The 132,044-nt window shown below is 43.1% G+C and overlaps 1 protein-coding gene across 1 annotated transcript; it reads right to left on the bottom strand.

Moving 5' to 3' along the window:
- Positions 1-20,517: 20,517 nt before the first annotated feature.
- On the bottom strand, positions 20,518-126,698 carry qsox2 (quiescin Q6 sulfhydryl oxidase 2). Its single transcript, XM_078226269.1, has 12 exons — positions 126,368-126,698; positions 97,422-97,522; positions 93,649-93,697; positions 91,347-91,452; positions 88,528-88,618; positions 87,217-87,362; positions 72,795-72,938; positions 70,573-70,702; positions 56,079-56,201; positions 52,495-52,645; positions 35,144-35,332; positions 20,518-23,785 (listed from the first exon to the last, which is right to left on the bottom strand). The coding sequence occupies exons 1-12, from the start codon at positions 126,636-126,638 to the stop codon at positions 23,220-23,222; spliced, it is 2,067 nt and encodes a 688-aa protein (XP_078082395.1). The 5' UTR covers positions 126,639-126,698; the 3' UTR covers positions 20,518-23,219.
- Between the last annotated feature and the right edge of the window lie 5,346 nt (positions 126,699-132,044).

Here is a 132,044-nt window from a genome sequence, read left to right as displayed (position 1 = left end):
CAATAAAATGCTAAGTAAAGAAAGACCCTGATAAATGTTGTTGACACAAACAAACACATGCATGCACACACAGAAACACACAAACATACATATGCACACAGAAACATACAATCCCAAACATGAGTACACAGAAACACACAAACACATACATATGCACACACAAAAACTCTTACACATGTGTACACAGAAACACACAAACACATGCATGTGTACACACAAACACACAAACACATATATGTGCACACAGAAACATACAATCACATACATGTGTACACAGAAACACACAAACACATACATATGCACACACAAAAACACTTACACACATGTGCACACAGAAACACACAAATACAGTGACAGACATCAACACGCACATCACTAGTAACTCCAGCGACTGAAGTGTACAAGTGTGTGATTCCCCATCTCCACTGGAGTCTGCCTGAGTAGAAAGCTCCGGAGAGATGCAGGGACGGGAACAAGGTGCAGCACCTGTGGCTCAGCAAGAAGTAAAGCCCCGATCTTTCCTTTCAATTCTTCCAGCTTCTGTGCCTCATATAAAATCCAAATGTTGAAAACCTCTGTATTCAACCTTTCCCGTAAAGCGATTTAATTTCAGTTGGGATGATTTTTAAAAAAATACTTGGCGTGTTCTACAGTTTAACTTACGTTCGCATTGAAGTGAATTTTGAATGAAACGTGACATTTAAACATTCAAAACGGAGTAAACATCCTTTAAAAAGGATTCTGTAAGGTGTCGGTCAGTAAGTTGCACAGAAAATGAAGCTTGTAAAAGCGGCTGGCGGGGGAGATATCTAGTGCAGTTTGGCAATTTAGCCGGAGAGTAGGTGATAAAACCTCTGCCAAATAATTAGACACCCCTTCCAATTTTACCAGTTCTGGTAATTACTAATCGAACTGTTCATGAAGATTATGTTCAAAATCACTATTTGTACGTGTGATTATGTGCATACAAAACATCCATAAACTGTAATTATGCAGGCTATAAATATATCTGATTAAAAGGAGGTATGTGCTTGTATTTTTTCAATGCCAGTGTGTGAGAATTCGGATCCAAATCGCGTTGCTCCTTTATTCATTTATCCAGCCGGAAAAAGAACGCAAAATCTCGCTAATATCGTTCTTGACATTTTTTCCACTGATTAGTTCGTTTTATTTTGGTGAATTAATTCCAATTTAACATATATATATATTTTAGTGAAATGACCTCGGGGTTTTTTTTCCTTTATGCCGGCGCCTTTCTTTGGCTCCAAGGACGGGAGATTCTGCCTAAGGTTTTCTCGTTATTTTTTTGGTTAACAATTCGAACCGAACGGACGGAACGAAGAGCAAATGCCCATTTGAAATGCCCATGCGGAGACATCGAAAGAGAGACAGTGAGAGAGAGACAGATAGAGAGAGACAGAGAGACAGATAGAGAGAGGGAGAGACAGAGAGAGAGACAGAGAGAGACAGAGAGACAGATAGAGATAGAGAGAGGGAGAGAGACAGAGAGACACAGAGAGAGAGAGAGAGAGTGACAGAGACAGAGAGAAACAAGAGAGATAGAAAGAGAGTGAGACAGAGAGAAACAGAGATAGAGAGTGAGACAGAGAGAAACAGAGAGACAGAGCGACAGAGAGTGAGAGATAGAGACAGAGAGACAGAGTTTGAGGAAAAGAGAGTGAATGAGGGAGTGAAACAGAGGAAGAGAGACAGAGAAAGAGAGAGAGAGAGAAACAGAGAGAGGCGGAGAGAGACAGAGAGGGGAAGAGAGTGACTCAGAGAGAGAAACAGAGAGAGAGACAGAGAGCAGGAACCCGAGTGATGAAACTATAAATTATAAGTATCTGGAGTGGCGCACGATTGAGGGGAGGTTGTGGCCAGCAATTGAAACCTGCCCAGCAGCCGACACTGGGTTACAGTATGAACACATTTCCAGCTTCTCTAACTTACACGGTCACGGAGGTCTCGGCACAAGGACAAGCGTATATGAGTCAGCCTGATATGGTTTGGGATAAAGTGAATACAAATTCTATTTGCTGTAGTCCCACATCGTAAAGCGGTTTAATTTGAGTTACACATGAAATATATTCAGGTAAATGTGTGGGGACATTGTCCTTCTTCAAGATATCGATCAGATATCAAATTAATAGACAAACCTAAGGAAATGCGGATGACAGTTAACATGTGAGGATTGTGTAACTAACTCACGTGGGGAAACACAGATAAGAAATCACCCAAAGGATATCGATATGTTCTGTCCCCTTGCTAATGGGGCAGATTCACTCGGCCCGTTCTCTCTCGTGCCGCGTTATCCCCTTAGAACCATTCCAGACTTATTCCGACCAAGACGCAGAAACTGGGGAACACCGAGGCCCATTCACCGCGATTACCGACCCGGGAGGGGGGGGGGTGAAAATGCGGCCGCTTTCGGGGGCCCGGTTGGAGCAGTCAATTGTAACTGGGACTACAAATTCGCTCCAGGTTTTACCACCACACCCCCCCCCCTCCACCCCCACCCCACTTCCCCAAACTCCCCCCGGAATGCACTAAAAGTCACAAGGGACTCACTCTTAATAAACAGAACTCACTCAATTCCCAAACCCGGCTGGCGTCGACTTTAAGAGAGAAAGAAATATTGTATTTTCCCTGGAATTTAAAAAGGGGAGTTTAACCGCACCTCTCCCCCCCCCCCCCCCTCACCCCCCGTTTGTTTTGAAAGATTCGGCGTTCAATAAAATGTTAAGCAAAGTAACACCCTGATAAATTTTACTGACACTGATCTTTAAAGGCGAGCGGTGCCTTGGGAAATCAAATGTAGTGCTCTTGATATATCCCCTGATAAATTCAAAATCAATGTCCCATTTGTTTGCGTTCCCAGAGTTTATCAAACACGTTTGGGTGAACGGTTCCCCAATGTTTGGGAGATTTCCTCCCCTCCCCCCACCAACTTTTTAAAACTTCGATAATGTTTTTTTTTACCTTCCATTGATTATTGGCGTTGAGGTGGACAAGAGGGAATGGGAAGCGGACCAGGCCGCTGGGAACAGCCTTAGCATGGGGAGTGAGTATTCGGAGAGGGGGGGGGGGGTGGAGGAGAGGGGGCAGCATCTCTCCCCAGAGAGAGAGAGAGAAAAGGAGGAAGATGATGGAGAGAAGGGCACCGACGTGTGAGTTTGTTACATCTAAGTTTCACAGTGTTTGGGTTTAACTGCAATTTTAAAATGAAGCCCCCCCCCTCCCCCCACCCCCGCCACCCCCATCACAAGTGGCGCACACAAGAGTTACAATAGTGAATAGAATTGGAAATTTCATCCGAGTTTAATAAGCTCAGTATCAGTTTGTGGACCTTAGTGACACCTCGGGTAGTGTAAGCACTGATCGCAAACTCTAATCACCTTCTTCCGTCGGGAAAAAGATACAAAAGTCTGAGGTCACGTACCAACCGACTCAAGAACAGCTTCTTCCCTGCTGCTGTCAGACTTTTGAATGGACTTACCTTGCATTAAGTTGATCTTTCTCTACACCCTAGCTATGACTGTAACGCTACATTCTGCACTCCTTTCCTTCTCTCTGAACGGTATGTTTTATCTGTATAGCGCGCAAGAAACAATACTTTTCACTGTATGTTAATACATGTGACAATAATAAATCAAATCAAATCAAATCGAGCAACGATACCCCGGCCGAAAGCAGCCCTTGTTTTAACTGTCTAATCGGTGTTAGGATCCTGATTTGTGATATTTAACCTCACAGAGCAGGCTTCATGTTCAAATCCACTTCTTGTTTCGTTCATGCGCGCAAGGAATGGAAGTGGCCGTGAGACAGACACGAACATTTGACGAGAGGAACAGGATTTTAGTGATAAATGGAATATATCACACACACCCCCCCCCCCCCCAACCACTCCACCTCAGCGCAATTTGGGGTCTATTAAACGCTGGTTTTATCAGCCCGTTCTCCACTTGAGAAATCAGCCCCCGCCGTTACTAAACCGACAGGTCACGGTGTCTTAATTTCACTGAATGCAACAGTCGGTATGATCTTGACCACAATTGGACACATTCTACTGGTCGGAGGGAAATCTCAGCTAACGGCAAGGAGACCTCCCTACATGTCCACACGATGTGGTCCACACCAAAGAATGGGACAACATGGTCAGTAAATCCATTCCTGAAGGAGGAGGTGATTCTTGGAGGAAGTTGTGCGTCACATCGTGAATACAACCCTGAAAAAAGGATGCAACCTTTAGGGCTATTCTATCAACAGGCGCTGCTGTAACAACCCTGGGAGTCGCTTTATTAAACTCAGTGGTTAACTGGAGATATTAGGTTGTGGAATCGCCGCTTCCCCTTCGGAGAAAAAATATTAAACTATTAAATTGCCTGAGTAACAGCACCTTATATATTTAATCTGAAGCGCATTGGGCACTAATAAACTGGGGTAAACTTACCCCAGTCCAACGCCGGCATCTCCACATCATGACTAATAAACTGACCATTAAATGGACCCAACTCCCAAGAAAGCTTGGGACTTGTTGCACTGATGCCAGAAGTTGCGGATAGAATTTGACAAACATTATCGGCCGCTCCTCTGAAATGTTCCCGTTCCCCCACCCATCCACCCACACACACACACACACAGACCACCCACCCCACCCCCCCCCCCACACACACAGACCCCTAAACACACACAGACCCCTAAACACACACAGACCCCTAAACACACACAGACCCCTACACACACACAGCGGGTGTACAAGGATGGCTTCAAGTGTGTGTGCGTGTGTGTGTTGGTAGGATATGTGTCTGTGAATTCCCCACTGCACCCCTAACACACTGTCAATGTGCGGGACGGAGTTTAAGACACGGTTTAGTGCCTTGGCTGGGGTGGGGGGAAAGGGGGGGGGGGTCACCTGGGCTGAAATAGCCCCCCCTCCCCACCCCCGTTACAAGATTTGTCCTGCTGCTGGTGGTGGGGGTTGGGAGGAGGCTGGAGGGCGAGCAGACAGCCTGTTGGATCTTGGTGCTATTCGGGGTTACAGAAGACTAGTTCTGCTGCTCTAGATATCCCAGTATGAATGATGCCCCTGTATTGACAGCCGAGACCAGACACGCGCTTTACATCTGTTGGTAGAATTTCCTAACAATGAACCTCATTACATATTCATAACGTGCGGTGGTTACCAGCGAACAGAAGGGCGGGGGTTAAAGTTACAATTCATCTTTAAACAAAAATATATAAAATAAAGTCAGCAAGCGTCACTGTCCCTTTATACTGCTAGACAACTTATATTACAGAAAAGGGCAGCCAAAAAACTAAACGCTCTGCTCGGCAATTCTTTTGCATATTAAAGGTTCTAAAAAAAATACATATAAGCAACAATGCTCGTTACATATTCATAATGAGAGAGGGACAGCAGAAGGCTTTTAATATTGCTGTCAGATGACAATGGGGTTGGTACAGTGTCTACCAAGATTGACAGACTATTGGAAATGCATTTAAAACGCCTCTTTTATTCCAGTCCCCTATATCTCTGTATCTGCTGACTTCAATGTTGGCGACTCTTTTTGCCTTTTTTTTAGTCCGGGACAGTTAGAATCGCCGGATCAATTGTCGGCCAAAGACTGATAAATTAGGGGGAGGGGGGAACGGATGCCTACGGGTAAGGGGGCAACGAGGGAGGTGATGGTTTAAGAGGCGTGAAATTGTGGTCATTAAGAAAGCCGTTTTTGTTTAAATAGACAGAGAGCCATGCAGTATAATTCAGCCAGCGCGGATAAGCACACTCCCAATGTCATGGAACTAACTCCCACCAATAATGAAACGCATCTTACCTGCACTGCTGTTAAACCGTGAGCGCTCTGTCGATTTTGTACAGCTGGTGGATCCAGGGTGTTCCAGCAGCATCTTATTTCGGATTTCAGCAGAAATGTTCTTCATAAATGACAGTTTTTTTCAAAAAAAAAGACAAACGAAAACAAGAACTAAAGAAAATAAAACACAGGGTTTCGGGGGTGAGGTGTGTAATCTCTCCTTGGCAGACAGTGGGGGTGATAACCGCGGCAGGATATCGAAGCTACTGGTGTTTTGTGAGAGAGAGAGAGAGAGAGAGCGAGTGGGAATTCCTGGAATGAGTGTTGTCAGCTGACTCACTGGGCCACCTTCAGCGAATGCATTCTGTTGCCTCGGGACTCGGATGGAGGAGGGCTGGACGCGTTTGCCGGGCGTGTTCATCTGTGTCCCCAAGTTACATCTCCATCCACGTGTCAGTGGGTTTTTTTTATATCTACAACAATGGAGCAGTTCCGAGACACAACCCTCGCTCACTTTGAGAGCGAGGGTTGAATTATTCAAAAGACAATTCGCTTTCATTAAAGCCATCAGCGCACGCTGTCGACTTTTCTTTTTGGGGAAAAGAAAAACTTGCATTTTCCCTTGCAATTGCTGTAAGTTAATTATTAGATACATGTACATATTTGTAGATTTACAGGCATACATGTGTGTATATCATAAACATACATACATATGCTTTGTAGAAACTCAAATCGAATCAAATCAATCCCCCCTTTTGTTTCCCTCTCCATTGCTGTAAACGCCTCAGAAGCGCCGATGTAACTGAGACAAGTTGACTTCATTTTAATATCAGGGGGGATTTAATTGAAAAAAATAAAATTCTGACAGGGCTGGACAGACTGGGCGCAGGAATGTTGTTTCCTCTGGCTGGGAGGGTCTAGAACAAAGGGCCACAGTCTCAGGATAACCGGGTAGGTCATTTAGGACTGAGATGAGGAGACATTTCTTCACCTAGAGGGTGGCCAACCTGTGGAATTCTCTGCCACCGAAAACCATGGGGACCAAATCACTGAATATATTTAAGAAAGAAAGAGATAGATTTCTCGACACTAAAGGAGTCATGGGGAAAGAGCGGTATCATAGAATCATTCAGTGCAGAAGGAGGCTATTTGGCCCATCGAGTCTGCACCGACCACAATCCCACCCAGGCCCTATCCCCATAGCCTCATGCTAGTCCCTAACTAGTCCCCCTGACATTAAGTGGCAATTTAGCATGGCCAATCCACCTAACCCGCACATCTTGGACTGTGGGAGGAAACCGGAGCACCCAGGAGAAACCCATGCAGACACAGGGAGAACGTGCAGACTCTGCACAGAGAGTGACCCAAGCCGGGAATCGAACCCGCATCCCTGGAGCTGTGAGGCAGCAGTGCTAACCACTGTGCCACCGTGCAACCTCACAGGGTTTTGGGGGTGGGGTATATAATCCCACCTCGGCAGACAGTGGGATGTTAACTGCGGCAGGGTGTCGGAGCTATTGGCGTTTTGTGTGAGAGGTATTGTGACATTGTGATGGGGAGTCAGCCATGGTCACATTGAATGGCGGAGAAGGCTCAATGGGCCGAATGGCCTACTCTTGCTCCTATTATCTATGTTTCTTCCAAAACACTAAAAACACTATTTCAAACATTTACCAAACTCCAATAAATGTCACATCTTTAATTTACTGAATGAAGTGATTCGAACTCCCTGAGAATGAAGTTAGACTGAAACCGGTTAGATTGAGATTAATGCAAACTTTCAATTCAAATACAAAACATCCAAATCATTATTTTTATATATAAATGAATTAGCGCCGGTTGGCAAATATTTCTTCCATGTGAGGAAACTTAGCTGCCACATGAAATTCACAATGTAGATGTGGATATTCCCTTCAGACCTATTTAGCTCGTCCATCCATAATGTCTTTACCGTTCTACAGGGGTAGAGTGGGGAATGGGACTGACTGGATTGCTCCAGTGAGCTAGCATAGACTCAGTGGGCCGAATGTCCTGTTTCTGTGGTATTATGACTCTAAACGTAGACAAAGAAAATAGGAGTAGGAGAAGGCCATGCGGCCCTTTGACCCTGTTTCCCATTCATTATGATCATGGCTGATAATCCAACTCAATAGCCTGACACTGCCTTCCCTCCATATCCTTTGATTCCCTTAGCCCCAAGAGCTATCTCTAACTCCTTCTTGGAAACATACAATGTTTTGGCCTCAACTGCTTTCTGTGGTAGCGAATTCCACAGGTTCACCACTCTCTGGGCGAAGAAATTTCTTCTCATCTCAGTTCGAAAAGATTTATCCCTTATTCTTAGACTGTGACCCCTGATTCTGGACACCCCCACCATCGGGAATATCCTTCTGGCATCTGCCCTGTCTAGTCCTGTTAGAACTTTACAGGTTTCTGTGAGGTCACCAGCTCTGAACACCAGCGAATACAATCCTAACCGGCTCAATCTCTCCTCATTCGTTGCAGGAATCAGCCTGGTAAACCTTGTCTGCACTCCCTCTAGAGCAAGAACATCCTTCCTCAGATAAGGAGACCAAAATTGCACACAATATTCCAGTTGTGGCCTCGCCAAGGCCCTGTATTATTGCAGCAAGACATCCCCGCTCCTGTACACAAACGAACACACATATACCGTCTTTAAATAGTGTATTTTCAAACAATTGCATGTATATATATAAAATCAGCGCCTTATTGTATTTAAAGCATGTATTTTTGACGAATTGTGTGTAGATTTAACCCGCGCGGTTTCAAGTCATGAACGCTACATTGCAGAGGATTGGATTCCGACAAGGTGTCTTTATTACATCAACAGCAATAACTTCAGGTTTTAAAAAAGTTGCTTTAACGGAAGCGAGCGTCTCCAAGCGCTCCACGGAAGCAGAGTCTTGGCTAATGTTTCTTGTCAGAGTTAGATGGTATTTTCAGAAGTGTGTCGGACAGACCACAGGATACACGGCTCATATTAACAGGCGGCAGGTTTTTTAACGCAAACTTCAAATAAGGTCCAAGGAGCTGCGGGATTAGATTACTTCGAAGATGGGCCGAATGGCCCCATGCTATCATTCTTCATGCATACATATCGAACAAACACTGGGAACCCCTGACATGCAGCGCCAGGCGGCGAACATCTTGTGGACCCTTTCTCTGAACAGCCTTCCCAGCGAATCTCCACCTGCAAGGACATCTCAAAACTTCAGCTTGTTCCTTTTCTCTCCAGCGGTTGGTGCGTCTGCTCCTTCTGCCCAACAAGAGAATGTTTTTCAAACATATAATTCTGAAACTCACTCCCTCAAAATCTATAGATATTGAGGAACTCCTGGAGCTTTCAGAACAAGAGTTTAGTGGATTTTCTGTTAAGGGCATCATGGAGTATCGAACAAAGTTGAGGAAATGGTGTTGAGGCGCAGATCAGCCACCTAATTGGATAGAGGAGTTGATTTCAGGGCTTGGTGATCTATTCCCATTCTCAATGTTCACAGTTCCCCACCTGGGACACTGATACCGAAGGATCTGTTTCACATTACCACTGCATTCTCAAATCCTTCCCCACTTTCGATAAAGTGTGCATCACTGTGGAACACACAACTACATTGCACCCACCGCAACCCACCAACCCCCATACACATGTACCCCTCCCCCCATACACATATATATCTTCCCCCGACATACGGATACGCCCCCACACACACATAACCCTGCCACACACACATAACCCTCCCACACATATCTTCCCCTCACACACAGATATATCTTCCCCCTACACACGGATACTCCCCCCCTCCCCCACACACACACATACCCATACCACATACACACACGCATAACCTCACACATAGATACACCTTCCCTCCCACACACAGATACTCCCCCCACACACACAATCAAACTCCACCTACCCAGACACGTATTCTCCCACACACTTATACCCCCCAACACAATCAAACTCTCCCCCCACACACGTAATCCCCCCACACACACTCCCCCTTCCACCTACACACAGATACTCTGTCCAACACAAAAGCAAACACTCATACAATCAAACATACTCCCCCCCCACCCCGAAACACACACAGATACTCCCCTCACACACAATCAAATTCCCCCTGACACACACATACCCCCTTCCCCACCATACCACATCCTACGCCCTACCCCATCCCCCCACCCCACATATATATATATATATATATACACACACACACATACATATATTTTGGGGGCCGCTCACTAGCTTCTGTTTTACAAACTCTGTACTGCCCCTGTCTTAGGACACAATTAGTTCACCGTGGTTACTGTCAGTCGGCGCAGTGACAGCTTTGTCATGTGGTCACTCTGTGTCACAAAGTTCACAACATTTATGCAAACATTAATAAAAACGTTCACATGGTCACTTCCGATGAGATTTCTTGAAGGGACATCTTAAAGAGTATTAGAATGGATGGAAAACACGGTTAAAATAGTGCCAGTGTCTTTTTACTGGGTGCAATACATCACGGATACACAGTGATCGTCTCCTGAGTGTGTACTGAGGCAGTCAGACCATCACCCGGACCACCAACCTTAGATGACATGAGCTGAAATAAACGAAAATCGATATGACTTATTATCAATTTTCCGTACAGATTCGTACGTGACTGCGACCCTGCTCCTTACTATCCCCTGAGCGGAAAGCCAAGTCTTTAACCTGTGATTATTCTAATTGTTGATTTGGTTGGAGATGGACCATTTCATTTCCTTAATTACACCAGATAAGTCACGGCTGAGCTGGACTTAATTAAGGACGGCTTGTGGCATCCGCTGCCGAACATTGGAGTTAAATAACTTGTCAAAGCAAGTATCGGCCAAGACCGAAGAGGAAAGGGTTCATTAAGTGCAGAGCATGCCATTCACTTTATGCTGAATAAGTGTTAGCAGTTGGGCAGAATCGTTGGATGAAAACAGGTTTCAACGGTTTAGTCCGACTATCAATTGTAGCACTCTTCAAAATTAGAAAGCGAACGCTTAAAAGCACTTGATGCATAATGGTCAGATTATCGATGAAAGACCTGCTCCCCTCCAGCCATTCCCCCGTTAGACGGTCCAGAATGAATATGTTTACCTGCAAGGATGTGGAGATGCCAGCGTTGGACTGGGGTGGGCACAGTAAGAAGTCTCACAGCGCCAGGTTAAAGTCCAACAGGTTTATTTGGAATTGAGACAATTCACACCTCTTTAACCTGTGATTATCCCTCTCTCCGCTCGCACTGTCTGTACCTGTACCTAAGACTTGATTACCTGTAAAGACCCGCATTCCAACCATTATCTTGCAATTGGGTCTCTGTCTATGTATGTGCAGTGTTTGTGAAACATATCTCTCCACTCATCTGATGAAGGAGAAGCGCTCAGAAAGCTCGTGATTCCAAATAAACCTGTTGGACTTTAACCTGGTGTTGTGAGCAGGGGCGGCATGGTGGCACAGTGGCCAGCACTACTGCCTCATAGCGCCAGGGACCTGGGTTCAATTCCTGGCTTGGGTCACTGTCTGTGTGGAGTTTGCACATTCTCCCTGTGTCTGTGTGGGTTTCCTCTGGATGCTCTGCTTTCCTCCCACTAGGGGAATTTCACAGTAACTTCATTGCAGTGTTAATGTAAGCCTTACTTGTGACTAATAAATAAACTTTAACTTTGCGACTTCTTACTGTGCAATGTATGAGGATTAGAGTGTTATTGAAACACTCAATGGAGTGGTAAGGGTCACTGGTGCATTTTAAAGATTTCACCCAATCCTTTCCCCCACCACCCACCCAAATGACCCGATGTAAACCCATGGCCTTTAGCATCTGAACGATCCCTGATGTGTTTTTGACCTGATTTTACTTCCAAGTTTTGAGTTTTCCTGTTAATATCAGAAGAAAATTGGTGAAACCTAAACCTCAAAAAAGAAACACGTAAGTCAGACTGAGTGATGTTTGGAGGTATAGGGAGCCAGACATTCTTCCAAGAACAAAGAACATTACAGCACAGGAATAGGCCCTTCGGCCCTCCAAGCCTGCGCTGATCACATTGTCCTATCTAGACCAATCGCTTATATCCCTCTATTCCCCATCTGTGTGTCTATCCAGATAAGTCTTAAATGTGGCTAATGTATCTGCCTCAACCACCTCGCTTGACATTCCAGGCCCCCACCATCCTCTATGTAAATAAGAACTTCCCTGCACATCTCCACTGAACCTTTCCCCCCTTATCTTGAACTTGTGCCCCCTTGTAATTGTCATTTCTGCCCTGGGAAAAAGCTTCCAACTGTTCACTCTATCTATAACCCTCATAATTTTATAAAGTTCTATCAGGCTGCCTCTCAGCCCCTGTCTTTCCAGGGAGAACAACCCCAGTTTATTCAATCTCTCCTCATAGCTAGTATCTTCCATACCAGGCAACATCCTGGTAAACCTTTTCTGTGCTCTCTCCAAAGCCTGCACATCCTTCTGGTAGTGTAGTGACTAGAATTGGACACAGTATTCCAAATGTGGCCCAATCAATGTTTTATATAACTGTAACATAATTTGCTAACTTTTATACTCGATGCCCCGGCCGATGAAGGCAAGCATGCCATATGCTTTCTTCACCACCTTTTCCACTTGTGCTGCCACTTTTAAGGATCATGCCGAGGTCTCTCTCTGTTTATGCTCCAGGTTCCGCCATTTTTTTTATAGCTCCCACCTGAATTGGATCTACCAAAACGCATCACCTCGGATTTGTCCGGATTAAATTCTATTTGCCATTTCTCTGCCCAATTTTCCAGCCTGTCTATATCTTGCTATATTCTCTGACAATCTTCATCACTTTCCGCAACTCCGCCAATCTTAGTGTCATCTTCCTTGGAGGGAGAGACTTAATTGTGACACTTACCTGTAAATTCATCTGTGCTCATCAATAGACTCAATAAAGTTTAGTGCAGACAACTGGGATTGGAGGAAAATGTGAAAGAAATTAGATATTTTTAGGTTATTAATATAGCTTTGCAAATTTACTCCAGACCAATGATAAAATGGTTAATCAAAATCATCCAGGGACAGTTTAAAGAATTTTGGTAAATGGAGTGTGTGTGTGTGTGGGAGGGGGGGGGGGGGTGGATGGGGTGCACGTCTGTGTGTTTGGTGTGTGTCTGTGTGTTTGGGGTGGATGGGGTGCGCGTGTGTTTGGTGTGTGTGTCTGTGTGTTTGGTGTGTGTCTGTGTGTTTGGGGTGGATGGGGTGTGTGTGTGTATTTGGGGTGGATGGGGTACGCGTGTGTTTGGTGTGTGTCTGTGTGTTTGGGGTGGATGGGGTACGCGTGTGTTTGGTGTGTGTCTGTGTGTTTGGTGTGTGTGTGTCTGTGTGTTTGGGGTGGATGGGGTGTGTGTGTTTGGGGTGGATGGGGTGCATGTGTGTTTGGTGTGTGTCTGTGTGTTTGATGTGTGTCTGTGTGTTTGGGGTGGATGGGGTTGTGTGTGTGTATGTTTGGTGTGTGTCTGTGTGTTTGGTGTGTGTCTGTGTGTTTGATGTGTGTCTCTGTGTGTTTGGGGTGGTTGGGCTGTGTGTCTGTGTGTTTGGTGTGTGTTGGGGTGGATGGGGTATGTGTGTCAGTCTGTTTGGTGTTTCTGTGTGTTTGGTGTGTGTCTGTGTGTTTGGTGTGTGTCTGTGTGTTTGGGGTGGATGGTGTGTGTGTGTATGTGTTTGGTGTGTGTCTGTGTGTGTTGGAGTGGATGGTGTGTCTGTGTGTGTTGGGGTGGATGGTGTGTCTGTGTGTTTGGGGTGCGTGTGTGTGTGTTTGGGGTGGATGGGGTGCGCGTCTGTGTGTTTGATGTGTGTCTGTGTGTTTGGGGTGGATGGGGTGTGCGTGTGTTTGGTGTGTGTGTCTGTGTGTTTGGTGTGTGTCTGTGTGTTTGGGGTGAATGGGGTGTGTGTGTGTATTTGGGGTGGATGGGGTACGCGTGTGTTTGGTGTGTGTCTGTGTGTTTGGTGTGTGTGTGTCTGTGTGTTTGGGGTGGATGGGGTGCGTGTGTGTTTGGTGTGTGTCTGTGTGTTTGATGTGTGTCTGTGTGTTTGGGGTGGATGGGTGTGTGTGTGTATGTTTGGTGTGTGTCTGTGTGTTTGGTGTGTGTCTGTGTGTTTGATGTGTGTCTCTGTGTGTTTGGGGTGGTTGGGGTGTGTGTCTGTGTGTTTGGTGTGTGTTGGGGTGGATGGGGTATGTGTGTCAGTCTGTTTGGTGTGTGTCTGTGTGTTTGGTGTGTGTCTGTGTGTTTGGTGTGTGTGTTTGGGGTGGATGGTCTGTGTGTGTGTGTTGGGGTGGATGGCGTGTCTGTGTGTTTGGGGTGGATGGGGTGTGTGTTTGGGGTGGATGGTGTGTGTGTGTATGTGTTTGGTGTGTATGTGTGTTGGGGTGGATGGGGTGTCTGTGTGTTTGGGGTGGATGGGGGTGTGTGTGTGTGTTTGGGTGTTTTTTCTGGGTTATTTGTCTGGCAGCTAGTTAAGGAAACCCCGACCCCGATTGACTCTATTTTGTAAAAATCGCGAGTCAAATAATATCAGCTGGTTTCAATAGAACAGCATCGCAGAAAGTGTGATTAAAGTATGGGAAGAGATGTTGGAAAGTACAGGCAGATTCCTGCATTCTTAAACATTCATCGTGTAGAATAGAGAAACATTGGTGCAATGGAAGGTGTGTGAGATACAGGATTGTAGGCTTACTGCGGGAGCAGCACAATTTCTCTGTGTTTTAAACCAACATTCTATGTTATATTTGTTTAACAGAGTGTCCAATATCTGCTCTAATCTTCCTTTGTTACGGATAGCCTCCCACTACCTCCACCAGTTGGGTCTGGCGGTCTGTAGAGCCTCTGTTTAATGATTGCTGCCTAAACCACAGTTACTCACACCCTGGGAGTTAGGAATTGGTGAACTAAATAGATTCGAAGTCGAACGCCCAATTTTCAAAAAAACACAGCTTCTGAGATTAGAAAGGCGGCGCGTGTCCTCACAGTAACGAAAGGAGGGTTCCCTTTGATACTCGCACTTGTTAGGGGCGAGTATGTTGATCCTGTTTAATCCGTTTACCAGACACTGAGAGAAGATTAATAGTCAGACAGCGCATCAAACCCAGTTACAAGATTGCAAGAGGGACACGAATGTCCAGATTCTCACTCAATGCTACAATCTCTCCCGGTTCTAAGAGGGGCACTGAGTGAGAAACTCCTGTGGTGTCCAGGTACTTCTTGTTAAACAGAAAGATTGCCCGCCTCTTCCTATCAAAACTAGGAAACCGGCAGAGGCAGTAAAAATGCATAATTTTAATGCTAACATGAGGTTTGAATCAACTCAAATGTATATTAGAACTCATTAAGAAGGGCCGTTTGAACTCGAAACGTCAACTCTGTTTCTCTTTCCACAGATGTTTTAAAGTTTATTTATTAGTCTCACAAGTAGGCGTACGTTAACACTGCAATGAAGTCACTGTGAAAATCCCCCCTGTTCGGGTAGACCATAAGACATAAGAGCAGAATTAGGCCACTCGGGCCATCGAGTCTGCTCTGCCATTCAATCATGGCTGATATTTTTCTCATCCCCATACTCCTGCCTTTACCCCATAACCCTTGATCCCCTTATCAATCAAGAACCTATCTCTCTCTGTCTTAAAGACTCAATGACTTGGCCTCCACAGCCTTCTGCAGGTACACTGAGGGAGAATTTAACAAGGCTAATGCACGTAACCAGTACTTATTTCCAACTGTGGGAGGAAACCGGAGCACCCGGAGGAAACCCACGCAGACACAGGGAAAATGTGCAGACTCTGCACAGAGAGTGACCCAAGCTGGGAATCAAACCCAGGTCCCTGGTGCTGTGAGGCAACTAACCACTGTGCCACCGTGCCGCCCTGACCTGCTGAGTTTACCCAGCATTTTCTGTCTTTATTTCACATTCTATTGAATTTGGTTACACCTGATCTCTCTCAATGTCATTGCACCTCTAATCATGGCTGATCCATGCCAGTCTCAACTCCTTGGCTGCGTCATTTTCCCATAGTCCTCTATTCTTCGATCTATCAAATATATATTTATCCACCTTCACTTTAAATACTTCTAATGACCCAGCCTCCACTACCCTTTGGGATGAATGAGAATTATATATCCACTACGTTACAACTGAAACTAAAACATTCCCAAACCACTGAAATTCGAAATTCTGTACTATTAAATCATGTTTTGCCACTTGCAATTATGTCCATTTTTATGTTAATATTTTACATCCACATATGCTTCAAGTCTGCGCAACCTGATTTCATCATGTTATGCTTTCGTTAAGCTTTACATGCTAACTTTTTTCCCATTACAAATTCCTTGCAGCCACATTTATAATTGTATTTGCGTATATAAATTCATCATTATTCGCAGTCTGGCCACTGGGTTTCTGGAACTCAAAATGCTTTCTGCAAATGTTTTTATTGCTCTTTTCTCAGAAACAAATTTCTAATGTCCAAAATAACTTTACAACGCATAATTTCACAACAACACGATTAAATAAACCTATTACATTGTGCTTTTGTGGTCCTTAATAAGAACTTCATGTGATGGACTGGGCCTCATCCAAAAGTCTTGATACTTTTGCCCAGTTGAGAGTGCATTTGGATTGGAACTCTGTGCAAGTGCAATGTACCCGATTTCCAGCAATGTATTAGAAGCAGACACATATTGATGGAAAAAAAAACCTTTAGATTTTAGTCTTTTCTGCTTAATAATTTCAGAGTTTTGAAACAAGAACACTTTCTAAAAGCTTATGTCAAATTTCTTGTACTTATTTTAAAATGAGAAGTGATTGTGTACTTGATATTTTTTTCCCAAAACTAAATCTTGAAAGTACATCAAGTAGAAAGATACACAAATATAGTGACAAAAGGCCTTTTGTCATTTAGATATAATTTTTGAATGTTGACGAAAACTAAATGTCTCAACTATGTTTCGTGACACCATATACAAACTAAATGGAAGTGCACAAGACCATGGATTCTATCTTAGCTAGTAATTATCTTTTGCACATTCACCTCCAGGCCTACACAGTTCCAGTAAAGGCAAGTGGTAAGGTAGTTTAGCAAGATAAATGCCACAAGTTCCTCTGTAACCTGAATGCTATCATGCAAGCTCCAAGAGACCATCATGACTGAGTGATAACTCTTTTCGATTGGCCATTTCCAGGAACTCAACTGGCATACCATTGAATGCTTCTAAAAGACACACATTCACTGCGAAAGTCAGCAATTAGTGACAGAGGTAAATTACTCTGCAAAATGTACCTCCGAACATCACTTGGGTCCATGACTGGTTTGAAATGTGAATTAAAACTAAACTAAAATAGCCTTCACTGGGACAGTGTCTAATTCTTTCATAATTTTAAACACATGATAGAATTCTTCTTTAGTATGGAAGGTGAACAAGTCCAATGTGAAATTAGGGTCCTAAATCTAAACAAAAGAAATTGCAAAGGCATGAGGTCTGAATTGGTCAAGATAGATTGGGGAAATTCATTAAAAAGCACGATGGTGGATAGGCAATGGCTAATATTTAAGGAATGAATGTATGCATTACAACACTTACACATTCCTTTCAGGCACAAAAACACAATAAGTGGCTCAATCATGGTTAATAAAATAAATTAAAGATTACTAGATCCAATGAGGAGTCATATAAAGTTGCTAGAAAAAGTAGCAAGTTTGAGGATTGGGAGCAGTTCAGAATTCAGCAAAGCAGGACCACGAGATTGCGGGGGGAAAAAGTAGAGTATGAGAGCAAACTTGCAAATAACATAAAAGTGGATTGTATGAACTTCTATAAGTAAAAAGAAAAAGATTAGTGAAGACAAATGTAGGTCCCTTACAGTCTGAACCAGGAGAATTAATAACAGAGAACAAGGAAATAGCAGAGCAATTAAATAACTACTTCAGTTCTATCTTTACAGGAAAGGCACATAATTTCTCATAAATGCGAGGGAACCAAGGGTCTAGTGAGAAAGAGGAATTGAAGAAATTTACCTTTACTAAAAAAATAGTTCTGGAGAAATTAATGGAACAGAAAGCAGATAAATCCCCAGGCCTGATAATCTACATCCCAGGGTACTAAAGGAGGTGGCTATGGAAATAGTGGGTGCATTCATTAGTTGTCACCTTCAAAAATTCTATACATGCTGGAACAGTCCAGACAGATTGCAGGGGCAAATGTAACTCCACTATTTAAAATAGAGAGTGAGAAAACAGGGAATTATAGACCGACCAGCCTAACATCAGTACTAGGGAAAATGCTAGAGGCTATTATAAAGGATATGATAACAGGAAATTTAGAAAATATCAATGGGATTAGACAAAGTCAAGTTGGATTAATGAAAGGGAAATCATGTTTGATGAACCTACTGGAGTTTATTGAGGACATAACTAGTAGAATAGATAAAGTGAACTAGTGGAAGTAGTATATTTAGATTTTCAGAAAAGTTTGATAAAATCCCATATAAGACGAAAGTGGGCAAAATAAAAGCACAAGGGATTGGGGTAACATATTGGCATGGATTGAGAATTGTTTAGCAGGCTGGAAGTGAGTCGTCGGAATAAATGGATCTTTTTCAAAGTGGCATGCAGTGAATAGTCGGGTCCTTCAGGGATCAGTGTTTGGGCCCCAGCTATTCACAATATACAATGATTTGGGTGAGGGGACGAAGTATAATATTTCCAGGTTTGCTGACGAAACGAAACTTGGTTGGAATGTGAATGGTGAGGGGGATGTTAAGAGGCTTTAAGATGACTTAAGACAAGTTGAGTGGGCAAATACATGGAAAATGCATTATAACGTACATAAATGTGAACTATCCACTTTCAGACGGAGAAACAAAATGGCAGTGTATGATTTTAAATATGAGATTGGGAAATGTTAATATACAAAGGGACCTGGGCACCTTTGTTCACCAGCTGATAAAAGCAAGCACACGGGTACAGCAAGCAGTTAGGATGACTCACTTCCAGCCTGCTAAACAATATGTTACCCCAATCCCATGTTGGCCTTCATTGCAAGAGGACTCGAGTACAGGAGCCAGGATATCATATTGCAGCTGTATAGGGCCTTGGTGACACCACACCTGGAGTATTGTGTGCAGTTTTATTCTCCTTATCTAAGTAAGGATATACTTGCCATACAGGGAGTGCAGCAAATGTTCAGCAGACTGATTCCTGGGATGGTAGGATTGTCATACGAGGAAAGATTGGGTCAACTGGGCCTGTATTCGCAAGAATGAAAGGGGATCTAATTGAAATGCATAAAATTCTGACAGGCCTGGATGCAGAAATGTTGTTTCTTCCGGGTGGGGCGGCGGGGGGGGGGGGGGGGGGGTGGTCTAAGATCAAAGGGGTCACAGTCTCAGGATAGGCCATATTTAGGACTGAGATGAGAAATTTCTTCACTGAGGGGGTGGTGAATCTATGGAATTGTCTACCACAAAAGCTGTTGAGGCTAAGTCACTGAATATCTTTAAGTAGTAAATACATTGCTAGAATCTAATTGTGTTAAGGGGTATGGGGAGAGAGCAGGAGTATAGCATAGAGGATCAGCTATGATCATACAGAATGAAAGAGCAGGGTCCAAGGGCTGAGTGACTTACTCCTATTTTCATTATTGCTAAAGAGATCTACCTCCTTGAAATCTACGCTTTTCTAAATTAAAAACCCCAGCGTTCTTTGCCTATCATGATGAGGGAAAACAATTAAGTTAGATTGGTAGTCGTCTACATCTCCCAACATGATTTTGTTCCATGACATGCTACTTTTAAGTTTAGAGATATCAAAGACTATATTTTATCTTGGCAAGCCATATGAAAAAAAACAGAACAACTAGTATTGAAATAATTATACATTCTTTCCCATTATTCTGAACACCAATAACTCTCTTTTGAATGAACTCTGTAATTAAAGAGGAGTGTGGCATTGAGATAAACAAACAGCCATGATCATATTGAATGACATTGCAGGCGTGAGGGGCTGAATGGCCTACTCCTATTTTTTATGCAAGAATGTCAGCACTGACATTAGATATTTTGTTGATTTAGTGTTATGAAATATTCCTCTCCATAAAGAGTAAAACTTCCTGAGATTATGAAAAGTGCTATATAAATGCAAGTTCTATTAGTATTTACAATTAAAATTAAACAAACTGAGAAGGTAACCTCACATCAACATCTGTTGAACTATTTTTGCAACTAATTGTTTTGTTGGTTCCTTGCCAGTAAGATTTGGCCAGTATTCAGGTGAACAATGTCCCTCGAGTTGTTCTATTTGGTTCACAGCAGGATACGTTTTAGATTGCTTGGAACATTTGAGGGAATACTGTAGCTCAGTGCAGTTACATGCATGTATACGCTCGCATGCAAGTATGCACAGAATCTGGTTCTCAGAGCAAGATGCAGCAAGTATTACTTGGGTCTGAAGCCCCACACTGCTTCCTTTCCCTGCAGAAGTAACGTTGAACCTTAAACTTCTCCAAATGCTCCTTATGTGGGGAAGATGTCCGAAAGCTAATCATTCATTGCATTAGAAATACACAAGATCCACCTGCCGGTCAAGAAGCGGCACAAATAATTTCACAAGTACATTGCTGCTTTTTAAAATAACCAAACCAGGAGATAACTGTATAAATACAAAGACTTAGGAGTTCTTTGCAGAGTATTTTATTTCAAATAGAATTAAGTTTCCTTCAATTTCTGTTCAGTACAAAAGACTGCCTACATTTTTTCCTAATGAAAACATACAGCATTGACTGACACATATGTCAGAGTACAACAGTTTCAATAAACTGGACAAGGCAGCTATGAACAAAATAAATACATGCAATTATGATCTTTAGGAAACATTTCTGAAGTGAAGGCAGCTTCTGAATGGACAAATGGCACACGGTCGGTTTAGAAATGTAACAGGACAAAGACAGCTTGGAAACTTCCTCCAGTGGCGTAACAATTTCTGGAGAAGCTGCAGGTAGTTTTGGGTTGATATTTCACTGGATAATACTGCAAATAGTTCTACTGAACATTCATTTGACTCTTCAAAATGATTTTTTTTACATAAAGGGAAGGGTGAAGGAAACACGAGGTAATTGGTCCCTTCCTCAAAGTTGGGCAGGTATTTAGCACATAAAATTCAAAAAGGACCATTCTCTGCCTGAAGCGCAGTGAACTTGTTGACATTTGGTCTCAGCACATGCTGTGGACATCACAATTTGTCCACTTCATTGCATAAATGAAAATCTAGTAAAAGACAAAAACAAGGTCCCTTTTTAGACACATTTCAGACTATAGTAGGTCAGACTGTGGCACAAATCAGAGTGAAGTGTTAGCCACCACCCACATTGCCCTCAATTATTGTAAAAAAAAACTACCCTGGCCCAATATCATGGCCATGTGTGTCACCTCCCAACAGCAATCACCCTATTAAACGACTGTACTAGTGCAATGTTCAATACATGCTTGCTGTTACGGCCTCTTAAGATCTGGCAATTGTATTTACAACAAATCTAAAGTTTTTTTTTAAAGAGAGGGATGGTTTGAACAGAGTGGGGCAACCTTTGTACCACAGCCAAGGAAACATGGGACTTAACATTATTAAACAAGAGTCATTTTGGCATCCCTGCAAAAGGACATAGTGCCAGAACGGATGACACTTGCTCAGTGAACACAGTCAGTCAGTTGAACATCAACAGGCAAGTATCTGGTGTCACCAAAAATATTTCTGTATGCTTAAAATTAATAGATGTAGCACTAGGCAAATCTTGACTTGACACAAGTACCTTAACTATTTGCAGGCTATAAACAGGCAGACAAATGACTACCCCTTTCAGCACCTTTGTTATACAAAATATGTAAAAAAAAGATTTCCATGGCAGTAATGCCTCAAAACCTTTTTCACAGGCAGATGAGCACGAGGCTTTGGTTAGTACACGCTCCAGTTTAAAGGGATACAGTTACTACTATTTGTTAAAATAATTGAATGCTTTCATTTCAGGCAAGTTTTTTAATTAACATTTTATCATTGAAAAATACACCTTCCAAAAATATAGGCAAAATATTTCACGGACTCAGGCTGATTGAAAACTAGAAATTTGGAGTATAGTCCATGCTGGTGTGGTGTTGTCGCATGTAAAATACCAGACATTGGTCTTAAAAAAAGTGCATAAGTGTACAATGAATGTGCTTGATTCAGCAGAGGGATCTTGGAAAGTAACTAGACAGTAACAGCTCATTCAGTACTGCTAATGTTTGGACAATGAGGTGAAGCTATTAAAAAAAGATGAAACTTATAGCCAGAACTGTAATGGCCATGCCACGGCTGCACAATTGGTCAGACATGAATTATTGCATTCAATTCTTGCCCAATCACAAAGAATACATATGTGAGATGGTGCACAGGGGAAGGAGATTAATCCTTGGTGTAAGGGTAAGAAAGAGTAGAGATGTTGAAACTCACAGGCCAGAAGGTACAAGGTTAGTACGTTAAACAAAAACCTACCTGGATACCCATGCTGAATAGAAACACTTCAATTTGTGTAGAATGAAATTAAAGAATTTTTTAAAAGCTTGTAAGAAAATCAAGATTGGGGAGGGAGCGCGCAAGGAGAAATACAGAAGTCATCATATGTATGAGGAAGATAAACTCAAATATCACTTCAAAGTAGGGGTGGAAATGTAGGACCAGGGAGATATTTAAGATAGCGGGAAATTAACCTGAAGCAATTATTAGGAGAGACTTCCTCTACTAAAGAGTGATGGACGTTTGGAATCAGTTAGGGAGGGTAGTGAAGACAAATACACTAGGGGACAGAGGGGTGAGCTAGATCCCTGCCCAGTTCTCAACAAGCTACACATCTTTTGATTTGGTTGATCTCAAGGTGGAGAAGCAGCATGGCTACTACCCAGAGTCGAGTAGCCCGACATTTGTCAAGACAGTTTGTGCGAAAATTAGCTGCTTGGGTGAGCTACCACTGGGTGTCCAGCCTCCATGGAATTGTAAACCAGTAAGAGTCAGCAGTCAGGAGTGTTGCTGAGAAAAATGGGCGAAATTAGTTCTTGAGGCATGTCTTTAAATGCTCTTAAAAGGCAGCCAAGCAATTCAAGCCTATTGCCCATTTTTCTTATCGCCCAAAGGTAACGGAGTTGCTGCAAAACATATTCATGATCAAGTTAATGTTAGAACTAAACTTGCACTTCATCACCCAGATTGAAAATGCTACAAAAAAATAGTGAAGGTGCGCTCTGGGGAAAACAAAGGTTCACCAATATCCTCATCAGAATGACTACATGGAGCCATTTTCCTTCTGTAACATAGTTGGAAATGGTCTTAAACAAAAGGGCAAACATATCTAGTTTTCCACTTTTTGGATCTCATTTGGAAGTAGAGGTACATGATCATTAAGAAAAAACAGGAAGCTGCATACAACATGACACACAGGCTCATGTCCACATTGGAAAACCCTATTCCAAAAAATGAAACAGATTGTTTAAACTCTTTCAGGCGGGCCGCATCCTGGTCAAAAGAAATTCTTTTCCGGTTACTGTCAGCCAGATGACCATTTTCGGGTTTTGTCAAGGCACTGCGTCTTGAGTTTTGGCCTAGGTTCTGGAGGTTGCCTTTCTGCCTTTTGTGGTCATTTTCCGGTGGTGGTACTTGTTTTTTACCCTCATTTTCATTACTTTCTGGAGCTGCTTTCCTTGCTTTGTTTGCTTGCAAGTCATATTCACTATATTTATACGAAATGTTGTCCACGCTGTAATGAGACTTCAAAAATGCCAGAACCTCTTCCTCCTTCCAGGTATGGAGTCCCTGAATCTCTTCATGGCATCTGGGACACTGGTCCGGAGTTGGCCATGCCACCTTCGGGAACATTGGATCCTCACTTGGTGCACCTAAAGCAAAACCAAAAGAAAATAAAATCAACCTCAAGAGTTAAACAATACTACAAGTGCCAATGCCACAGATCATTTTGAAAATGGAGGCAAATATTTAGAATGAAGCTCAGATATGAAAGTTTTTTGGATTTGCAGTCTTATAGTAACCTTTTCTTCTAAATGATGCATGTTAGCTAATTGATCAAAAAAACTTGAACCTTATTTTGCTTGCAGTATTGACAAGCTACCCAATCATTGTACATTCTTAATGCTAAAGGCACTGAACAGAAGTCGCAGTAGCATTGGAATTTTGATGCATACATAAAAAAATCATCTGCATTTGAACCAGTTGCATCTAAAATTTACAATAACACCACAATCAAAAGCAAGTTGTAATTCACCAACATCCATCTGTTTCCTGTTGCTTTTAGGTTTTTGGGGTCAGACAGAGAGAGGACTTGTCTCCTTTTCTTCATGCTCTGCCACTTTTCTTTTGGCCCACGTCCAATTAGAGGGCAGAATAATGTTAAAAAGATATAATTAAAGGCACTCTATCTGAATGCACGCAGCATCCGCAACAAGGTTGATGATTTGGAGGCACAAGTTGTGGTAAATGGATGTGATTTCATTGCTATTATGAAGACAGGGCTACACGGCGATCAAGATTGGGAACAGAATATCCAAGGATATTTGCTATTTAGGAAGGATAGGCAAAAAGGTAAAGGAGGTAGGGGAGCGCTCTTAATAAGGGACAAGATCACTACATTAGTAAGAGAGGACCTTAGATCAAAGGTTTGAGATGTAGAATAAATTGGATGGAGCTAAGAAATAGTAAGGGGCAGCAAACATTGATGAGAGTTGCTCAGAGGCCACCAAATAGTAATGGTAATGTCGGGGATGGTACAAGTCAGAAAATTAGATATGCATGGGTTACATAGTAATAATGGGTGACTTCAATTTACATATAGGCTGCCTAAACCTAATCAGCACGAATGTGGAGGTGGATGAATTTGTGGAGTTTGTACAAGATAGGATTCTGGAGCTTTATGTTGAAGAATCAACTAAGGATCGGGCTGAAATTCTGCTGAAACCTGCATCTTTTGCCATTGTTTTACATAAGGTTATAATTCATCTCCATTTATTTCAATCTATGTATCACATATGGCCTCTGTGTTTGTTGAACGCTGTAACTGAACACAGACATTCAGTGTCTATGTTTTGTTTGTACTTAAGACGACCCTGTTCATTTTCATCTCTTGTTGCAAACTGGCCTCAGTCACAAAACTATTAATTTATCGGCACTTGTTTGCTGAGGATTCTTCTTGCTTTTTTCTCTCCCTTCACCTGTAATCAGATCCAACGTCCATCTGGCTAGCACTCAGATTAAAATTTGCAAGCAAAGATCAGGGTTAAACAGATGGATTTACCTTACCATTACTATTGTTATTCAGCTTTGGTGCTTAATGAAGGACAAATTTGCCTGAATGTTCATATTATCCAACTGGACAGAAAGACAGAACTAATCCCATGCTCAAACTCAGCCTTGGGGGAAAAAAAAACACTGAAGCAACAGGGGATTGAGCACCTGGACATCAGTAACTGTATCCATAGGGATCAGAAACAAGTGCCCTGCAACTTGCTATGCAGAACTGCAATACTCTTGACAACAAAATCATACATGCAGTAACTATTAGGTATTTGCCTTGCCAAATTACTTGCTTTAGGTGTGGTTAAAATTATATTAATTAACAGACACGCTTTATATGAGCCATTCTAAGAATGACTAAATCAGATAGCTTTAAGCTATGCCCTTATGGAACAAAAACCGAAAATGCTGGCTGAACTCAGAAGATCTGGCAAAATCTGTGGAGAGAAAAACAGAGTTAACGTTTTAAGGGTTCTATAGACTCAAAACATTAACTTTATTCCTCTCTCCACAGAAGCTGCCAGTCCTGATGAGTTCATCCAGCATTTGCTGTTTTTATTTCATATTTCCAGCATCCACAGGGTGCTGCTTTTACGCCCTTATGAATTTTGATGTTCAAACACCCACATTGATTAATAAAGCTACAGTGTGTTGCTTGATACCACTTCAACAGCTTGGAAAGTATCCCTGTAAGGGTTAAAACAAAGGACACTAATCCAAAACAAGAGGTATTTGGTCAAATAGATATCTTGGAGGGGTCTTAAAAGGAGGAGAATACAATCGAGGAGCAGAGAGAATTTCTTTTGGAAGCGGTGGTGTGAAGAAGCTGGAATCAGGGTTCAGGATGGGGTTGCAGGAACTGGGCAAGGGTACAAAGATAGTGAGGGGTAAGAGCATGTAGAAATTTAAACACAGATGAGAATTTTATTTTGATGGAAAGCTAGTAAGTGAAGAGGCAGCTGAACATTGCTCATCCATCCTGCCCTGCACAGAGGTTTAACCAAGTTAGTGAGGGGAAGGCCAGCCCGCAGAGCATGAAATAGTCAAGTCTGAAGATGATACAGATATGGATGAGGGCTTCAGTGGTAGCTGGGCAGAGCCGATATTATAAAAGTAAAGTGGGCTGGGGGGAGGCTGTGATGGAGAATATAAAGGTGGTTGGAGTACAGCTTAGGGTCAAGGAGGACACAGAGGTCACAACCAGTTTGGTTAAGCCAGAGATAGTGGTTATGATGGGAAAATAAAATTAGTGACATGAGTAGAGATTGCGTTTGGAGCTGAAAATGCATCCTATGCCTTGACAGAGCCAGGTATGGGTGTTCTGGGAATTTCAGGCAGATGACATCAGCATTAAGAGAAACAATTTCTGATAGGTATAATTTGCCCTAAACATAGACAAGTTTTGAATCGGGGCACACAGGCTTGAGGTCGAGGGGCTGAATGGATTACCTGTTCCAACATGTGGACAGTACTTCGCAATCCGTCCTTTTTAAATTTCAAAACCAATCTCCCAAATATTTGTAATGCTCCTTATATCTCTTCCATTTTGCTTATGGGATAATTTGTCTAAATTGACTATTAAAAACATTTCAGCAAGACGACAGAATCGTGCTAAACTCAGGAGCCGCCTTCCATCTCGCAGCTATATCCAGAAATAAGAAGTTAAGAGCATATGGATAGAATGCAAGTGAATAGAATTTAACTTCAATTGAAGTTATTGTAAATGATATTAACTCATGGTCTTTGTTTGACCCAGGGCCAAAATACAAGTCATTGCAGATCGGATAATCCTAGGGACCTACCCCTTTTCCAGGGATTACGTCCCCAAGTTCTTGACTCAACAGCCAGGGGAAACATTCTATCTATATCTACTCTGTAGATAGTCACAGTCCTACAGTTTGAAAACCAACCCTCTACAACCATCTTCTGCCTTAACAAAGATTAGATACAGCTGAAGGTTGCAAATCTGTGACTCCCATTTGGCAGACAGATGGTTTCTTAGATGGTTTCAATGCTTTAAATTTGAAGCACGGGTCTTGTAAAGCCAAGGATGTGCAGCAGGCTCTGAGGTTTCTTTCGAATTTCTAGGTTTGTTATCAGGTGAACATGAATTTGGGGAGTTCAATTCTGGCCTCGGGTGACTGTGTGGAGTTTGCATCATTCTCTCCGTGTCTGTGTGGGTTTCCTCCGGGTGCTCTGGTTTCCTCCCACAGTCCAAAGATGTGTGGGTTAGGTTGATTGGCCATGATAAATTGTCCCTTAGGGTCAGGGGGATTAGGAGGGTAAATATGTGGGGTTACAGGGGTGGGATTTAGGTGGGATTGTTGCCAGTGCAGGCTTGACGGGCCAAATTGCCTCCTTCTGCACTGCAGATTCCACGATTCTATGAATCACTCTGAATTTGTAGATTAACTGCCCTCATAAATGGTAACAAATTGTCCAATTATTACAAGGTATAAATACTTTGCACCTTCATCCGCAGGAAATCAAAACCATCCCTTATATATGGAAAACCTTACTTGCAATGAGAGTTACACGCCGAGGTGACTGTCCTGTACTTTCTACCATTTATTCCTGGTCTACAACAGATGACAAACACCCCAAAGGCAGCGAGTAAAGTTATTCACTTAAATTAATTCTATTTCTGCACGGCATTGCGATGGTGAAAGTTGTACAAGAACTTTCTAAATATAAACACAAATACAAAATGTGTTAGAAAAAACACATTCTCCGAAGTTTTTTTTAAAAATGAGAAAGGCTAACAACTGCTGAAAGTTTTATGCGTACATTGTCCCAAAAGGTACAGTCTGACAGATGCATTGTTCAGCTTTAACTGCCTCCTCTACCAGCTGTTTCTTTGAAGCCTGTTGTGTATAGGCCTTGAGCCTGGTTAACAATTCATTACAACACAAGTAAAACAAAACCAACTGGCTCCTACTTTGTGGGCTGTGAATGAGGGATTCTCCCTTTCACTGGTTACTGGTTGACAGATGACAGGTTGTGTGTCATAACTCTCCAGAGAAGAGGTGGTGGTGGCGATGTTTCTTTTGGGCGGGGGCGGGGGGGGGGGGGGGGGGGGGGGGGGGGGTGGGGGGGGGGAAGGCGGGTGAGTGAGAGAGAGAGAGAGAGAAACAGGGCTGTATCTCCCAATGCGACTGTCTCTCAGGTACCACGGTGATCTCTCACTTAACGCCCCTTGGTGTTTTTATAACTAATTGTTTGGAGACATGCAAGTCCTGCACTGCTTATAGCGGCAAACATATAAAATAAATGATACAACACAGCTGTCTGGTGGGATTCAGCCTACATGTCCTCCAACCCTCACAAAACAGACTGCTATTCAGTTGCATGGGCAGAAGCACACAAGTAGCCACTACAAGTCGATAGCTGTAGCTGCAGCTGCAGAATACAATTAATTTGTGCACACCCCTGCTGTGGTGTTATTGTACGTTTGTCAGTATCAATCATTGTTCTCGCCATTTGGTCTTGTGTTAGTAAATGGGACCTATTTTATGGATCATTACACAGGCTTGGGTATTCAGTATATGGTATAGATAGGGAAAAATATATCTGGAATAAACTGCAGCAACAATGCCTAAACGGACAGGCCACGCTGCCCTCTAAGGGTGGCCCTTCACAAAACGAAGACACCCCATCTGTATTGGGCTGCAATAATTCAGAAATCGCCTTTCAGAAGCTGCCCTCTCTTTTCTGTTGCAACATTAACGAAACAGCACTTAACAGTCCACTTGCATTCAAGTGGTAATTGAATACAACTCATAGACAATGACCTCACTCAACAATGGAGATGCGGAACAAAACCCACAATTTACATATTACATGTTTACAACATCACAGAATGTGCACGCAGGCAGGTTAAGTAAATCATCACAATTCTCTAATTGAAATTTCCCCAACTATTAGTAAAAACAGAAAAAATGCTGGTTGTGTGACTAAAGAAAACACTTGTTTTCTAATTAACAATGCAGCCTTGCACGTAATTCAAGACAGCAAAATTCTTTAACTGGATTAAAATCTCAGAACCATATAGCACAAAGATGGCCATTTGGCCCATCAGATTGGTGCCAGAAAGGTTGAAGAAAAAAAGGAGTCTGTTCAGACTTAACTCATGATGTGGAGGTGGAGATCTCCCACTCACCTGACGAAGGAGCAGCGCTCCGAAAGCTAGTGGCGTTTGCTACCAAATAAACCTGTTGGACTTTAACCTGGTGTTGTTAGACTCCTTACCAGACTTAACTCGTCAGGTGAGGTACTATCTCAACATACAATGACCAGATGTATATTGGAGATTGCATGTGTTTCCTGCTCATTTGACCCAGGTGCACTGGCTGGAATAGTTATTTTCTGTTAACCTGGTGAATTCCACTAAGTGTTTGCACAAGATTTTTTGTTGGATCAAATTATTGATAAGTCACCTCACGGCATTTATAGCAAATGCACATTTATTTTAAAAAGTTAATATCTGGAAGAGTGACTTCAAGGAGCTGGTTTTGTTAGTGATTATTGGCTTTTTCACCTCAAATCTGTTCCCCAGTTCTCCTTCATTCTTTTCTTTGACCTTGTAATCTTAAAATGAGAGATCACCATTAAATAGAAAATAAAAAATGCACTGTGCATACTCAAAAGGCTTGTTGCTTGAGGCAGCATGTAGAGAGTGTTAGAAAGGAAAACAATACCATGCTACACAAGGTAATGTCAGGGTGATGTCCAAACGCTTGGTCTAAGTTGTAGGTTTTAAGAAGCACCTTAACAGGAGGAAAGAGTTAGAGAAGCAGAGAAGTTTAAGGACACTAGCTGCCACTGCATGGGATCACCAGTGCGACTCAAAGCTTGCACAGTATTATGGAGTACTGGAAACCTCATTTCCTGTTTTGAACTTGAAACTAATTTTTATATTTTAAAACCGGATACAAAAATCTGAAAAGATGGCCACCCAAGAGTCACCTGACTTCTTTTGTGGATTGAAGCCAGTCCCCCGTCTCAAAAAGGAAACAAAGGAACATTCCAGACTGATGTAAATCAATGCCATTTCCTGAAATCAATCCAAAAGGGCATTATCAAATTGAAGGGGATCATTCAAAAACAAAGACTTCGACTGTCTCAAACACTTGAGGTGTTAAACTACAACACAAGGGATGTTAGAATCAGCATGTACTTGGATAAAGGTTTGGACTTCTGGAAAGTCACATGCTGAGACTGCCATGTTTTCTGTTAGATTTCAAAAAATTAACACAAGCTGTTTGCACAGTTCCACCAGAAGCCATCAAACTCAATGCAAGTAATTCAAATAGCCAAAGTGATGAACAGCAATACCTTGTAAATGGAAGATTCCAACAGAGCAAAGAGCTCTCCCAACTTCAAGTTCACCTAAGAACAAACCTCCTAGAAATTCAATTTCAAGAAACCTCTCAGCCTGCTGCGAATCCTTCGCTTTACAAGACCCACACTTCAAATTTAAAGCGTCGAAACCACCCAAGGAACTACTGGTCTGCCATGTGGGAGTCGGAGATTTGCAACCTTCACCTGTATCTAATACTTGTCTGTGTGAGACATCACATTTAATTCAGGGTAGGTGAGCAAGGATAAATAACCTTCTTTATTTTTAAACTCTCAAAAGTTTGTTGCTGGAATTATTTAATTGGGACCCACAATGAAGTGGGTAAGAAAACAGGCCTGTCATCACAAAACATGTGATCACGGGAGGAAGGGAACACAAACATTCTGTCCCTGACACTAGAAAGAGTGTAGCACCTAAAGCATTCACGTGCTTAGAGGTCCATCTATCTGTCTGAAAGCAGGTTAGATGTTTTGATGTATGCTAACCTGGGGATTTTCTCCTGACATCCATGAACAAAAAAGGTACAATAATCTGAGATCACACACCAACCGACTCAAAAACAGCTTCTTCCCTGCTGCCATCAGACTTTTGAATGGACCTACCTCGTATTAAGTTGATATTTCTCTACACCCTAGCTATGACTGTAACACTACATTCTGCACTCTTTCCTTTCCTTCTCTATTAGTGGTATGCTTTGTCTGTATAGCGCGCAAGAAACAATACTTTTCACTGTATACTAATACATGTGACAATAATAAATCAAATTAAATCGGAAAAGTCCCAACCAATTGACAGTCAGAGAATGCATTATAAACATGGCCTTGCACTCTCCTGCAGTTATACTGTAATAAGGAGGAGAATCAAATTCACATCTCAAGTGCTTCTCGGGTGACTTTACACTCAAATTACACTTCATGGGTTGCATCAATGTAATGTTGAATGTGCAAACCACGCACAATGCCAGCCGATTTAGTGCTGTCTTATTCTCAGAATTTCCACTGAAATAAAATTAAAAACTTCTAGTTTTACTTGCCCTGGTCACTTTAAAAACCATTTGAGATGAAGCATCGTTTAAGATTTGATTTGTCACATGTATTACTATACAGTGAAAAGTACTGTTTCTTGCATGCTATACAGATAAAACATATCATACATAGAGAATGAAAAGGAGAGAGTGCAGAATGTAATGTTACAGTCATAACTAGGGTATAGAGAAAAAGCAACTTAATACGAGAAAGGTCCATTCAAAAATCTGATGGCAGCAGGGAAGAAGCTGTTTGAGTCCGTTAGTTCGTGTCCTCAGACTTTTATATCTTTTTCCCGATGGAAGAAGGTGGAAGAGAGAGTACGTCCAGGATGGGTGGGGTCCTTCATTATGCTGGCTGCTTTTCCGAGGCAGCAGGAAGTGTAGACAGAGTCAATGGATGGGAGGTTGGTTTGCCTGATGGATTGGGCTACATTCATGGCCCTTTGTAGTTTCTTGCGGTCTTGGACAGATCAAGAGCCATACCAAGCTGTGATGCAGCCAGAAATAATGTTTTCTATGGTGCATCTGTAAAAGTTGATGGGAGTTGTAGCGGACCTGCCAAATTTCCTTAGCCGCCTGAGGAAGTTGGTGGGTTTATTTAACTATAGCGTCGGCATGGAGGGACCATGACAGGTTGTTGGTGATCTGGACACCTTGCAATTTGAAGCTCTCAATCATCTCCATTTCATCCTTGTTGATGTAGACAGGGGCACATCCTCCACTATGCTTTCTGAAGTCGATGACTATCTCTTTCATTTTGCTGACATTGGAGGGAGAGATTATTGTCACAATTATTATCTGCCATGAACTCAGCTCCTCAGCCAGATGGCCAAGTCTTTGGAATGACTGAACTGTTTGCACTTGCCACTATTGTGAGCAAATGTAGAGTTAGAATAGTGAATTACCTTCTTGACTGATCTCCAAAAGGTACAACAAAGCACTGGGGCAGACTGATATAATGCCTCACCTGTCACAGGCCAAACAGAAGCCTAAGTTACTGTTGCAAGTCCCACAATTCAGATAAGAATTCTGCCCCGGGAGGAAGAAAATGGGGAGGAAAAAAAGGATAGATTGCAACAGGTAGAACTTAGACTCAAACAAACATGACAATGGCAACGATAAGGAGAAAGCAAGTGGGAAACTGGCAGACAGGCTCAGTGCACCTCCCAGTGGCTGAATCTCAGCTACACAGTTCCTTCCCAAATTCTTAACATTGGATAAGCAATGCATGCAATTAATTCCATTTTAAAATCCAGGGGAAGTAAATGAGCTGCAACTTTTGTTAAATGATTATGTCAACGTTTTGCACTTCAGAGCTGCTCAAAATCCCACAGTTCAGTCCATGATAAGTCACCAGAGACGAGGAAAACCAATCAACAACATGTGCACATAACGATACACCAAGGCACACAATTATTCATTTATTTTCCTGGCCATCAAGGGGATGAAGTAAATGCTTACCCTCACAAAGCTGGCAACTATTGAGTTTTATCACTGGCAGTTTCTTCATAAATCTCCGCAAAGAAATTTTTACCTTAATGTCAATCAATGTATTAGTTAGTAGCACTCCAGTCTCGGAGTCAAAAGTTTCCGGCTGTTAAGTCCTCTCCGAGGCTTGGGCACAAAAACAAGCCAGACACTTTAGTGCAGTGTGGAGTGAGTGCTGCACTGGAGGTGCTGTCCTTTGGATGAGATGTTAAACAGAATCTCCATCTACCATCTTGGGTGGATGCAAAAGAGCCCAATGCGCTATTTCAAGAGCAGGGGAGTTCCCCGCCCCAGTGTATCCTAGCCAATAGTTATCCTTCAATCAAAATCAGATATGGTCATCATCACATTGTTATTGGTAGGAGTTTTCTGTGGGCAAATTGACTGCCGTTGTTGCTGAGAATACAATAGTGACTTTGCATCTAAAGTACTTGTACGGTGGCACAGTGGTTAGCACTGCCACCTCATAGCGCCAGGGACCCGGGTTCGATTCTTGGCTTGGGTCACTGCCTATGTGGAGCGTGCACATTCTCCCAGTGTCTGCGTGGGTTTCCTCCGGTTTCCTTCCACAGTCCGAAAGACATGCTAGTTAGGTGCATTAGCCATGCTAAATTCTCCCTCAGTGAACCCGAACAGGCGCCGGAGTGTGGCGACTAGGGGATTTTCACAGTAACTTCATTGTAGTGTTAATGTAAGCCTACTTGTGACACTAACAAATAAACTCTAACTTCACTGGCTGTGAAGCACTTGAATCTGAACCAGTGATGAATAAATGGCAAGGAACGCCAAAGTCAGGAGAGTGCGCGTTTTGATGGGGTCGGAAGTGAATGTTTACTTTTCGTCATTTGCAGTTACGCGACAGCTGTGAGAGACTATCACCTCCTGCTGGTTTCACTTCTGAAGCAAACTGCAAACAGAAGAGTCATATGGACTGGAAATGTTTACTCTTGACTCTGTCTACACTTTTCCACTGTCTCGGCAAAGTAGCCAGCATAATTAAGGACCCCACGCACCCCGGACATTCTCTCTTCCACCTTCTTCTGTTGGGAAAAAGATACAAAAGTCTGAGGTCACGTACCTCCCGACTTGAGAACAGCTTCTTTCCTGCTGCTGTCAGACTTTTGAATGGACTTACCTTGCATTAAGTTGATCATTCTCTACACCCTAGCTATGACGGTAACACTACATTCTGCACTCTCATTTCCTTCTCTATGAACGGTATGCTTTGTCTGCATAGCGTGCAAGAAACAATACTTTTCACTACATGTTAATACATGTGGCAATAATAAATCAAATCAAATCTTGCTCTCTCCACAGGTGCTACCAGATTGACTCAGTTTTATCCAGCTTTTTCTGTTCTTACTCCAAACAGACATCAGTTTTGTGTTTTTTATACTGTACATATCAGTGACGCTGACACTGTTGCTTAGAGGCACAATGCGTACAACATAACCATCCATAGAAGTGTATGCTTTAAGTGGTTAATTCTGAATTGTCCAATGTTTCTTTGAAGCGTTAGCTGCTGCTTAGTTGGTAGCACTTTGTCTCTGAATCAGAAGGCTGTGCAGTTCAGAGAATTGAACACAAAACCGAGGCTGAAACCCCAGTGTAGTGCTGAAGGAGTGGTGCACTGTCAGATCTGTGTCTTGTTAAACCAAAGCCCCATTGGCCCCTTCAGGTCGCCACAAAAAATCCCACAACAGCACTGTTTTTGAAGAACAGTGACCTGGCTAATAGTTACCCTTCAACCGACACTACCGAAAGCAATGATCTGGTCATTCTCTCACTGCTGCTTGTGGGACCTGGCTGTGTGCAAACTTGCTACTGCATTTCCTATGTTCCAACAGTGACTACGTTTCAAGTCTATTAAATTAGGTATAAACACTTTAGGACATGAATGGGAGATTGTGAGGGGTGCTACATAGATGTTAGACTTCTTGAAAAAATTGGGAGCTGGTTACTTCAGTACTGGAAGCACATTCCATTTATTTGATTTATAAACATCCAGTCACTGGCTACCTTTTGAACATTACGGCAACAAAGTATGGGGGATATACACTTGAACTCCGCTCTTACCTGCCAATCTGTTGTTCACTTCGTTGTGTTTTCTCCACAGCCAGAGAATGGCATCATCCAACGTGGCCACCTTATCCATTGATTCTTTTGCCATCTCTTCAAAGTGCTGTGCACAGTCTCTGCAGCCGAAGAAATGATGAATGTATCTCCTGATAACCTGCAGGACCACTTGAGGGCTGTCATCAAAACCTAAACAAACAGAGAAAAATATGTATATTTTTTAAACCAGCACAATATACCCTCTTTTTAAAGATTAGGACCTACCTTCTCACAACATCCCCAATTCCATTTTCCCTCCCAAAGTACATTGAGCAGCTACATTAACTCATTTATCCTGACAAATACCACATAATAAATACTGGGCATGCCACAGGGTGAAAATTATGCTCAACTTTCCTTTTGTGCTTAAAAGCTGTGATGCAAGTACTTTTCCCCTAAGAAAAAACCTTCATTAAAAGTGAGTGCTTTACCACTGCAACTCACAATAATTAACTGTAAAGGGATATATGTTGCTGAAGCACTTTACTCTTTCACTCACAAATGCAAGAATGTTAAATTTCAAATGATCATAATTTATACTACAGGAGGAGGATGCTAATCGGCTGGTAAGTTGACTCTGATTGGCTGAGGTGCTGCTGTGCAGAAAGCAATGGAGAACAATAAGACTCTCCAAGCTTGTGGGTAATTCAAAAAAAAGGTGCAAGGCTTGAACATGTTTCCTTTGTTTGCAGAGAACGTGTCCTTACATAGGAATATATGCTGCAAGTTTTTAGGTGTCCAGATCACCAAGAACCTGTCCTGGTCCCCCCCATGCCGACACTATAGCTAAGAAAGCAGCCGGCATAATTAAGGATCCCACCCACCCCGGACATTCTTTCTTCCACCTTCTTCCGTCGGGAAAAAGATACAAAAGTCTGAGGCCACGTACCAACCGACTCAAGGACAGCTTTTTCCCCTGTTGCTATCAGACTTTTCAATGGACTTACCTTGCATTAAGTTGATATTTCTCTGTACCCTAGCTATGACTGCAACACTACATTCTGCACCCTCTCCTTTCCTTCTCTATGAATGGTATGTTTTGTCTGTATTGCACGCAAGAAACAAATACTTTTCACTATGTTAATACATGTGACAATAATAAATCAAATCAAGTGCAAAAGGACTACCTTATGAGTTTGACTATCTTAAATTAGTTTTAGCGTGGCTATTAGCACACTCAGGACTGGTCAGCAAATGCTGCACAATCGCAGAATCACATCTGACAGCAGACATTTAGTTTAGGGTCCTGCATGCGCAGGTTTTGTTGGATAAGGTCTGCATTATGCTTATTATAGACAAACAAAGGAACATATTGATTCTATCAGCCAATCATCGAGACATATTGCCCAAGAAAGAAATGCTTCGTCAAGATAATTTTTTCTTGTTTACAGTTAAAAATAATAAAATATTTTGCAGAAATACTTGAAGAGTCAAAAACAGAAGAATTTAAAAATAAGACTATTTCCTTAAGTTAAATTTCAAAAACCTCACTTGCAAAACAAATCATGACATCTCGTCATCGGAGGTTTCCGGTTAATTGCAAAATGTATATCGCAGCTCTGGGCAACAATCTAAAATAGCTGATCCCCAGAGAGCTGGCATTAGAACATAGAACATAGAACATAGAACATTACAGCGCAGAACAGGCCCTTCGGCCCACGATGTTGCACCGACCAGTTAAAAAAAAACTGTGACCCTCCAACCTAAACCAATTTCTTTTCGTCCATGAACCTATCTACGGATCTCTTAAACGCCCCCAAACTAGGCGCATTTACTACTGATGCTGGCAGGGCATTCCAATCCCTCACCACCCTCTGGGTAAAGAACCTACCCCTGACATCGGTTCTATAACTACCCCCCCTCAATTTAAAGCCATGCCCCCTCGTGCTGGATTTCTCCATCAGAGGAAAAAGGCTATCACTATCCACCCTATCTAAACCTCTAATCATCTTATATGTTTCAATAAGATCCCCTCTTAGCCGCCGCCTTTCCAGCGAAAACAATCCCAAATCCCTCAGCCTCTCCTCATAGGATCTCCCCTCCATACCAGGCAACATCCTGGTAAACCTCCTCTGCACCCTCTCCAAAGCCTCCACATCCTTCCTGTAATGTGGGGACCAGAACTGCACACAGTACTCCAAGTGCGGCCGCACCAGAGTTGTGTACAGTTGCAACATAACGCTACGACTCCTAAATTCAATCCCCCTACCAATAAACGCCAAGACACCATATGCCTTCTTAACAACCTTATCTACTTGATTCCCAACTTTCAGGGATCTATGCACACATACACCTAGATCCCTCTGCTCCTCCACACTATCCAAAGTCCTCCCGTTAGCCCTATACTCAACACAACTGTTATTCCTACCAAAGTGAATTACCTCACACTTCTCCGCATTAAACTCCATCCGCCACCTCTCGGCCCAACTTTGCAACCTGTCTAAGTCTTCCTGCAGACTACGACACCCTTCCTCACTGTCTACCACACCACCGACTTTGGTGTCATCAGCAAATTTGCTAATCCACCCAACTATACCCTCATCCAGATCATTAATAAATATTACAAACAGCAGTGGCCCCAAAACAGATCCCTGAGGTACACCACTTGTAACCGCACTCCATGATGAATATTTACTATCAACCACCACCCTCTGTTTCCTATCCGCTAGCCAATTCCTGATCCAATTTCCTAGATCACCCCCAATCCCATACATCTGCATTTTCTGCAGAAGCCTACCATGGTGAACCTTATCAAACGCCTTACTAAAATCCATATATACCACGTCCACTGCCTTGCCCCCATCCACCTCCTTGGTCACTTTCTCAAAAAACTCAATAAGGTTAGTAAGGCACGACCTACCTGCCACAAAACCATGCTGACTATCACCTATCAATTCATTACTCTCCAAATAACTATAAATCCTATCCCTTATAATTTTTTCCAACATCTTGCCGACAACAGAAGTGAGACTCACCGGTCTATAATTCCCGGGGAAGTCTCTGTTCCCCTTCTTAAACAATGGGACAACATTCGCTAACCTCCAATCTTCTGGTACTATACCAGAGGCCAACGACGACCTGAAGATCAGAGCCAGAGGCGCTGCAATCACTTCTCTTGCCTCCCAGAGAATCCTTGGATAAATCCCATCCGGACCAGGGGATTTATCTATTTTCAGACCCTCCAGAATATCCTGCACATCCTCCTTATCAACTGTAACACTGTCTATTCTACTCCCTTGCAACCCAGTGTCCTCCTCAGCTATATTCATGTCCCCTTGCGTGAACACCGAAGAGAAATATTGGTTCAATGCTTCACCAATCTCCTCCGGTTCCACACATAACTTCCCTCTGCCATCTATAACTGGCCCTAAACTTGCCCTAACCAACCTACAATGATGTTCTAGGGCTATGATGAAAACACAACTTGCAATAGCCGAATACCCTCTCCTGTATGGCTACCATGAATCACAATAGAAATTACACTTCTGCCTTTCAAGTTGTGTAGGCTGGCACTTCAAACAAGTGCCTGTCTTCCAGACATGAGCATATACTTGGACCCCAGAAGCACCTTTAGGGCTACTTCCAGCCTTTGCTCCCTGCTTTGTGCTTTTAGATCCTACCTTTCTCCCCATCATTGTTTCCACCACCTTATTTCCTCTAATGCATTTCCCCCTTCCTCCTACATTCAGCCACCAAATCTCTCACCTGGTCTTCCTTGCTCTGATGGGGGAACCTAGAACTAGAGGACAGTGAAAAAACTCCCATTTTTTGACTGAGGTGAGGTGGAGAGTTGTCAATCTTTGAAAATCTCTTCCACTGAGCACAATGCAGGCCAGGTCATTTATTCAATACAGAGTTAGATAGATTTTTGATTGACAAGGGAGTTGAGGATTATGGGAGACATGCTGGAAAGTGAAATTGAGACCATAAATCAGATCAGCCATGATCTTTTTTTCTCATAGAAACCCTACAGTACAGAAAGAGGCCATTCGGCCCATCGAGTCTGCACCAACCACAATCCCACCCAGGCCCTACCCCCACATCTCTACATATTTTACCCACTAATTCCTCTAATCTACACATCCCAGGCCACTAAGGGGCAATTTTTTTTAGCATGGCCAATCAACCTAACCCGCACATCTTTGGACTTCTTTTGACATCTTCTTGAATGGTGGAGCAGGCTTGACTGGCTGAATGGTCTACTTCTGCTCCTATTTTTAAAAATCTTATGCTCTGCACTCCCAGAGACTTTTGGTTCCTTCAACCACTCTCTGGCTGCCACAGATCTCCAATTGCCCTGACATTTTGAAGAATCTCAGTCGTTCTCCAGAGATCCCACAGTCTCACATCTTTGCTTTCCCCGTATACTAAGCATCAATCCCACTTCCCAAATGTTCCCAGGGCTCTCACGCAATTGTCAAACACAGTCTTCCCAACTCTGAGCTCCACTATGTTGAAGTCCTTCAAGGTTTCAGATTTCAATCCCACTCAGTGTTCCTACAACCAGTTCCCCACAGTTATTCCCAACTTCTTCACACTCTCGCATACCATGCGTAACCTCTGCAGTCACCACCCCTTACACCAACAGCAAACCCCTTGTTTCCTCAAAGCTGCTATCATCCTCGAGTCTTTCCTGGTAAGACACTCAATAACCATTTCAACATAGCTCTTCCATAGCCTGCCACATATCAATCACATCTTCAATAAAAGCTTAGGCCTTAACCAAGCTCAGAAATTGATATCAATAACATCAGTAAAGGAATCTAGTGACTGGAGGCATTTAATGGCCATGAGAAAAATTCTGAGCAAAATGCATACAATTGGAAAATTGCAAAGGAGGAACAAAGAACAAAGAACAGGAACAGGCCCTTCGGCCCTCCAAGCCCACGCCGCTCCCTGGTCCAAACTAGACCATTCTTTTGTATCCCTCCATTCCCACTCAGTTCATATGGCTATCTAGATAAGTCTTAAACATTCCCAGTGTGTCCGCCTCCACCACCTTGCCCGGCAGCGCATTCCAGGCCACCACCACCCTCTGTGTAAAATACGTCCTTCTGATACCCGTGTTAAACCTCCCCCCCCCCCACCTTGAACCTATGGCCCCTAGTGAACGTCACCACCGACCTGGGAAAAAGCTTCCCAGCGTTCACCCTATCTATGCCTTTCATAATTTTATACACCTCTATTAGGTCACCCCTCATCCTCCGTCTTTCCAGTGAGGGCAACCCCAGTTTACCCAATCTCTCCTCATAACTAAGCCCTTCCATACCATGCAACATGCTGGTAAACCTCCTCTGTACTCTCTCTAAAGCCTCCACGTCCTTCCGGTAGAGTGGCAACCAGAACTGGGCACAGTATTCCAAATGCGGCCGAACCAACGTTCTATACAACCGCAACATCAGACCCCAACTTTTATACTCTTTGCCCCGTCCTATAAGACGTCCTAAAAGAACACAGAAATTGAATAGTGAAAAGAGACACACCTGGAGGTACTTTTAGTCATAGTCACAGAGGTTTACAGCATGGAAACAGGCCCTTCGGCCCAATTTGTCCATGCCGCCCTTTTCTTTTAAACTCCTAGGCTAGTCCCAATTGCCCGCATTTGGCCCATATCCCTCCATACCCATCTTACCCATATAACTGTCTAAATGCTTTTTAAAAGACAAAATTGTACCTGCCTCTAATACTACCTCTGGCAGCATGTTCTAGACACTCACCACCCTCTGTGAAATAATTGCCCCCCTGGACCCTTTTGTATCTCTCCCCTTAAACCTATGCCCTCTAATTTTAGACTCCCCTACCTTTGGGAAAAGATATTGACTATCTAGCTGATCTGTGTCCCTCATTATTTTATAGACCTCTATAAAATCACCCCTAAGCCTCCTACGCTCCAGGGAAAAAAGTCCCAGTCTATCCAGCCTCTCCTGATAACTCAAACCATAAAGTCCCGGTAGCATCCTAGTAAATCATTTCTACATTCTTTCTAGTTTAATAATATTCTTTCTATAATGGGGTGACCAGAACCATACAGAATATTCCAAGAAGATGGTCGTACTAATGTCTTGTACAACTTCAGCAAGACGTCCCAACTCCTGTATTCAATGTTCTGACCAATGAAACCAAGCATGCCGAATGCCTTTTTCACCACTCTGCCCATCTTTGACTCCACTTTCAAAGAGCTATGAACCTTAACCTCCAGATCTCTTTGTTCTATAACTCTCCCCATTGCCCTAACATTAACTGAATAAGTCCTGCCCTGGTTCGATCTACCAAAATGCATCGCTTCACATTTATCTAAATTAAATTCCATCTGCCATTCATCAGTCAACTGCCCAATTGATCAAGATCCTGTTGAAATCCTAGATAACCTTTTTCACTGTCCACTATGCCATCAATCTTGATGTCATCTAAAAACTTACTAACCAAACCTCCTGAATTCTCATCAAAACTAATATAAAATGACAAATAATGGTGGACCCAGCATCAATTCCTTCAGGCACACCGCTGGTCACAGGCCTCCAGTTTGAAAAACAAACCTCTACAAGCACCCTCTGTCTTCTGTCGTCAATCCAATTTTGTATCCAATTGGCTACCTCATCCTGGATCCTGCGGGATTTAACCTTATGCAACAACCTACCATCTGGTACTCTGTCAAAGGCCTTGCTAAAGTCCATGTAGACAATGTTGACCGCAGTGCCCTCATCTACCTTCGTGGTTGCCCCTTCAAAAAACTCAAATACGTGAGACATGATTTACCAGTCTCACGCCGACAGTCCCTAATCAGTCCTTGCCTCTCTAAATGCCTGTAGGTCCTGTCTCTCAGAATACCTTCTAACAACTTATCCACCACAGACGTTAGGCTCACCGGCTTGTAGTTCCCAGGCTTTTCCCTGCAGCGTTGAGAACATCTGGTTAAAATATAAATATCTATAATGTACAGTATTAATTTTCTCACCAATGGATGTAATTCTCATTGCCATGCGCTACTTGGTGTTACAATTTTGACTCTAATCAAGACTTAGCAATGCCTGGCACTGATATTTTTAATGGGCATTAAAATGACCATTATGCTTAAGAAATTGCTTTTCAGTCTGCCCACCATTAATCACCTACATATTACTGAAGTTTTAATCTTTCCTTTCTAAGTCAGCCAAGTATATTAATACAGATACATTTTCTTGCTCGTTTTGTGCCTGTCATTTTAGTCCCACTTCATTCTTGACACTTGCCCTACAATTAGCCACTCAGTCCTTCAGCTTCTTCACTGGACCCTGCTGCTTCCACAGCCAGCGGGAACCAGTTGAAGACTGAAACAGAGTGATACATACCATAAAAAATTATTAAACTTAACTACACAATTGCAGTGTGTGTTGGAAATGCCTGCCATTTGAAGTGCCACTTTGGTCAGAGACTTCCTGGGGCGACATGGTGGCACAGTGGTTAGCAATGGGGCCTCACAGCGCCAGGGACCCGGTTTCGATTCTCGGCTTGGGTCACTGCCTGTGCGGAGTCTGCAAGTTCTCCCCGTGTCTGCATAGGTTTCCTCCAGGTGCTCCGGTTTCCTCCCACAGTATGAAAGATGTGCTGGTCGGGTGCTTCGGCCATGCTAAATTCTCCCTCAGTGTATCCGAACAGGCGCCAGAGTGTGGCAACTAGGGAAATTTCATAATAACTTCATTGCAGTATTGTGAGCCTACTTGTGACTAAGAAATAAACTTTAACTTTCCTATTGAGAAGCCTGGGCCATAAATTCATGCAGGTTCCCAGGACATACTCCACAGCCCATCCAATGGTAAATTAGGCAGAATAAAATTCTCAAGAATTATTAGAACAGTGAAAAAAAAAGTTTATTCTGTGTAAAGCAAAGATAAAGGAAGACAAACTGCAACACTGTTAAGCAATTTTTCTTTAAAAGTTATAAATACAGTGGAGCCCTGTTTTAACGCGATGGTTGGGGTTCATAAAATGTGATCGCGAATGTTATCGGGGTCGTGCCAAATCAGGGTCGCGCTAATTCACTAAGCTGGAAATAGTAAAAAAAAGGGTCCGTCGCGCGATCACATAATATCCGATTTCGCGCTAAATCGCGCTGTACCAAAGTTGCCAATTCGGTTTGGAAATGTCTGATGCTTGTGAAAAGAAGCACACTTTCTAAAGTAAAGACTCATGATAAACTGTTACTAAACAAGAAAGAAAGGATCCAAAATCCTTCTGTTTTTTTCCCCCCCCCCAAGAGCTACAGTCCCAGTATTTAATCTTTTCCTTGGGTGGGGACCTGGCCGTGAATTCATTAGCTCCCTCGTCTGGTATAAATGTTGAAATGCAAGGAACGTACTCAGTTGTGGGGTTAAGTTAAAGTTTATTTATTAGTGTCACAAGTAGGCTTAGATTAAAACTGCAATGAAGTTACTGTGAAAATCCCCTAGCCGCCACACTCCGACGCCTGTTCGGGTACACCGAGGGAGAATTTAGCATGGCCAATGCACCCAACCTGCACGCCTTTCGGACTGTGGGAGGGAATCGGACCACCCAGAGGAAACCCACGCAGACATGGGGAAAACGTGCAGACTGCACAGACAATGACCCAAGCTGGAATCGAACCCGGATCCCTGGCGCTGAGACAGCAGTGCTAACCATAATTTATTTTGATGTTACAGCAGGGTCATTTGCTAATCAAATTGCTCATCCCCAATGCTTTGGTCGACAATTGAGATGCTCACTCTTTTAACACTTGGCTGAGATGCGAACAGTAGCCTCCTAGTCCTTTGGTTTATCCAACAGGATCAAGACCATAATCTTTCCAACTGATTGGTACTGGCTGGCATTAGTGTAAATACTTGCATTCCTTTAAAAGATCTGCTTCATTTGAGTATAATGGCTATGGGAAGTAAAAACATGATTGTGGTTCTGACAGAGCAGAGCTGGTGAATCCCCCTTAAAAGCAGAAAGAAATGGATTTACTCAGCAGGTAGAGACAAAGGCCAGAAAGGGAAGATTCAGATATGGACCATGTAAAGACAGTCAAAATGTTTGCAACGTTAAAGTATGTGCAAATAAATAGCCTAATGCATATTACAAAATATTAACGTGGCAAGCTATAATATATCAACCTATGTCTTACCAGCATAAATATTTAGTCATTGGCATTTCATTTTATTTGGACTTGGTAGAAGTGAGCTATAATTGATTAAAACACACTTTTTAAACGTGTAATCCTCCTGTCCTTGCTGCTACCACCCCAACTTCTGCAATTTAATTTATCCTAATCTTTAAAGTGGACAAACAACCCACCGACTTGCAATGCAGGATTAAAGGATCTTCACTAGTTACAATAGTCAATATAGGCAAATAATAAGAAGCAAACATTTCTGCACATAATCCAGCTGTCTTGGCTGACCTAGTTCTTAAAATAGTACATCAAGAGTAACGGACAGACTCATCTCTGTGTACAAATGTCAAAGACCAGCTGGTGCAAGTGAGCAAATGGATGAACTGTCATTTCCTGATTTTCTCTCCACAAACAATTCATTCTGAGGTATAGTTGCAAAGGTACATGAAGTCTCCTAAAACTGATCACCTTTTGCTTGCGAGTATTGACTCAGTACCTACCATACGCTCAACTCAATCTGGTCCCACACCCTTTATTTTCCAGCAGGGTTCACTGCATCAGGAAGAAATCAACCTGCTTAGTTTTCTCCTTGCTGGCCGATCGAAACAAAGATGATCTCAGGCACCCTGCTGTGATCGACCAACTCAGCGCAAACCAAAGATTAAACAAAGGACAGAGCTTACTAAAATGTTTTGTTTTATACTGTAACAAAAGGACACTGAAGATAGGGATTTAGTCATTAAGGGGTATGGAAGATAAACGCAAGGCAGATAGGGAATAGATATTGAGTCGGTTTTAACTGAAGAAATGGCACTATTAACATTAGTCATTAGCAATAGCTATAAATCAGGAAAGGGAAAGGAGCAAAGAACTTGGGAAAGTTACATTCACCAGGGAAATGGGCATTGCTGGCTGGACCAGCATTTCATGCCCATCCCTAATTGCCCATGAACTGAGTGGCTTGGACATTTCAAAGGGCATTTAAGAGTCAACCACATTGCTGTGGCTCTGGAGTCACATGTAGGCCAGACCAGGTGAGCACAGCAGATTTCTTTCCGCAAAGGATGCTAATGAACCAAATAGGTTCTTATGACAAACAATGGTCTGAGTGCATGAATCACAAAAGGTTAGTATATAGGTACAGCAAGTAATTAGTAAAACTAATAGAATGTTATTTATGGCGAGGTAAATTTAATACAAAAATACGGTCATGCTCCAGTTACATATGGCATTGGTGAGATCACATCTGGAGTATTGGGTACGGTATTCTTCTCCATATTGTAAAGATGAAGATGTGTGAGCAGATCAGAGAAGGTTTATCACATTAACCTCTTTATGAGGAAAGGTTGGAAAGGCTAGGCTTTTATCTGCTGGAGTTTAGAAGAGTAAGAGATGACTTAATTGAAACACAAGATCCTGAGGCATCATGACAGGGCTAATGTGGAAAGGATGCTTCCACTTGTGGGAGAATTTAGTTCTAGGGGCCACTGTTTAAAAATAAGGGGCTGCCTATTTAGGATAGAAATGAGGAGAACCTTTTTCTCAGAGGGTTGGGAGTCTTTGGAACTGTTCCTCAGAAGCACAATCTTTGAATATTTTTAAGGTAGAGGTAGATAGATTCTTGATAAGCAACAGGGTGAAAGGTTATTGGGAGTAGGCCGAAATGTAGAATTGAGGTTACAATCACATCAGCCATGATCTTATTGAATGGCGGAGCAGGCTTGAAGGATGGAGTGGCCCACTCCCAATTTATATGTTCACTGAAGCAGTTAAATAAGAACGAATATGCTGGACAAACTTGAGGACAAGATCTGCCATCTGTGAGCACTAGAGATTAGGAACTCACCTGAGTCATAATGTTGTACCACTCCAGGGAATTGAACACATAACGTAGACTTAAACTTCAGGGCATGACAGAGAGATAGCTGCTGGGTCAGAGTTACCATCCATCGGATGATAAGTCATTTGTTCTCACAGCCATCCTTAAAAGATCTTGTGGCATTATTTTGAAGAGCAAAGCAGTTCTCCCTGGCAACTTGGTCAATATTTATCCTTCGACAAATATCACAAAATGTCTATTTCGCAATGCCATTTGTGGTACCTTGCTGCACACAGGGCTTTTATTGACAATCAGCAATGGTCCGAATGCATGAATCAGAAAAATTGGTTGCCATGTTTCAGAAAGTACATTTCAGAAAGTAGTTCATTGGCTGTGAAACACGAGGCATGTTTGGAAGCTGCGAATGATCAATGTCATTTGTACAAACAAACATTCAGAGTAGACAAATTACAGGACTGAATTCTCCATTTACAAGACTAATTACAGTGGCAGGAGGCTCCAGCAGCATCTTTCTCGCTGACCAGAATGGCTGGATCCCACAGCAGATTCTGTTTGGAAGTTTATTAATGATGCACAGACGAGTTCCCCTCCAAATCACCTGGCGGACTGGCAGCTGATTTATCCACCGCAGCGGTTTTCATCGCCAAAAGTCTTCAGGGCCCTTATTCAAAGAGTCCAGGTCCACAGACACGTGCTCTACCCCATGGACGGCTCAAAGAAACACACTAACCTCACCTCTCCAGCTTGGGAGGTTAAAGACCAAATACTGCGGATGCTGGAATCTGAAACAAAAACAAAAGATGCTGGAAAATCTCAGCAGGGTCTGACAGCATCTGTGGAGAGAGAATAAAGCCAATGTTTTGAGTCAGGATGACCCTTCATCAGAACTGCAGGCAAAGAAAATAGGATAAGAATTATACGGTGAAGGGTGGTGGGTGTGGCTGTAATTGATATGGATGGCACAGACAAAAAGACAAAGGGAATGTAAACATCAGAGATCCTTGACCTCTAAAGTTTGAAGAAGCTGCAGTAGAGCTTGCCAGCAAGAACAGCAAATCCCCCTGTGACAATGCAGAGCTTGGCCTCACGCAACAACCTCATGGCAACTCCCAGGGAACCAGGCACACACGCACAGCATGTACTTGCGATGGTCACACATCAGCTGCAAGTTGATGGAATGGAAGCTCTTGCAGTTGACAAAAATTAAAGGTTGCTGCCAGGGAGCCCAAAGAGACACATAGGTGAGGGCAATTGCACCCTGCAATTAGAAAGCCTGAGATAACTGCAAAACCTGGGAATCTCTGAGCCTGGATATCTTCGCCCAGAGGAAAGTTTAAATAATGACCGGCCTTCCTGTAGAGAAAGGGTCACCCCCTGAATACACCGATGAGTTGATAACTGTGAAGCTCTGCGGGTCCCCAGTTTATCCCTGGAAAGACTCAGAGGCAAAGAAAGTGAGTGCTGCCGTCACTTCAGAGCCACTGACAGGGAGAAGCCTCCAAACCCATGTGGCGTCGGGTCTTCTTGCAGCATGTGGCATATATGGTGGATTAAATCTCCCGACAACCACAGCCTTTCCCTGTCTCTCACCCATGTGCAAGGTAGAAGACACGTCGATGGCAGTCCCCTCGTGTGGCAAGTCGTCTCCACTGTCTGTGGCTCAGATCCTCAACCTCCTGTTGACGATCTGGCTCCCTCTGGCCATGTCCCCCATACAGCACCTCCTGCTGGAGCTGCGTGCGGCAATGCCTTTCTCTCTTTCACCGCCCGCGTCAAATGAAGATTCCAAGAAAAGCTGCCTGGACCACGAGATCCATTCTCACTTTTGTCTCCTCTTTGAAAAGATATATTGAAGACCAGAATGGTTAAAGGGCGCGGAAAAGGAAGGTGTGAAAGAGAGACCTAATGGAAGTAGTGGGGCAGCTACGCTTTGGCAGCCTAGATTGTAATGTTCCTCATGCTACCTCACCCTGGGACACGGACACATGCGCGTGCATGCACATAAGCAGCAATTCCACAGGTGAGACATCTGGGGTCCCGTGGGGGACGGGTGGGCAAGAACCTGTGAATTTCATGATTGGACCAACGTGGCTCTGCACTCCAATCACTGACTTGGTGTAACTATGAGCTTTCGGTTGCTCATGGTGAATGAATGGAATCCATTTGGCCACTGAAGATTGGCATTAATTGTTAATCTCACTAACTGTCCTGGCTGGAGACAATACACATCTCTTTAGCCTGTGCTTAACCCTCTCTCCACTCACATTGTCTGTACCTTTAAGACTTGATTACCTGTAAAGACTCGCATTCCAACCATTATTTTGTAAATTGAGTTTGTGTCTTTATATGTCCTGTTTGTGAACAGAACTCCCACTTAGCTGATGAAGGAGCAGCGCTCCGAAAGCTAGTGGCTTGTGCTACCAAATAAACCTGTTGGACTTTAACCTGGTGTTGACAGACTTATTATTATTAATTGTTAATCCAGAACACCCCCTCACTGACGGGATAGCAAAATTGATGCAGCTGTGTCCTCTTCACTCTAAGACTTCCAAGCGGCACAGTGGTTAGCACTGCTGCCTCACGGTACCAGGGACCTGGGTTCAATTCTGGCCTTTCGTGACTATCTGTATGGAGTTTTCATGTTCTCCCAGTGTCTGCGTGAGCTTCCTCCAAGTGCTCCGGTTTCCAACCATAGTCCAAATATGTGTAGGTTAGGTGGGTTAGCCATGGTATATGTCAGGGTTATGGTGATAGGACCGGCCTGGGTAAGATGCTCTTTCGGAGAGTCAGTGCTGATTCGATGGGGCGAATGGGCTCCTTCTGCACTGTAGGGATTTGATGATTCTTAACTTCATTTCTGCCTTCTATGCAGCAATGGAAACTTTGACGTGAGGCTATTGAGTTGTGCTTAGCTGGAAGTACAAACTTTGAATTCTGGCTTGTTGTCGCTTCCTGGGCAATGGGGTCTGTGTCCTGTGGAATTGACCTGGATCCTGTCGAATCCTTCACCTGCGAGGCCCCTTTGCCGTGAGTGGACCTGGACACACCCCATCTGGAGACAGTGTGCACTGTAACTTCCAGGAGTTGCCCCCCCATCATGCCGGCTTCAGTGTTCCCTATCCACAGGCTGCAAATGCCCCGTCACCATATCCTCTGCAGCCCAGTACTTAGCCCATCACAGCCCAAGGACGTTGACTTTACACTAAATGTGCACACAGTCCCTGCAGCTGGGCTTCACCATGCTTCCAATGATTTCTCCTGTTGCATGATAGCTGCGCAACTGCACTGTCTCCTATCTCAAGACTTCAGATGGAGGTCCACATAGCCCCTGGATTGTCTATCATCTGTGACTCATTTCCATTACACAGCAGGAATGCCTACACTGTCTGCCAGCCCCAAAACGCAAATGGGAGCCTTGACATCATTCCTGCTACTGAAGAGGATTATGGACAACAGTGACTTTCACAAACCACTGCAGCCCATCCCTAATGTGCCACATGAACACTGTCCCACCTCATATTCTAGATCTGTCTGCGTCCTCTTCCAGCAATACACACGCTATCCTTTCAACCCCCTTCTTTGTCTACTTTTCATGCAGCCTTGCTGGGATCCAGCGCCCCTTCCCTTGGCTTCAGCCTTCCATTGTTTGTCTTCTTCATCCACCTCCATGTCCCTCTGCCTGCCATGAGTCCTTGCCCTCACACCCCCCCACCCATCTGTCCCACTGTACACTTCCCTTCTTCCCCCTCCCCTCACCTTTGTGTTTGCCCTTCCTGCATCCCTTCTCGCACACTCTTCCTTTCACATTGCACCCCTGGTCTTCATCAGCTCACGCACTTTCCCTAACCCCGGCTTCCCTCACACCCCAACTCCGGTCAAACTTTGGACCTTTATCATGAGTCCCGGAGTATGTTGCTGTTCAGGTAGACACTGGTGTATCGCCCAAGGAGGGGAGATGCAATATCTTGCACTCCCCAACCCTTGGTGCAGTACTGATTCCGATCTGGTGATGCAGGACCGTCAACGGGTCCAATAGCACGGTGCTGTCCATGAAGGCCAGCTCAGCATGGAGTTCAGGGGCAGAAATCAATCTGCCCTGGTAGGGTGGTGCACAGCACAATACTGTGGCAGGTAGGCTTTGTATGTCGTACTCACCTCAAAGTCTCTTGAGAACGGAGGACTGCCTTCTGCGCGCCACTCTTTATCAATCTGGTTCTAGACCGACACAAATTCCCACTTGTGTAAGACAAAATTGGAAGACCAAATAGGATGGCCCAGTGGTATTCTCACTGGACTATTAATCCAAAAACTCAGGTTCTGGGGACCCGGGTTCGAATCCCGCCATGACAGATGTTGGAATTTGAATTCAATAATAAAGATCTGGAATTAAGAATCGACTGATAACCATGAAACGCTGTTTAAAAAAGGAAATAGACAAAAGGCGGGTAACTACAGGCCGGTTAGCTTAACGTCTGTAGTTGGAAAAATGCTGGAATCCATCATTAAAGAAGAAATAGCAGGCCATCTGGATAAGAATGGTTCGATTAAGCAGACGCAGCATGGATTCATGAGGGGAAAGTCGTGCTTGACGAACTTGTTGGATTTTTATGAAGACGTGACTAGTGCGGTTGACGGAGGGGAACCGGTGGATGCGGTGTTTTTGGATTTCCAAAAGGCGTTTGATAAGGTAGATGGAGTATAACGTTAACAAATGCGAGGTTATTCACTTTGGAAGAAATAATAGCAAATTGGATCTAAATGGAAAGAAATTACAACATGCTGCTGTGCAGAGGGACCTGGGGGTCCTTGTGCATGAGACGCAAAAACCCATTCTGCAGATGCAACAGGTGATCAAGGCGGCAAATGGGATGTTGGCCTATATTGCAAGGGGGATAGAATATAAAAGCAGAGATGTCTTGCTGCATCTGTAGAGGGCATTGGTGAGGCCGCAGCTGGAATACTGTGTGCAGTATTGGTCCCCTTATTTGAGGAAGGATATATTGGCCTTGGAGGGAGTGCAGAGAAGGTTCACCAGGTTGATACCGGAGAAGAGGGGTGTTGATTATGAGGAGAGACGGAGCAGATTGGGTTTGTACTCGTTGGAATTTAGAAGGCTGAGGGGGGATCTTATAGAGACCTATAAGATAATGAAGGGGCTGGATAGGGTAGAGATGGAGAGATTCTTTCCACTTAGAAAGGAAGCTAGAACTAGAGGGCACAGCCTCAAAATAAAGGGGGGTCAGTTTAGGACAGAGTTGAGGAGGAACTTCTTCTCTCAGAGGCTGGTGAATCTCTGGAATTCTGTGCCCACTGAAGTGGTGGAGGCTACCTCGTCGAATATGTTTAAATCACGGATAGATGGATTCCTGATCGGTAAGGGAATTAGGGGTTATAGGGATCAGGCGGGTAAGTGGAACTGATCCACTTCAGATCAGCCATGGTCTTATTGAATGGCGGGGCAGGCTCGAGGGGCTAGATGGCCTACTCCTGCTCCTATTTCTTATGTTCTTATGAAACCATTGTCGATTGTTGTAAAAACCCACCTGGTTCACTAATGGAAGGAAATCTGCCATTCTCACCTGGTCTGACCTACATGAGACTCCAGAGCCACAGAAATGTCGTTGACTTTCAACTGCCTTCAGGCAACTACGGATGGGCAGTAAATGTAGGCCAGCCAGTGACACCCATGTCCCATGAATGAATAAAAAAATGCCAGCAGCCAGCTATTTTAATAAGCATTACTAAGATGCAAATGAATGCAGATGGCATTGACGCCACTAGACAGCGGGAAGACTAACCAGCCATTGGGAGTATTAGAATAGAATAGAATCCCTACAGTGCAGAAGGAGGCCATTCGGCCCATCGAGTCTGCACTGACCACGATCCCACCCAGGCTCTATTCCCACAACCCCATATATTTAACCTGCCAATCCCCCGGCACAAGGGTCACTTTTGCATGGCCAATCCACTTAACCCGCACATTTTTGGAGTGTGGGAGGAAACCAGAGCACCCGGAGGAAGCCCATGCAGACACGGGGGGCACACAGGCAGTGACCTGAGGCCGGAATTGAACCCAGGTCCCTGGCGCTGTGAGGCAGCAGTGCTAACCACTGTGCCACCGTGCACCCCGCTCCCTCCCCCCCCCCCCAACCCCGATTACAAAGTGTTTTTGCTGGCAGGTTTCTCACTCTTTGGCTCCTGCTAGATTCTCTGCTCCCACTCAGCACCAAACCCACTGTGGGGTGGGAGAATTCCACCCCTAACGTTCAAGTTTTCTGGTCATTAGCACCATTAACTTCTCAGACAAGGCCAATCATTTTGGGTCACAGAAGATAAAGCTGCTTTGAAAATAAATGGTTTTACCAGGGAGAATTCGCATTTCAGGGCGTGTCACAGCGTGTACTGTCAGGGTATGAAAGAGTGTCCAAAGTGAGCATGGGTAACCTCGGTACTGAGGCTGGCTGCCCTGGCAGGCGACCCACTCGATACGATTTGCAAGAAACATTCCAGATATCTGCAAGAGAATGATACACATAGAAAATAACTGAACAGAATACTTGGGCTGCATTCGTATAAAAAAGGTATGTCAAAACTTAACTGAATATTACAATAGTTTTCCCTCTCTCTTTTCCCATGATTAAGACAGATTTAGTATCAGTCGGCTGGATTGACAACGACAGAAACAATGGAGGCCCCTGCTATCTCTACCCAGGACAGGTCCTCATAGAAGACTTCCTCAGCCTGATAAGTAGGGATATCATGTTCCATATCTAAAGCAACTATCTAAACTAAGTTAACAGGATGTGCCACAAAACAACTTAATGGCCAGGCAGTGGAAATAGAACAGATCTAGCTTGGGCATCCACCCCTTGCTAGTTGGATAATGAAGTAAATCATTGGCAAGGGACACACTCAAACCTCTAGAAATAAGGTATAGAAATAGACTTGAGTCTGCAAAAAATACTTTGGATGAAAAAAAGATCACAGCCTGAGGATTCAGGGTCGACCATTTTAGGACGGAGGTGAGGAGCCATTTCTTCACCCAAAGAGTGGTGAGCCTGTGGAGTTCATTACCACAGGAAGTCGTTGATGCCAAAACATTCAATGTATTCAAGAAGCAGCTGGATATAGCACTTGGGACGAATGGGATCAAAGGTTATGGGGAAAAAGCAGGATTAGGTTACTGAGTTGGACGTTCAGCCATGATCATAATGAATGGCGGAGCAGGCTTGAAGGGCCAAATGGCCTCCTCCTATGTTCCTATGCTAATTGATTCTCAAAAATTCATTCTCAAAATGTGGACTTGGCTGGGATCACTGCGCAAGGAGGTGGACGGCATTATTTAACCACCGCAACGGTTTGATGCAATTAAATAGTTTGCTAGGCTACTTCAGAGAGTAATTAAGAGAAACACATTGGCAGGAATTTTCCAGACCCTGGGATAGGTTTTGCTGCAGACTGCCTCAGGACCTTCTGGTTCTGCTGAAGTCTATGGCATTTTGCATGGTTCGCTGGTCTCACCGCTGGGAAACAAACGGTAGGGGTCAACTGGTGTGGGACTGGAGTCACAAACAGACCAGACTGAGGAAATGTGATCAGTTTCCTTCCCTGAGAAACATCAGTGAGCCAGTTGGGTTCTGATGACAATCTGAATATTTCATGCTCACTTTTTACTGAGGACATCCTTTTGCATGCAGATTATGCCGCTGTTTCCAGCATTGTGACCAATGTCATTGAAAATAAACAAGCCGCAAGGAGTTTTGGAGACGAACAACATGCGAATGTCACATTTGAACAGCCTGCAATAAATGCTTTAAGATGGCAGCAATCCCAGAAAACAGGCACCAATTATCGTGTTGAATTGCAATGAAACAAAATTCATTTACAATACCAGGAGCATTTTTGTTTGCAAACACAAAGATTACAATATTAGGAAGGGTTGGTAGCTGGCAAAATATTTAAAAAATTTAATCAGCCAGTCAGCAAAAAGTTAGTGAGCAGAGATAATTAATGTTCCTTCGCAATTCATTTTAGCTTAAGGAGGGTTCTGGAAGTCCCCACTTTAGCAGTTCTTAGAAAAAAATAACCTGCTGCTAGCTTAGAAATGCACTTTGAAGTTGCAATATTCCTGCTCAAATTGAAACCCCCAAGAAAAGCGGTTGATATCAGACTTTTCACTATGAACAACTAGTTGGTCTCTTCTTAACAAGAACATTTATACTGCCCCGCTACAAGTCTGCTCCCTGGCAGCTGAGAAGTTCAGGTTCGTCTCACTAAAATCAATAAACGAAAGATTGCTTGGGGATAAGACATATTGCAAGCAAAGGTGGCTCAGAACACATCCCAATGATATTTTTTCCAGATCACTTACTATACACACTAGATCTGGGGAAGATTCACCACAGCAGCTGGTGAAATTTAAATTCAATTAATAAGATCTGGAATTGAAAGCTAATCTTAGTTTCATGATCACCATCACTATCATTGGCTGTTGTTAAAAAAAAAAACCCTCTTTGGTTCACCAGTGTCCTTTAGAGAGGAAATTTGCTGTCCTAACATGGTCTCGCCTACAGGTGACTCCAAACCCACAGTAATGTGGTTGACTTTTAGCTGCCCAACGAAATGGCCTAGCAGGCCACTCAGATGGGCATCAAATGCTGGTCTTAAAGTAACGCCCACAACCCATGAAAGAATAAATTAAGACAACATGCTGACAATATCTTAACCTCACCTCATAACAGCACCGCAGATCTTTATTTTCATACCAACCATCCATGCGGCTGGTGAGAATCTCAGAGTCCTAATATCCAGCATAGCAACAAACAAAGAACAATACAGCACAGGAACAGGCCCTTCGGCCCTCCAAGCCTGCACCGATCATGTGTTCCTAACTAGACCATCCGTTTGTATCCCTCTATTCCCAGTCTGTTCATGACTGTTCATGACCTCAACAACAAAGTGAAAAGAACAAAAAATAAATTAACTGACAGACCCAGATTGGGAGAGGAACACAGAAAAGAGTGATTTTCAGTGATCACACATTGCAACTTGACGTTGGAGGCTTTCATTCAAAATTATTCAAGATTTTCCACTCAGTCGTGCAAGGGTAATCATAGAATCATCTCCCTACCGTGCAGGTGGTGGCCATTTGGCCCATCGAGCCTGCACAGAGAACAACCCCACCCATGCCCTATATCCGTAACCCCACGTATTTACCCTACTAATCCCCTGACATTAAGGGGCAATTTAGCATGGCCAATTCACCTAACCCGCACATCTTTGGACTGTGGGAGGAAACCCACATAGACTCGGGGAGAAAGTGCAAACTCCACACAGTCACCCGATGCCAGAATTGAACCTGGGTCCCTGGCGCTGAGAGGCAGCAGTGCTAACCATCGTGCCGCCCAATTCTTGACTCAGGACCAAGTGGCTAACATCGTACACACTGCACCGACACAAGGGAAGACAAATTGCCTTCTGAACCCCTATGACCATGGCAGTATGACTGTACATTCCCACTGGAAAAATTCTTCACCCCCAAATTGCCTAAAAAATTTTTTTTTTTTTTAAAGTCTCATGGATTTTGATTGAAAACATTTGGCACTGACAATGAGATTTATGCTCTAAGCTGAAACCACAAACTAAGGGAGAACAGTTTGCAAGTATTTCCAGACAATGAAATAAGACTTTTCAGGAGATGGTGTTCTTATTGAAACCTCAGCCATAAATAAAAATAAATAGGCAGCGAGGAGATTAATGCAGTTTTATCTTGTGAAGAAATATTGTCACAATCATCACAAGACATAAATCCAGCTATCGCATTAACAGAAAATCTTCTACTTTACCTGCAGAAGTGTTTTTTGAGAATTTGCGCCTAAGAAAAACATTCCCTTCTTTACTGCGAACAAATATCAGGTAGTGGTTTCTGTGGCAAGCAAGATACATACCCTCATTTTGTTATTCACCAAATCCAGGATTGCATCATATGGGATTTTATCCAATGGAAGGCTCACTAACCACTCCTGCAGTGTTTCCAGTAACTTCACCACTGGCTGCTGACCAGGGAACAGCTGCCAAAAAAAATAAGAAAAAGTTACTCACTGGGCAAGATTTTCCCAAGAGCTGAAGATCATTACATAACAAAGCATGATCATTTGACAAACTTACATTGTGTTATAAGGCTTTCAATTTCAATTGTGGTTAGCATTTCATGACTGCGCAACTTGCAGTTCATCAGAACCATGCTATGAACAATGATAACATAACACTGTAATCGTCAAAGTGGGTGTGATGAGTGTGATTGCTCTTGATATCAAGGCAGCATTTGACAGAATGTGGCATCAAGCAGTTCTAGCAGAACAGAAGTCAATGGGAATTGGGAGAAAATTCTGCACTGGTCAGAGTAATACCTAGCATAAAAGGAAGATGTTTGTGGTTGAAGGTAAACCACTTCAGTGCCAGGACATTCCTGCAGGAGTTCCTCAGGGTAGGGTCTTCGGCCCAAACATCTTCAATTGCGTGATCAGCGACCTTCAATCCATTAAAAGGTCAGAATTGGGGACTTGTGCTGATGACTGCACAATGTTCAGCACCATTCGCGGCAACTCAGACACTGAACAGTTCAAGTCATGTAGATAGACGTGGACAATATTCAAGCTTGGGCTAAGTGAGAAGTAACATTGGCACCACACAAATGCCAGGCAATGACCATCTTCAAAAAGAAAGAATCCAACCAGCTCCCCTTTGACATTCAACGCCATCACTGAATTCCTCACTATCAACATCCTTGTAGCATTAACCAGAAACTGAACTGGACTAGCCCAATAAATACAATTGCAGGTCAGAGGCCGGGAAATCCACAGCGAGTGACTCACCTCCTGACTCTCCAAACCTGTCCACCATCAACAAAACACAAGCCAAGTGTGTGATGGAATACTCTCCACGTGCACGGATGAGCACAGCTTTAACAACACTCAAGAAGCAGGACAAAGCAGCCCGCTTGATTAACACCCCACCCCATCACCTTCAACATTCACTCCCTTCACCTCTGACATACGCTGGCAGTAAGGTGTACCATCGACGAGATGCACTGCAGCAACTCATGAAGGTTCCTTGGCCAGTACTTTCTAAACCTGTGAATTCTACCACTAAGAGGAATAAGGGCAGCAGATGCATGACAACTCCACCACCTGCAAGTTCCTCTCCAAGCTGCATGTCACCCTGACTCGGAAATATATCGCAGAGTCAAAATTCTCCCTCCCTAATAGCTCTCTGCGTGTATCTACACTACACACACTATATCGTTCAGCATTACTTTCTCATGGGTAATTCGGGGTGCTAGCTTAGCTAGTGACACCCACACCCCAAGGACAAATGAGAGAAAACTCAATGCATAATGCTCCGAACATTATATATAAATATATAAAGTCTACCCCTCAGTGTCCTATCCCCTGATCCCTCCCTCCACTCCTCTCTAGAAATACTGGACAATCTACCTTAAGCTTTCTAAATCCCAATAACAGATGCTATGATTCATTACTCTATTAGATCTCCTTCTGTCACAGAGGGACATCTGCCAATTGTTGCAGCCAGTTTGTACTTCACAAGATTAACAAATGACATTTCAATTCAAAAGAGAGCCTTGCAATCAATATAGTTTATTTGATTTGTGATTTTTAAAAAATAATGGCAATATCTTTTCGTGCCAAGACCAGGAATCATAATCCAGGCTCAGTACATAAATCCTTATGCGGATTAAGCAGAGTTGCTCCACCTGTACTACCGGGCAGCGCAGCAGTCTAAGAAAAATAATAAAAAAAACGTGTTGCACAAATTCATTGTGGACCGGATGTAAAGAGTTGTGCTCACAAAACAGATTTCATGCAACCTGTTGCATATTGCCATAAAGCAAACCAACAGTACAGCATTGTGGTTCTATGTATGTCATGACAGCTGAAGGCACAGATTCAAATTTCAGGACATTGATTTCATTGTGGTTGAGTGGTGTGGGTAAGAAAATGAACACACATTACAGTCACTACACTGGCTACAAAATGCTTGAGGATGTCCTGAGATAACAAAGGCACAATATAAACACAGGTTTCTACCACTGGTCAAGGTGTGCAAGTAGGGGGTCTGCTCCCACCACTTAGTCTTTTATGTTTATTTATTTCGTCACAAGCAGGCTTACATTAACACCGCAATTAAGTTACTGTGAAAAATCCCCTAGTCGCCACACTCCGGCGCCTGTTCGGGTACACTGAGGGAGAATTTAGCGCGGCCAATGCATCTAACCAGCACGTCTTTCGGACTGTGGGGGGAAACTGGAGCACCCGGAAGAAACCCACGCAGACACAAGGAGAACATGCAGACTACACAGACAATGACCCAAGTTGGGAATCAAACCTTCTTGGACTGCAAAATGTTAACTCAAAAAGATAAGAAACAGGAAGAGAAACGAAAAAATAAGCCCCTTAACAGTGTTCAACAGGCCCATGTGTAACATCCAGAGAAGATCAGAAAAGGGGGCTGGGTATTTACTACATTCACTACACAAAATCTAACAATCTGCATTGTACTGAACAGAAACAAAATAAAACTAATACCTTCATGTTTCTGAGCAATAATCATGAATACTAAAAAAAAAACAAGATTCCAAATGTAACATATTTTGCAAAGTCTTTCCAGACCAGCATTCTTTACAATTCCATTTGACGGTTTAAACCCAACAGAATCTTAAAGTGTCTGGCATTATTGAAAAATATCTGTCTGAAAAATTAATCCCTCCTGTCAGTTAGAGGATCAAATCTGTAGATGTCGTGATTTCCTTTAAGAAAGTGCAGTGTTAATCTGTCCATCACATTATCTCAGCCAAGTGACATCATTTAATTGAAGGCTAATAGGAATAAAGGCGTGTGGGGAGGTGGTGGGGGAACGATTGAATTTATAAAACTTCAAAAAAACAAATCACATGGAGAAAGAGTTTTATACAGTTGGCATTCAAAGCAGTGAATTATTCAGTTACAAATAGTAAAGAAATCTGAATACAGCATAGAACCCGACAAATTAACAGCAAAAAGATCCCTTTGAGTGCCATTTTCTTCAGAATTTAGCAAGAACTGTTCTTGCGAGGGTTGAGTGCTTGAGGGCACTTAGAGCCATTCCCAAAAGAACAACCAAGCTACTAACAATGTGCCATCTAGAGCAAAGACTTCTAAACGAGTGTTAAACTTGCTAAAAATGCACTTGCACAACTAGCAAACAAAATAATCTTTCCAAATTTGCTGATTTTAACGAATAATTTGGGGCTTGTCTGATCAGGCTGCGTCGGACTGCATCATCTCATTGCAAAGTGGTTTCGCAGCAGTGAGTCCCTGTAGGACTGACTCCTCATTCAGTTTCTACACGGGGGATTGCTGAACACAGGACAGGTATTTTGGGCAGCATCGTGGCACAGTGGTTAGCACTGCTGCCTCAGCGCCAGGGACCCGGGTTCGATTCCCGGCTTGGGTCACTGTCTGTGTGGAGTTTGCACATTCCCCCCCATGTCTGCGTGGGTTTCGTCTGGGTGCTCTGGCTTCCTCCCACAGTCCAAAGATGTGCAGGTTAGGTGGATTTGCTATGCTAAATTGCCCCTTACGGTCAGGGGGACTAGCGAGGGTAAATGCATGGCGTTATGGGGATAGGGCCTGGGTGGTATTGTGGTCGGTGTCGGCTCGATGGGCTGAATGGCCTCCTTCTGCACTGTAAAGATTCTATGATTTTCCTGACTCATGGGATAGAGATCATCGATGGAGTATCATCCATGGGTGAATTTCAGAGCAGCAGAGTATTATCACAGCCTCTCTGGTCCCTCAGCTACAGTTGCTGCTTAGAAGAACGAACTATCTACAAGATGCACTGCAGGAACTCACCAAGGTTCCGAGAAGGACAGTAGCAGGGATCGGGGAATACAACCACCTGGAGGTTTCCCTCCAAGTCACTCACCATCCAGATTTGGAAATATATCGCCATTTCTTTGCTGTTGCTAGGGTAAAATCCTGGAACTCCCTCCCTAACAGCACTGTGGGTGTACCTATACCTCAGGGACTGCAGTGGTTCAAGAAGGCAGCTCACTGTCACCTTCTCAAGGACAACTAGGGATGGCAATAAATGCTGGTCCAGCCAACTATGCTAACATCCCAAAAATGAATTTAAAAAAAAAAAATCACAGCTGTAATTGAGAAATAAACTCTGCTGGAATTCATTTAAATATAGATGTTTTGTTGTACATCACAGAGCATTCATTCAAAAAAGGAAGGTGCTTTGGGAATGGAGAAAAGGTGGGAGAATCACCCTAAGCGAGTTGCTCATTTGTAGAGCCAGTTCAGACATGATGGGCCGAATTGCCGCCTCCTGCCCTGTAACAATTCTGCAACTCTTGTGGCATATTCCATCTGAACAATTATTAAAGCTCTTTGATGGCACCGCTCTCTAATATTTGCTGCACATTTGGCACACAAATGAAGTGATTACCGCTTGCGTAACTAAATATTTTGTCCCTGAAAACTTTGCTGATATAACCTGCACAGTAAATAAGAAAACACCAACTAAACAGAAAATAAGTTCAAATATAAAGTCTCAAATTTTCATATGAATTTCGAAAGGCTTAGGAAGCGACTCTCCCATCCTGTTGCGCTGCTTTTGGAGCAGTGGCATGCCAGAAATCGGTGCAGAGCTGCCTAATGTATTCAAAAGCGAATTCTAATGCAGTTTAAATCGTAATAGCGGGCCCGTGACTGAAATCTAGCCCCCCCCCTCCCCACAACTTGCAGGGAGCTGGCGAGCTGGCCCCACTGGAGAAAAAAGGGGGGGTGGGGTAGGGACAATCAAGGCCCTCCAGAGGATTAGGTGCCGGGGTGCCCCCTGGGCATTGCCACCTAGGCAGTGCCAGCCTGGGCCCCCTGGCACTGTTCACCAGTAATGGGACAGTGCCAAGGGGGGGGCAGTGGGTTCCGCTGCCAAACTGTACTGGGATCTGTGACAGAGGGAGGCCAGTGATCGGAGCCTGGACATGTCCAGTTTGGGGGGGGGGGAAAGAGCGGAAAGAGAGACAGCCAGCGATCGAGCCACGGTGGGGGTCGCATGGCCGACGATACAGGGGTTGCGAGGCTGACTAGCGACTGAGCTGGCCTGCCAGCGAGAGGCCAGCAGAAAGGGGCCACTGCTCATGTGTCATACTCAGCGCTCAAAAATCAGCGCATACTCAATGGCCACTCAGCGCTATGTTGCCGGTCTCTCCAGTGGGAATAGGCCCCGCCCCGATTCACACCAGTGCACTCTGCAGTACATAGAGTGTGGGAGATTCATTTTGAAACTCCCACTTAGAAAACCAGTGTGATTTACTTCAGTTTTTACACAAATTCAACAACTTGGAATTTTTTGGGAGAATCATCTCCTTAATCTTTCAAGTAATAGTTTGTACAACAATCTCTATTTAATTTTTCGGCTATTCCCCCACCATCCCACCGCCCCCCACCAATTTGATTCTCATCTACAGGGATTATTTATTTCCACTTAGCTCCCTTTAACCAGAAGCCTGCTAAGATCAGCCTTGCTCTACAATCTGGCAGCAGGAACCACGCTAACACACATCAGTTAATCCCAATCATCAAACCAAAGGTTCAACACTACCGGAACACAAGGTGCGCCATCTGGTGGTTTGACTGGGAACACTAGATTTACTCCAAACTGCAGTTAAGTGGATTTAATCGCCAGACAGTTAAGTGTTCCATCTGTTATGGAAGACATGGGTCGACCCTTGCAAATCTGCAATTTTAAGTATGTCTGTGTCGGCAGCATGAGATAATCAATGGCATCTTCCTCCTCCTTTTGAAATGACTGTATGTGACCCAGATATACTGGATTAAAATATATTAAATATTAGTTGTTTTTTTAATCCTCGTAGATACACATACATTTGCAGACTTCACTGGTACATAGTGATAATTTAGTGATCAACCAGGCTTTTAGTGGAATAGTGCTAGAATTGGTTTGCTAGATATATCTTTGCAATTACAATTTTTAAACTTTATAAGGCAGTGATCTTAAAATGCTAAAAAATGAGTATGGACAACAGCACTTTTTGGCAATTTTGGTAATTGTTAGTGGTGTGACAACTCAGGAAACTAAGTACCGTGCACAATTCCTAACTTCTCTCCACGTCATTACTGACAAGTGCTGTGCCCAGCACCTTTACACAGAGAAGCAAAGAACAACAAGCATCACTGCATGGTGCAGACATCATTCCTGCGATCCACAAATATAGAGCTACAAGTTCCTTCCTGGTGACCAAATTTGTTCCTGCCTTTAAAAGAGGATACAATCTCAAAATTAGCCACAGACATGCTCATGAAATTCAAACAAAATGAAATTAAACGCCTGTCGTAGCAGCACTGCTAGGTCAGTTTAGCTCAGTTGGCTGGACGACTGGTTTGTGACGCAAAGCAACGCCGACAGCACGGGTTCAATTCCTGTACCAGCTGAGGTTATACATGGAGGCCCCGCCTTCTAAATCTTGTCTCCCACCTGAGGTGTGGTGGCCCTCAGGTTAAATCACCACCAGTCGGCTCCCCCCTCCCCCCCACCTCAAAGGGGAGAGCAGCCTATGGTCACCTAGGAGTACGGCGACTTTACTCACTGCTGGGTACAGAAAAAAAAAGCAGAAGTTGCATCTCTCTAGAGCCCTACCTATTTGGCAACCTGATGCACTATGAGGAAGATTGGCAGCAGTAGAAGCAGACGCAGCATTTAAATATTACTTTGGTGGCATAAGCGGAGGGAATTATGCTTAGGCATATGGAGGTTGTACAAAGAACAGTACAGCACAGGAACAGGCCCTTCAGCCCTCCAAGCCTGCACCAATCATGATGCCTGCCTAAACTAAAACCGTATGCACTTACAGTCCATATCCTTCCATTCCCATCCTATTCATGTATTCATCTAGATGCTCCTTAAATGCTGCTATCATACCTACTCCCACCACCTGCCCAGGCAGCGCGTTCCAGGCATTCACCACTGAGTAAAAAAAACTTGTCTCGCACATCTCCTCTAAACTTTTCCCCACTCACCTTAAAACTATGTCCCATAGTACTTGACCTTTCTACCCTTGGAAAGAGCATCTAACTATCCACTCTGTCCATGTCATTGTAAACCTCTATCAGGTCACCCCTCAACCTCTGTCGTTCCAGTGGGAACAAACCGAGTTTTTCCAACCTCTCCTCATAGCTAATACTGTCCAGACCAGGCAACATCCTGGTAAACCTCTTCTGCACCCTCTCCAAAGAATCCACATCCTTCTGGTAGTGTTGCGACCAGAATTGTATACAATATTCTAAAAGAGGCCTAACTGCGGCTGCAGCATGACCTGCCAATTTTTATACTCAGTGCTCCGACTGATGGAGGGCCTTCTTGACTATCTTCTCCAACTGCGTTTGCCACTTTCAGTGGTTGGTGGACACGTATGCCCAGATACGCAAAGATATGCAATATTGAGGTAAAAGTACATCAGACCATCTTTAAATCATTTTAGTTTTGCCATTGTGTCAATGGCTGCACATTTATTTCAGTAAGAAGTCTCACAACACCAGGTTAAAGTCCAACAGGTTTATTTGGTACCCTCGGGAGGAGGGTAACTGGGTAACAGTGAGGAAGGAGAAAGCTCGGGTGATGGTGAGCACCCCGGTGGATGTGCCCCTTAATAATAAGTACTCCTGTCTGAGTACTACTGGGGTGGACAGCCCACCTGGGGGAAGCAGCGGTGGCAGTGTCTCTGGAGCTGAGCCTGGCCCAGTAGTGCAAAGGGGTAAGGAAAGGAGGGTAGTGCTAATTGGGGACTCTACGGTGAGAGGGTCAGATAGGCGTTTTTGCAGACACAGACGGGACTCTCGGATGGTGGTTTGCCTCCCTGGTGCAGGGGTCCGGGATGTCTCTGGTCGAGTCCCAGAAATCCTGAAGGGGGAGGGAGAGGAGCCCAAGGTCGTGATGCATATAGGTACTGCTGACATCGGTAGGAAGAGGGAAGGGGTCATGAAAAGAGAATATAGGGAGTTGGGTAGACAGCTGAGAAAGAGGAATGCAAAGGTAGTAATCTCGGGATTGCTGCCTGTGCCGCGGGAGAGTGAGAACAGGAATCGGTGGAGAATTAATGCGTGGCTGAGGGACTGGAGCAAGGGACAAGGATTTGGGTACTTGGATCATTGGGACCTCTTTAGGGGCAGGTGTGACCTGTTTAAAAAAGACGGGTGGCACTTGAATCCCAGGGGGACCAATATCCTGGCGGGAAGGTTGGCTAAGGCTACTGGAGAGACTTTAAACTAGAAAGGTTGGGGGGAGGGAATCGAAATGAGGGGACTGAGAGCGAGGAGGTTAGCTCGCAAATAGATAAGGAATGTAGACAGGGTAAGAGGGAGGTTAGACGAGTGAGGGAGAAGGGAAGTGCTCAGGCTGAAGGTCTGAGATGTGTCTATTTTAATGCCAGGAGTGTAGTGAATAAAGTGGATGAGCTTGGAGCGTGGATTGCTGCTTCGAATTGTGATGTGGTGGCCATTACGGAGACTTGGATGTCTCAGGGACAGGACTGGGTGCTTCAGGTGCCAGGTTTTAGATGTTTCAGGAAGGACAGGGAGGGAGGCAAGAGAGGGGGGGGGAGTGGCACTGTTGATCAGGGATAGTGTCACGGCTGTAGAGAAGGTGGACGCCGTGGAGGGACTGACTACGGAATCTCTGTGGGTGGAGGTTAGGAATAGGAAGGGGTCGGTAACTTTGCTGGGTGTTTTCTATAGGCCGCCCAATAGTAACAGAGATGTTGAGGAGCAGATGGGGAAACAGATCCTGGAGAGATGTAGGAATAACAGAGTTGTCGTGATGGGAGATTTTAATTTCCCAAACATAGATTGGAATATCCCTAGGGCTAGGGGTTTGGATGGAGAGGAGTTTGTTAGGTGTGTCCAGGAGAGTTTCCTGACACAGTATGTGGATAAGCCTACTAGAGGAGAGGCTGTTCTTGATCTGGTGCTGGCTAATGAACCTGGACAGGTGGAGGATCTCTCGGTGGGTGAACATCTTGGGGATAGCGATCATAATTCTATCTCCTTCACGATAGCATTGGAAAGAGATAGGGTCAGGCAGGCTAGGAAAGTGTTTCTCTGGAGTAAAGGGAAATACAGTGTCATCAGGGAGGAAATTAGACGGGTAAATTGGAAGGAGGCATTCTTGGGGAAAAGTACCGAAGGAAAGTGGAGGATTTTCAAGGAATGTTTGTCTGGAGCTCTGCATGACAACGTTCCGATGAGACAGGGGGGTGTTGGTAGGGTACGGGAACCGTGGTGCACGAAGGTTGTGATGAACCTGGTAAATAAGAAAAGAGAGGCGTACAGAAGGTTCAGAGAGCTAGGAGGTGTTAAGGATTTAGAGGAGTATACGCGATGTAGGAAGGAGCTTAAGAAGGAAATTAGGAGAGCGAGAAGGGGTCATGAGAAGACCTTGGCGGGTAAGATTAAGGAGAATCCCAAGGCTTTCTACAAATATGTCAAGAGTAAAAGGATGAGATGTGAAGGCATAGGACCCTTAAAAGGTGAAGGGGGAAAAGTTTGTGCGGAACCGTTAGAAATGGCGGAGGTGCTTAATGAATACTTTACCTCGGTATTCACGGTGGAAAGGGATCTGGGTGGTTGTACTGCTGGATTGCGGAGGACAGAAAGGATCGAGCATGTGGACATAAAGAAAGAGGATGTGTTGGAACTATTGAATGGCATCAAGGTTGGTAAGTCGCCGGGACCGGATGGGATGTACCCCAGGTTACTGTGGGAGGCGAGGGAGGAGATTGCGGAGCCTTTGGCGATGATCTTTGCATCGTCGATGGAGACGGGAGAGGTTCCGGAGGATTGGAGGATTGCGGATGTGGTCCCTATATTCAAGAAAGGGAACAGGGACAGCCCGGGAAATTACCGACCGGTGAGTCTAACCTCAGTGGTTGGTAAGTTGATGGAGAGGATCCTGAGAGACAGGATTTATGATCATCTAGAGAAGTTTAGTATGATCAAAAGTAGTCAGCACGGCTTTGTCAGGGGCAGGTCGTGCCTTACGAGCCTGGTTGAGTTCTTTGAAAATGTGACCAAGCACATTGACGAAGGAAGAGCGGTGGATGTGGTCTATATGGACTTCAGCAAAGCGTTCGATAAGGTCCCCCATGCAAGACTTCTTGAGAAAGTGAGAGGGCATGGGATCCAAGGGGCTGTTGCCTTGTGGATCCAGAACTGGCTTGCCTGCAGAAGGCAGAGAGTGGCTGTGGAGGGGTCTTTCTCTGCATGGAGGTCAGTGACCAGTGGAGTGCCCCAGGGATCTGTTCTGGGACCCTTGCTGTTTGTCATTTTCATAAATGACCTGGATGAGGAAGTGGAGGGATGGGTTGGTAAGTTTGCTGACGACACCAAGGTAGGTGGTGTTGTGGATAGTTTGGAGGGATGTCAGAAGTTGCAGCGAGACATAGATAGAATGCAAGACTGGGCGGAGAAGTGGCAGATGGACTTCAACCCGGATAAGTGTGTAGTGATCCATTTTGGCAGATCCAATGGGATGGAGCAGCAGTATAAAATGAAGGGTACCATTCTTAGCAGTGTAGAGGATCAGAAGGACCTTGGGGTCCGGGTCCATAGGACTCTTAAATCGGCCTCGCAGGTGGAGGATGCGGTCAAGAAGGCGTATGGCGTACTAGCCTTCATTAATCGAGGGATTGAGTTTAGGAGTCGGGAGATAATGCTGCAGCTTTATAGGACCCTGGTTAGACCCCACTTGGAGTACTGCGCGCAGTTCTGGTCACCTCATTACAGGAAAGATGTTGAAGCCATTGAAAGGGTGCAGAGGAGATTTACAAGGATGTTGCCTGGATTGGGGGGCATGCCTTATGAGGATAGGTTGAGGGAGCTTGGTCTCTTCTCCCTGGAGAGACGAAGGATGAGAGGTGACCTGATAGAGGTTTACAAGATGTTGAGGGGTCTGGATAGGGTGGACTCTCAGAGGCTATTTCCAAGGGCTGAAATGGTTGCTACGAGAGGACACAGGTTTAAGGTGCTGGGGGGTAGGTACAGGGGGGATGTCAGGGGTAAGTTTTTCACTCAGAGGGTGGTGGGTGAGTGGAATCGGCTGACGTCGGTGGTGGTGGAGGCAAACTCGTTGGGGTCTTTTAAGAGACTTCTGGATGAGTACATGGGATTTAATGGGATTGAGGGCTATAGATAGGCCTAGAGGTGGGGATGTGATCGGCGCAACTTGTGGGCCGAAGGGCCTGTTTGTGCTGTGACTTTCTATGTTCTATGTTCTAAATACCATAAGCTTTCGGAGCAATGCTCCTTCGTCAGATGGAGTGGTCTCTGTTCTCAAACAGGGCACAGACACAGGGAAAGTGGCAAACGCAGTTGGAGAAGATAGTCAAGAAGGCCCTCCATCAGTCGGAGCACTGAGTATAAAAATTGGCAGGTCATGCTGCAGCCGTAGTTAGGCCTCTTTTAGAATATTGTATACAATTCTGGTCGCAACACTACCAGAAGGATGTGTCTGTGCCCTGTTTGAGAACAGAGACCACTCCATCTGACGAAGGAGCATTGCTCCGAAAGCTTATAGTATTTGCTACCAAATAAACCTGTTGGACTTTAACCTGGTGTTGTGAGACTTCTTACTGTGCTTACCCCAGTCCAACGCCGGCATCTCCACATCATTTATTTCAGCCCAGCACCAATGATGCCCTATGAATCAGTCATTCTGTGGTCAGCCTATTAGTATAGTATGGGAATCGGAGGCATTTGAAACAGAAGACTGGGAGAATGCTGCATGGAGCATTGCCCACTGAATGGTACCAGCACACTGGCATTTGCAGAAAAATGTTGGACATTCCTCCCTTGTGCAACTTTCTCCACTTCAGCAGCCAACCAGTGGAGTTCTTGCATTTTCACATTCCTACCACTTGTGCACTTCCAACATCTCACCTAAATCCATATCTATATAACATGCTGACCACAGATAATTGAGCCCACATATTATGCAAGTCTGCCCGAAATCATCCACCAGCTATTCTGATGCAACACCAAAAGCAAATCTATTCCAACAAAATCTTTTGGACAGGGCAAGAATAGCTACAACATGATTAATGGTATCGACGACAAGCCTGGCGTTTTGGCACAGAATTTCAGTGCTCATATTGCTGAACTGCAGAGTACCGATAAGCTGCTAGATGAAGTGGAGGAAAGAATTATTATTAAAAATGCAGCTTCCTCAGGCAAGGCCCACTTTCACTCCTTGGAAAATCAGCTAAATGATAGGTCAGATATCCTGATCGATCTGGAGGAGTGTTCGTGTCACCGGCTTTCCAGAAGGAGCTGTAGGCCAACTCCGAGCTATATTTTTTGAGAACCGGCTACCATGTTTTCTTAATCTCAACAGAAAAACTGGACGTATTAATTTTGAAGAGGCAAGTCGAATCCTAGCTGGCGATTATGCGTTTCCATAACACCGGTCGCAGATGTTTCGATGAGGCTGGAAAGCGTCTGAAAGCTATCTGAATGCAGATTGCCCTGCTTTATCCTGGGAGTGGTAGTTGATGAATCCTTAAGGCTGCTTGACAATCCTACTAAAGCTTTGGCCTCTCCAAGCTCCGTGGATGGCAATAATTTGAAGTCATAATCTGCAGTTCATCGCTAATCCTGGACTTTACCCCTTGTTGTTACACTCCTTTTCCGATTTTGAGATGTTAATTATCATGTTGACAGGAGTGATCCGGTATACAAGCCCCGAGATGAATTTTGTCCGTTAGCCTCGAAATCTAGGGACATCCATCCCTCAGTGCGCTCCTTTAATTGCTCCAGGTTTAAGTCAGAGATTTGATCCTACGATATCCTTGTTGTGTCAGGGGTGACACAGGGGACCTATCTGCATTGCTTCTGGTCCTGTGTCAAAATTGAATCCGGATAGTTTAATATCCTTCAAGAGCTTGATGAGGAGTGTGCTGGCCAGGTTGTATGGCACTACGGTTGAGATACTTACCTGTTTCTTCTTCTTCTTATAATCCTTGCATTTATAATGGTGGCACATACTACATGGTTTCCTTGACTTTTATCATGGCTAATATGAGTAGTGCCATTGCAGGGAGGTGGGTGGGTGGTTTGGGGTTGTGGGTATAGCCCAAGTCCTCACCGCTGGTGAGGAAAACCCCCTTAGAACGACTGGTATGGTGTAGTTATTTTTCTGTTTTGTCGATATTTTGGGGTCAAAGAATCTGACCGATTCCTGCAGATGTGCAGACAGAGCACGTGCCCTGGGAAAATACATTGTTTTGTATCAATGGCACTCCTGGTGTAGCTAATGGGGAAGCATGCTTTGGTGCCCACCTAAGCATGGCATGAGAATCTTTGGCTGTCCAGCCTTTTCTATGCCTATGTCCTTCTCGATTGAACACGCCATGGCAGTAACTACTTGGAAAATCCTGGAATGTGCAGGGAATACAACTGTTTAAATGGAACGCATCCCTTGACGTGCTCCTTCGATGAAGCGGAGGAGACGGAGCCTACAATACCACACCACATGCTTTACTTGAAGCCACTGTTTTTCAAACTTTTTTTTTTTACAGTGACCCACTTTTACCAAATGGCAGGGGGCACCTTGAACAATGTTTGAAGGACCCTGTTTGATGTGCCTCCTTGCGGGCAGCTGTGTCGGCAGTTCTCCTGAGATACTCCGTTTAACTTTATCCTCAATAAGATGGCTCTTCTTGGGGCTAATGCTTCTCTGGTGGAAAATAAAAAATCCTGTTGTCTGTGGAGCGTAAGCAAGCATTTTGCTTTGGATTCTGCAAGAAGTTGGGCTCCACATTGTCTGACTTACTCCTATAACCTTTTGTCCAAGTTACGGCTTTATCTCTGGTATCCTGTCAGCGAGGGCATGTACTCATTTCTTTATCTTGTTATCCCCCCAATCTCTAAAACATCCTTTCATTGTTGGTGTCTTTGGAGGTGCCATTTGTAATGAATAATCTGAACCAATTGCATTGGCACTCTCCTGTCTCTTTCTATATGCGTATGTGGAGAAATGATTACGCTGTACTGTACCAATCCTTGAGGGTTTGTTACATTGTTTGATCTTCAATCCAAATATATTAAAAAATCTGATGGAACACACTGCCGTTTGTAGGATCTTGTGCTTAGTTTGACAGCTGTGCTTCCTACAACAGCGACTACACGAAGTACTTTGACAAGTCCTGGGTCATGAAAAACGTTATATGTTCTTTATTTGAAAATCACACCGTTCCGCGCCATTTCCAAGAGGAGTCAATCGTGGCTTAAAAGGAATATAATTTTCTTTTTAGGTTAAATAGTCTCTTTAAAACTAAATGATTACCAACAGTCAAAAACGCACCTTAGAGAGGACTGTAACAAAATCCTTCAGGGTAGTCAGTTCTGGCCCTTCCAATATCTTGTGACTAGCAAGTTCCACTCGTAGCAAGTAGTGCAAACCGGACTCCAGGTCAGCCATATACACTTTACTCCTGAAAACAAAGGGAGTCTTAGAAACAAGCACATTTCAAACAACTGCCTATTATTTGTTAAGCTTACACATTTCTCTTTATTATAGCATGGCTGGGAACAGAAGTTATTTTTTGCCCCTTGTGTCAAGGAGGGCTAAAGCTTTGCTTAATTTAAAATATCGAAGAAAAAATAATGTCGAAATTACTGTGACAGATTAGTTATCACGACAAAAAGAGTGAAATATAAGTCTTCTGCAGCATCAAGTTGCCAATTTACAAATTAGGATATTTCATACCTACACCTCTCCCACGAAAAATTAAAGATTTCTTTAGCAACAGTGATCTGATGCTTTGTGAATTATAGATATCGCATAAACCTCATCTGAGAAGCAGGGTAAAGGGACCAAAAAAACACAAATCTTAGCTTTTCCAAGCTATGTTGTAAAGGAAAATATTTTAAAATGGTGCACAACAAAAACAGCTACACGACTGTTAGAGAATTAAAAGTCTACCCAGCAATAACCAAAGAATCATTGAGAATTACAATACAAACTAACCTGGAGAAAACCAACTTTGTGGGCAGTATAAAATTAGCAATAAATTTGTCTTTCAATGGCCTTTATTATCACTATTTTAATCACTGGCATGTGTTGGTAAAAGCAGTTTCCGTTTTCCTGTCCAAAGAGGTCATCATAATTCACCTACATATAACAAACGGAAGGACAATTTTTTTCCCCAAAACTAGGGTCAATTACTCACATTCTTTTTTTAGCCCAAATATAAATTACATTCACAGTGCTTCAACAGAACCAAGTATGTCCCAGTATTGGCTGCTTTAATTTAGCACATGAAATTGCACTACCCTGCCTTGCCAGCAGAGAGCTGCACTGCCACACTGGTATATCTTATTTGACTGCAACGCATTTTACAGGTTGTGGCGGTGTCCTGCCACAAAATAGTCAGGGCAAGAGTTTTGGGAAGCAGGTTGGTTGGAATAGAAAGCTACTGCTATAATTGTACGATCCAAAGAAAAGGGTCAAAGATGATGCATCTCAGGATAAGATTCCTTGGCCTCCTTAAAAATAAAATTAAATGGCACAGCATTTTTGTTGGTTTCCTCACAAAAGGCAATTGCTACTTTTAGGTGCTTAAGTTTCTGGCTTCAAAATCAGATCCAAGGGACACAAGACACCTTCAAAAAAAAAATTTCTTCACAAAGCATTGTCTACATTGACCACAGTTCATTAGTAGTGCAAAAAGCTGTATGTGTAGAGTATTAGAATATGTGTATAGTGTTAGATATGTCTGTTACATATACACAGACACACATTATACTTACAAATGTAAAAACAGTATTTTTCCACTGCCAGAATATTGTCTTTTAAATGTGATAAGGTAGGAGAGGAGCAAGAACAGAACACATTCTTTCGTCCTGGTTTACATTAACATTGGATTTACCCGTTTCTCTGCTCAATAACCTCGGTGAAAGAATGGATACCATCAAAGTTGCGGCAGAAGCCTTTTGTTAACCAAAGACAAATTGAGAAAGCAATAGCTGCCCCAGAGGAGAGGACAAGTGTAAGTTCCTTCTTTACTATGACATCTGGTAGCACCAGGATGCTCCATGACTGCTCTCAACAATCAATAGTAGACTTGCGGCTGGCTCCACTGTCAAGTGAGCAAGAGGATGATACCAACATGCCATGCTGTGAAATATTGGCATTCCAAAAAAGCAGGTCAAAAGGTTACAATGAGTAACACAGGGATGTAAAATAGGAATGGAATAGGCCGCATGGCCCCTCAAGCTGCTTCGCTGTTGAATACAATTATAGCTAATCATTTACATCAATTCTACTTATACCTCAATTCCTTTGGCGTTCAAAAATCAACTGGTCTCAGTTCTTAATATATTTAACTGAGTATCCGTAATCTCTGGATGGAGGAGAATTCCAAAGGGTCACAAATAAAATAAAATGCTCCACAGGTTAGGCAACGCCTGTGGAGAAATTTTTATTTCTGATTTCTAGTATCTGCAGTATTTTGCTTTCCCAAAAAATTCACAAGCTGATTATCTGCTTCTAAAAGGCATCAAGTTTTGGAAAGAAAGACTTGCCGATCAAAATCCTTCCATGGCTTGACAAGATTGGTTATCTCTTCCTTCTGCCTCATAGGTACAGTGTTTTGGGAAGACAGTCTCTTGGTTACTCCTGACAGTGACTTTAAATAGGAAGAAAAGAATGATCGTAGAGGCTTCTCCCTGTTGTAGAAAGCAAGAGAAATTATGTGGAGTAACCAAATCATATAGTTTGCATATACAGCTCTTAAGTAATGTAAATCCATAATGCTTTACAAGCCTTAAGATTTTCTCAAATTGAATACATTTTATTACAATACTCAAGCATCAGATGAATTGGAAAATGGTGCCTGTTTGAAACCCAATAAAATACATGCATCTAAATAGGGACTTTTGAGTTGCCCGCATCTATAACTTGCATTAATAGAGGTCAGCATACAAGAAATCAAAACAGAAAATGCTGGATTTACTCAGCAGGTCTGGCAGCGTCTGTGGAGTGAAACAACGTTAACATTTAAAGTCCATATGGCCCTTCTGTAAGAAATAGAAATGGGTGTTAATATCTACTGGACGTTTTTCCAATCACTAGGGTTTCATGTGCATGCAGATGGCTAAGAATCCAACTGCACACTTAGATACCTGCCCAGTAAAAGGCAATATAGAAAATTGGTTGATGTCAGAAAATAATTTCTGCAAGATAAATCACTTCCAATGATGGGGGGCTTTGGAAGACAAGATATTTAAAATGATGGAGCTCATTGACAGCATTATCAAAATCATTACAGGTCAACTTGAGACTGTGCCTCTGAATGTGGATTGGGAGGGGGTGGAGGCAATGCAAAGGCAGCCTGATTCAGAAAAGCAAGGGCCGGCCTACAGGCAAAGGTAGGTTGTGGAGTGATTTGCAAGTACAAGAAAGAATACCGAGTTCCCAATGTTGGGGAGGGCAGTCAGTAGTGGTAGGAGTGACAGTGAAGAGTAGGATGAGAATGGGATGAGTTGCAGTTCACGTGGGGTGAAATTCAAGATTAAGAAATAATAAAGAAAATTAAGGCTGGGCTTTCAGTAGCAATGGGGGGGGTGGGGTGGGGGGGGTGGGTGGGTCGGGGGGGGGGTGCGGGAAGAGTCAAGGGCAGAGATAATCCACATCATGGAGAAGGAAATAGGAAACTTGGTCATGGATAAAGCATGGGACTTGAAACTTAGCTCAGGGTCCAACAGAATATTCAGGATACACCCCATCAGGTGAATTCTAAGCAAACAATCATAAAGGAAAAGAATCAGAGGCAATAATAGAGAGCTTTCGGTGGCTCTACTTGGGATGGTTTTGATCTCTGCAACGTTAAATTGGTTCAATCTCATTGGAAATCAGTGGATGATCCTCAAACTGATTTAGTGAAAAAGGATCCTTGCAACCAACACCGATTTAAATCAGTCTTGGAGATAACAGGCCAGTCAATTAGAGCTTTGGAATGTTCACTTTCACTGCAATTAATCTGCACTTTTCTTCAGCGTGGATCAGAGCCAGTCACTGCCATTCTTAATCAACAGTAAAGCTGAAGTCCTCATGGTTAAGACTGCAGTTGGAGCATTGTGCAGAGTTTCAAATGGTGCATTCCAGTGTAAGAAAGAGTTAATCTGTTCAAAAGCTTGGTTACAGCATTTGTACTTAATTCCTGCAGATGTTAGCAAGTTAACAATGAGCAGATAGAGATCAATGAGTCATTAAACAACATTTTGTATTGAAGCGGAAACAAACTGAAGTTATGATGCGAGTGAGATGGGACATGATCAGGAAACTGCATTGGTATGACGGAAATTGAGGGAAGTGTGGTATGTGCCAATTCATTAGGCAGTGTGTTGTTCCAAGCTTTGGTGTTTAAAAGGACAGCTCTCAGGCTGTTTAATGTGGGAAAAAAAATCAGAGGTGCAATATCAGAAGGAACAGACCTATTGTTCTCAAGAATACGGGATGCACTTCCACCGAGGATGGAAGTGGCAATATATTTTCTGTTAAGTCACCAGGAACCCATCACCAGGGTTGAGGGTTTGAGGGTTGAGGGAACAAGGGCTACTTTCTCTGGGATGAAAGAGGGTGCAAGAGTGAGCAGACTGATGTCTTCAAGATTGAGAGAGGTTGAAAGGTAACTACGGCCATTTCCATTGATTACCAAGATGGAAATGAAGGGGACAAATCAATCAGAAAATGAATGGTCACTACTAGAAACAAGTCTTCATGCAGAGAATGAAACTTGCCATACACTGTTGAAGCAAAAAATGTTCCAAGCAAATTAGATGGCTCCTTGCAAAAATATGAAGTCTGCAAGAGTGTGAAATGGTTCACGAGGAGAAAAATGTTGATATATGCTGCAATATTCCATGATCACCAGAATACATTAAATCAGGTTATTTTAAGATCAGATTAACAACCTTAAGTTGCTTCCAATGCAGCACTCTCAATTTGCTCCAAAAAATATAGGTCAAGAAAACATCATCAACAAAAAATGGATTACCAACACATTTCAGTTTCTTTAAAAACGCTCATGAATTATAACAATAAGCTGGTGCCGGACAGATACAGTCCACAGGAGTCATGCGAGATAATGTGCTTTTATTAACCTGAAATAGGCAACAAATGTTAGTTTGCATGTTCCATTAAACTCAGTGATTCTGTAGCATTAATCCTTAAAGCAACAGTCAGCACTTATTTTATGAATGCACCACAAGCTGCCTTATGCGGCGTTGCAAAAGTTACAATAGCCAGGGTTAAGTGTTGTTATGCCAGCAGGATGACTGACGCCTGCTTATCCAGTAGGGTAAAGGTTAAAAGCACCAGAAACTGACTTTATTGCACTAACCATCGCATTTCTGTTCATTCAGCAGAGTAAAACACAAATTTATTTTTACAACACCATTAGTTATAGTGTCATTGCATCAGAACTCATGCAATCCCAACACAAGAGGACTAATTCACTACTATATAAAGATCACAAAAGGCTTTTCAGCGCTTAAAATGTTTTCACACTGTCATTGAGTTATTGGGATTATGCATGAATGCATACATAGGAGTTCAGAGCCAATATAACCTGCCAGAATAGAAAATGCAATATAATAAATTCTCCAGTTCCTAGTTCTAATAATGTTACAAATTACACTGCATGGTACTTGAGACTGCACTTTGGGAAGGATTAGTTTATTCTCAATTCGAGGATGGAAATATGCAATTTTACTTGGGGCAAACAATGAATCTCACAAACTGAAAGCAGGAACTGCTTCAAAGGGTAAGCAGCATTTTTGTGCCTCATGTTTTTTAATTAAAAGAATGTACATCCATTTAGTTTCAAAATTATCTAGACAGTGCATATCGTATAGCAGGGAGGTGGATCAAGATGCACAGAAAATCTAACATTGTCTAATTTCAAATATGCCAGAATTAAAAAGGTCAACGCACTTGAACGTGCCACCACTCAAGACTTAATTTTGCCAAGCATCAAAATTAAAATTATTCAACACAGCAGGGATGGTTATTAGCTGGAGCTATTTCGGAAGAAAAAAGCGAATTCATTTCTTTCATCTGGCTGGGTGCAATTCCTTCCAAATAAATCCTGGCAAGACACCAGAAAAAAGGCTAAATCACAAATGAATTGTTAAGATGCTGAAGCCATTTCTTGATTAGCACTGTATTCAAATCCAAACATGTATGTAGTACTTCAATGGTGGGATCTATAAATTTATGGATTTTTTTCTCGCTCATGAATTTTCTTGTATACAAACAGGGGCCATAAAGAATTATCTTTTCCTACCCACCTAAAGTAATTTTATAAACAGTAGCACATCAGTCACTGTTTTAGACAGGAAAACTGTTTCAAGGAAAAACAGAGTCAGACACCAATGTGATGTGTGTGCAAAAAGTACCTCGAGTTACTGTCCTAGCTTAAAAGTGCTTTCCTGGACACACTCCAAGTAGCAAATTTAAAACACCCAATCCCAGATGCGAAGGTTTCTGCAGTTTGAGATTTGCTTTGAGGGAAGGTAAGATTTTAGAAAATGGTTATGCCCGGGTGGTCTTTAACACATCCTCAAGAGCCATTTCATCCAAGTAGCAGGCTCAGGCTTTGACTTCCATAACAACTTCCTGCATAATTCTGCAGGTGAAACACAAGATTAAAAACGCATAAAGACTTGTATTTGCAGGAATGAGAGTTTTCACATTTTAGAATTTCAAAAGTGCAGTTGTTTTAATTCAAATGTACTGCAGTCTGCAACTTCACTGCAAGTTGTGTCTAAAAGTATAAATTGCAACTCAGCTTTGACAAAGGGTCATCTGGACTCGAAACGCCAGCTCTTTTCTCTCCTCACAGATGCTGCCAGACTTGCTAAGATTTTCCAGCATTTTCTCTTTTCGTTTCAGATTCCAGCATCTGCAGTAATTTGCTTTTATTTAAATTGTAACTCATTGGGTAGAATTCTTGCAATGGTGGGTGGCTCCAGTGGTACTTGTCTCTGACCAGAATAGCAGGATCACAGAATACTACAGTGCAGAAGAGGCCCTTCGATCTATCGAGTCTGCACCAAAGCATGAAACATTCTGACCTGCCCATCTAATCCCACTTGCCAGCACTTGGCCCATAGCCTTGAATGTTATGGCGTGCCAAGTACTCATCCAGGTACCTTTTAAGGATGTGATGCCTCCAACACCCTCCCAGACAGTGCATTCCAGACTGTCACCACTCGCTGAGTAAAAAGGTTTTTCCTCAAATCTCCCCCCTAAACCTTTCACTTTTAACTTGTGTCACCTCGTAACTGACCCTTCAATGAAGAGGAACAGCTGCTCCCTATCCACCCTGTCCATACCCCTGATAATCTTGAGCACCTCAATCAGGTCGCCCCTCAGTCTTCTCTGTTCCAATGAAGACAACCCACACCTGATCACATGCCAGATTATGCACTTGAAAGTTAATTAGTCTGGGCAAGCATGATCTTCAACTTACCTGGTGAGCCGGCAGCTGGTTTGTCTGCCCACCCTCAGTTGACAGGCTCAAAGGTCCCAGCACGAGCTTAAACACCAGTCCAGCACATTCTTATTACTCTCTCCTGTCTTCACCAGATTATGCATGATGTCAACAACCCAGAGGAAGAGGCTACTATAGCCCCAAGAGGAAGTGGTTCATCCACTTACTTGCCCCTCTGCATGCCATTGCAAGCCCTCACCCTGGTTGTCCTCTTGTAGAGCCCTCCTTTCACATTTCCCCCCTTGTCTTTGTCCAGTCACCACCTCCCGCCCCCGACCAAGACCCACCTCACACCCTATCCCTGGTTGAACTTTGGACTTTTGTTATGGTGGCAGCACGAGTTCCGTTGCACAGTCTTGTCCAGATAAACACTGCTGTGTAGCACCAGTGGGCAAGGAAACCCCTGTACTCCCCAACCCCAGCTGCAGTACTGATCGGACTCAATGACAAGTGGTACTGTCCATGAAAATCAGTTTGGCATGGGAGACGGAGGCCAGAACCAACCTGCCCTGGCAGAGTGGTGAACAGCATATCAGGTGCAGCGCATCACTATGACAGAAAACTGCTCCACTCAGCTTGCAGTCTCTGGCGAACTGAGGACCGCCTTGCACACGCCACTCATTAGCAATTGGGTTTGACAATGGTGTAAATTCCTGCTGGCGTGATGCAAGATTCAAAGGCCTGATGGAATGCTGGCAGGTTGTTCTTTTTAATGAGCATGCATGAGATGCAAATTAAGGCAAATTGCGTTTGTGCCATCTGCCAGCGGGAAAAGCAACCTGCCATTAGGAGAGTTGCAACGGGATATTATGTCGGTGGGTTTCTGACTTGTTAGCTCCTGCCAACTTCACTGCATCTGCCTGGCACCAAACCAGCCACAGGCTGGTTGGAAGAATTCCAACCATTACTTTTGCCTTTGTCAATCCTGCACACCTTCTGGACAAGCGCAAGTGCCACAACGTAGCTGTGTGCGTGCATGCATTAATCCATTCAACATTACTTGGATTTTTAGTTTGAGGGAAAAAAGTTACGCGATTAGTTATATTGATAATGCAAAGCACCAAATTAAAACCAGTTATAAATAAGGTTTCAATTACCAACTTTGGATGTGAACTGCTGCCAGGATAAACAATAAGTAACAAGATATTACTGTGTAAGAAGCAATGAACAGATGGTGGAGCAATCTTACACACAAACTCTCCTACTAAATGTGTTCAACTGTATATTCCTTTCTGGAATTATGAGAGACCCATCCCCACAGTTACACATCTGCAGGTTACAGGAACAAAAGTGCAGGATCCTATTACAGTTGTCAAGATTGTAATAGGTTTCCAACAGAATAGAGCAGCACTTTCCTCTGCTGGCAGTTCAATAGATATTGGTGGCATACTGCTTTTGTGTCGTACTTGGTTTGCTGCTGTTCACCATCTTTAGTGCATCTGATTATTTACTTTAAATATTTTATAGAATAAGGAGCAAGGAAAATGAGTGGCACGGCAAGGACCAAATTAAAGCTGTCTTCACTCTTTTTCTCCAAACCAATAAACATGACAATGGATTATAGTTATTCTGACAACAAGTGGGAATTAATTTGGGCATTTTGACCCGGATATGGATCAATACGAAGATACAGAACAAAACTTCCCACAATCAAGAGCTAACTGGCACCTTACTGGGAGCATCACCTAGAGATGCCACAAGTTTTTAGAAATACAATTACGATAAAACAGAACATACTCAAACAGTATCATGCAAGGATGTACAACCTTTTGATGTGAAGAGCCACATGCCAAAGCAAATGAGTGAGCCAAATTTAATTATGAAGCCTTATGCATAAAATACAAGCCACTCCATCCTCAATGATACATAAAATGTGCAACACCAATCAGATCCCCTCCAAGCACACAAAAAGTGAAATATTTATTCACATTGGCTTTGTTTGACTAAAAATCATAGAATTCCTACAGTGCAGGAGGCAGCCATTCAGCCCATCGAGTCTGCACCGGCTCTGATAGAATATCTTACCCAGGACCACCATCCCATCCTATCCCTGTAACCCTACACATTTAGCATGGCTAATCCACACAATCTACACACCTTTGGAATGTGGGAGTAAACTGAAGCACCCGGAGGAAACCCACGCAGACACGGGGAGAACGTGTAAACGCCACAAAGAGAGCCACCCGGGGTCGTAATTGAACCTGGGTCCCTGGCACTGTGAGGCTGCAGTGCTAACCACTGTGTCACATTTGCTTTGCGGTTTACATAACAACAGAAGTTATCAAGCAAGGAATATAAATACCATAATTCACATCTTAAACTTGCAGGATTATGTTTGCCTTATAGAATCAAAGCAAGTGCGACACCAAATTCTCTCAAAGAAAATGTTTCTTCCCCCCCCAGAAATAATAAACCATCTGAGTGGGAACAATCATGAAAACTGTGTACGTCCCTCTCTTTATAAGGCTCAAAATCATACAAGTATTCCCATTCAGCATACTTTACAATTCACTCTGCAACAAGACTGAACATAGTGATGGTGCCAAGAATGAATTTGTTGGATACTTGTACAGTGCAAATACTGCTCCCTTTTCCAATTTTGAGGATTATTATATTTTATCTTCAATTTTTGAGAAAGTTTAACAAGACGCTATTTAACATTTGTTGCAAATTAACAAGAATACATACATATGAAAAACAAGGAAATGTCCAATAGATTTGCTGAAATGTACACACTAACAACATGAATTTGAGTCGACGTTTGTCAGGATGGTGCAGTCACTCCAAGCAGAGAAACAACAAACAGGTATTTGGCTTATCTGTCCATGTAAATCTGAATCAAGTTATTTGACGTTATTTCCAATGCGCTTCCTAAATTTGATTGTGAATTTAAAAGCTTCTTGCAAATGGAGCTTAAGGAGAGCTGCTTTGTAAGAAAACCACAGGATGTCCATTAGGGGATTGTATATATTAACACAATGCTGAGTCTAAGCTCCACCAGATGCCCATTACTCCAGACTGAAATGCAGGCTGGCTAAAGTACTGCTGCACCCATTAGATTAACCTTTCAAACATTTTTTTCAAGCGGCAGGGAATCAAAGAAAAATAAAGCAAAAACACACACACAAATAGGTTGAAGATCAAAAACCTACTTAACAGCAGAACCTCCATTATCCGCACTCCACATTATCTGCAAAAGTTCTTCGACATAGAAACATAGAAAACTACAGCACAAAACAGGCCCTTCGGCTCCACAAGTTGTGCCGAACATATCCCTACCTTTTCGGCCTACCTATAACCCTCCATCCTATTAAGTCCCATGTACTCATCCAGGAGTCTCTTAAAAGACTCTATTGAGTTTGCCTCCACCACCACTGACGGCAGCCGATTCCACTCGCCCACCACCCTCTGAGTGAAAAACTTCCCCCTAACATTTCCCCTGTACCTAAAACCCGTGTCCTCTCGTAGCAGACATTTCCACCCTGGGAAAAAGCCTGAGAGTCCATGCGATCTATGCCTCTCAACATCTTATATACCTCTATTAGGTCTCCTCTCATCCTACGTCTCTCCAAGGAGAAAAGACCGAGCTCCCTCAGCCTATCCTCATAAGGCATGCCACTCAATCCAGGCAACATCCTTGTAAATCTCCTCTGCACCCTTTCAATCTTTTCCACATTCTTCCTATAGTGAGGCGACCAGAACTGAGCACAGTACTCCAAGTGGGGTCTGACGAGGGTCTTATATAGCTGCATCATTATCCCCGGACTCCTAAACTCAATCCCTCGATTGATAAAGGCCAGCACACCATACGCCTTCTTAACCACCTCCTCCACCTGCGGGGCCAATTTTAGAGTCCTATGGACCCGGACCCCAAGGTCCTTCTGATCCTCCACAGTACGAAGAGTCTTCCCCTTCATATTGTTCTCCTTCATCCCATTTGATCTTCCAAAATGGACCACTACGCATTTATCTGGGTTGAAGTCCATCTGCCACTTGTCCGCCCAGTCTTGCATCCTATCTATGTCCCTCTGTAACTTCTGACATCCCTCCAGACTATCCACAACCCCACCAACCTTCGTGTCGTCGGCAAACTTACCAACCCATCCCTCCGCTTCCTCATCCAGGTCATTTATGAAAATGACAAACAGCAAGGGTCCCAGAACAGATCCCTGGGGCACAGCACTGGTGACCGACCTCCATTTAGAAAAAGACCCATCCATACACACTCCCTGCCTCCTTTGGGCAAGCCAATTCTGGATCCACAAGGCAGCAGCCCCTTGGATCCCATGCCCTCTCACTTTTTCTAGAAGCCTTGCATGGGGGACCTTATCGAACGCCTTGCTAAAATCCATATAAACCACATCTACCGCTTTCCCTTCGTCAATGTGTTTAGTCACATTTTCAAAGAACTCCACCAGGCTCATAAGGCACGATCTGCCTTTGACAAAGCCATGCTGAGTATTCTTGGGCATACTAAACATCTCTAAATGCTCATAAATCTTGTCCCTCAGGATCTTCTCCATCAGCTTACCAACCACTGAGGTTAGACTCACCGGTCGGGAATTTCCTGGGCTATCCCTATTCCCCTTCTTGAAAATAGGAACCACATCCGCAATCCTCTGGCACCTCTCCCGTCTCCATCGACGACGCAAAGATCACCAGAGGCTCTGCAATCTCTTCCCTCGTCTCCCACAGTAACCTGGGGTACATCCCATCCGGACCCGGCGACTTATCTATCTTGATGCCATTCAAAGATTCCAGCACAACCTCTTTGTTAAAGTCCACATACTCAATCTTTTCAGTCCACCGCAAGCCCACAGTACATCCACCCATGTCCTTCTCCTCTGTGAAAACCGACATGTTGGAGCTTGGTATTGGATTCATCAACTAAAAATAATCAAGTACTTCTAATTGATTTTTCAGACTCTATCCTTGATCCACTAGCCCTAGAAGCAGTTGCAAGATCAGTTAGGTCCTTGTAGAATTCACCCAGATCAAGAAAGATGGTTTTGCGTACCCAGCACTTGTAATTGAGAATCATTGAATGGTTACAGCACAGGAAGCCATTCAGCTAATTGTGCCCATGGCAGTTCTCAGCAAGACCAACTCTGCTAGTCTCACTCCCCTGCTCTTTCCCTAAAGTAAGGAGTCTCACAACACCAGGTTAAAGTCCAACAGGTTTATTTGGAATGTCGAGCTTTTGGAGCACTGCTCCTTCATCAGGTGAATCTTTCATCCTTCATCTTACTGTGCCCACCCCAGTCCAACTCCAGCATCTCCACATCATGGCTTTCCCTCCAGCCCTGCAAATGCTCTCCTCAGATGCTTATCGTATTCCCCTTTGAAAGCCATCATGGAGTTTGCCTCAACACTTTCAAGCAGTGCATTCCAGATCCTAACCACTTGCTGCATAAAAGAGTTTAAGATAATCTATTTAAAATGTGACATTATCTGCACCTTGCTGAGAATTTGATTAGATAGTTAAACAGGCAAATCACAAGATAACTATCAGACCAAAAATAGGAGAACTCAATTACCTGGGAGACAGAAAGAGAGAGAGAGGGTTGCTCACTTAATGACAGATAATTGAGACTTTACACAGTGAGCAACCATACATATACTCACTATGAGCGTACACATGGAAGCTTTCAGAGAGAGTGTGTTCCAGGAGCCTGCAAAATCCATCTAACTTCAACCAGGCTTCAGCTGCAAACGAAACTGCTTTCTGCAAAAACATTTTTTTTCTCTGCTACAGACCCAGGACTGCACAAAAACCGCATCATTACATGACTCTGTCAATCACTCTAATCAGAAACCCCCAGGGGAACTTGGGTAAACAAAAGTCCATTAACTCTACTTGACATGACCACTTGCAAGGCTAAACTGAGTAATTATCTTGTTCTCCCAGCATCCAAGTTGTAGGGAATGCCACTGTCTGATGCATTTTAAACATTCCCCTGAAACATGAAAAAAACCGATATCTCTATATTAAATGCACTATCATCGCAGTTGGGCCTAGGTTCCTGTCCAGAGGAACTCCTGCAATAATCTTTTTGGGTACGAAATGATTGGCCTTCCAACAAATATGACATTCCTTTGTACACCTGGAATACAGTGTGCAGTTTCGGCCTCCATATTTAAAAGAATTATACACTTGCATTTGAAACAGAACATTGAAAGTTCACTAGATGAGAAGGCTGTCCGAGGTTAAGAAACTGAGTAAGTTGGGTCTATATCCTCTGGAGTTTAGAAGAACGAGGGGTGATCTCATTGAAACACTTCGAATGGAAATTTGGCAGGATAGATGCTGAGACTTTACTTTCCCTGGTTGGGAAATCTAGAACAAGGGGATACAAGAGACAAATCATTTTGGACAGATTCGAGGAGAAATTTCTTCAAAGTGTCGTGAATCTTTGAAATTCTCTATCCCAGAAGGTTGGAGGTATGCCATCACTTCATATATTTAAGGCTGATATAAAACAGACTTTTGGTGTCTCAGGGATATGGGAGAAGGTGGGAAAGTAGAGTTGTAGCCAGAGATAAGACAGGATCATACCGAATGGTGGCACAGGCTTGACAGGCTTCTGTTCCTATTTTCTTACGTCCTATGCACTAGCTATGACTTCAGCTGGTGAAGTGTTTCTTCTCCCACTACTCTCCCGATTTCCACTGACTTCTAATTTTACGAGAGCCCCTTGATGCCACACCCTGTCAAAAGCTGCCTCGTTGTCAAAGACAGCCATTCTCACCTCAACTCTGGAATACTGATCTTTTCTCCACATTTGGACCAAGGCTAGAATGAAATCTTGAGCAGAGTGGCCTTGCCAGAAATCAAACTAATGAATGAGCACGTGTTACTTGATAACATTGTCAATGACATCTTTCATCACTTTGCTGAAGACTGAGAGCAGACTAATGGGGTGGCAATGGTCTGATTGACTTTGCCCCACTTTTTGTAGACAAGACCCACCTGGACAAATTTCCATTTCCTTGGATAGATGCTAGTGTTACAGCTGTACAGGAACAGCTTGGAGAGAGGTGTACCTAGTTCTGGAACATAAGGGGCAGCATGGTGGCACAGTGGTTAGCAATGCTGCCTCACAGCGCCAGGGACCTGGGTTCAGCTTCTGGTCTTGGATCACTGTCTGTGTGGAGTTTGCACATTCTCCCCGTGTCTGCGTGGGTTTCCTCCCGCACTCCAAAGATGCGCGAGTTAGGTAGATTGGCCATGATAAATTGTCCATTAGTGTCGGGGGATTAGCAGGGTAAATATATGGGGTTACAGGGATTGGGCCCCGAGTGGGATTGTTGTCAATGGGCCAAATGGCCTCCTTCTGCACTGTATGGATTCTATGCTATGATAAGTCTTCAGCATCACAGCTGGGATTTGTCAGGGCCCATAGGCTTTTCTGTATCCACCACATTCAGCTATTTCATAATACTATGTGGAGTGAATCTTATCAGCTGAAGACTTTCTCCCACGATGTTGTAAATCTCAAGGGGAGGCAGAAATTAACCATCAGTTCAACACTTCTGGTTGCAGATGTTTGTAACTGCTTCAAGCTTTTTCCTTTGCACTCAGCAGCCTCCCTCTATTTGATGCTTAATTCTCTAATATCGTTTGATTTGATCTTTTGGTTGTTGGATTGCCTAGCTATCTATAGCATGCATGTAGTTCTGTATTGCAAGCTCACCAGGTGATGCCTCATTTCAAGTTAGTCTATCCACTTTCATAATAGTTTATCTTTGGGGTTTGTCAGTTGAATAGTTTGCTAGGCCATTTCAGAGGCAGTTGAGAGTTATCTACATTGCTGTGGGCCTGGAGTCATACGAAAGGTGCAGTTAAGATGACAGATTTCCTTCACAACAAGGGCATTAGTGAATCAGATGGGTATTTACAACAATCAGATAACTTCGTGGTCAGCATTACTGATACGAACTTTTGAATTACAGATTCGGTTAACGTTATTCAAATTCCTCAGTTGTCACTGTATTATACAAATTCATTTCTTCAGATTAGGCTAGGCACATGGATTACTAGCCCAGTAACATAACCACTATATGTTACAGTACCACCATCGAATGAAAACCAATTTCCAATAACAATTTCTTATAACAGATATGCAAACAGAGCTTACAAATTGGTCAAAAACATATCCCAAAAGGAATTTATAACAGAAACACAAGATTTGTGTGGCATTCTAATCAGATCACGGTGGGCAAATCAGTAAGTCGCCGAGAGAGATTGTCAAAAACTGGCAGTGCTCGGATACAAATTCACACCCTCAAGATGAAGGAATTACAAGTTGGATTCCTATGGTGCACGCATATTCTTTGTTATAATTCAGGTCAGAAACGCCAAAGTGTTTTATGAAGTCCGCCTGGATCATAGGTTTTGCATTTTGAATTTGGCTAGGATAAGCACGAGATGTTTCACTTCAGGTATGATTCAACTGACCCACTAGGGAGCTTTTGTCAAACAAAGTTTATTTAAGAATACAGTTAACTTGTATAGAAAGAAAATAACTAACTTTTACCAATTACAAACAAGAAATAAAACAACCATGATATTGTATAAACCTCAACAGCAAAATACGTTCTCACCAAACAAATCCCATGCCACAGGTTTAGCACAGAAAATACATATGCTCATGTGATGCTGGAGTTTAGTCGAGGGGGCAGAGGAGGGAGAGGTTCTAAGTACTAACTATCAAACCATCAACAGCAGAATTTTCACTCCAGGAAGGCAAGAAACCTTGCTTCCAGCTAGCCAGCAGAATTTTCAATCCCAGGGACAGAGTGAAAGAAAACCTAGCTGCCACTTGACAGCCAGGACAATTTCTGACTAAAACCAAAACTGAAAATGAATCCTTTGATTCTTCTGGGGAGGAACCACCTGACTTTGACTTATCAATCAAACTTCCCCTCACAATGCAGGGTTGTAGAAGATCCCAGAAAGTAACTGAGGAGAAAACCCCATTTAAACCATTGAAGCAGCAATAAAAGGACTTCTAACCAGACAGCCCGGCAACAATGAAAAAACCCAAAGCTGCTTAACTGCAGAGAACACGGTTTTTAAAAAAAACATTTCTTAAAAGCACACCAATGCCACACTTGCACCTCTATCCCCAAAACATGTTCCAAAACAAAAGACAAGGTCTGTCAGACAATATTTGCCAATGCCTTTCGAACTATTCATGGGCATGCAAGTGCAACCAAAAGCAACATTGCCCTTTTCTTCCAAAGACGAGATCATCTGACAACTAACTCGGTGCATCTATTTCATGCAGAAAAGATTAGGAATTCATTCAATGAGGAACCTCAAGCACAAATCCACATTCCTCTGGTGTGGCACCATGCACTGTCCTTCCAATGATCTGCACTACCTCATTAGTCACCCAGTAAACACTGGTGAAAGATTCTGTATGTTTAAACTGTTTCACACTTACATGTAAATTAATCCATGGGAGCCATTAGGATGGAACAGATAGCAAGATGGCACTGAAAGGATACCAAGTTTCTCCATTAACTTCTTGTCTGTGTCCAGTGCTCGTTTTACAATAATATTTTCATACTGCATCAAATCGAGTATCACCTGTTAGAAAATAATAACTTATTTTATGGCACGAGTAGTTTAAATATATAAAAGTCTTAACAATCACTTAATCAATCTCCCATTTTTTGTTTGCCAATGAATATTGGTACAGACTGTTCAAATCGATCGCCAAAAGAAAAAAAAAAAAGAGTGCCTGGGTCTAACATCTCATCCAAAGAACTGAGCCATTAGAATCATAGAAACCCTACAGTGCAGAAAGAGGCCATCTGGCCCATCGAGTCTGCACCGACCACAATCCCACCCAGGCCCTACCCCCATATCCCTACACATTTACCCGCTAATCCCTCTAACCATCTCAGGACACGAAGGGGCAATTTTAGCATGGCCAATCAACCTAACCATTGGCATACATGGCATAGAACACTGGGTGGCACAGTGGCTAGCACTGCTGCCTCACAGTGCCAGGGACCCAGGTTCAATTTCGGCCTCGAGTGACTGTCTGGGTGGAGTATGCACGCTCTCCCATGTCTGCATGGGTTTCCTCTGGGTGCGTTGGTGTCCTCCAACATCTCAAAGATGTGAGGGTTAGGTTGATTGGCCATGTTAAATTGCCCCTTAGTCAAAGGGGCATTAGCAGGGTGAACACGTGGGGTTACGGAGCTAGGGCCTGTTGTTGTTGGTGCAGACTCAATGGGTCAAAAGGCCTCCATCTGCACTGTACGGATTCTATGATTCGAAGCGTCCACCGAGATATGTGCACCTGGAGTAGGGCTTGAGTTCAACCTTCTACCACAAGGAAGAGTGTACTGCCAAAGAATCCAAACTGGCAGAATTTAAATGCTGGTAACATTTAGCTCTGTATAACTGAAAACAACTTGAATTCAAAATCCTACAATGAGCTTTACATTGCTTCAGCTTCTCGCCGATGGAACCACAGCGGAGCTTTAGTCAATGCTGTACAAGAACTTGTTCCTTCCTGATTTGGTTACAAGTGTAACCAAAATTTTGTTTTTGAGCTTAGTCTCGGCTTCCCTATCACTGATCCTCATTTCAATTTTAAATCAGCAGCTAAAGGGGACCATTTTAACCCAAGTATATCAAAATAAGATCCAAGATATTAACCCTTTGGTATTGGTGATTGGGGAATGGAGGCATGCAGGAAGAAAGAAGGGGAAATAAAGTATCAGGGAGGACACAAACTCACCTCTCGACCAAGATAGGACAATTTTGTTTCAAATATAACAGCTGTATAATGCTTCTGTTGTTTACCCAACAAAGGCAGGATAGAGATAGAGCTGAAATAAAGAAGGACATTACACAAGGAACATTTGCAAGGCATCTACAGTGACCACATTCAGTATACATTTTTAAATGTAAAGTTGAGATGGCATCAAAACCTCATTTATAAAATTATATTGATGTTCTGTACTTCTGCATAGTACAAGTTTATATATTTTTTAAAGAATTTAGCTTTCAGGGCCATTTGTTAGCACAATGTGGTGGGAGTTCAATATAATTTGGGATCCACACCCATGATCTTTATTACAAAGAACAAAGAAAATTTCAGCACAGGAACAGGCCCTTCGGCCCTCCGAGCCTGCGCCGACCATGCTGCCTGACTTAACTAAAATCCCCTCCCCTTCCAAGGACTATATCCCTCCATTCCCATCCTATTCATGTATGTGTCAAGACGCCCCTTAAAAGTCACTATCGTATCCGCTTCCACTACCTCCTCTGGCAGCCACCACCCTCTGTTAAAAAAAAACCTGCCTCGCACATCTCCTTTAAAACTTGCCCCTCTCGCACCTTAAACCTATGCCCCCTAGTAATTGACTCTTCCACCCTGGGAAAAAGCTTCTGACTATCCACTCTGTCCATGCCCCAGCTTCTGACTATCCACTCTGCCCATGCCATAAAGTGTTTCCAATTTTTACAACACCCTCTTCTGAACTTAGTTGTAACCAAGCAAGAATCTGAGTGAACTGATAGCCATCAGGTACCTCGCAAGTAGTTATTCCCCAGTACAGAGCCTGAATAGTGTGTACTGCTAGGCAATTTTCCTGTTAAACTCAGAGTCAACTCCAAAACTTTTCTTTACCCTCTTAACACACTGTGCTTCAAGCAGGGCTTGCTGGATACAGATTTGGAGTGGGAACACAAGACAATTCATCCTCTCTCTAGTCCAAGGTCAATTACAGCTGTCTGATTTTACAACTGATTCAGCGGTAATAGGAAAGTGAGACTGGGGCATTCTTCCCTGTACATCAAACTACTACAGCAGGCAGTACCCCAAGATCCATGATGATCAGTCAATTATATGGAATCGTGTAGAGAATGGCAAGGATTCTAATCTGCTTAGTGTCATTATGGAAACAGAGACTCGTACACTCAGAGGAAAAGAGGGTTAATTACCAGGGACATGCTCTTTCATCTCCCACAAACTGGCTTGAGAGAACCAGAGACAAGGCTGGGAGCAGGGTGGCTATTTGCTGCTTAGTGTGAGACAGAAGTAGTAAAATGTCTCAATCAAATAAAAAGTTATAAAAGTTGCATATAAGTTGAGTGAGTGGGCAAATGATTGGCAGATGCGGTATAATTTGGGTAAATGTGAGGTTATCCACTTTGGTAGCAAAAACGAGAAGGCAGATTACTATCTGAATGGCCATAAATTAGGAGAGGAAAATGTGCAACGAGACCTGGATGTCCTCTTACACTACACGAAAATGGAACTTTGCCTTCATAATGAAAGGATTCGAGCACAGGAGCAGTTGTTTGGGGTCTTGGTGAGGTCACAGCTGGAAAAGTGTGTGCAGCTTTGGTCGCCTTACCGGAGGAAGAAAGTTGTTGCTTTAGACGGAGTGCTGAGAAGATTTATCAGACTGATTCCTGGGATGACAGGACTGATGTATGAGGAGAGATTGAGTCAGTTAGGATTGTATTTGCTGCAGTTCAGAAGAACGAGGTGGGGGGGATCTCATAGAAACCCATAAAATTCTAACAGGACTAGACAGGGTAGATGCAGGAAGAATGTTCCCAATGGTTGGGGTGTTCAGAACCAAGGGTCACAGTCTGAGGACACAGGGTAGACTGTTGAGGGCAGAGATGAGGAGAAACTTCTTCACCCAGAGTGTGGTAAACCCATGGAATTCGCTACCACAAAGTAGTTGAGGTCAAAACACTGAATGTTTTCAAGAAGCAGTTAGATATAACACTTGAGTTGGATGATCAGCCATTATCATAATGAATGACCGAACTGGCTCAAAGGGCCAAATGGCCATCTCCTGCTCCTATTTTCTGCATTTCTAAGAAATAGCAGGAGGAGTGGACCATATGGCCCGATGAGCCTGCTCCACAATTCAGTACAATCATAGCTGATCTTGGGCTTCAATTTAATTTCCCTGCCTGATCCCCACAACATTTATGGGGCAGCACGGTGGCACTGCTGCCTCACAGCCCCAAGGATCTGGGTTCGATTCCCGGCTTGGGTCACTGTCTGTGCAGAGTCTGCATGTTCTCCCTGTGTCTGCATGGGTCTCCTCTAGGTGCTCCAGTTTCCTCCCACAGTCCAAAAGACGTGCTGATTAGGTGCTTTGGCCATGCTAAATTCTCCCTCCGTGTAACCGAACAGGCACTAGAGTGTGGCGACGAGGGGATTTTCAGTCACTTCATTGCAGTGTTAATATAAGTCTACTTGTGACACTAATAAACATTAAAAACTTTTTAAACTTGATTCCCTGAGACACCAAAGATCAGCCTATCCTAAACATGTTCAGTGATAGAGCATCTACAACCATCTATGGCAGAGAATTCCAAAGAATCACAAAAGGCCTAGTGCTTAAGAGTGGAACATCTCCTGAAACCCATTTGACAGACAATGTGCTTTGCACCCAGTTTGAGCCGTATATAATTGCAAGTGGAAGACTTCATAGAAGAGCTCTTTCAAATGTGCACCAAGCATACAGTTTCATTGCAAGTAGCACAAATGGCATCACTGGGAAGAAATGATACTTCCAACAACAGTACCTTGCCACGCCCAGCACAGGACAAGCAGGAGGCTTGTTCACACTCGTGTGATTTTGTAGAAAGTCAATCATTATTTGTCGTACAGTCTGCAACTCTCTGTTTGGTCCTGTAAAACAAATTTTCATTTGATTTCCAAATACTACCGCAGATTTTTACATTTCCCTGAAATCTTTTTCATCCATGGGTTCAGCAAGACTAACAAAAGCACCACTGTGGTCTCTTTTATCCACAGCAATTACACATAGGCAACTAGGAGAGAGATTTGGAAGAAGTTGAAGCTTGAATGGCCTAACTCAGAACTGTAGCAAAATGCTGAAATATAACAGTTGACCTGCATCCACTCCAGCAATACAATAAGAGGGCTAGACGTTCGGATGACAAAGTTTTAGTTAATACCACAAGCTTGATTTCACAATAAACGAAGAGCCATTTGTGTCTTCCTCATAGGTACTTTGTGGTAACTCCCCAGCTATATCCAGCTCCTCTGTTTTGTATTTCTAATTTCACGAGCAGTAATTTTGAGTTCTGGTTAAAAAGCAACAGAAGGCCTTCATTAAAAATAGCAATGAACTTTTTGAAATAAATTCATACCTCATAAGTACAGAATCAAACAGAAATATATTTTCAGTGCACCTACAGCACAGTAATCAAATTGACCTGGATCGGTTAATGAAGGTTTTTGGTTTAAAACCAACACTAGTGTGGCCAGATGATTTAAGATTTTATATTACACGTTGCCTTAGTTGAATAACCAGACAACAACTTCTGTTTGGAGAAAATGTTATCTAATCTACCTTAGTCCTTAACAGTCAGCTGACTCACAGTAACATTCTTGCCAATGTGTCTGAAGTCTCATTATGGACCTGAGCACTTAATCTTTGCAGATATGGTGACCTAGTACTGCTTTGCCATAACATTTTCCCATACAAGAGGTCAAAGCAAAATTAGAAGACCTAAAATAAAAACAGAAAATGCTAGAATACACAGGTCTTGCAGCATTTGAGGAGAGAAAAACAGATTTAACATTTCAAATCAATGGAGTTCTCTCAGGACAGGATAATTCTGGGCCTAATTTTGGGTCAAAGTTTGAATCAAACTTACTTTCTCTGGAAGGAAAAGTTGGCACAGCATGACAAGTATTTCAAATAAATAAGTAAAGATAAGATTGACTTAAACAAGTTACTTACCTTGGACAATGAGCAGAGGACATGGGACAAAATATAAAATCAACCTCTCTTGACAAGAAAGTGAAGCACATTCACAAGGAAGATGGCTGATTTGGAGTCAATGATCTTTTTTGTAAAAGGGAGCTAGATGGTTAACTTTGGAGCAAAAGTAGGGAGAGGGGTACAGAGAAAGAATATTTCTCCTTTTATTTCCTTCAAGGTGAGCAGGCATTAAATGTCAAATTCCTTCAAACACAGGGGATCAAGCAAATGGCAGTAATGCTGGCAGAAGGGACAGGAGAAAAAAGGACAAAGCATCCATGATTGAATAATTATTCATGGGCTCTGGAAGGGGCACGCTGCATAAGCCAGATGATCTTTCTCAATTTATACCAAGGCAAAAAACTGGGGATGCTGGAAATCGGAAATAAAACCCAAAGTGCTAGAAATATTCAGCAGAGCAGCCAGCAGCTGTGTAGAAAGAAACAAATCTTGCAACATCAATTTCCCCATTAAGCACAGAGGGAGGGGGAGGAAAATACAACCAAAATAAAGATCTGGCATAGGACGGAGAGAAGAGATTAAATAGTAAAAGGGACGATAATAGAATAGGACAAGTAATGGGTCTGGAGGTGCAAATTGGAATAATGGATTCATCAACAACTGCTGTAAGAAAATTTTCTCACGACAGATTGATTCTATATCTAACTGCCCCAATGGTCAGAAGATTTATACATGAACAACTTGCTCAGCTATCCTGAAATACACAGACATTGCTGTCACTTGGAGAAAAACAATTATTCAAGTATTAAAATAGAATTTATCTTTTGAGGCACAGCATTTACTAGTGCCGGCCACCACCACTTCTGCTGAAACTTGACCGTTTCAGAAAATAAATCTAAGCGATGTACCACAAAGTTTAAACAAGAACAGTTACTAAAATGATGCAACTGCTGCTGACCTTTCTGTCCACTCCCAAATGGTTAGATTTAAAACTCTTGCTTAGAACGGAATTTTGCTCGAGTGTTAAACTGAGACTTCACAACACATGATGTGGCCTGAAGGAAACATTAACTAACAATCTGTCATTTTACTTCTAATTGTGGAAGCTTCCCCATAATGCTTATGTACTGTACCTTTGTAATTTTCTCCTGTTGCGAACTTGGTTGCAAGTGCTTTGAAGTACTGCAAGGGAAAAACAAAATAAAAATTAACAATGTTAACACAACGGGTTTTTAGTGACAGCATGCAAGTTGGTGGAAATTAAAATGGCTCCCCAGCAGCAATTAATTTTAACATCTTAACCTAGAAAGCAGAGCCCTATTGTGAAAGCAAAAAAAAACTTGGCAAAAGAAAGCAACGGATCTATTCCAAAAGTTCAACTGACCTACAACAGAGATTAGAAACTGTATTTGTCTCCACTCGCAGAGCCAGCAGTTGTTAATTTATTTTTTCTAACTATGGCAGCATGTTCTGTTCTGAAGCAAAATTTATATTCGATACGCTCATGTTCAGAAGCAAAATCAGGTCCAGTGGTCTGCCGGGTTGTACCCTGACTAGAAACAGAAGATGCACTGGACCTTCACACAAGATAGTCGGATTGCCATTTGGTCAAAAATTAATGTTCCCATTACATGAGAGTATAAGAAACAGGAGGAATAGGCCATTTAGCCCCTCAAACCTGCTCCACCATTTAATAAGACCATGGCTAATCTGATCGTGGCCTCAACTCCATTTTCCTGCCTGCCCCCACAAGTCTCAACTCCTTTGTGGACAAATTCTTGAAAAAGGATAGAGCAACTGTGTGAACAATTTCTAACTAGAATTTGATAGATGACACTGCCAGTGGATCGGGGAGAGTACAACCAAGAATGACAACTGCTGTTGCACTCACCTCCAAAATGTCTGCCAGTTTTGATCCCAAGGAGACATTGAGGAGGAAAAAAAATCATGTCCAGCTACACATTATACTTCAAGGGATGGAAAGAAAAAAATGGAGGATCCATCCATCTCACTTTGGTTCAAATTGAACCACTTCCCCTGAGGCTAATCAAGGTCTAAGTTCTGACCGATGCAAGGAATTGAGTAGTAATGTTTTATTGCCACGTTCTCATCTCATTGATGACTCTAGGTTCACCTCTTAATAAATCAAGCCAGGTAGTAAAACATATTTACCCTGCTCAAAAATCAAAACCAATAACTCGCTATGCAACATGAAATTCAGATGTGAAAGGAAGGCATAAAACTCAGTACCATTCCACAGACAAGAACAAAATAAGTCTCAAGGGACTTGGAAGAATGCTTGCTCCCCCAAAATAGATGTTCATTTACTAAGTGCTGGCTAAGCTGAGGAATACAGCAAAAAAGAAAATCACCATCTCTTATCGCGGTGTGTCTGAAATTAGAGAGACAGATTAGAAAAAAATAATGACTTTTGCACAATAGTTAAGTACCAGTAGTATTCAACGCATTTCAAGGTCCTGAAGACATTATCCAGTGATATAGGAACATTGCTCACAGACCATTTAAGTGCCACCCTATTACACCTGGATACCAATCAGGAATTGCAAATATTGATTTATTTCATTCATCTTTGACAAAGGAATGTTTACGTCAACATTGTAATCGGAGTCTAAGCAGAGCTGTGAACAAACATAAAATAAGAATTGAACTTGAGATTTTCAAGTGCACATGGCTGTGTGTTAAACCAAGGTGGTGTCTTTACCCTAGGCGTGCCTGTATCTCGCTATGGCATTAAAGGTAGTTCTAACAAAGAACAAAGATCAGTACAGCACAGGAACAGGCCCTTTGGCCCTCAAAGTCTGTGCCGGCACAGATGCCTCTCTAATATTTTCTTGCCTTTACGTGGTCCATATCCCTCTATTCCCTGCCTATTCATGCATCTATCCAGAACGTTATTATAGAATCTGCTTCCACCACCTCCTCCGGCAGCGTGTCCCAGGCATTCACCACCCAGTGTGAAAAACTTGCCCCTTACATCTCTTTTAAACTTGCCTCCTCTCACTTTCAACCTATGCCCCCGAGTAATTGACCTTTCAACCCTGGGAAAAAGGGTGACTATCCACTCTATCCCAGCCTGTCATAATCTTGTAAACCTCTATCAGGTCCCCCCTCATCCTCCGACACTGCAATGAAGCCAACCCAAGTTTGTTCAACCTTCCGTCTTTGTCCATATCCTCCAAACCAGGCAACTTCCTGGTAAATCTCTTCTGCACTCTTTCCAATGCATCAACATTCTTCCGGGAGTGTGGCGACCAGAATACTTCAAATGCAGTCTAATCAAAGTCTTAAACAGCTGCAACATGATTTTCCCATTCCTATACTCAGCACCCCGACCGATGAAGGCCAGCATGCCATACACTTTCTTGACCGCCCGAGTTACCGCCTTCAGGGAACCGTGGATCTGCATGCCTAGGTCTCTCTGTATGCGAATATTTCTAAGGACTCTACCATTTATTGCACACTTTCCTTCTGCAGACCTTCCAAATCTCATCACCTCACATTTGTCCAGGTTAAATTCCACCTGCCATCTTTCAGCCCAGTTCTCCAGCCGATTTATATCTTGCTGTATCACTATGCACCACTCCTCCAATTTTTGTATCACCTGCAAACTTACTAATCAGACCACCTACATTTTCCTCCAAGTCATTTATATATATTATAAACAACAGAGGTCCCAGCACTGATCCTTGTGGAACACCGCTTGTCACAGACCTTCAGTTAGAAAAATACCCTTCCACTGCTGCATTCTGCTTTGTATGCCCAAGCCAGTTTTGTATTCATCTTACCAGTTTAACTCTGATCCCATATGATTTCAATTTCTGTATCAGCCCACAATGAGGAACCTTTTCGAAGTCCATGTATATAACATCCACTGCCCTGCCCTGGTCAATTTTTCTTGTCACATCCTCAAAGAACTCAATCAAGTTTGTGAGACACGACCTCCACTTCACAAATCCATGCTACCTATCACTAATAAGCCTGTTCTCTTCCAGATGTGAGTACATCCTGTCCCTAAGAATCTTTTCCAATAATTTCCCCACCACTGATGTAGGACGCACAGGCCTGTAATTTCCCGGATTGTCTCTTCTGCTCTTCTTAAACAGAGGAACAACGTTAGCTACTCTCCAATCCTCTGGTGCCTTGCCTGTGACTAAAGAGGATACAAAGATTTTGGCCAAGGCCTCAGCAATTTCTTCCTTCGCCTCTCTCAGTATTCTGGGATAGACTATCTGGCCCTGGGGACTTGGCCACCTTAATGCTTTTCAAAACCTCCAATACCTCCTCCCTTTTTATCTCAACATGTCCTGGAATGTCAACATCCTCCTTTCGACACTCACCATCCACCACATCCTTCTGTTTCAGTTTCTGATTACAACTTGCCCTCTTGCACCAATACTCCATTGAAAAAAAAAGGACAAGGAAGCAAGTTAATCAATAAATAAGGTACAACTTTTCTCTACTTCTGAATTTTGTTTTTTTATTTACCCTGTGTGCTAGGTACCCTCTGCTACTAACTTCTATAGGATAGCATTAACTCTGTGGGGAAGATAAACTACATGACTGACTTTAGCAATCCACTATGGCTACAGTTGGAGACCCATTACATTTCGCAAACTTTAACGAAAGTAACTGATTTTGTATCACTGTTGAAAAGGTTAAAAAAAATTATGATTACGCTGTAAATGCCATTTTCCACTCCAGCAGGGAGAAAAGGGGACATCAAATTTCAACAGAACAGATGGTGTATTGATGGAATTGAACACCAGCATTAAGAAAGATGACCTTGTTTTTCATATCAAAATACAGCAGTTTGCAAAGCGAGTGGTTTACAGCACAAAGCCTGTTCTCTCCAAAAGCCACGATTAGTTATCAGGCGTGTCCTTACCCTAAAGGTTGGATAGAAGTGAATGCCGTATTCTGTACACGTGGCAAAATTCTTCTCATCGGCACAATCCATCACACCAATGCGGATTGCCAACTCCCAATCTGAAGGAGAAAAATTTATTGCATTAACACAAACACAGTAATCCCCTATTTTCGCAAAAGGTTTCAGTTAGCGTTGTGATTTTGTTTGGAGGACCCCACCCCACTTCCCATTTAGTCAATCTAGAATATGCTGTAACTGTCAGAGATCAGAGAAGGAAGAAATTTCTTTCATTCCAGAAGTTGTAAATGTTGATCTGCCTTCAAAAAAGATTTTTCCCACTTACTTAACCTCTCAACATGTTAGTTCACTTCACAATTAGTAACCTTTCAACGTCACAACTACCTGAAACACCATTTTAGCTGTTTCTAAATACAAATAATGTCATCTTAAAATTTAAAAAAGCCCTCCACACCGAGTGATATCATGCTAGATCAGATTTTAAGATAAAGTCAGTGGGCCCAAATTACATAATGCCCACGCTTCACCATGTTAGTAGTCGGTGGTCAATTGTGCAGAGTTCTGCTTCCAAGCCCAAGCTCGGAATGCATGTAAGGACAGTAACGAAAAGTGATTCAAATGTAAGCTTATTAAATGTTGCGACATGGCCAGAGTTACAGCAGCCCAAGTAGACTACCTATCAGATGTACTTGCATGTTACTCAGGCTCGTGCACGCACTTGATAGTGACCTTGCAATTGATAAAGTAACTCATGAATATGTCACTGAGCAACTGAATGGTTTAAAATGGTGTCGGAAAGCAGAAAGGAGATGAGCAGAGATTATTCCACTGTCATTTGCCCTGATAACAAGATGTCAAAACTCATAAAAGGTAACAGCAGTCATGGCAGTTTGCAAATCTACTGAAGCAGATAAAATGCCTAGGGGAACATAAAGTGTATTGCATGTTTGTCCTTTGCCGTGTGTGCAAAGCAAGTGATATTGGTGCTGGAGACTACAGTACTGCATTTCAGGTACCTAATGTTAGAGTGTGATTATTAGTTTGAGTGGTTTTTGCCAGATGTAAAAATGGCTTATTTTCTATTTAAACCCACAGATGGGCTTTTTATAAACTTAGTACAAGATACATTAACATATTCCCTTCTCAGAAACTCACTATGGATGCAAAGCTGCACCTGTGGCAGAATATTTGTCAGTCAAAATAACAAAAAAGAACAACTGAATTTAGAACCTGCGTGCATGTACAATAACCCAAAAAGGTGAAAGACGATATTGGGACGTCCATTCCAGATGAATGCTTAAGAGATTACCATTTCTCCTTCAACAATCTTCTTCATGTCTCAAAAAGGCAAAAGGAAATGGAAAGTAATATAGAATATTTTTCTAATCTTCTACACCACTTCAAGTTTGGAAACTAACTTCTTTTTTCTTTCCTTACAGATGCTGCCAGACCTGCTGAGATTTTCCAGCATTTTCTCTTTTGGTTTCAGAAACTAAGACTAAAGCCATGAAATGATTGTTCTAATCAGAGTTGCCTTTCAATATTCAATAAATGGAAACATACTTGCACCAGATGACTACACATTGGCTCTAGTGGTTGGATTTGAAGTAAATCACTGGCCAGGATTCCTTTGCTTGAATTTCCTTGTGGCCTCCATGCGGCTTGAGTACAAAGCATTTTTTAATTCTCGCCAACTTCGACATATCGCATAAATCATCCTGTTCTATCTACTCAAATTTCTCCCCTCCTTCAAAATCCATTCTCCATACAAAATTCATCTACACTTTCATAAATAAATGCTTTTGTTCACCTAACTGTTCACTGCAGAACTTGGAGTAGAAAGGGGCAGATGTGGATAAGAAGAATTCCAAAAACAAACCCGAACACGTCAAGTGGACACTGAGTAGAGCGCATACATCTACCATGCAATGTTAACTCAAGCCTCATCCTGGAGGCATTTCCCTGTTGGTTGATGTTCCAAGTACAAAGCTGAAAAAAGAAATACATTTATTAAGAGCTTCTATCTCATTGAAGAGGCTTCAGGCCACCTACGTGACACTAAGATTGGTGGCATAGTGGACAGTGAAGAAAGTTATCTCCAATTGCAACGGGATCTTGATCAATTGGGCCAGTGGGCTGACGAATGGCAGATGGAGTTTAATTTAGACAAATGCGAGGTGATGCATTTTGGTAGATTGAACCAGGGTAGGACTTACTCAGTTAATGGTAGGGCATTGGGGAGAGTTACAGAACAAAGAGATCTAGGGGTACATGTTCATAGCTCCTTGAAAGTGGAGTCACAGGTGGACAGAGTGGTGAAGGTGGCATCGGCATGCTTGGTTTCATCGGTCAGAACATTGGATACAGGAGTTGGAATGTCTTGTTGAAGTTGTACAGGACATTGGTACGGCGACACTTGGAATACTGTGTGCAATTCTGGTCACTGTATTATAGAAAGGATATTATTAAACTAGAAAGAGTGCAGAAAAGATTTACTAGGATGCTACCGGGACTTGATGGATTAGTTATAAAGGAGAGGATGGATAGACTGGGACTTTTTTCTCTGGAGCGAAGGAGGCCGAGGGGTGATCTTATCGAGGCCTACAGATCTACAGAGGGGCACAGATCAGCTAGATAGTCAATATCTTTTCCCAAAGCTAGTGGAGTCTAAAACTAGAGGGCATAGGTTTAAGGTGAGAGATACAAAAGTGTCCAGAGGGGCAGTTTTTTCACAGAGGATGGTGAGTGTCTGGAACAAGTTGCCAGAGGTCGTATTAGAGGCGGGTACAATTTTGTCTTTTAAAAAGCATTTAGATAGTTATATGGGTACGATTGGTATAGAGGGATATGGGCCAAATGCAGGCAATTGGGATTAGCTTAGGGGTTTTAAAAAAAAAGGGCGGCATGGACAAGTTGGGCCGAAGGGCCTGTTTCCATGCTGTAAACCTCTGACTCTGACATCCATCAACCAACTCTGAAAACTCTGCTCACATTCTGACAGCTGTGACAAATTCCACCAGATCAACTGAGACAGTTAACAGCATTCTAAAAAACTTGGATGCAAAACAACACACAAAATTCTAAAAATAGTCAATTCACCCTATTTTGCTATGTTAATGGAACCCTTTTAAACAAAAATCCCAGGATTCTGATCTGCATCTCCACCAAAAACTATTCATGATGTGGCGATGGACTCGGGTGGACACAGTAAGTAGCCTCAAAACACCAAGTTAAAGTCCAACAGGTTTATTTGGAATCACGAGCTTTTGGAACGCTGCTCCTCCATCAGGTGAATGTGCACCTGATGAAGGGGCAGTGCTCCGAAAGCTCATGATTCCAAATAAACCTGTTGGACTTCAACCTGGTTTTGAAAAACTATTCAGTTTTTGAGTCAGACCCTGTACCAAGTTTTATTGAAATCCATCTGTTATTGTTTAGACAAACTATCTCAAATACCACGTTATAACTAGCTCTATTGCAGAATATATTAAAGGAACAGAAGTTCAAGCATTGTTTCTAAAGACACACAGGCATATTAGACTAAATTGAAAGTTGGCAACCCCAATTTACCTTTGGTTTCAATTTAAGGTAAATTGTGGGTTGCTGACACGCGGTTTAGTTCAGCATGCTCTGTAAAGGAAGGAAAAGTTCAGCTACAGAACATATGGTGGGCGCGCGTGCGTGCGTCTGGTGGGTTGTGGCACGTGACCATGAGGAACGTCCACACTTGGCGTCCAGGAATATACAACAGACCTGAGCATTGGCTGTGCAGCCAGGCTCAAAGGAAAAAGAACTGCCTTCGAAAGTATGAGTATGTTCACAAGCCTATCAGAGAGAAAACCACAGCAAAAGGGTTAAACTGAACTAGGAAGCTCATATTGTTTAGAATCATTCTCTCATTTGCTCACTGTGCCCATTTAGTCATTTTTGCTCGTGTTTGTTCGGAAAAAAAAATCATTTGGTGTTTCAATTTAATTTTGGAGTTCTGCTACTTATTTCCATGTATTACATTCTTCAAAATGGTTAATTAAGGTCTGTTGTGCAACACTCTCATAACAAGACTATCAGGGGCAAAAACATTACCTCCATCCACCTTTAGTAACAGAGGCTAAAAAATAGAAATTCAGCCGTGCTAACCATGGTAGGTAACAGAGACTTGCTAACTGAATACCACATGCTGAGACATGTTGATGTAGTATGAGGTCTGGAGTAGTACAATTACATTTTGCCAGACCTTAGGTCTAAGGCCATAAATGATAGTAAGACAGATGGTTTGATAATGAAAATATTAAGGAGACTGTAATTGCTTTACACGTTGATGTTAATGACAGAACTGATAAAGAAACCCGTCGCCTTGATGGGTAATTACAAGAGAATGATTGTCGCCCATCATTCAATATTGATCATTAACGTGTAGAATTATTAGTTTCAGTCCCAGTCTCTCAAAATAAAAGGATTGTGTCTGCATAACTGGGGACTGTACAATTTTCAGGAAGGAGGTAAATAAGTAATGTTACTAGAAAATAATTAAGGCTAATTAGGACCAGGATGCAATAGCTCACAATGTGCCTCATTCTATTGAGAAAATGGAATACAGGTTGTAGCAATAAAGATTTCAATTACATAGATGAAGATTGTTGGAAAATAAAGGTGGAATTATTAATAGGCCTCATTGAAATGTGAATGAACATTTCAATGGGGCAGCACGGTAGCACAGTGGTTAGCACTGCTGTCTCTCAGCGCCAGGGACCCAGGTTCAATTCCAGCCTCGGTCACTGCCTGTGTGGAGTTTGTACATTCTCCCCGTGTCTGCTGGGTTTCCTCCCTGTGCTCCGGTTTCCTCCCACAGTCCAAAGCTGCACAGTTTCGATTAATTGGCCATGCTAAATTGACCCTAGTGTGTGGGGGATTAGTATGGTAAATGTGTGTTGTTACGGGAATAGGGTCTGGGTGGCATCGTGGTCGATACAGACTCAATGGGCCGAATGGCCTCCTTCTGTAATGTAGGGATTGTATGATTTTACCTGAAATCTGGGCAAATAATGCTGATGGATACTGAAGTGTAGTTGCAGGATCATACGGATTTCTGTAAAGATATACAGACCGATAAAAAAGGAGGGCTACAGCTTTACTGGATGAAGCTCATGCAACTGCGACGGAAAAGGAGGACACTGTTTAATGATTTGGGTGCAGTGGACCTTGGGAGTTGTTTTAAGATTGACTCTACTATAGACCACTAGTGCAACTGATAGAACAAGACAAGAAAACAATGTTACCATATTAAGTGGGAAAAGTAACAGCATTGCTGTAGGGCAAAACCCAGGGAGTGTGGGCTGCAGCAGGAGAGGAGTGTATGCAAAGGGTTAAACAGACAGCACTGTAGCATCCATACTCACTGCAGGCAAACAAGACAAAATAGAAATAACTATATCTCAGATGGCACTAAATAGTCACACTCCAGATGGTATTGCTCCAAGATTACAACAACCATATGAAAATTAATATAAATTGTCGAGGCTCCAAAAGGTCTAGTAAGAAGTTTCACAACACCAGGTTAAAGTCCAATACAAAGCTTTGATATTGTAAACACGTAGACAGGAGATGTTCAGAAAACGATTAAAAACTAAAGCACACAAGACAATGGAACCATATAAGGCCAATTTTGATGGTATCAGGAACAAACTTTCAAAAGTTAATTGGGGGAGTCTGTGGGAAGGCAAAGGGACGTCTGGTAAGTGGGAAGTTTTCAAAAAAGTGTGTTAACCAGGGTTCAGGGTAAGCACATTCCTCTTAGAGTGAAGGGCAAGGCTGGTAGAAGTAGGGAACCCCTGGATGACTCGGGATATTGAGGCCCTGGTCAAGAAGGAGGAGGCACATGACATGCATAGACAGCTAGGATCAAGTGAGTCCCTTGAAGAGTATAGGGGGTGTAAAAGTAGAGTTGAGAGAGAAATCAGGAGGGCAAAAAGGGGACACGAGATTGTTTTGGCAGATAAGGCAAGAGAGAATCCAAAGGGCTTCTACAAATACATAAAGGGCAAAAGAGTAACAAGGGAGAGAGTTGGGCCTCTTAAGGATCAACAAGGTCATCTTTGTGCGGATCCACAAGAGATGGGCGAGATCCTAAATGAATATTTCTCATCAACATCCACTGTTTGAGAAAAGCATGGATGTTAGGGAACTTGGGGAAATAAATAGTGATGTCTTGAGGAGTGTACATATTGCAGAGGTGGTGGTGCTGGAAGTCTTAAAGCGCATCAAGGTAGATAAATCCCAGAGACCTGATGAAGTGTATCCCAGGACATTGTGGGAGGCTAAGGAGGAAATTGCGGGTCCCCTAGCAGAGATATTTGTATCATCGATAGTCACAGGTGAGGTGCCTGAAGACTGGAGGATGGCAAATGTTGTGCCTTTGTTTAAAAAGGGCTGCAGGGAAAAGCCTGGGAACTACAGGCAGTGAGCCTCACATCTGTAGTGGGTAAGTTGTTGGAAAGTATTTTGAGCGACAGGATCTACAGGCATTTAGAGACGCAAGGACTGATTAGGGACAGTCAGCATGGCTTTGTAAGTGGAAAATCATGTCTCACAAATTTAACTGAGTTTTTTGAAGGGGTAACCAAGAAGGTAGATGAGGGCAGTGCAGTTGATGTTGTCTACATGGACTTTAGCAAGGCCTTTGACAAGGTACCGCATGTTAGGTTGTTGCATAAGGTTAAATCTCACGGGATCCAGGGTGAGGTTATCTAAATGGATACAAAATTGGCTTCTGGTGGTTGTAGAGGGTTGTTTTTCAAACTGGAGGCCTGTGACCAGTGGTGTGCCTCAGGGATCAGTGCTGGGTCCACTGTTATTTATCATTTATATTAATGATTTGGATGAGAATATAAGAGACATGGTTATTAAGTTTGCAGATGGGCGGCACGGTAGCACAGTGGTTAGCACTGCTGCTTCACAGCTCCAGGGACCTGGGTTCGATTCCCGGCTTGGGTCACTGTCTGTGTGGAGTTTGCACGTTCTCCCCGTGTCTGCGTGGGTTTCCTCCGGGTGCTCCGGTTTCCTCCCACAGTCCAAAGTTAGGTTGATTGGCCATGGCAAATTGCCCCTTAGTGCCCTGAGATGCGTAGGTTAGAGGGATTAGTGGGTAAAATATGTAGAGATATGGGGGTAGGGCCTGGGTGGGATTGTGGTCGGTGCAGACTCGATGGGCCGAATGGCCTCTTTCTGTACTGTAGGGATTCTATTCTATGTCTCTTACACCAAGATTGGTGGCATAGTGGACAGTGAAGAAAGTTATCTCCAATTGCAACGGGATCTTGATCAATTGGGCCAGTGGGCTGACAAATGGCAGATAGAGTTTAATTTAGACAAATGCGAGGTGATGCATTTTGGTAGATTGAACCAGGGTAGGACTTACTCAGTTAATGGTAGGGCATTGGGGAGAGTTACAGAACAAAGAAATCTAGGGGTACATGTTCATAGCTCCTTGAAAATGGAGTCACAGGTGGACAGAGTGGTGAAGGCGGCATTCAGCATGCTTGATTTCATTGGTCAGAACGTTGAATACAGGAGTTGGGACGTATTGTTGAAATTGTACAAGACATTGGTAAGGTCACACTTGGAATACTGTGTACGGTTCGGGTCACCCTATTATAGAAACTATATTAAACTGGAAAGAGTACAGAAAGGACTTATTAGGATGCTACCTGGACTTGATGGTTTGAGTCATAAGGAGAGGCTGGATAGACTGGGACTTTTTTCTCTCGAGCATAGAAGGCTGAGGGGTGATCTTATAGAGGTCTATAAAATAATGAAGGGCATAGATCAGCTAGATAGTCAATATCTTTTCCCAAAGCTAGGGGAGTCTAAAACTAGAGGAGATAGGTTTAAGGTGAGAGGGGAGAGATACAAAAGGGTCCAGAGGGGCAATTTTTTCACCACCCTCTGTGTGTGTCTGGAACAAGCTGCCAGAGGTTGTAGTAGAGGCGGGTACAATTTTGTCTTTTAAAAAGCATTTAGACAGTTACATGGGTAAGATGGGTATAGAGGGATACAGGCCAAATGTGGGCAATTGGGACTAGCTTAGGAGTTTTTAAAAAAAGGGTGGCATGGACAAATTGGGCCGAAGGGCCTGTTTCCATGCTGTAAACCTCTATGACTATCGAAGAACGATTTTGTTCTTCCTAAAAAAAAGTCAATGCACAACGACAAGGCAATAAAGAGAAAAACATGTTTAATGTAATGTACTGTGTAGACAGCAATTAGAGGGGGAAAAAAAAATCAGATCTCATGGGGTTACATAACTCATAATTTCAACCAGCTGTCCATCCAGAGGATTGTTACTGATAGCAGTGGATCAGATTGGAGGCCAGTTGAGACCAGAATTCCACACAGCTCTATTGAAATTCCTGTACCTCAGAATGTTCATTTCGGGACCATTCACATGAATCAGTTTTAAAAGGTAGATGAGGCAAAAAGGTGAGTGACTGTCACTGTGGACTATTACAATACTTCAAAGTACTCCTTAGTTGACTGCAAAATACTTTGGGCTCATGGAAGGTGCTCTCAGCGCAGGTGTTAAGTGTACATTCCTTATCTAAATTGATCAACAATTTGATTCAGGTGGGTTCACTGGTCCATATCATTTAATGGGGACAAGCAGAGATACTGGAGGTTTGGAAACTCCAGGCAAGTTTACAACATGGGGACATATCCTGAAAAAAGGTAAGAGATCAAGATACAAATACTGTCAGGTGTCATAGAGTCATCGATGGCTATCAGAAAAGTGAGTACAGTTTTAGGATGCACTCCAAGGACTGTAGGATACAAATCAGGTAGTGCTGTACATGATTCTGATACCAAATAAATGACTTGGGCATCAGATTTAAAAGGCCACAAATGAAACCAATAGCCATATTTAAAAGCCATGTGTAAAGCCATTAGAAAGACACGGTGCTGTCTGGGTGGCCTTTCGCAAAGTGTGCTGCAAACAAATTATTCAGGAGGTTGCTCAGGAACCAGTTCATAACCCATGCATTCTACCTTGCATAAGCAACTGGAAAAACAAGCAACAGCAAGTCTTACTTGTCACATACTTGCTCCTTTGGGAGCCGCCAACAGTAATGAGCTTGAGCATTCCGCCTAACTAACTGGTGCGCATTCCCCAACTCAACAATGCTTTAGCAACAACATTTTTTTCAAATTAATTTATGGGATGTGGGCATCAATGGTTAGACCAGGATTTATTGGCCATCCCTTGTTTTCCTTTAGTAACGTGGTGAGCTGCCTTCTTGAACCTCTGCAGTCCTGGAGGTGTAGGTACACCCACAGTGCTGTTAGGGAGTGAAGTGGGGATTTGTTGAATGATGGCCTGATTCCTAAGAAAAAACTAAGCATTCTGAAAATTAAATCTCGCAAAGGCAAAATCAGTTTTAAAGCGCACCAAGATTCATTAAAAACATAAAACTTACACAAACAAAAACATAAAACGGCTGAAGGGAGATCCTCAAATTACCAGGCAGTACAAGTACCACTAAACCTTCCAAAAATCCTAACTTCATGTTAAAATTAAAATTAAATCTTTTTTTCTTATCCAAGTCTTTAACTTAATTTGATTTCATTGCATGCTAAATTGTCAGTCTTTTTTTTATACTTTTCCAATTCAATCAAATCAAATCCAATTCAGAGTCTCAACAAGCCGAGACATCTCAAATCCAGGCTGACAGGGCGAGCGACCAAACCACCCTGTCCTGGGCCTGATCCACATGAGCCAAGCTGATCGGAGAAGGGGGGAGGTTCCTCCTCCAAGACTTGAGCTCATCTGCATCCCAGCCAAAAGGCCAAGATGCCGCTTTAAAAAATTGCTTCGTATGAAACATATGAAGCTTCAGGTGTAACCCAATGACCTCAACCAAGTGCGGCCGACCATGGGCTGCCGATCATACTACACTTGATCTTAGCCAAAAGGCCGAGAAGCTGCTCTAATTCAATTCCTGGTTACTAGTAGCCCCCAGGATGTTGCTAGTCGGGGATTCAGCAATGGTAATTCCACTGAAAGTCATGAGGAGATGGCCATCGCCTGGCACTTGTGTGGCACAAATGCCACTTGCCACTCATCAGCCCATGCCTGAACATTGTCTAGGTCTTGCTGCATATGGGCATGGACTGCTTCACTATCCAAGGAGTTGTGAATGGCACCAAAAACCATGTAATCATCAGTGACCATCTCCTTACGGTCATTAATAGAGCAGCTGAAGATAGTTGGGCCTAGGACACAACCCAGATATACTCTTGCAGTCATATCCTGGGACTGAGATGATTGACCCCAAAAACCACAATCATTTTCCTTTGTGCAAGGCATGATCCGACCACTGGAGAGTTTTTCCCGTTGACCCCAGTTTTGTTAGGACTCCTTGGTGCCACACATTATCAAACGCCACCTTGATGTCAAGGGTAGTCACTCTCACCTCTCCCCTTGAATTCAGCTCCTTTGTCCCTCTTTGTACCAAAGTTCTAATGAGGTCAAGGGCTGAGTGACTCAAGCAGAGCCCAAACAAAGTGTCAGTGAGCAAATTCCATACAAACATTATGAATATACAAAGTAGGAGTAGGAATAGGCCACCCAGCCCCTGAAACATGCATCGTGATTCATTAAGATCATGGTTGATCTAATTTTAAACTTAAAACTTCACATACATGCCAACCGGAGTCACCTTGCAACCACTTGCTTATCAAGAATCTATCCAGCTCAGCTTAAAGGGGTGGCACAGTGGCTAGCACTGCTGCCTCACAGCGCAAGTGACCCAGGTTCGATTCTTGGCTTGGGTCACTGTCTGTGTGGAGCTTGCACGTTCTCCCCGTGTCTGCGTGGGTTTCCTCCGGGTGCACCGGTTTCCTCCCACAGTCCAAAGATGTGCTGGTTACGTGCATTGACCCGAACAGGAGCCGGTGTGGCGACTAGGGGAATTTCACAGTAACTTCATTGCAGTGTTAATGTACGGCATACTTATGACTAATAAATAAACTTTACTTTAAAAGACATTCAAAGACTCTGCCTCAACCACATCTCGAAGAACAGGATTCCAAAGTCTCTCAACCCTCAAAAAAGATTACCTCACTGTCTTAAGAGGGCAACCCTTTATTTTTTTTAAATGAACAATCACCCCCTAGTTCGAGATTCTTGTACAAGAGGAAACATCCTTTCCACATCCACCCTCAAATCCAGTCAGGATCCTTTACATTTCAATCAAGTTATCTCTCATTCTTCTGCACTCCAGTGGATACAATCCTAGCCTGTACAGACTTTCCTCATAAGACAACACATTCATTCCAGGCATTAATCGAGCTTGCAACACATTTACATTTTCCCTTAAATAAGGAGACCAATACTGTACACAGTATTCCAGATGTGGCCTCACCAATGCCCAATATAACTGAAACAAAGTTCTTTGCTCTTGCTTTCAATTCCCCTAGCAATAAACCACAACATTCTATATATTTTCTAAACCTGCACATTAATCTTTTGCAATTCTTGCACTAAGACACCTACAACTCTCTGCATCTCTGTGCTACGTAATATCTCACCATTTTGATAACATGCTTCTTTTTATTTGTCTTGCCAAAATGAACAAGCTCTCATTTTCCCACATAATACCCCTTATGGCAGATCTTTGTTCACTCACCTAACCTATATCCTCTTCTAGTCTCCTTATGCCCTCTTCACAGCTTACTTTCCTACATATGAGTGTTATGAACCATAGAAAAATAGAAGCCATTCAGCCCATCAATTCTACACCGATTCTCCAAAAGAGCGCTTTATTCAGGAACTGCTATAACGTATTTAACAATAGCTTCTAACATTTTCCTTAAGACAGATGTTAAGCTAACTGGCATAGAACAAACAGTTTCCTGCTGTCTCCCTCCCTTGAATAAATTAGCTATCTTCCAATCTAACGGAACCTTCCCTGAATCTAGTGAACCAATAATTCAATTATCTCACTAGCCACTTCTTTTAAGACCCTAGGATGAAATCCTTCAAGACCCAGGAACTTGTTAATCTACAGCAGTGGTTCCCAAAGGGTGCGGCGCGCCACGCTGGTGCAGCGAGAGAGGATGGCAAGTGTGGCGGGAAGATTCAAGGACAATCAAAGAAACATTTAAACATGGTTTAAACAAGCATTGTTTTATACTTTCTGGATGTCCCATGATCATATTATAAAGTAGTTGTGTTCTATGTTATGAATCAAGCACTGCGAGTTGTTTTTGAATGCATTTATCATCAATAAAAAGTTCGGTGTGGCACGAGCAAATTTTTATTCCGTGTGGCCCAGTGAAAAAAGTTTGGGAACCACTGATCTACAGTTCCAACATTTGGTTACAGATGACTTCCCTGGTGATTGCAATGTTCCCGAGATCCTCCTTCCCTTCCAATTCCTGACTTAACTCTTTATGGGATGCTACTTGTAGCCTCTATAGTGAAGACTGATTCAATCTGCCACCTCTGTATTTACCATTATTTCCCCAGCCTCAACCTTTTTCTTTTTGAAGTATCTATGGAAACTCTTACTGTCTTTATATTTCCAGCTGGCTCTCATTCTATAATTTCCCTTCCTTATCAGTCTTTGAGGCATTCATTGCTCTTTTTTTTGTACTCTGTCCACTCTTCCGACTTGCCTCCCATCTTTGTGCAATTTACTATCTTTAACTTGTTTAGTTAACCACAGATGGTAGGTTCCCCCCTTGACATCTTTCTTTCTTGCTGGAACATATCTGTTCTGTGCACTCTGAAAAATCCCCTTAAATGTCTATTACTGCATTTCTATTCATCTATTCCTTAACAAATTGTCAATTCACTTTTTCTAGCTTCGCTTTCATGCCCTGATAATTGCCCTTATTTACATTTAAAGTATTAGTCTTAGACCCATTCATTTCTCCCTCACCCAAATGCAAAATGCAGGCTATGATCACTGCTGCCTGATCCTTTACTACAAGGCTTTTAATTAATTATATCTTGTTGCACAATACCAGGTCGATTACAGCCTACTCCCTAGTTGAGTGCAGAATGTGCTGATCTATGAAATTGTATGAATTCACCATCTATGCTTTCTTTGTCCATCGAATTTTTTCAGTCCAAGTAGATTCAGATCCTGCACAATATCGCTGTAGCTTTCTGACAAGCTCCCACTATTTCTTCCTTGTTACCCTGTCCCACCCTGTGATTACTGATTTGGGGCCTGTATGGCACTCCCACAAGTGACTTCTTGCCTTTATCATCTTTCATGTCTGCCCAAACTGCTTCCATATCTTGGCTTCCTGAAATTAGGTCATCCCTCTCTATTTTGCTAATATTGTCTTTAATTAAAAGATCCAACCCTCTACCTTTTCCTAACTTCCTAAATGTCACATACTCTTCAATATTCATGTCCAATTCATGCCATTCTGCAGCATGTCGTTGTCATGGCTAATAGTGCAAATGGAGATAACCAAGTACGATTTATCAGTTTGTCTTGTTATGAAACCCCGCTGATGTTATGAGTGTTCCAACCTGAAACACTGGTTTCATGTGGGTTTTTTTAATATTAGTAAGAAACATTTGCAGAAACAGTGAGAATTCAGACTTCCCTTTCGTTAAACAAACAAAGAAAGTATTTATTGAAGTGGAAGAAAGATGATGTCGTGCAAAGAACAATCTTATATTTCAGCAAATTAAAAGCAAGCACTTAGTCCCTCAAAACTTAAAACCCAAAAGTATCGCTTTCCCCCGTACTTAGCAGAATTTAAGACCCTCGTTTCCCAAACCACCAACGTAAACATACTGGTCAAATCTAGTCAGAGATTACCACACCGTACAGCTTTAATGATCAGAACTTAGGAATGGTCTTCGGTTCAATGAAGAAAACCATCTTTTGCACAAGCCGGCTTGTCTTTAGCACTTCAACTCTAGCTGAGCTGTATCCCGAGGATGGATGTCCCTCTGTCTTTCTTGCTGCTGCTTCAACACCTCATCTGTATCTAAACTGCTTCCAGCACAGAGCACTCTGACTACTAACATTATCGAGTGCAAGGAATTGCATTGTTTCCTAGTATTTCCTTTATTATTGCTCAGACATGGCTTACGAAATATAGTCTGATTTTATCTGTGCAAAATAATTTTGTAAAAGCATCCTGACAATTTGTTTTTTGAATGCTACCTGCATTCAGATACAGAGCCTTAAGTTTCGCCCGTTTATTATTTCTGTAATCTCTAGCCTTATCAATTGATTTACTTAGATTTGTACTCTGTACTCTCTGTCCCTTCCTATCATCGTCTGTTTATCATTTCTCATAATACCTTCCTCTCTTAGCTTGTCTCTAGATTTGTACTCTCTGTCCCTTCCCGTCATGGTCTGTTTACCATTTCATATTTTATCTTCCTCTCTTACCTTGTCTGTTCTTTGGTGCATCAATATTTCCACATTTGATCCCTAGTCTCCACTATTTCGTTTAAACCCCTCAATTTCCCAAGTTATGTGGTTTGTCAGACCACTAGTCCCAGCATGGTAGAGGTGCAGGCCACCAAATTGGGGATTGGCAGGGTAAATATATTGGGTTACAGGAATAGGGCCTCGGTGAGATTGTAGTTGGTGCAGACTCGATAGGCCGAATGGCCTCCTTCTGCACTGCAGAGATTCTATGATTCTTTGAAATGGTACAGCCCCCACTTTCCCCAGAGCTGCTGCCAATGCCCCATGAACCAGAGCCCACTTCTCCCACACCAGTTTTTGAGCCATGTATTCACCTCATTAATCTTATTTTCTCTATGCCACATGGTTGAGGTAAAAAGCCACCAGTGATTACCTTTGGGGTTCTGCTTCTTAATTTGGTGCCTAGTTCTTCATAAGGACCACTCAGAACCTTTTTCTTTAGTCAAGGGGCAAGACAAGAGGTCTTGCCAAGGTCATTAGTACCTGCATGGACCGCGACTGCTGGATTCTCCCCCTCCCACTCTTAGTGCCTCTCCAGCCCCGAGCAGATATCCCAAACCCTGGCATCAGACAGGCCACATAGCCTTCTGGACTCACTTTTTGCTGCAGAGAACAATGTCTATCTCGCTCCTTAATACCATTAAATTCCTTTAGGATTCCCTTGCTTGAACGGCTTCTGGTACCATGGCCAGTCAGCTGATCCACCTTCCAGACTTTGCTTTTGTCCACGCAATGTCAAAGCACTTCAAACTTGTTTGACAATTGCAAAGTCTGAGTTTCTTCCACTCCTGGCTGCTCAGTCCCTTTACCTGCCTCACCTCATGGTCACATCCTCATTTCCCTCACTGCTGATCAAAAAAGAGGACCCTATTCCAAGAGGTGTGACCATCTCCTGGAACAAAATGTCCAGATATTTCTCTCCCTACCTGATGTTGCGCTGCGCCTACAGTTCGGCTTCCAGATCGATGATCCGGATTCGCAATTCCTCCAGCTGGTACCACTTTCTGCAGACGTGCGTGCCCTGGATTGCCTTGACATTCAAAAGCTCCCACATTCCACAGCTGCAACTCAACACCTCTTCTGATTACTTATGTTGTCTGTTTAATTACTTTATTAATTACCTTAGGATAACTCCTATATTACAAATTTACTGTACTTAAGTGCACTTACTAAAAGTACCACTTTCTAAAAGTTATACATTTCTTGAAATAAAATGACAGGTATGTGTGAAATAAATTAATTTTTATTGTATTTACAGATCTGGTATCCTAAAGCTAGTAATTAATACATTGTCCCTTATACCAAGCACTTATAACTAACGTTATTGCTGAATAACTGCCACTTGATTGCACTTTTGATGACACTCTCCATCACTTTTGAAAGAGTAGACTGATGGGGCAGTAATTGGCTGGGTTGGGTTCGGTTTGTCCAGCTTTTTGTGCACAGATCATGCCTGACAGTTTTCCACATTGCAGTAGCTGTGCTGGAACAGTTGGGCTAAGAGCACAGTTAGTTCTGGGGCACAAGTTTTCAGTGCTATCGTGGAATGTTGTCAGGGCCCATAGCTTTTTCTGTATCCATTACCTTCAGCTATTTCGTGCTATCACATGGAGTGAATGAAATTGGCTGAAGACTAGCATCTGTGATTCTGGGGACCTCAAATGCAGGCTGAGGTTTATCACCTACTTGGCACTTCCAGCTGAAGATGTTTGCAATTGTTTCAGCCTTGTCTTTTGCACAGATGTGCCAGGTTCCCTGATTTTTTTTGTGTTAACCAAAAAGCAATTTTTTTTTCAAACTTTTATTCAATCCAAATTCCAATTCATGGTCCCCACAAGGGAGACAAACAAGATCCAAGCTGACAAGATGAAGCATGGCACTCCATCTTGAATTGATCTAACACTTGATCTTAGCAAAAAGGCTGAGGTGACTTTGAAATATTTCATCAGGCGATGCCTCAGTTAAACCTCATCAGCTACTCTAATCATGGACTCAGCCAGGGAGATCAACCTGCCTGATCATAAACTTGATTATTGAGTTTGGGGATATTTGTTAAGCCTCCTCCTCCAATGGGTTGTTTATTTGTCCACCATCATTCACAGCTGAATATGGCAGGACTGGAGAGCCAAGATCTGATCCGTTGGTTGTGGAATCACTTAGCTCTATCAATTGCTGCTTACGCTGTTTGGCACGCAAGTAGTCCTGTATTGTAGCTTCACCAGGTTGACACCTCATTTTTTAAGGTATGCACGCTGCTGTCTCTGGCATGCCCTCCGGCGCCCTTCATTGGATGGTAGCAGCATGAACTCAACATTCTGGGGAAAAAAAATGAACCAGAACCACTGAAATGAAGACAGCGAACCCCCCAAGGTGACTAATTGTTAGACCCGGAATTAAGTGGATTTCAATGTTTCTAAAGTGGTCAGCTAGTTTATATTCTCACCATCTATCGTGGTTGAAATATTTTTGCTATTAGCTGTCATGTATGCAAGCACCCAAGAATGTCACTGTCCGAGGAATGGCTCAGTTGCCACTGATGGTGACATGCTATCAATACAAAACCGTAAGCTCCACGTCGCAACACAAATTGTTGCTTTCCTGTGACGCATGCACAGAAGCTTTAATCCACCATCACAAAATGGAGATTACAAGCTGTTACCACCAGCTGGCATTTTCCCTATTCAATGTAAACAGAACGAGATCAGACTGAAATCAACACCCTCTATTAACAGACATACATCACAGAATAAGAACACAATCCATTAAATTGAAAACAAAATAGAAAACAAGGTACAGTGCATTTCACAATTGTTACTTTTCTTTGTCTTCCTTTTGATGGGAAGACAAAAGCAGCTTGGAAATTTTCACTGCTAATATAGATCACAGTACAAAAATCATCCTGTTTATACTGCATTACACTATAGTATTGGCTTTGTGTGTTCTGCAACTCACTCCGTCCAGTATAATGCCTTCACGAAAGTGTGTTGAAATGAGATCATCTTTTCAGCTCGGTGCAAAGTAACCAATTTTCTTATTACTCTCATGGCTATAGCACGTCCCATATTTTACTAATAGCAAATAAGTCACGTAACCTTAAGGCAGCATGGTTACCTTGTGATGCAAGATGTTAATGAACTGGCTTTCTCAAAGGTCCCTAATCCACTCAGCGTAAATCTTCAATTAATCCATGCAACTTGATCCAATGTAGAAAAATATGTTAGATAGCTATGAAAAAAAACATCCTGGAGATTCTTGACTTCGTAATGAAGCACATATCAATTTATCAAATGAACCTGTGCCAAAGTAGATGTATGTAGCCAGAACTATGGCAAAACTTTTCTGAAACTGAAGCCTGTGGCCAATATAATGCAGGAATGAGGCAGCTTCTTGTTAAAGCTTTCAGCTGTACACTATCGATTTCAAGCATTCAAGAGGCAAACATATTCACTCTGTGCATCACAGTCCAGTGACCCAAGACAGGCACCAGCCCCAATTATAAGTCTTCAGTGGCAGATGGACATCAATTCACGCCGAACACAAAAGGGGCAACAATCTCTGCATGAACGCAATAGAATGAAAAGCTTGGTTTCAGGGCAACCAGCTCCCCAGCACCCGCCTGCTTCCACCTGCCTGTATCCACAAGTATAATGAATAGGGGGAACTATCATGGTAATAGAAACAGGGCTTTGCCCAACAATGTGAGCTGTGGCCATAATAAATTTGTGTTTCTATGAGCAGCAGCTGAAATTGTTTTTAAATTCTAACCACTCCTAACTGGAGACCAGGGTCTTTTGGGGGAAATGGGAGAAGAAAATAACAGAATAAGGGGAAAGGAAGAGGCTGTAGGTTTACTCACAAGTACCAACAAAAGATTAACAAGTTAGAGTTTTGTGAACAAAAAGCCAAAATGTAGTATAACTTCAAATGCTCGAGGCTACCTTCAAAAAGCTGCTTTTCTCCTGTCTGAGCAAAGCAGCAAATTTTATTTTAATATGCACGTTAACCATTTGTCTTAAAATGGAATGAAGACCTTCCATTCACCATTTTTGCACAGAGCTTTCCAAATCAATCCACAAAAGCATTTCAACATAGTATTCTGTACTTGCATAGTCTTGATAGCAGCCTTTAGTGTACAAAAGCCACAGCAGAGGGAAATTAGCAAGTACAGAAAAGTTACGTCATCAAACTACACAAAGACAACCACAATCCGCTGAAATCAGCATATCTATACATCACATTACACAATTTCAGTAACAGAATATTGGAGAATAAAGCTACAGAAGTGTTCTCTCTCATTAGCGCAGGCTCATGAACCAAACAGCACAACTGATATCAAAAGAGGAAACCTGTTGAGTGTTTAATGGCCAGCCAGCAGTTGTTGCTAAAATATTTGTAAGGCCAAGCTGATTTTGAATTCAACAGGATGTGCACACAGTACTTATCTGCATTAGTTAAAGTTATTTGTGAATGTTTTTTTAAAATTAAAGACTACAATTACAAAGCTGGGCTCTATTGGGGCAGCACGGTGGCACAGCGGTTAGCACTGCTTCCTCTCAGCTCTTTTTCCTCACAGCACCAGGGACCCAGGTTCGATTCCCAGCTTGAGTCACTGTCTGTGTGGAGTCTGCACGCTCTCCTCCGTGTCTGTGTGGGTTTCCTCCGGGTGCTCTGGTTTCTTCCCACAATCCAAAAGATGTGCTGGCTAGGTGCATTGACCATGCTAAATTCTCCCTCAGTGTACCCAAACAGGCACTGGAGTGTGGTGACTAGGGGATTTACACAGCAACTTCATTGTGGGGTTAATGTAAGCCTACTTGTGACTAATAAACTTTTAAACTTTAAAAATATGTATGCACAGAACTCAAGAAGATATAACATTTTCTGAATCTGCAAGCACCTTTGATAGGAGGTCTTTGCACCATTTCAACCCAACTACAACACTGTTCATTTGGAGCCATGAAATGGAAAATGTGACAATCATGTCTGCTGTTTTGAAGTTGTGGTTGACATTTGGTCATTTAGGTACAAAAGGACAGTACAGTTTGAGTATCCTTTATCCATAGTTCTAAAAACCGAACACATCCAAAATTGCACTTTTACTGAACCTCACCGACATTTAGTGCAGAGGTCTGGTGTTTGCACTGTTAACCTTGCAATTTTTGTCATGAACATATCAAAAAGAAAGTTATAGGCAACCTATGTTTATTATTCACCGATACATCATACTTTTCTTGCCATTCTACCTGCTCTAGAATAGACTATAGCTTGCTTGGGCTTAGGCTATTGAAATGCAAGTAGAGTTGGGCCTTTCTGCAGTACTTGAAAAACAAAATTATCTGAACCACAATCGGCTCCGAGGGTTTTGAATAAAGGATACTCGACTTGCAGTATATTTATAATGCACACACATCCTGCAAATATCTTCGTTGGCATCATGAGAGCCACAAGATCCTCCCTATAGTTTTGCATTAACTGAGTGCAGAAATTCATGATACTGATACAGATGAAAGTGCATAGTTCCAGGTAGTCATAACTCCAGTGAACAGGGAAGAGAAAGGGACAAACCAAGAGAGGAAGGGGAGTCCAAAACTGTAGCAACTTTTTGTTCCTTGAAATTAGTTTCAAGGTGTTCCATGAAGACACTGATTACACATAATAAAATAGAGAAGAAAAACTGATCTGTATTTTCTCTCCTGATAGATGCCGGTAGATATGCTGAGTTTTTCCAGCATCCTCCGTTCTGGTTTCAGGTTCCAGCATCTGCTTTATTTGGGGTTTTTTTGCACTTCATTGGAAGGTCATAAGTGGCACTGCACATTGAGATGAGCAACCATTTTTACACCAATGCTTACAGGCTTTGTAACAAAAACATTTTAAAAATCCATTTATTCACAGAGTGTGGCCACTGGTGGCAAAGCCAACATTTGATGCCCCTTCCCGCAGAGGAAATCACCTACCATCTTGAACTGCTGTAGTCTGCGCATAGATAGGGACATAGATAGTCTTGTTAGGTAGCGGGGTTCCAGGATTATGACTCAGCTGCAAGCTACTTCCAAGTTGAGATGACATGCAACTTGGAGGGGAACCTGCAAGCGATGATGCACCAATGCACCTGTTGCCCTTGCCCTCCTTAGCAATACAAGGCAGAAGTTTGAAGAATCTATTGAAACAGCCTTGCCAAGTTGCTGCAGCTCACCTTGTGGATGTTACACACAGCAGTCAGAGTATCAGTGATGAAGGTGACGCCAATCAAACTGGCTTTGTCTTGAATGATGTTGAGCTTCTTGAGTGTTATTGGAGCTGCATTTATCCAAGCAAGTGTGGAGTAATTCATTCCAATTGGGAATCAAGAAGTGCATCATTCATCACATAATAACTGGCCTCTGACGAGCTCTTGGAGCTACGTTGTTTGTGGGGGGCTCGTCCAGTTAGGTTTCTGGCCAAGATCAGAAGCTCAGCAGCTCAAGTTAGAATTGGCTGCATTTCTTGTGCATTAACCTCATTTCACAACAGGTTAGCAATAACCCAATAATTTGGGCATTGTGTGTCAAACACTCAACGCATTATCCATCATTCTCCATAATGACACTGCTGGGGAAAATTGCCGACCAAAAACCCAACAAAGCCAGGTTCCAGAATTTGACATGAAAAATGTCCTGGAATAGTTTCAAAGGTACAATTTCATCCCATGTTTCAATAACTAATTCAAAAATTCCACTTTGACAGATTAAACCATCAGAATCAGATTGTCAGGGCGCCCATTATTATGACCTGGGCAGTTTTCTCCCTGTAAATTTATTCTCCATGTGACTGCAAACAGTAATCACAACATTAATTGGCTATAAAGTGACGTAGGATGTGAAAGGCCTTCTGTAAATATGGGTTTGAACTTTATTTTAAAGTGGCGGTCATGTGTTGTGCTAAAGCATCACTCGCTTGTAGCTCACTATTCCCTTTTTGATATGGGTCCTGGAGAAGCTGTACAAGACTTGACTTTGCAAAGCCTCAATCCAGTCCTCATTTACAACACAAGTTGCATAAATGTGGATAAAAGCAAAATACTTAAAATATTCAGCAGTTCTGACAATCTGTGGACAGTGAAATAGAGGTAGCATGACAATTCCAACGAGTCATATTCGATTCAAAACTCTCATTTCTCTCTCCATTAGATGCTGCTAGACCTGCTAAGTATTTCCAATGCTTTGTTTTTATTACATAAACTTGAATTGTATTCCCAAAAGATTGAGAGGTGATTAAATACTTGGTTTTCCACAATTCATTGGGGTAGGAGCCATTTCCTCTGATGGAACATCACAGCAAGGGAGCTAAAGATTTTAAAGTTCAAGCAGTTTTTTTATATAAAAGGGTAGTGGAAATGTGCAATTTTCTTCCTCCAAATGACTTTTAAATTAGTTGTTGTCAGAAGGTTTTTGTCTGGCAGTGATAACAAAAGATCTGGAGCAATAATGGGTAAGCGCAGTTCAGATCAGCCACGACTTGATTTAATTAAGCCAAAGGGATAAGTTGGAGAGTTAGAAATGCAGAAGATTTACACCAGAGGAGGAGACCATTCAGCCCCTTGCCAGCTAAAAAAAGCTATCCAACCCAATCTCACTTTCTGCTTTTTGGGCTGTCACCCCGTAGGTGTAGGTCTTTCAAGTGAAAATCCATTTTTAAAAAACCCCTTACAGGCAGAGATCCAGAGCCCTCCCACCTCCTTTGTGAAAGAAAATTATCTTCTACCAATTATTTTAAATCTGTGCCCCCTGGCTATTGACCTCTCTAATATCAGAAGTGGGTCCTTCCTATCCACCAGTCTCCTCAAAATTTTACAGAACTCAATTAAAGCTCCCTGCAGCCCCATTTGCTCCAAAGAAAGCAGACCCCAAGTGATTCACGTGTCAGGTACTAGGTAAATGGAGGCAGAATGAACATTTTGAACCGGGATAGAGGTCTACAGAGGTCAAAAAGCCTGGAGAGCTTGGCTAATTTCTCGCTCCTTTGCCTTGGGGCCAAGAGGCCAACTGCAGCAACACAATCACCTTGTCAACTGAAATTATTTAACTTTATACAGACCATAGAATAAAATCTTGGATCTTCCAGTCCCTGAAATGAATTTCAGCATGAAACAATCTAAAACTTATTTAAAAATCTATTTAGTTTCAATCGTGTATCAACAAATGTATTGATGGACTGACAATTCCATCTGATTGAGCTAAAACACAGGATAACTGGGAAGTTAGCACTGCTGCATCACAATGCCAGGGACCCAGGTTCAATTCTGACCTCGGATAATTGTCTGTGCGGAGTCTACACGTTCTCCTCATGTCAGCGTGGTTTCCTCCCACAGCCCAAAGATGTGCAGGTTAGATGGATTGGCTATGCTAAATTGCTCCTTAATGTCCCAAGGTGTGTAGGTTAGACGGATTAGCCATGGGAATTGTGTATGGTTATGGGGGATAGGATGGGGGAAAGAGGACTTGGATAAGTTACTCTGTCAGAGAGTCAGTGAAGACTCAATGGGCCAAACTGCACTGTAGGAATTCTATGATTCTATACAGGCAGGTAGTTCAAGATATGATTAGTTGGAATCACATGTAATGCATGGAACCAACTGCATGCACATCAACATGGTTTGGTCAGCCAGGCAGACGCAGAAACCATCATACTCCAAACCAAGCAACAGCACAAAAAAAAAACGAGAGCTCCAAATTTTGCAACAAAGTGCACACTCTTCCTGCAAGGGCACATCCCACCCACCTATTTTGAAAGAACAGGAGGACACATTAGCAAGAAACAACTTTAGGAACCTTCCCAATGATACACAGGTAGAGTTTAGCTTGGTAAAACAAAAGCAGCTTCTAATTACAGAGCATAAGACTTCCAGTCACCATCGCCGTCAAACTGGCGGCTTACTTTTTGTTTGAGATTTTCAATGAAACATCTTTTGTCCACCCTAAAGTCAGGTTTCAAGCATGGAATGCACTTCCAGAGATTGTAGCATTCAAAGGGGAATAAACTATTATCTGAAAAGGAAGAATGTGCAGGGTAAGAGGGAAAAGGGAGGGCAATGAGACTAGGCGAATTGCTCATTTGGAAAACCAGTGTTGACACGATGAGCTTAATGGCGTCCTTTGGTATTGTAACAATTCTGTGAATGACTTTTTTTTTAAATTGTTCCTCCAATACAAAGTGCAAAACACCTATTATGCAAGAGATTTTGCAGAGTAACAGTGTAGTATTCCTGCAATATTACAGATGTATAACCAAGTCCTTCATCTAACCACTGTAACTTCAATCTAAATGTTGACAATTACCAAATCTGCAAGCCAGCAGAAGATATTCCACCTTCTGCTAACTGTCTCATATTCAAGTTCTGAAACCAGGTGCCTCTCCGTTCATCTACCACTAAAATGTGGAATTATAAAAGGAAGCAACTATGTTCCCTAAAACTTGACTGCATTGCTTTGAGAAGTAGGTTAAAAAGAATGCTTTTGTTAGGTTAGCTAAATTTGTGAATTTCATCGATTTTTATCCATTAAAAATGTCAGCTGAGTATATTTTCATTCTATATACATTTTCACATCCACATCTACAACAGCACCAGCTTTCAACCCTGAGTGAACTGTGGCTCACTTAATAGCACTTGCTCCTCTGCGGCTGAAGGTTCTGGGTTCAAGTCCCACTCCAGCATTTGAGCGTAAAAACCAAAGCTGATACTTTGGTGCAGTTGAAAGGTGCTGTCTTTCAGATGAGATGTTAAATGATCTGCCCTCTCAGGTGGACATAAAAGATCCAGTGGTGCGAGTTTGAAAGAGAGCAGGGAGTTATTCAGAGTGGCCTGGCCAATATTCATCCCTCAATCAACATTACAAAAATAATCTGGCCATTACTGGATTGCTATTTGTGGAAGCTTTCTTTGCGCAAGCAAATTAGCTGCTGCATTTCCAACATTACAACAATGATGACACATCAAATGTAGTTCATTGGCTGCAGTCATTTTGAGGGGTCTGGTGGCTTTGAAAAGTCTGATGTTTTAACTCTCATCCATGCCTTTGCCAGCTCCAGAGTCAGCCCATCTTTGACCCTTTGTACATCTCAGCACATCCAAACTCTGTTGCTTGTGTCTTATCTTGCACAAAGACCCATCACCCGAGTCTTTGCTGGCTCCTCATTCCTCCAGCGCGTCAAATTTTGAAACTTCTTAGCCTCGTGTCTAAATTGCTTTGTGTGCTTGTCACTCATTCACTGTGCAAGAAGCTCCAGCAGCCCGATGTACCCCCACATTCTGTTAGTCTGGTATTTTTATGCATCCTCCCATCCCTTTCCCCAACCAGTGGCACAACCTTGTCTTCAGTCATCAAGACCCTACTTCTGGAATTCTCTGCTGAAACTTGCCCATTTTTCTTTAAAGTCCTCCTCAAAAGTTTGCCAAGCCTTTGGTCTTGTGCCTCTATGAAACATCTTGATAGATTTCCACATGTAATGCACTGGAGAAATGCAAATTACTATACAATGATGTTAGTCACTTTGATTTAGCCTGCTACAATGTCAGACAGTGGTCATGGAAAGAATTGGAGTCATGACGAAAGTATGGAGTTGGTGGTGGGAGCTGAAAACAACGGTTTTGGTCTCCCCCAAGTTTAGCTGAAAGAAAGTACAACTCATCCAAGGCTGGATAGAAGGCTCCACATCATATATTCTGCTTTACAGACATCACTGCAAAACATCCATCATCAATACAAGGCTGGAAAATACTATCAGAACCAAGCAGGGTGAAGTAGCTGGATTGTGTATAAATATTTCTTAATTCTAATACGCAAAGTAAAAAATGCTTTAACTGTAAAATACCCATTATTTTATGCTAAAATAAATAATGTTACGCAAACAGAAACCAAACCTCAACATGATAATAAAAACAAAGATAAGGCTGAGCAACAAAAAGTTAATCATATGTGCGCAAAAGGTGATTAGTGACTCATGGCACGCTTCTTTTGTTATGTTAACTTGGCAACACACACAGTAAGCACTGGGAAACTTTGTGACAACAGGAAAGGTTCCAACATAAAATAAAAACACTTGCGGCAGGGTGACACTCTGCAATTCACAAACCCAGCAATCCATACACACTTTAGCACCTTCATTGAGGTTGCTGTTGCAAGGTGCAAAGGCAGTGGCAAAAAAAGGCAAAAGGAAAGCAACAGCAAGCAGAATTGTTGTGATGCCTAAGTAGGCCATTCAACTCATCTTATCAGCTCCAGCGCTCTGAACGAACAATTTACCGAGTGTCATTGCCCCACCTTCTCCCCGTAACCTTGCACATTTACCCTTTTCAGATAACAGTCGAATTTGCTTTTGAACGTCAAGTTTGAAGCTGCCTCCACCACCCTCTCAGGCAGTGCAATCCCATTCGTGGCTTGAAAACAATTCCTAATGTTGCTTTTACATCTTCTGCAGATAGATTTAAATCTGTGCGCCACCCCCCCCCCCCGTTTCCAACCTTTCACAAGTGGGAACAGTTTCTCTGTCCAGATCCCTTGTGATTTTAATACCTCTTAATAAACCTCTTCTCAGCATTCCTTTCTCTCAGGAAACCATTCCAAACTTCTTTCATTGTATTTGTACAATTATCATTGTAATTCAAATTCCTCATCTCTAAAGCCAGTCTAAAGAATCTTTCCTGTACCCCCCCCAGTGCCTTCACATGGAACAGTTAGAACTGGATGCAATAGCCCAGCTGATGCCCCATCAATGTTTCACACAAGATCATAACCTCTCAAATAAAAGCAAAATACTGCAGATCATAGAATCCCTTCAGTGCAGAAGGAGGCCACTCGGCCCATCGAGCCCAAACCAACAACAACCGATCCCCTTCCCCCACATATTTACCCTGCTAGCCCCCCTGACACTAAGGGGCAATTTAGCATGACCAATCAACCCAACCTGCACATCTTTGGACTGTGAAAGGAAACCGGAGCACCCTGAGGAATCTCATGGGTGACACGGCGAGAATGCGCAAACCCCGCACAGACAGTGACCCAAGGTCAGGAATCGAACCCAGGTCCCTGGCACTGAGGGGCAGCAGTGCTAACCACTGTGCCACCCACTGGGCTGGAGTTCCGAAATAAAAACAGAAAACGCTGAAAAAACTCAGTAGGTCTGGGAACACCTGTGGAGAGAGAAACAAAGTTAACATTTCCAAGTTATGAATTGGCGGCACAATAGTTAGCACTGCTGCCTCATAGCACCATGGACCCGGGTTAGGCCACAGTCTGTGCAGAGTCTGCACGTTCTCCCCATGCCTGCGTGGGTTTCCTCCGGGTGCTCCGGTTTCCTCCCACAGTCCAAAAGGTTAGGTGCATTGGCTGTGCTAAATTCTCCCTCAGTGTACCAGAACAGGTGCTGGAGTGTGGCGACTAGGTAATTTTCACAGTAACTTCATTGCAGTGTTAATGTAAGCCTACTTGTGAAACTAATAAATAAACTTTTAAAAAATTCCAAGGAAGACTCAACACACGTCTGGAAAAGTTAACTCTGTTTCCTTCTCCACAGATGCTGCCAGACCCACTAAGCTTTTCCAGCACTTGATCTCCTTGGTTCTTGTACTCTCAAGCTGAGAATTGAACACAGGTCCCTGGTGCTGAGAAGCAGCAATGCTAACCACTGTGCCACTGTCTGTGAACAGCATGTTTTGTCTGTAGCGCACAAGGAACAATACTTCCATTGTATCCCAACATACGTGACAATAATAATTCAAATTTAAAGCAAGTGTGAAATGCAAAGTGTAAATGCAATAGTGTGAAATGTGAAGCAGGCTGTTCAACTCATCTATTCCACCTCGGCACCCCATATGGAGCACCCTCCGGCGGCAGTGGTTAGCACTGCTGCCTCACACCAGCAGGGACCAGGTTCAATTCCCAGCTTGGGTTACTGCCTGTGCGGAGTCTGCATGGGTTTCCTCCGGATGCTCCGGTTTCCTCCCACAGTCCGAAAGACATGCCAGTTAGACGCATTGGCCATGCTAAATTCTCCCTCAGTGTCCCAAAACAGGTGCCAGAGTGCGGCAATGAAAGGATTTTCACAGTAACTTCACTGCAGTGTTAATGTATGTCTGCATATATAAACTAAAGCAATTGCGTAAAATGATAAAGCAATAGTGTAAAACGATAAAGCAGCACAGTGGTAAGCACTGTTGCCTCTCAGCGCCAGGGACCCAGGTTCAATTTCAGCAGAGGTTAACTATGTGGCGTTTTCAAATTCTCCCCGTGTCTGTGTGGGAGTCCTGCAGGTGCTCTGGTTTCCTCCCACAGTCCAAAGATGTGCGAGTTAGGTTGACTGACCATGCTAAATTGACCATAGTGTCAGGGGGATTAGCAGGGTAAATATGTGGGGTTACAGGGATAGGGTCTGGGTGGAATTGTAGTTGGTGTAGACGCGATGGGCCGAATGACCTCCTTCTGCATTGTAGGGATTCTATGATTCTAATAGTGTAAAATGATAAAGCAATAGTGTAAAGAACATCAAAGAAATTACAGGAACAGGCCCTTCGGCCCTCCAAACCTGCACTGACCATGCTGCCCATCTGAACGAAAACCCCCTACCATTCCAGGGACCATATCCCTCTATTCCATGGAATCCCTACAGTATAGGAGGCCATTCAGCCTATTGAGTTTGTACTGACCACAATCCCACCCATGACCTATTCCCGTGACCCCACACATTTACCCTGCTAATCCCCCTGACGCTAGGGTCAATTTAGCATGCCCAATCAGCATCTTTGGACCATGGGAAGAGAGCAGAGCAGCCAGAGGAAACCCACCCTATTCATGTATTTGTCCAGAAGCCCCTTAAAAGTCACTATCGCATCTGCTTCCACTACCTCCCCCGGCAGCAAGCTCAAGACACCCACCACCCTCTGTGTAAAAAAGACTCACCTCGTACATTAGCCTCCCATCCATTGACTCTGTCTACACTTCCCGCTGCCTCGGCAAAGCAGCCAGCATAATTAAGAACCCCACGCACCCCGGACATTCTCTCTTCCACCTTCTTCCGTTGGGAAGATACAAAAGTCTGTGGTCACGTACCAACCGACTCAAGAACAGCTTCTTCCCTGCTGTCATCAGACTGCCTTGCATTAAGTTGTTCTTTCTCTACACCCTAGCTATGACTGTCACACTACATTCTGCACCCTCTCCTTTCCTTCTCTATGAACGGTATGTTTTATCTGTATAGTGCGCAAGAAACAATACTTTTCACTGTATGTTAATACATGTGACAACAATAAATCAAATCAAATCTCCTCTAAATCTTGCCCCTTAAACCTATGTCCCCTAGTAAATGACTCTTCCACCCTGGGGAAAAAGCCACTGACTATCCACTCTATTCATGCCCCTCATAATCTTGTAGACTTCTAACAACCATAAAGTGTAAAGCAATGCACTAGGATGCTCGCCATCCCCTTCTCCCCCCGAGGAGCCCAGGCCTCACCTTTCACATCCCTGGCCAGCGCCTTCCAGGTGGGCGCGTAGCTGACACAGTGGCCGCACCAGGACGAGTAGAACTCCACCAACCAGGCGCTCGACGAGTTCCCCAGCAGGCCCTTGACCCCGTCCGCCTCCAGGACGGTCAGCGGGTCCTGGCTGCTGTAGAGCCGGGCAGCGTGGCCCTGGCGCAGCAGCTGCACCAGGAAGGTGAGGGCGGCGGTGAGGGCCAGCACAGCGCGGCCGCTCCGCCGCTTGCCCCGCTCGCACGGCGCCATCTTTCCAAAGCCCCAAGGGTGGCAACGGCCGCGCGGCGCTCGAGCCGCTTCCCCTCCCCGACGGCCCCGCGCGCCTGACGTCACTCCGGGGGGCGGGGCCTCCGTCACCAGGCAACCGCCCCCTCACGCTATACACGCTCATTCATAAAAATTTTCCACAGCGCGCCGAGAACTGCAAAGCGACGTGTCTACATTTAAAGGGACATGTCTGCATTTAAAAGGACCTGCATTTAAAAGGACACAGCCATATTTAAAGGTTCACATCTGCATTTAAAAGGACATGGCCATATTTAAAGGGACAAATCTACACTGAAAAGGACATGGCCATATTTAAAGGGACATGTCTTCATTTAAAAGCAGGAGGGGGCAGCACGTTGTCAGCATCAGGGACCCATGTTCAATTCTGGCCTCAGGTGACTGGGGTTTGCATGTTCACCCCATGTCTGCATGGGTTTCCTCCGGGTGCTGCGGTTTCTTCCCGTGGTCCAAAGGTGTGCAGGTTAGGTGGATAGGTTATGGTTGATTACACCTTAGTGTCCAAAAATGTGTAGGTTAGGTCGATTGGCGGGGTAATAAGAGGGTACAGGGATAAGGCCTGGATGGGATTGTTGTCGGAGAGCCGGTGCAGGCTCGATGGGCCAAATGGCCTCCTTCTGCAGTGTAGGGATTCTTTGATTCTATGATTCTAAAATGATATGGACATATTTAAAGGGACAAGTCTACATTTAAAGCGACATATCTATCTACATTTAAAGTTTATTTATTTGTGTCACAAGTAGGTTTACCTTAACACTGCAATGAAGTTATTGTGAAAAATCTCCTCGTCGCCACACTTTGGTGCCTGTTCGGGTACACTGAGGGAGAATTTAGCATGGCCAATGCACCTAACCAGCACGTCTTTCTGACTGTAGGAGGAAACCAATGCAGACATGGGACGAATGTGCAGATTCTACACAGATAATGACCCAAGCTGGGAATCAAACTTGGGACCCTGCCACTGTAAGGCAGCAGCGCTATCCACTGATATTGCCACATTTAAAGAGATATGTCTACTTTTAAAGGAGCATTATCATATTTAAGGGGATATGTCTACATATAAAGGTGGTCACATTAAAGGGACATATCTACATTTAAAGAGGCAAAAACATATAAATGGACAAGCCTACATTTAAGGGGACTTGACCACATTTAAAGCATCATGGTGACATTTAATATGATATGGCCACATTTACACTGAGGGGAAGATGAGATTCTTTTAAGTGCAGCATGTTGTTATGCTCTGGAAAGTATGGCCTGAGAGGCTAATGGAAGCAGTGACTTTTAAAATGTAATTGTCTAGCTACTTGAAAAGAAAAGCAATTGTAGGACTATGTTAGAAGAATGAGGGGCAGTGCATGGGGGAAGATTTGGAGAACTCGGTCAGCACATGCATGATGGATCAAATAACCTCCTTCTGTGCTGTATAATTCAATAGCTTAAGTGGGAATGTCAACATTTAAATGGGAATTCTAGAAGCCCAAAAGATTTCCCTCAATTTTTATTCCCCACCCCAACCTCCCTCTCCTGTCAGGGTACAGAGCTGACTGGCTATTCCATAGAATCCCTACAGTGCAGAAGGAAGCCATTTGGCCCATCAAGTCTGCACTGACTATCCAAAAGAGTATCTTACCCAGGCCCACATCATCCCATTGCCCGCCCCCGCCCCCGCCCCCTGACATTCTCCCCATAACCCCATACATTTACCATGGCTAATCCACCTAGCCTACAAATCTTTTGACACTCAGGAGCAATTTAGTATAGCCAATCCATCTAACTTGTACATCTGTACAGTTTGTGATCCAGAGTCCTTGCAACTCTCATCCTCAATCAATATCCACATCTGTGCACTTTCCAGTAGTGTCATCAAAGGAAATAAAGAATAGGCAATAAATACTGGCCTTTCCAGCAATGCCCAGATCCCATGAACAAATAAAACAAGGTCACTGGTTTGCCACCCCCACCACTATGCAGCAGAACGACTATGTGAGAATCAGCTGATCCATGCGAGTTTGAACTCACACAACCATGAAGTTGGTATCGAATGCAATCATTTCTGCCTCTTATTCCGATCAATTTTTAAAGTTTATTTATTAGTCACAAGTAGGCTTACATTAACACTGCAATGAAGTTACTGTGAAAATCCCCAAGTCACTACGCTCTGGCTCCTGTTCGGGTACACTGAGGGAGAATTTAGCACGGCCAATGCACCTAATCAGCACAGCTTTTGGACAGTGGGAGGAAACCAGAGCACCCGGAGGAAACCCATGCAGACACGGGGAGAATGTGCAGACACCAGTGAGACAGTGACCCAAGCGGGACTCGAACCCAGGTCCCTAGTGCTATGAGGCAGCAGTGCTAACCACTGTGCCACCGCTGAATTTAATTCCTGAATTAATATTCCATCTGAATCAAAACAAAAGGGGCCACAGTTTACATTTCATTCAAATCAACTACATATTGATTTACTGCTATCTTGTTTACACTTTTCATAGAATCTAGAATCATACAATTCCTGCAGTGCAGAAGGAGGCCATTCGGCCCATCGAGCCTGCACCGACAACATTCTCACCCAGGCCCTATCCCCGTAACACCACGTATTTACCCTGCTACTCTCCTTGACACTAAGGGACAATTGAGCATGGCCAATCCACCTAACCTCACATCTTTGGAGTGTGGGAGGAAACCAGAGCACCCAGAGGAAACGCACACAGACACGGGAAGAATGTGCAAACTCCACACAGACAGTCACCCAAGACTGGAATTGAACCCGAGTCCCTGACATTGTGAGGCAGCAGTGCTAACCACTGTGCCACTATGCCACCCTGTGTGCCACCGTGCTGCCCTTAAACTACTGTTCAAACTGGTTCTCAATAGTGTGATGTTGCTGGATTGAAAATTCACAATTTCACCAAATACTAAAACATTTTTGCTGCTATTTAACCAGGAACACTGGCACATGAAATGTAGCCATGGGAAATGACAGAGAGATACCAGTCGGTATACAGATCTTGTTTGATGAGTTGACCAAATAAGTTGGCAGTGCACAGAACTTCACAAAGTGTAATAAATATTTCCCTTCATAATCTTCACTCTCATCCAAGCTCATCAAGATCAAATTGAATTTGAGGGAAGTCACGAGGGAGAGGGAAAGATTCCATTGTTAATGGATTCACCATACATCAAATTATGGATTTTTTTAAACAAAAGTCACAAATTTTAAAGTTAAGTAAAAGTTTATTTATTAGTCACAAGTAAGGCTTACATTAACACTGCAATGAAGTTACTATGAAATTCCCCTTGTCGCCACAGTCCAGCGCCAGTTCGGGTCAATGCACCTAACGAGCACGTCTTTCAAAATGTGGGAGGAAACCGGAGCACCCGGAGGAAACCCACGCAGACACGGGGAGAACGTGCAAACGCCACATAGACAGTGACCCAAACCAGGAATTGAACCTAGGTCCCTGGTGCTGTGAAGCAGCAGTGCTAGCTACTGTGCTACCGTGCTACCCACAATCCCAAATAGACCAAATAAGCACAAAATCCTTTTTCCCTGCTGCCATCAGACTTTTGAATGGACCTACCTTGCATTAAGTTGATCTTTCTCCAGCTTTAACTGTAACACTACATTCTGCACTGTCTCCTTTCCTCTCTATATATGGTGTGCTTGGTCTGTACAGCGCGCTAGAAACAATACTTTTCATTGTATACTAATACATGTGCCAATAATAAAACAAATCAAAATAAAACAAAACGTAGCCATTTAGTAAAACACTGCAAACTTTATTTCATATGAAAATACAATAGTGGTTTATAAATTTTAATACAAACTTTATAAAGAAATTATATTAAATAAAATTGTTTTCCTGGGTATCATTATTTACAACAATTATGCAGCTATGACTTGGCACTTGAGTAATTCATTGAAAATATTTCAGAATAATTTATTGCTTCATTATTATGCTCTGAGATATTCCAGTACAAATCCGTTATAAAAAGGGAAATCTTTAATGCAAATAGACAAGAAACAAAAGGACAAAAGCATCTTCTAAAAATCACTGCAAATCATTTCTGCAGAATCACATTACAGAGTGACTCTCAATGAATCAAATGGCCAACAATCACTGGTCATAAAGAAGTACACTTGTTAAAGTTAACATTTAGTTTGCACAACTGAAAGCAGTCTTTGGTATAGGAAACAGAAGTGGTAACAGCAAAGCCTCAGAAAACCCAAGATTGAGTCCAATCTCAACTAACCTTCTGTATCTGGGCTTTCCTCTCACTATCAGTACCAAGGAAAGAGTGAGCTCGGTGTGACAGGGTGAGTAATAGAGTATCTTGGTTCTCACCCTGGTTATTAGTGTGTTGTCAGAGGGCATGACCTTATCATTGTCAATTTAGAGCAACCTGATATGTCATTTCAAGAACCAATTGGGGAAAAACAAATTAAGTTCAACTAATTTATAGGAACGTATAAGATGTCAATAGGACTTTCTGGACAATTCATTATAAAACAATTCTAGCCCAGTATAACCAGAGACTAAAATCACTGAACTGAAGCTGTCTCGTGTTTTGGCAAGCTGTATAATATCATTTTCAGAAGGTCCCAGATTGCTTCACTTTCACATTACCTACAGTACAGCTGCAACTGATGTGAAATGAGCTACTAATGGACTGTCTGGGAACTTTACACCTGACAGAACTAACTGCTCAGACGGTTAGCTAATCATTAGCATTTAAAACGTAAGTGACACTGAACACTGGGGAGCCTCAAGCGAAGGAACAAGAACATGTTGAACTCTGCTTGTCTGACCAGCAAGCAATACAGAGCCAATATTCATGTAACTCAGGACTTCTGGCTCCACATCTTGGTCTCAAACAAGATACGTGTCATATGAAAGGTTCTGGTCCCAAACCACGTATGAATGTTCCTAATCTCAGATCAATACCTTGAAGTATGAATAGACCCAGTCCCAAATCAATACCTCTAATATGAATGGTAGTGATCCCAAACACTACCCATATTAGGCCACACGGTGGCACATTGGTTAGCACTGCTGCCTCACAGCACCAGGGACCAGTGTTCGATTCCCGACTTGGGTCACTATCTGTGTGGAGTTTGCACACTCTCTCCGTGTCTGCGTGGGTTTCCTCCGGGTGCTTCGGTTTCCTCCCACAGTCCAAAAGACGTGCTGGTTAGCTGCATTGGCCATGCAAAATTCCCCCTCAGTGTACACGAACAGGCGCTGGGGTGTGGCGACTAGGGGATTTTCACAGTAACTTCATTGCAGTGTTAACGTAAGCCTATTTGTGACACTAATAAATAAATAACATATTATGACAACTGCTGGTGTCAAACCAATTCCTGTT

The sequence above is a fragment of the Mustelus asterias genome, chromosome 13, assembly GCF_964213995.1.
Source record: "Mustelus asterias chromosome 13, sMusAst1.hap1.1, whole genome shotgun sequence".
In the NCBI taxonomy this organism is placed as follows: domain Eukaryota; kingdom Metazoa; phylum Chordata; class Chondrichthyes; order Carcharhiniformes; family Triakidae; genus Mustelus; species Mustelus asterias.
Note: the sequence above shows the minus strand (reverse complement) of the source record. Positions and strands in the feature narration are given on the sequence as shown.

Coding starts and splice junctions, on each gene's coding strand:
- qsox2 (XM_078226269.1), bottom strand. CDS start 126,638: ATGGCGCCGTGCGAGCGGGGCAAGCGGCGGAGCGGCCGCGCTGTGCTG. Junction 70,703..72,794: donor CCATGGAAGGATTTTGATCG/GCAAGTCTTTCT, acceptor CTTTGTTTTCAG/GAGTAAAGTGTATATGGCTG. Junction 52,646..56,078: donor TGGTGAATAACAAAATGAGG/GTATGTATCTTG, acceptor ATTCTCTTGCAG/ATATCTGGAATGTTTCTTGC.